Raw genomic sequence first — 144,179 nt, 5'->3', positions numbered from 1 at the left:
ATGGATTCCCCCAGTTGTACTCCCCCTAGCATGTATGATGCATGCATATTCTTAGCCCCCAAGTGCATAACTTTACATTTCTCAACATTAAACCTCATCTGCCACATAGTCGCTCAATTAGACAGAGCATTGAGGTCGGCTTGTAAATCGGAGACATCCTGTAAGGACGTTATTCCAATAGTTTGGCGTCATCTGCAAAGACGGAAATGTTACTTTTGATCCCAGACCCAATATCATTTATAAAGATATTAAAAAGTAAGGGTCCCAACACTGAACCTTGGGGTACACCACTGATAACCTTAGACCATTCAGAGCAAGAATCATTAACCACTACCCTCTGAATTCTGTCTTTTAGCCAGTTTTCTATCCATTTACAAACTGATATTTCCAAACCTGTAGACTTTACCTTACACATGAGCCGTGTGTGCGGAACTGTATTGAACGCTTTTGCAAAATCCAAGTATATCACGTCCACCGCTATCCCTCTGTCCAAGGTTTTACTTACCACCTCATAAAAAGAAATCAGGTTTATCTGACAACTTCTGTCTTTCATGAATCCATGCTGTCTGTTGCTTAAAATATTTTTTTCCTGCAAGAACTCGTCTATGTGGTCTTTTATTAATCCCTCCAGTATCTTCCCAACTATAGAAGTTAAACTAACGGGTCTATAGTTATTGGTAAAGACTTTGTTCCCTTTTTAAATATAGGCACCACATTGGGCCTGCGCCAATCCAGTGGTTCTATTCCTGTCATTAACCATTTCAATACAGGGCACTTTCGCCCCCTTCCTTCCCAGCCCAATTTTCAGCTTTCATCGCTCTAGCGCTTTCAGTGACAATTGCGCGGTCATGCTACACTGTACCCAAATGAAATTTTTATAATTTTGTTCGCACAAGTAGAGCTTTATTTTGGTGGTATTTATTCACGACTCTGTTTTTTTTTTTTCGATATAAGCGCAAAAAAAGCGGAAATTTGGAAAAAAAAAATATATTTTCTTTTTTCTATTTTAAAATAAATACAATAAATTCAAATTTTGTCATAAATTTAAGCCAAAATGTATTCTGCTACATGTTTTTGGTAAAAAAAATTCCGTTAAGTGTATTATAATTGGTTTGTGTGATCACGGACATATGTACGCAAATGATCATGTACATATGTGTGCAGGTGATCACGTACATATGTGTGCAGATAATCATTGGGACATGTGATTTTAGTGGGACATATGTGGGGGACATGTTTTTATTATTTGTGAAATAAAAAAGGTATGGCGCTAAACCCTATCAGTGATAAAATGAATTAACTTATCAAGCCCTAGTGTTTGTTTTTTATATATAAAAAAGGGAAGAGAAAAGAAAAAACTGTTAGTGCTACCGTGCAAAGATATCCTAAAGCAATTTTGTCCAAAGCAAACTATGTGTAGATAATGTGTAAATAATGTGAAATCAACATTCACATTTCATTATAATAAAACAACAAATGAGTGTTAGTTGTCCTGTGCGTATCAAGTTATTAAAAACATTCATTAAATGTGCAAAGAGGTGAAATAGTTATTAGTATTCGATGATATATTAGTTGAAAACAGATTGTGCAAACATGTGCAAAAAATTGTGCAAAAAGACAACTACAGATCAGAGCAACCAAGGATCAGAAATCATTCAACCAAAAAACCGCATAAAGGCGTTAAATGTGCAGATCAACAATGTTTTCAACCAATAATCGCATGAAGACGCTTCTGAGTCCAATATAAGTCCAAAATTAATATTTGGCTTGATAGTGCTGCCTCTTCGGATTATTGTTGTAATGATTACAAAAAATCAATGGGGGGTATTTGATTCACTTGTGCAAATAGTGTGGACTTTCACTTAGAAAACTTCATCCCCGGTGCGCCACTCTGTGCTATGGTATATAAATGCTCTCACCAGAGTTAATGCCCTCGTGGGGCTAGATGAACCTTCACAATGTAAGCCACTGTGTCGCTCTCTGGCTGCTGCAGGTGCCACGTTGTGTGCACTCGTTTGAGACGAACGGAGTTTTTACTATACGCATATGCTTTTAATACAAAATGTGAGTAGATTTTAAATTTAATAAACGAACGATTTGGTTAAGAACGTATTACACTATGGATATGTCTTTCCTTATACATTAACGTTGGATATTACACGGACGGAACAACGAAGCTTCACCCAGTGCACCTGCAGCAGCCAGAGAGCGACACAGTGGCTTACATTGTGAAGGTTCATCTAGCCCCACGAGGGCATTAACTCTGGTGAGAGCATTTATATACCATAGCACAGAGTGGCGCACCGGGGATGAAGTTTTCTAAGTGAAAGTCCACACTATTTGCACAAGTGAATCAAATACCCCCCATTGATTTTTTGTAATCATTACAACAATAATCCGAAGAGGCAGCACTATCAAGCCAAATATTAATTTTGGACTTATATTGGACTCAGAAGCGTCTTCATGCGATTATTGGTTGAAAACATTGTTGATCTGCACATTTAACGCCTTTATGCGGTTTTTTGGTTGAATGATTTCTGATCCTTGGTTGCTCTGATCTGTAGTTGTCTTTTTGCACAATTTTTTGCACATGTTTGCACAATCTGTTTTCAACTAATATATCATCGAATACTAATAACTATTTCACCTCTTTGCACATTTAATGAATGTTTTTAATAACTTGATACGCACAGGACAACTAACACTCATTTGTTGTTTTATTATAATGAAATGTGAATGTTGATTTCACATTATTTACACATTATCTACACATAGTTTGCTTTGGACAAAATTGCTTTAGGATATCTTTGCACGGTAGCACTAACAGTTTTTTCTTTTCTCTTCCCTTTTTTATATATAAAAAACAAACACTAGGGCTTGATAAGTTAATTCATTTTATCACTGATAGGGTTTAGCGCCATACCTTTTTTATTTCACATTTCATTTCCCTCTCCTCCCCAACAAGGAAGTGAGGGCTTCAGGCACAGGCAGCTCTAACCCAGCATATTTCTTTTCCTTCTTTTAATTTTACCACATATTCCTATCACAGCGGAGATTTGTTTGTCCATAGCGCGACTTTATTTATTCATTTATGTTTTTATTATTAGGGACATGTGTTTTTATTATTTGGGGACATGTATGTTTTGGGGACACGTGTGTTTTGGGGACATATGTGGGGACTGTGTTTATACTGTGTGGTGTGTTGTGTGTTTACACTAGACTGGTGATCAGTTAGTAAAAAGCTGTAAAAAACAGCTCATACTCACTGATCATCAGCCGGCTGCAGCGATCTGCTCTCCTCTCCTCAGCGATGACTTCTGTGTGAGGAGAGGAGGAGCCGATTGCCTAGCAACCGGCTGTTTGTTTACATCACATGACGGCCGTGATTGGACACGGCCGTCATGTGATCAGGAGGGCCAATCACAGAGCCCTCCTGCCGATCTGAGATGCGCCGTGTCCGGGTGACACGAGCACATCGGGATCGCGCCGCCGATCGCTCCTTCTGAAGGACGTTCCTGAACGTCCTATCAGAAGTAGACGGCTCCCACCCGGCCGTATATGTGCATTGGCCGGGTGGGAAGTGGTTAATGAGTCCCTAAAAATGAGATACAATGGCTTTGAAATTACAGAGCTCAATTCTTTTAGGATCTCTGGGTGGATGCCATCAGGTCCAGGTGCAAATATTTCTGGACCATATCACTTTTGAGCCATTGTGGATTTGGGGCTGCGTCACTACCACCCCCATTATGGACATGAGCTCCCCCATGCTCCTTTGTATACACAGAGCTGAAGAAAGTATTTAATAAGTTAGCCTTCTCTTTGTCCCCAGTCACCCACTCCAGATTATGTTGCAAAGGGCCTACATGCTCAGACTTAACCTTTTTACAATTAATATATTTGAAGAATTTTTTGGGGTTTGTCCTAATATCTTTTACAATCTGTCTTTCATTTTGAATTTTTGCATCCTTGATTTCTCTTTTTTTATAGTTTTTTTTATAGTTTATAGCTTTTTTAACTTTGGCCGTGAGCCACATCGGTTTTATTTTTAGCCTTTTAAATGTATTGCCCATGGGAATATACTTTGCCGTGAGATCACAAACAGTCTTTTTGAAGAATTCTCATTTCTGTTCTGTGCCCATTGATGCCAATATTCTCTCCCAGTCTAAGTCCTGGAGAGCAGCCCTCATTCTTGGAAAACTTGCTCTCTTGAAATTAAGTGTTTTTATCTTTCCCGTATGAGATTTTTGCTTACAGCTAACATCAAATGAAATCATGTTATGATCACTGCTACCCAGATGTTCCTTTATCTGAACATTAGTAATACGTTCTGCATGGTTTGAGATTATCAGGTCCAACAGAGCATCATTCCTAGTTGGGGCCTCAATAAACTGGACCATAAAATTGTCCTGTAAAAGGTTTATACATTTTTTCCCTTTAACTGTCCCAGCAGTCAATTTCTGAGTAGTTAAAATCCCCCATTATTATCACTGTCCCAGCCCTTGCAGCCCTTTCTATCTGTGCAAGGATCTGAGTCTCCATCTCCTCATTAACATTGGGTGGTCTATAACAAACTCCAATGATTAACTTTGAACTACGCACATCTGTATGCAGTTCCACCCATAATGCTTCGGACTCATCACACTCTCCGTCCACCAGGTCCTCTTTCTCACTCGCTTTGAGATCACTTATCACATACAGACAGACCCCTCCACCTTTCCTTTTTACTCTGTCTTTCCGAAAGAGTGCATAGCCAGGAATATTAATAGCATTTCTGACTTCCGGTATGTGAAGACCTGTTCCTGAGAGCTCCTGACCACGTTGAAATCCTTACCTTATCCTTTCCAGCCTGAGAACCAGGATCGCCCCGCCGAGAGGGTGACTCAGTCCAGGAACACATCAGGCACATGAACATGGTCAATAAATACGGCCTGCGGGTAGGTGGCAAGACCGTGGACCGTCTGGCCAGATTTGCACACGAGGCCGGCCAAGATGGCGCCCGGACGGCTGCAGGGACACACAGCGCTTCGGCGCTGAACAGACACCTGGGCACTGAGGGGGACCCGGACTGGCCTGACCTCACGGATCCACTGGCTACTCCCCTGCCGTCCCCTCCACCAGATGCAGAGGAAGGAGGCTCCGGTGCTCAGGTAGGAGAACCCATGATGGCCCAAATCATGGATACTATTAAAAGCTGCCATGCGGCAATCTCAAATCAGATAGAAACTATCCGGGTGGACTTTGCTATATTGAAAGATGTTGTCCAGAAAATTAGGCAAAGGGTCAGTGTTGCGGAGCAGCGCATTAGCACAGTGGAAGATGACCTCAATCCTCTAATGGTACAGGTGAGAGACACTGCGGTGGACTACAGTCCCAGGAGGCTAAATTGGGGGACATTGAGAACAGCCTTTGGAGGAACAACCTCCGCTTCCTGGGGTTCCCAGAAGGATCCGAGGGTAAGCAGGCAGAAGAGTTTCTGTTATCCTGGCTTAAGTAAACCTTTGGCACAGAATGCTTTTCTCACCTTTTTGCCATTGAAAGGGCTCATAGAGTCCCATTAAGAGCACAACAACCCGGCAGATATCCTAGACCCATGCTAGCTCGTTTTCTCTACTTCAGAGATAAAGAAGCCATCTTACGCAATATGCCTCAGATACCGTATAACAACAACCGTATAACTATCTTCCCTGATTTCTCGGCGGCAACACAGAAACAGAGGGAAGCCTTCCAAAGTGTGAAAATGCGGCTGAGGGAGCGCAGCCTTCCATACAGCATGATGTACCCGGCTAGATTACGGGTGGTTCAGGGGGGGCAAAACGCAATTCTTTACCTCCCCCAGGGAAGCCAACAACTGGATTGAGTCCTTGGGCCCAGCTTGATGACCCCTGGTGTACATTGTGTGGATTAGGAGACTGGCACTGGATGTCCCGTAAAGGTTTCACTGTAAACAAGCATGCAAGGAAGATCACCATGTCATGACACTTGAAGTATTGCTGCGATTGAACTATGGGTTCAGACTGGCAGGCTGGGACTCATCCTGCAAGCAATGCGGTCTACACTTTGCTCTTTTGGAAACACATACCCACCCTTGATCGCCCAGTCCAGCTGGACTGGGAGTATTCCCCCCTCAGGGGTTAACATGTCTATTGGTTCACAGTTTGGGGTACAAGCTCATGGGATGTTTGGGGCTATGGGCAGGGTGGGGGGAAGGGAAGTTCTGATCCTCGGTTTTGGATCACAGTTTACTACAGATGGCTCATATGTCTTTTGCACTATTTCATATAACATGTTCATATTGTTGTGTATGATTACGCCTCCCCCATTATGGGGGGTGACAATACTGTTGAATGGCAATGTAATGTGTGACATGGGGGGGTGGGGTGGGGTGCTCTGTCCACTTTGGGGGCTTCCAGATACACCCTTTGTGGGTGTCACTATGCTCCTTACTTGTCGATTATAGTACTTATTCGCCATGCAATCTCTTAACTTGATATTGTGGAATGTGCGAGGCCTCAATTCCAGGATTAAACGTGCCTTAGTGTTCAAATATATTCAAAAACATAACCAAAGTATAATCTTTCTCCAAGAAACACACTTGATGGGATCTAAGACATTGGCCCTTCACAGGGCATTTGTGAGCAGAGCATTCCACTCTACGTACTCCAACTATGCCAGGGGGGTGTCGGTCTTGGTCTCCAGGTCATTACTGTGCCATACCAGGGCAGTCAAGACCGATCCTATGGGTAGGTTTGTGGTTCTGGTATTGGAAATAGACAACAGAATGTATACTTTTGTAGCTGTGTACATTTCCCCCCCCCCATTTACTATAGAAGTGTGGGGACTAATTATGGATGCTGTCCTCCGGGTTGCAGAGGGTCCCATTATTCTTGCAGGTGATATGAATGTGGTGCTCTCCCCTGACACAGACAGATTTGGTATGATGCCCAAAAATAGATCCCCATTGGCTCAGTGTATTGGGTCATATAACCTGGTGGAGACCTGGAGGTGGAAAAACTCACATGTCAGAGCTTATTCCTGTCACTCCACCACGTTTAATACCCTTTCCAGGATAGACTTGTGTTTTGTGTCCAGTGAGTTATTGCAGAGAGTGCTGGATGCCAAATATCTACCTCGTGCTGACTCGGACCAATTCCCGCTCTTGGTCACCTTTGACATGGAGCGGCCGAGAGGGTACGCGATGTGGAGGTTGAGCCCATTGTGGCTCAAGGAGGAGAGTTTCGAGATGTCAACGCAGACATCTATCCGTGACTTTTGGCTTGAAAACAGAGCAGAGGCTCCTATCGGGATCACCTGGGACGCGTTTAAGGCCACACTTAGAGGTTCCGTAGCTGGGGTTATTAAACAACTTAGATCAGATAGGCAGTGGAAGCTTCAGATGCAGAGGTGGACTACATTGAAAACCCCAATTCAAATACATATAAAATCTGGAGGGAGTCAGGTGAGATACCTAGATTTAGTACTAGTGGAAAAAACTCAGAAAAAACTTCTTTACCAAGCCCAACGTATATTTGAATTTGGTAATAAGAACAGTAGACTGATGGCATACCTGGCCCACTCGCAGCAGTCCCCGGCTTCTATCCCACGTATATATGACAGCCATAAGACCATGTGTACCACACAAACCGAAATAGCGAATGTGTTTGTGCAATTTTATTCTGAATTGTATTCCTCTAGGGTGGATTATGGGGAGGAGGAGGTTCGTGAGTACCTGACCCCCATCCCGCTCCTAGAGTTGAGGGAGGAGGCAGTGCAGGGCCTGGAACTTCCCATTACAGTGGAAGAAATACTCTCTGCAATTCATGCCCTCAGCCAGAATAAGACGCCAGGCTTGGATGGCTTCCCGGCAGAGTGGTATGACACGTATGCAGACAGTCTGGCCCCCAAACTGTTGGACATGTATATAGGTGCCTGGGAGCAGGGTGTGCTTCCTGAATCATTGAGGGAGGCGCTTATTGTGTTAATACCGAAAGCGCACAAGGACCACGAGCTATGTGAGTCGTATAGGCCCATATCCTTGATTAATGTTTATGCCAAAATATTAGCTAAGATTTTAGCCCTACGACTTAACAACGTGATAGCATCCGTTATTCATCCGGATCAAACGGGCTTTATACCCGGGAGATCAACGGCGATAAATCTTAAGCCGCGTACACACGAGAGGACTGTCCGTCCAACTTAGTCCGCCGAAACACATTTCAGCGGACAGTCCGCTCGTGTGTGGACTTCAACTGACTTTTTCAGCGTGCAGTCTGGCGGGCTAAGTATTTCGGAATTTCCATAATATTGTCCGTCCAACTTTGGTTTCAGCGGACAGTCCGCTCGTGAGTAGGCTAGTTGGACGGACTAAGTATGGCGCATGCTCAGAAAGGATTTACACGGCGAAAGGTTGCATTGCTGTGTATTGGACTTCCGATTTCTAGTCCCGTCGTACGTGCTGTACACGTCATCGCGCAAGCTTTCAACGGACTGTTTGTTCATCGTGTGTGGTCAAGTCCGTTCATTCGAAAGTAGGACGGACTGTCTGTCGGATTGTCTGACGGACTAAGTTGGCCATACAGTCCGCCCGTGTGTACGCGGCCATAGACGTCTTTTTACCATTCCGGAATCAGGGGATGTAAAATTAACGATAGGGAAGAAAAAACTTCACTATATGCTGATGATATGCTCCTCTACTTAGCAGATGCAGGGGACTCCTTGAGGAAAGCACTTGATCAGATCTCTAGGTTTGGTGCATACTCAGGATTCAGAGTGAACTGGACTAAATCTATGCTCCTCCTGCTCTGCCCTGGGTATGACCCTAGCTTGCCGCCTGGAGTGCCCTTAAAGAAGGTCTTCCAGTTCCCTTATTTGGGGGTTGAGGTGCAGCTGCCATTGAGTAATTATATTAAAAACAATATCTCACCTTTGATACTGAGACTGAAAGAAAATCTACAGACATGGCGTACTCTACCCCCAGAGGCGTAACTAGAAACCTCAGGGCCCCGGTGCAAGAAATCAGGAAGGCCCCCCCCCCCCCCCCCCCCGAAAAGCATGATTTTGATACTATATTTTTTTTCAACTGTACAACAAAGTAAAACATTTCTGTGCAGCCTGTGTCCCCAGTGGAACCTGTGTCACCAGTGCAGTGGTGGTCCTGGAGAGGGGTGGTGGTACTGGAGGTGGGTGGCGGTGGTGGTACTGGAGGGGGATGGTGGTACTGGAGGTGGGTGGCGGTGGTGGTCCTGGAGGGGAGTGGCAGTGATGGTCCTGGAGGGGGATGGTGGTCCTGGAGAGGGGTGGCATTGGTGGTACTGGAGGGGGATAGTGGTCCCGGAGAGGGGTGGTGGTGGTACTGGAGGGGGATGGTGGTCCTGGAGAGGGGTGGCGGTGGTACTGGAGGTGGGTGGCGGTGGTGGTCCTGGAGGGGGATGGTGGTCCTGGAGAGCGGTGGTGGTGGTACTAGAGGTGGGTGGCGGTGGTACTGAAGGTGGGTGGTGGTGGTACTGGAGGTGGGTGGCAGTGGTGGTACTGAAGGGGGGGTGGTGGTACTGGAGAGGGATGGCGGTCCTGGAGAGGGGTGGCGGTGGTACTGGAGGGGGATGGTGGTACTGGAGGTGGGTGGCGGTGGTACTGGAGGTGGGTGGTGGTGGTACTGGAGGAGGGTGGCGATGGTACTGGAGCAGCATGGTAGTCCTGGAGAGGGGTGGCGGTGGTGGTACTAGAGGGTGGGTGGTGGTACTGGAGAGGCATAGTGGTCCTGGAGAGGGGTGGCGGTGGTACTGGAGGTGGGTGGCGGTGGTGGTACTAGAGGGTGGGTGGTGGTACTGGAGAGGCATGGTGGTCCTGGAGAGGGGTGGCGGTGGTACTGGAGGTGGGTGGCATGGTGGTGGTACTGGAGAGGGGGTGGCATGGTGGTGGTACTGGAGAGGGGGTGGCGGTGGTCCTGGAGGTGGGTGGCGGTGGTACTGAAGGTGGGTGGTGGTGGTACTGGAGGAGGGGTGGCGGTGGTACTGAAGGTGGGTGGTGGTGGTACTGGAGGAGGGGTGGCGGTGGTACTGAAGGTGGGTAGCACGGTGGTTGTGGTGGTGGTGGCACTGGAGGAGGGGTGGCGGTGGTACTGGACATCAGGATCCCCAGATACCCCACCTTACTTTAGGGTCCCCAGAGAGCCCCCCTTACTTTAGGGTCCCTAGACAGTCACCCCCCTTAAAGAGGTTTCGCTGTACCTTGCTGGACTCTGCTGTGCACCTTGGCCCCCAGCAGATCTCTGTACACCCCCCCCCCCCCCCACGCACCTGGGGGGAGGCAGCGATCAGCAGCTCTATGGATGTTGATGGGCGGCGGGATCTTCCCGAGTCTACACACTGGAGAGGGGTCAGCACAGCTGTGAGTGGAGAGCGTGTCTCATGTAAACAGCAGCACAGAGACACCGGCACTCCGGAGTGAAGTTTAATTTTCCCTTGTCCGCTCGCAAAACACACAGCTGATCCTGCTCCCCCTTCGGCCCCCCCTCCCCTCCTCTCCTCTCCCCTCCCTCCTCTCCTCTCCCCTCCTCTCCTGTGTTCTCCGCGGGCATTCAGGTGTGAAGCTAACAAGCTCACATTTCCCGCGGAGAACACAGGAGAGGAGAGGAGAGGAGAGGAGGGGAGGGGGGGCCGAAGGGGGAGCAGGATCAGCTGTGTGTTTTGCGAGCGGACAAGGGAAAATGAAACTTCACTCCGGAGTGCCGGTGTCTCTGTGCTGCTGTTTACATGAGACACGCTCTCCACTCACAGCCCTGTGAAAAGCAACCACGCCGGGGCCCCCCGACAGTGATGGAATTCCAGGGCCCAGTCGCAACTGCGACTGTTGCGACCCTGATAATTCCGCCACTGTCTACCCCTCAACCTTCTGGGTAAAATAAACATATATAAGATGATATACCTTCCTAGATTTTTATATCTCTTGTGGCATTGGTAGTATTTCAGGGTATCAATAAGATACTGATATCCTTTCTGTGGGGAGCCAAACCAGCCAGAGTGTCATTGGATACGTTACACCTACCGATTCGTTGGGGGGGTCTGGCACTGCCAGATTTACAGTGCTATTATCTGGCTTCTCAAGTGACGCATGTGCACTGGTGGGGCTTCCCAACATTAGATATCGCCTCAGTGGCCACTCAGGCAGCCCAGGTCCACTCCTATGAAGCATTAATTAACGTACTATACAGAAATGGTCCTTATCCTACACACAGAGCTGATATCTTGAAGCTATCCTATAAAATATTTAATATCTGTAATGTTAAAATAAGGGGAACTAGCCTATCTGAGTTGCCCAATGCCACCCTATGGCATAGCCCCCAGCTGATGAAGATCTTTAAAATACCTGATGGGGAATGTTGGGCGAAGTATGGGATTAAGTATGCACACCAACTTTTCCAAGAGGGAATTTTCAAGTAATTTCCGCATTTTAAGATAGAATACAAACTGCATTTTTCTATAGGTATCTGCGGTTGAGACATGCTGTGCATGCACAATACGGCAGACGGCAAGTGCTCTTGACCACTTCAAAATTAGAACAGCTCGTAGCAGATGGGGACCACACCAAGCTTATATCTCGGTACTACTTTGCTTTAATTACATCTTCCTCTGCCAGGATGGGCAGGGTGTCCGCACAGTGGAAGTCGGACATCCCGTCCATCTCAGGGGAATCTTGGGATGAGGTCCTGGAGACAGCCCTACCTTTGCTGATCTCGGCCAGGGACAAGTAGATACAATTTCACTATCTCCATAGAATTTACTACACCCCATTGTGGCTCCACAAAATGGGAAGAATAGACTCACCTGAATGTTATAGATGTAGAGGGGCAGTGGGAGACTTCTTCCACATGGTCTGGCAATGCCCGGAAATAGTGAAATTTTGGAGAGTAATCCTCGTATATCTAGAAGATGCTTTAGCCCTACCCAATATCTATTCTCCGGCCAGATGCCTGTTAGGTGTTTTGGAGGAGGAAAGTATATCCACATCTCAGAGGACTCTACTTAGAATACTTTTTTGTTATGTTAAAAAAGCAATTGCTCTTAGATGGAAGGAAGCAACCCCACCGTCTTTGCAATACTGGATAGGATTAGTTAATGGCTCATTGTCAATGTATAAACTCATGTATACTGCCAGAGGGAGTACTAAAAAATGTGACAAAATATGGGCAGGCTGGATCCAATGTGCTCCGTGTGACGGAATAATGGCTTAGGATGGGGGGGGGGGGGAGTAGACAATTAGTAATAATACGGGACTAGGTACTGAACATGACCCTGAACATGAAGGATGCTTTATTTTATTCCAACCATGTAATTATTGGCAAAGAATTTGAACGGAGCATGCTTGCACCCACATGGAGTAATATGGTGAAAATGCTTTTATTGCTTAGATGTTGCGAATAAGTAGGACCACTAACATGTGTGATGCCTGTGAAAAGTTCTAATTTATCCAGGTCATCTATAGTGAGCTGTAGTTAGTCACTTTCAACTGGACTTGTTTAGTAACAATAAAAACTAGGGATGCACCAATACCATTTTTTGTACGAGTACCGATATTTAACAACCGATAATTGCGGGGCAAATGCTTAGTATCGGTGCAACCCTACTAAAAACATTTCACCATTCATTTTAGTGGATTCCTCAGTTATAAAAAGTGGGAACTTTTACTTCAATGGGTAATCCATCAAACCTAAAGAGTATGTACCGTATAGCCAAAACGTTTTTTTGGGTTTTGATTACAGTGGGGAAGAACTAGAAGTTCTTTTCAGTTATTATTTCTGTATGTGTCTCTGCTGGGAGATTCACCCTCTCTCTATTTGACCTGGTAGCACTGAGACAATGAGTAATAGAAAATCCCAAATTTTAGATGTCACTAAAACAAGAGCTGATAGTGTATCTTCCAATAGCAAGATCTGTTCCAGTGATGACTGAGAGAATTCCTGTAACCTTGTATACATTTTCTCTCACTTCCTATTGTGTCTCTGGGAAAGAAAGTAAAGTAAACTCTCTCAAATACCTCAGAGACAGTAAAAAATAAACTGCCTGGGATTTTTTCCCTTTCGCTACTCTATTCAAAATGAAAGAGAGAAGTTTTTGCTATGCTTACACTTTAATGCAAACAGCCTGTTGTCATGAAATGTATCAAAGCAGATAGTGGGGGTTATTTACGAAAGGCAAATCCACTTTGCACTGAAAGTGCACTTGGAAGTTCAGTCGCTCTAAATCTCAGGGGTAGATCTGAAATAAGTTAAAGCTCTGCTGTTTTTATCATCCAATCATGTGCAAGCTAAAATGCTGTTTTTTATTTTCCTTGCATGTCCCCCTTGGATCTACAGCGACTTTACTTCCAAGTGCATTTTCAAGTGCACTTGCAGTGTAAATTGGATTTTCCTTTAGTAAATAACCCCCAGTATTTATTAACGACTTTGTTGAAAGTCCCAGATACTTCCATTCCCTGTTGACTTGTGGTTCCATCTGATTTAAATTTCATGCAGACATCTATGGGGTTTTCTGTCAGAAAAGGCTACAGGCAGGCACAGGGATGTTTAATAAGGACCTGGTACAAGAGCTAATGAATGACATTTACATTACCTGAACCAATCTACTTACCTGGACCCAATCGAATCTACTTGAAGAAGTATTGCCAAAGTTTTTTTTTGCTATACTTCTCCTATAGATCACATGAGTGCAGAACAAATTTGTTTTCAGCTGACAACAGGTTAAAACCTGCTGTCAGCTGGTGTCCCTCAGCCGGTCAAGGCTGGGAAAAGATCCCTACTTTACAGTGAGGATCCACCCAGATATCTGGACTGGCAGCTGGCTCAGCCTCTCAGGTGCACTGTTGACAGACTGAGCCAGATGCTCCCTCCCCTACCCAGTGCTTCAGTGAGCTCTGGAGGGGCAGAACAGAGAGCCAGGGACTGCCAATCATGACTCTTTTCTCAGAGCAGAGGGGAGGACTGATCGAGTGTTTAATCGCCCAGTTCTCAGTGTAGGAGGTGGCAGGGGACAAATGCAGCATCAGATCGATGCTGCATCCACCTAGATGGGTATACTTTTTTTTTGTAAGCCCTGAACATTTTTTAACTCTTTTAACTGGGTATATTGCAATTACAATATATAATATAACTCATATTTAATGAGTAATGATTGTACAATTATAGAAATGGTTTAAGTAAAAGCTAGTTAACAGTAAATAAAATATATTTTCTCTATAGAGGTAAATTATGTTGCTCCCAACTGGAATCTTTAGGCTAAGGCTTCATGTACACTGCAGCTGATAAACGGATGTTAGAGAGCAGATGGGCAGTTTTTTCAGCAGCCCCTGAACTCTCCTCTATCCTGTTTCTCCGAAAATAAGACCAAGTGTGATTCTCGGTGATGGCTGCAATATAAGCCCTACCCCCCAAATAAGCCCTAGTTAAAGTCCTTGTAGGTCTTATTTTCAGGGTAGGTCTTATTTTGGGTGAAACAGGGTATGGTATCTTATCTGTAGATGTACACTCAGTCATACAGGACTTTTTTGTTTTATTTTTTATTTTTTATTGAAGTTTTTCAAGGTACATATATAAAACAGAGCCTATTGGGCATACCCAGACTCAAATACACAACATAAAAAAAAATCTAAATAACCTAACTAAACCTAAACTTCCTGATCCTACCAAAATAGTTGGTACACCCTAACTGCCAGGCTGCAATAATAGAAATATTACCAATCAATCCTCCTCCCAGTCCCAGACATACGACAGAGCTTGACTCATGAGATGATAAAATACGCCCTCTCTCAGATCCAAGACAGCAGGAGCGACTCCCCCAAATAAAACATAAATGTAAAATTCCACCACAATGTCAACAGTAAGTACCCAACTACACGTTAACTAGTCTTCTGGAGAGTCAAAATTAGTGTAGGGGGAATCCATCCAAATGTCCCACACTTTGTAAAAATTTCTTGGCACAGACTCTAGATCAGTGGTGGCCCCTCCACAGGGGGCCGTCACAAAAAAAAGTTAATAAAAAAAAAAAAAGCAATGTCCTTTAACTAAGTGCACTGTATCCATGCGCCGGACAGAGTGCACTATGGGAAGCGCCACGTCAATCACGAGATTGCAGACGTGGTGCTTCATTTGGCGGGGGTTTTGAGATGCTTTGTGGCGCAATCGATCGTGTCAACCAGCATTCGCCTGGCCGAGTGCTTTGTTTACAGTGTAAGAACAAAGTCACTTCTGGCGGGCTGCAAAAAGATGGCCGCCGTGAGGACTAATGCCGTGTGTTCAGTAGAGAGGGGAGGCCCCTCCCCTCTCCACTGAGCACACAGAATACCAGGAAGTAATGGACTGGCCGCTGCTGCAAGTGCAGGCATCCTCCTTGCTGTGGGGTTTTCTATTGGCAGGTGGGCGGTGATGGAGAAGTCACACTGACAAAGGTATGTAGATCTACCTGCCTGCCTGGGAGGGTGTCCTGCTTCACCTCTGCCCCCCCCCCCCAGCTGTTAACTCACAATCTGCTAGATCAGACAGAGTGAGAAATGTACCTGACAGGAGAGCAGAGGAAAGGAGAGGGGGTGGGGGGGACTGCTGAGTGCTGATCAGAGCAATGCTTCTCTTATTCACCACTAAATCCCTCTCTCATCTGTCCTGTCATATCTATCTATCCATCTCTCCCACCTAATATCTATCTGTCTATCTATCTATCTATCTATCTATCTATCTATCTATCCAACCCAATATCTATCTATCTATATCTCCCACCCAATGTCTATCTATCCCACCATCTATCTCACCCAATGTCTAACCATCTATCTATCTATCTGTCTGTCCCACCCAATGTCTGTCTGTCTGTCTGTCTGTCTGTTTATCTATCTGTCTATGTGTCTATTTATCTATCTGTCTATTTATCTGTCTATCTGTCTATTTATCTATCTGTCTATTTATCTGTCTATCTGTCTATTTATCTATCTGTCTATTTATTTGTCTATTTATCTGTCTATCTGTCTATTTATCTATTTGTCTATTTATCTGCCTATCTGTCTATTTATCTATCTGTCTATTTATCTGTCTATCTGTCTATTTATCTGTCTGTCTATTTATCTATCTGTCTATTTATCTGTCTATGTGTCTATTTATCTGTCTGTCTATTTATCTATCTGTCTATTTATCTGTCTATGTGTCTATTTATCTGTCTGTCTATTTATCTGTCTATGTGTCTATTTATCTGTCTGTCTATTTATCTATGTGTCTATTTATCTGTCTATGTGTCTATTTATCTGTCTGTCTATTTATCTATCTATGTGTCTATTTATCTATCTATGTCTTCAATTTATCTGTCTGTCTATTTATCTATCTGTCTATTTATCTGTCTATGTGTCTATTTATCTGTCTGTCTATTTATCTATCTATGTGTCTATTTATCTGTCTGTCTATTTATCTATCTATGTGTCTATTTGTCTCTGTCTGTCTATTTATCTATCTATGTGTCTATTTGTCTCTGTCTGTAGGCCCTATTGCAGGTGAGTGACGGGGGGAGGGGGGGTATGGGGTTGGTTGTGGTTTTGTTTGTGCCCCCCTCCCCCAAAAAATAGAGCACCAGCCGCCACTGCTATAGATAAATATGTCGTTTTGTATAATGAAAGTGAAAGGGTTGAATTAGTCAAACGTTTCCATAAGTTAATTGATGGGGCAGAGGGGGATTTCCATTGCAGGACAATAGTTTTACGGACGTAATAAAGTAATATCCCAAAAGGGTTCTAACTGCCCAGCTATGGGCTAGAGTCACAAGTCCCAACAGACATACTTCCACCTGCAGTGGGATTTGAATTGTGTTAATAATGAATTTTCTCACTTAATTAGGGGAATGATATTATGGCCATTTATTTGGTTGAATACACATGCCTTTCTCTCGGTGCTGCTGAGTTTGCATTACAGGGGGTCCCCGGGTTACAAACAAGATAGGGACTGTAGGTTTGTTCTTAAGTTGAATCTGTTTGTAAGTCAGAACAGGTAAATTTTTTAAGTGTAGCTCCAGCCAAAAAATCTATTTTTAAGCTTTTTGGATATCATATGGAAGGGTTATCACCCCTGTAACATTTGTTTATCTGTCTGTGCCCCTGTACAGAAGATTTCACCTCACTTTCTGTCGCAATGACAATTGGATTTTGAAAATTTTGAAAATTTTGAGCTGTTAGGGATACAAGGATTGGTGATAAAGCATCAGTGGAGACACCTTTTTTCCATATTAACTCTTACAGGAGAGAATTTCCCTTCCTAGAGGTAGATTTCCTCTCACTTCCTGTTATCTCCCTCCGTTTGTAAGTAGGAGTCGTTTGTAAGTCGGATGTTTGTAAGTAGGGGACCCCCTGTATGGAGATTCGCCACTAATGAACCTGGTGAGCGATCAGGGACTAATACATATTTATTTTTGTCTGTTTTAGAAGTCCCCTTGTTATGCTTTGTATATTTATGGATTTTTGTACACAGCCGTCGAATATAATTTTACAAATAGGTATTCGATGCCCATATCTATGATGCCGCTAACTATGTTTTATATGGCAATTTTCTTTTATAGTCATTGGGTTTATAGTTGCTGCTTTGAAATAGGTATCTGATGCCTATAATCAAAATGGCGCTTGTGGCTTGACGCTTACGTCTCAGAATGAGGCTCTATATAAGGTAGTGTGTGATTGCGTTGCCCGATCCCCATTGAAAACGTCACCTATGACGATGCGCGTGTCACCACGCTGTTCAAGAGGAGGCTCCTGTGTTTGCCGGCCGTCATTTGCTTTATGCGATTTCTATTGTGTTTTATGTAAGTGCATTACCAAACTATTTACTATTAAATGATAAAGCTGTATCACGCTATGGTCAGTTTTTCTTTTTCTCTAAGCCCATTCTGAGTTTACCTCAAGTACAGCTAAGAATTTGTGAGACGCTTAGGGGACTGTCAGGTACATGTTCCGGGTCCTGTGTGGGTCCAGCGGTCATCACCACAATCGAAAGGCCATGGTTGAGTACAACCAAACGCCCTTTTTGCTTGCTATTTTGTAAGCAGGCCTTTTGTACGGTGGTGATGTAATACACTCAGAGATTGAGCTTGCACCGTAACCTAAAAGAATTAATGCATTCTACCTAGTGCAGGGCTCATGTACAATTATATGTGAGAAGGCATTTTTATATGTTTATGTGAAAGCTTTTAATAAATGTTTTTTTACTATGGAGGCCTTTCTTCTTTACCTGTGATGCATATATGACATGACAGTAAAGCCCCATACACATTATCAGTTTTTCTGCTGCGTTTTTCCTTCAGATTTACCAAAATAATATAATATGAGATCAAATCTTAGGAGCTTTAGGCTGGATTCACACCTATGCATTTTTAGTGCTTTTTGCATTTTGCAGATTTGTACTACAGCCCATTTATCATGGTTTCCTATGGAACACGTTCTGTTGTGCAAATCTGCAAAATGCAGAAAGTACTAAACATGCATAGGTGTGAATCCAGCCTAAATTTGTATGCAATCACAGGCCCTTGCACTACAGGGTTTTGGTAAACCTGAATGAAAAACTCAGCAAAAAAACTGATAGTGTGTATGGGGCTTCAGTGGTGGAGGCCACTGGTGAAATTACTACCATAGGGCAATAAAGGTCCACTTTTTACCATAAAGGCATCACCTGCAAGGCTGTCACATTTGGGGCCAGTGGCTGTTTTTGTGTACCCTCTGAGTCACAACAGAAATAAACAAGCAGCCTTCATGCAGCATCTGGTTTTCTTGTTTATGCAGCATCTGGTGGCTGAAGCTGCATAAACAAGGGGCTTATTCATGGGCTACAGGTGTCAGCATCAGTTTGTATGAGTCTTATCACTAGTTGTTTTAAAGTAAACAGTGGTCAGTGTGGAAAAAGTTGCATATTTCCCACTTTTTTTAGCCTGTAGTTTTGGCCTGTGGATTGCATAGGATATTGCCAAAAGCAAGCCTTGTCTTTCCAGAAAGAAAACCATATAGGCATTATAAGTAATGATAAAATGATTGCAGAATCAATAGACTCGGAGGTGAAGGAGTTAAAGTGACCCTGTCACCACAAGGTCACTTCTAAACACAAGGCAGCCTGTAAAAAAAAAGAGTACATTTTATTATTTTTCTAGTGGCCAATGAGGTGAAAAATAATCACTTAAAGTGGAAGTAAACACATTCATAAAACAGTTTAATTTCCGGCATGTGATGGGAATGTAATACTCCCATTGGTTGAGCTCTCAACCAAACTGTCAGACCATCCAATGGCTGGTGTCATAACTGATCACATTTGCAGCATCATGGAAGTTGTAGATTAAACAGAGGCAAAGATGGCAGCTTCCTTGGCTGAAAACGATACGTGGGTTTACTTACACTTTAACGTTTTGTTGTTTGCATATCTTATGTTGTCATCAGTCCCACTGACTCGGAAATGCAGTAGTGAAATAAGAGCCAGTGGGAGGAACCACAGTGTGCTGCAGGGGAGCAGTTATTCTATATTCTTGGAAGTGTGGAATACATACAGTGGAGGCATTGGCCACTGGAAAGGCTACCTTATGTATAGGAATGACCATGTGGGATAGTGACACTGTCACTTGGTATGCATAGTAACAAGAAGTCCATCAATTGAGTCCTTTTTTAAAAACCCTTGGTATTAATGGAGAGGGGCTAAGACTAAAATTGGGGGGAGGGGAAGGGGGGGGCAGGAGGGAAGGAGAACAGACCTGTATTAATATGCAAATTGTCCATAAACCAGGGCAAGCCTTCAAGGGGGAGTTGAGAGTAGATTCCAGCATATGTAAAAAGAAGCAGAAAAAGGTGCCTCCAGGTTAGAACCAGTAGCGTTTAATAAATTACAGGTGCAATAATCCACTTACATCTAAAATATGGAAGTCCGGCACATGTCCTATCCACGCTGAAGTGGCGTCAAGTTTGAAAAAAGGAGTGCACCTGTCTTCTTAGCCAGAGCGCATGCTCCAAAACGTCATCGTGACCACCTGTGACATAATCGTGCCTGGCGCCTGCGTTCCAACACCAATGCACATCCACAACCAAGCCTTGGCCTCAGCCCTCCAGCTTCTCGGAAACCCTGCTGGACAGGATTCTCCTCCACTGGACAAGCTGTAGAAATGCCTAAGCGGCAGTCGGATGCCACACCAGTGTGCATAGGACATGTGCCCGACTTCCATACTGGTTCTAACCTGGAGGCACCTTTTTTCTTCTTTTAGGAATGACCATGTGGTCACAGGTACACTTTAAAGCCCAGCACCGACAATGAAAGAAGATGGTTCAGGCAATGTACAGTCAATATAAAGCTTCAGTCCGTCATACACAACATATGAACTGTTACCATACCAAGCATCACTACTTATGTATGTGCTTCTTTATGGTACATCATTGTCCCTCGGTTTGCCTAGAACACTTGGACTAATACATGTAGCTGTCATGGTCCATCTTTGTGAAAAATGATTTACTAATTGAAGTGGACCTTTCAGTAACTTTGTATGTACTCTGTAAAAATACATCCCTGCCATATCACAACACACAACAACTCCAGCATTTTTCAGAAAATCTTTGTTTATCCTTAAAATAAAATAATTCTCAACCTCCAGTTCAGTGGCTTTGCCTAGATTGAAATATGTTGCCAGTCTTCTGCAGGCAGGTGGAAGCTTTTTGTGTTAGTCTCTTCTCTCTCAGAGTTCAAACTGCAATATTAAAACTTTGTACAAGCCACAAAGTGAGAGGCATCTGTCAACACATAAAAACTGCATAAGTACAGGGAGTTACATAAGGCCTCATGTACACTACAGCTCCTAAATTTTAGTTTAGGAGCATTTTGTCTTTTTTTTTCAAAACTCCTAAACTCAACTCCATAAAAGCCTATGTGTCCAAGTACATATAGGCTTTTAGGATTGTTTAGGAGCTACTGCGGTTAGATGAGGTTCAACTTCCCTCTCCTGTACGAGGAGAAATCGTGTTCAGGATAGGAAAGTTTTGACCACTGGGCACCAAACATAGCAAATCGTGGTGCGATTTTACTGTATTTTCCCACGACTGCAGTCAAAGTAGTTTAATTGTACATCGGAGGTGCCCAACCAGTGGCCTGTGGAGCCCTCTGATGTGGCCAGCGACCTCCTGCTCTGGGATGGCTGGTTGGCAATCTCAGAGCATCAGTGTTGTGAATGAAGGTGGCGGTAGGGGACACAAGTGGCTGCGAAGCAGAGAGGCATAAGGCACTGCTTCCTGTGAAGTGCCGCCTCCTGTCACAAGCGGAGTGATACCAAATGCACTCTGCCTGGGACAGCAACAGTCAGCGATACCTGAACGGAAGACTGTTATTATAGGTAAGTTTATTACTAAAATCACAATGTATATCAGGGCATATCTGTTCTTCATCAGGACATATCTGTTTTTCAGTGCTTACTGAGCTGCTTTCAAACTGATTTGGTGCTTTCAGAAAGTGCACTTCACCTGCAGGATATAATAGAAACCTATGGTAAAGTGCAGCTAACCCACAGAAAAGCCACAGGTTCACTGCGCTGTGGTAAACCCCAGCGCATCAGCTCGAAAGCAGGCTTAGACACCATTCACACAATCGATCCAACCCAATTAGACCCTCTATTCACCTCTATGGAGCCTGCAGATGTAAACAAACTACTGTCCGTTTACACCCGCCTACCTCTAATCTGAACGCAAAAAAAAAAACAACAGAAGGGGATCCGTTCCCTTCTGTCTGAGCAGATCAGAGTGAAGGGCCCATAGAGTAGAGTGGGCTGTGTCATTGTCCACTCTGCATAAGCAGAGTCTGCTCATTATGGCCCGCGACCGGTTTTTAAGTCGCTTAAGTGGCCCTCGCTCTTCAAAAGTTTGGGCACCCCTGGTGTACGTGAAGCGTAACTATGTTATCTCTGAGGAAGTAGAGGATGACCCTAGATAGTTCCTGAAAAAAAGATGGTATGTTTCTGGATAGAAAAAAGGATGCAGACATATTCTGGGGGGAGTACTGTGAACTCTGTGAGAGGTACTAAATATCTTAAAATATCATGTTCTTCACAAAAAATATCAAACGCTAGGTCCACTTTAATTAGCTGTACTACACCTAATAAAATAATGTAAAATAAATTATTATTACATTTATTATAATAAAATAATATATATATATTTTTTCCGCATACGGCACTTTGTTTCCAATAGTTGTTTACACACAAGGAAAAATAAGGATTTTGATATATAAAAGACTTTTCTTAGGACACCTTTACAAATCTGTGTTTATTTTCTAGGGTTTCCTGCCTCTTTCTCGCCTCAGTGTCTCTCCCACCCCCTCCTAGTGCCATCTTTCCATCTTTGGAGGAGGAGTAGGGTATACCCCACAGGGCCTTCCAATTATGTGGATATTTTCTTAAATCCACAAGATACCATTTGCCTATATCTGCAGATTTGGTTATACTGATTTTGCTATGTAAGTAATGAGAATCACAATGCTATTGCCGTTCTGTCTTTTCGTTTTTGCACTACTTGTGTTTTTGTTTTTCCCTAATATCCTGTCATTATTGTCTTTCACTAGAATCCCGTTCTACAAAACCTTTATTTACCCCTGATGAAGGAGTGTATTTTTCCTCCGAAATGCGTAGGGCAATAAATACCGGGGTCCACCTTGTTGTGTACTGTTGCCCAACTCTGCAATATCAACATTGTTATCTTATTTTTAACCATTTTGTATTACATTGTGTTTCTTCTTTTGGAATTTTGTATACTTAGATTTTGTATTAATAAAAACATAGTTTTATACTTTATTGTATAAGTGGTACATACCTTCAAAGTCCACCCATAGGGAATTTCTTCTTTCTGAAATCGTTATAGGATGTGGCACAACCAATTTGCACAGTTATGCCTTTCTGTACCCCTGTTCTACCTAATAAAATAATGGCACTCTTTAAAATGGATCAGTGTTGTTTTAATTAAATAGCGTCAACAAATTCTTGTCAAATTTGTTTATTGAATTTTAACAATTAGTATAGATAAGTACACATGGTGGCAGCAAAAGAAAACATCACATATATGGTAATAATACTGAAATTGGCTCTTTAATACGTGACCGGCTGTGTCCAATTACAGCTGGTCACAGAATGTCAACAAACCACCGTAACGAGATGTTACCGGGTTCTCCTCCTCACACAACGATCGTGTGTGAGAAGGAGGTTGCGGTAACTTCTCATTACCGCTTACAGTGTACACCAATCACACAGATTCCCCCCTAATAAAGAGGACCTGTCACCACCCATCAAATTACCTGTCACAGTTCATCTGAGTACCCGAGTACCTGAGTAGCTGTCACAGTCCATCTGTGTACCTGAGTACCTGTCACAGTCCATCTGAGTGCCCGAATACCTGACACAGCCCATCTGAGTACCAGAGTACCTGTCACAGCCCATCTGAGTACCCAAGTACCTGTCACAGTTCATCTGAGTACCCAAGTACCCAAATACCTGAGTACCTGTCACAGTTCATCTGAGTACCCGAGTACCTGTCACAGTCCATCTGAGTACCCGAGTACCTGTCACAGCCCATCTGAGTACCCGAGTACCTGTCACAGTTCATCTGAATACTCAAGTACCTGTCACAGTCCATCTGAGTACCTGTCACAGTTCATCTGAGTACCCGAGTACCTGTCACAGCCCATTTGTGTACCCAAGTACCTGTCACAGCCCATCTGAGAACCCGAGTACCTGTCACAGTTCATCTGAGTACCAAAGTACCCGAGTACCTGTCATAGTTCATCTGAGTACCCGAGTACCTGATTACCCACAGCCCATCTATGTACCTGTATCTTATAAATTGACAACTTTGTGTAAAAAAAAAAAAAGATTTTAATTTTCTTTCCACATTTTCTGAAGACTTGTGTAAAAAAGTTAACCGTTCAAAATACTCATTATGCCCTCATAGAATATACGTTGTGGTGTTTTTTTCCAAAATTTCGTAATTTCGTGGGTAATTCCATTGTCTTGGTGCTCCAGGGCCTTCAAAAGTGTAATAGGTTGTTAGGAAATTAGATGTGTAATTTATGTTCCTAGAACGCCTGACAGTGCTCCCTGCATGGTTTCTGTATGTGGCCAGGCTGTGTAAAAGTCACACACATGGTAGTGCCATACTCAGGAGGAGTAGCAGAATATATTTTGGGGTGTCATTTTTGCTATATACATGCTTTGAGTTAGAAATATCTTATATACTGACCACTTTGTTTTAATTTTCTTTCCACGTTTTCCGAAGACTTGTGAAAAAAAATGAACTGCTCAAAAGACTCATTATGGCTCATAGAATAGACGTTGGGGTGTTTGCTTTCCAAAATGGGGTCATTTTGTGGGTAACTCCACTGTCCCTGTGCTCCAGGGCATTCACAAATGTAATAGGTAATAGGAAATTAGAGGTGTAATTTTATGCTCCTAGAACCCCTGATGGTGCTTCCTGCACATTGGACCTCTCTGTGTGGCCAGCCTGTATAAAAGTCACACACATGAGTGCATACTCGGGAGGAGTAGCAGAATGTATTTTGGGGTGTAATTGGAAGTATGCATATGCTGTGTGTGAGAAATAACTTGTTATTATGACAATTTTGTGAAAGAAAAAGAAAAAGAAAAAATCTTAATTTTCCCAAGAATTGTGGGAATAAATGACAACTTAAAAAAACTCATCATGCCTCCTACTAAATACCTTTGACCATCTACTTTTCAAAAAGGGTCGTTTGGGGGGTATTTGTACGTTCTGACATTCCAGGGCCTCAAAAAATTAGATAGGCCATCAGTACATCAGGTGTGATCAATTTTCAATGATTTCCACCATAGCTTGTAGACTCTATGACTTTTACAGAGACTAAATAATATACACTAATTTGGGTTATTTTTTACCAAAGAGATTTAGCAGCGTAAATTTTGGCCCAAATTTATGAACAAAAATGACTTATTTGCAAAATTTTATCATAGAAACTAAAAAAAAGTGTTTTTTTTTTCAAAATCTTTGCGCTTTTTTCACTTATGTCGCAAAAAATAAAAAACCCAGTGGTGATTAAATACCACCAAAAGAAAGCTCTATTTGTATAAAAAAAGATAAACATTTTGTTTGCGTACAGTGTTGCATGACTGAGTAATTGGCATGCAAAGTATGAGAGCACTGAAAGCTAAAAATTGGTCTGGGCAGGAAGGGTGTATAAATCTCTATTGAAGTAGTTAATATAAGATGACCTCCGATAAAAAAAAAAGTCTTAATTATTATCAAGAGTATAATTTTGAATCACTTCCCGCCCGGCCTATAGCAAAATGACGGCCGGGTGGTGGTTCAGTTATTCTGTCTGGGCGTCATATGATGTCCTTCAGGATAACAGCCGTCGCACGCCCGTGGCGATCGGTGGTGCGTTGTGTCAGTCTGACACACCGCTACACTGATCTTGGTGAAGAGCCTCTGACGGAGGCTCTTTACCACGTGATTAGCCGTGTCCAATCACGGCTGATCACGATGTCAAAAGGAAAAGCCATTGATCGGCTTTTCCTCACTCGCGTCTGACAGACACAAGTAGAGGAGAGCCGATCGGCAGCTCTCCTGACAGGAGGGCCTGCACTGATTGTTTATCAGTGCAGCCCCCCCTCGGATGCCCACACTAGACCACCAAGGAAGCCGCCAGGACTACCAGGGAAGAGGGGAACATGTGGATGGCCAGGTATGTACCCCATGGCCATCCACATGTGCAAGTTTTGCCACAAATGGGCATTGGATGACACCATTATATAACATGTGACATCAGTGATGCCCAGCAATGCCACCCATCAGTGTCATCAGTGCCACCCATCAGTGCCACCTATCAGCACCCATTCCTGCCCATCAGTGCCCACCTATCAATGCCCATCAGTACCCTTCTGTGCCACCTATCAGTACCCCTCAGTTTCACCCATAAGTATCCATCAGTGCTGCCTATGAGTGCCCATCAGTGCCTCCTATGAGTGCCCATCAGTGCCAACTATGAGTGCCCATCAGTGCCGCATACATACCAGTGCCACCTATCAGTGCCGACTCTCAGTGCCCGTCAGTGCCACCTCATTGGTGCCACCTCACATCAGTGCCACCTTATCAGTGGCCGTCAGTGCAGCCATATCAGTGAAGAAGAAAACATACTTATTTACAAAAAAATGTAACAGAAACAAAGAAAAACTTTTTCAAATAAAAAAAAAAAAGAAATAATTTATTATAGAGTCTAAAATCTTAAACTACATATTGGAACTATGTACAATTGGTATAATGACAACCAAGGAAATACAAGTTCTGCTACCAGAACTTTACAAAGAGTAAATTGACAGAGGAGAGAAAGAATAGGGGGAAAAAGTAGAAGAGAGAAAGAAGATAAAAGAAAAAGTAATCTTAGGTAAGAGAAAAAATAGATAAGGAAGAAAGAAATGAGAGGTAGTAAGGGTCCCTGGGGTAGTACATGGTAATAAACACATACCATGAATGCAGAGAATGGAAGTATAAATCAAGATTACCAAGGTCTTAGTAGGAAAGCATCAAAATTGGAAGGCAAAAAGTCACCCAGGGATTCCATATATTCTCAAAGTTGGATATTTTATCTTGAGTTATAGCCTCTGTTTTGGCATGGATCATTGCTTTATTGATTCTATTTTTAGTTTCAGCAATTATTAAGGATGGGAATTTCCAAGCTTTGGCAATTGTTTGTTTCGCAGCTGTAGTGATCTGTAATAGGAGTTTGAATTGGTGGTAGGAGAGAGTGGCCGGTTTTAAGTTTAAAAGTGCTATTGTACGATCAGGATTGATAGGGATTTCAAACAGTGTTGAATTCATAAGAAATAAATTTTTCCATATTTTTTTCAAGTATGAAGATGTGATCACCACAGCCACTAAAACAAGATGGGGAATAATTTGGAACATATTTGGCAATTCTGACAGGGACCAAATACCACCGTGTGAGTACTTTGTAATTTGTCTCTAAGGCAGCTATGTTTTGTGAGAATGACTTAGCTGTGATCCAAATCTTATCCCAATCGGCTGCTTCCAATGAAAACCCAAGATCCATCTCTCACTTACATATGATGGTGGGTCTGAGTTGGGTTTAGTAATAAGATGAGTGTAAAGAGTTTAAATAAGTTCCTTAGTGTGTTCGTCAACAAATTCTTAAATGAGTATATGAATCATTCTTAAATTGTTGCCTTTAAAACTGTTTACAATCTAAAGTTCCAGGTATCATTCACTCAGTGGATCACACCTACTTTGTCATGCTGACACTTTGGGGTGATTTACTAAAACTGGAGCATATTGAACCTGGTGCAGCTGTGCATGGTAGCCAATTAGCCCCTAACTTCAGCTTATTTAACCTCTTCCCACCCACGCTATAGCCAGGTGTTACTGAGAGGGCATCTATTAACATCCTCCAGTGATCGCGCTTCTCATGCAGCCCCTGTGGTGCATGGGCGATGGGCTCTGTGATCACTGAGTTTATCGGACTCAGCTGATCACAGATCAGAGTAATGGGCCAATCACAGCGCCCCTTTACCATTTGATCAGCTGTGTCCAATAACAGCTGATTACGGAAGTAAACACAAGCTGGAAATCTGCTTTTCTTTCCTCATGCCGACAGCGTGAGGAGAGAAAAAGGAGCCAATAAACAGCTTGTGTTAAAGGGACTTCGGCACTGTTAATGATCAGTGTACTCATTATCAGTGCAGTCCCAACAGTGCCCACCAGTGCTGCAAATCATTGCCCATCAGTGCCACCTATCAATGTTGCCCATCAGTGCCGCCTCATCAGTGCCGCCTCACCAGTTCTCATTAGTACAGCCTATCGGTGCGCATCAGTGCAACCTTATTGGCACACATAAGGAGAAGGAGAAAAATTACCTGTACGCAAAATTTTATAACAGACTATTTTTTTTTTCTTCAACATTTTTTTGTTTGTTTAGCAAAAAATAAAAAACCCAGGGGTGATTAAATGCCACCAAAAAAATTCTATTTGTGTGAAAAAAATTATAAAAATTTTTTTTTGGGTACAGTGTTGCATGACCGGGCAATTGTCATTCAAAGCTTTGACAATAAATCCTAGAGGTTGATTGGTTTCTTTGCAAAGCTATGCCAGAGCACTCTACAGTTTTAGTAAATCTCTCTCCCTTTAACTTTAGTCTTTTTGAACCCCTGCTCCAATGCAGTTCAGGATGCTGTTATCATTGGCTGCATATTTGTTCAAGATTAGTGGTACAAAAAGTTTGGAAGCCAGAGAAAGCTAGGCAGCAACTAGCATTTTGAAAATCGGTAATTGCTCCCCAATACTTATCGCATTACAGGTTTCTCCTAGGTTAATATTTATACTTTTAACTCAACTAAATTATTTAAAAAAATGTGTAAACCAGGAATCAAAAATACATGACCACAAACCATCCTTTAGCACAATATTGGATATATTTTTCTGTAACAACAGAAAACATAGAAAACAACATCTAATAATTAGAACATTATTACAGTTATAGTATATTACTAAACTGCACTATATCCATTAATAATTGCACTATTGTTTGTACTGTTCCCTGAAACCTTTAAAAAATGGCAATACGATGCTTTACCTTTATTGTATAACTGAATACAACGTTTGTAGGTAATAACACTTGGAGTAGTTGATTCAGGGAATACTAATTGCTTCTTGGGGGATCATGTAGGCACCCCCCCCCCACGCTGGAGCAAATTGGATCATGCTTCATTGGGGGGGGGGGGGGGCAGGGGGAGGTTGCCTTCCTTTGCACCAACTGTAGGTATAGGATTATGTATATGGAGGTTTTCATTTTTTTTTTTTTTTTTTTTTTTTTATTGGTTGAACTAGATGGACTTGAGACTTTTTTTCAACCTGACTAATCATGTAACTATGTATGTAAATAAATTCTGTTTCCAGAATTGACTGTACTTAATGCACTTGCATCCATCTCTATAGTAAACAAGCTGTTCCTGGCCATCACTAGACAGTTTTGTTTAAATACAGGACACCCGATCATCACTGATTTTAATGAACAGCCCGTCCTGGAAGCAGTTTTTTTTCAGCACGTGGTGTACTCCTTTGGATACTTCAGGCAGTATTGCTGCAAAAAGAACTTCTAATAAAGATTAATTCCAGGTCAAATTGTTATTTCTTAATAAAATAGTATTTGACAAAATGCAGCTCAGGCTGCAATACTTAACCTCAACGTTTGGCCAGCCTTGCTAGAAAAGCCAATTTTTGATCGGTGTGTGGCCTCCCCACTTAACAGAAGATCAGTGACTGCAGCCACTAATCGGTGTATTCCGACAGCATGCAATATGTTGAATTCAGAATTCAATGTACTGGGGGGGGGGGGGGGGGGGGGTTAGGTTTTCTCCATCCACATTGCTTGCGTGGATAAAGGAATTTGTTAGAATTTTTTATGTTCAGCTTGCTGGCTGGATGAAAAAAAATAAAAATAAATGAATGAGTGTATGGTCAGCCTTAGTGTTAAACAACCCAAATTATTGAGCACATACAGTTCAGATTGTCATGACTCCCATGGCCTTGACAAGGGGGGAAGTAAGGGCTCTTTCACATAATCAGCCAGAAGGTCCCTCGACTGCCCTGCTAAATTCCACCATGGCAGGGGGGCTGTACAGATGCCACAATTGTAACATTTTGTTTCCTGGCTATAGCAATTTAAACTTGACTTGCAGAGATTAACAGGTGACACTCACTACATTGAGATTGTGGTTGTGGTGCAGTATTTTGATAAAAAATTCCCCTTGGGATCACCCCCCCCCCCCCAAAAAAAAAAGCAGATGTCCAGGCGTCAATCCAGCCTGCCAGCCACTTCTCTAAAAAATGTTTTCTTTTTTTAAATGATCCACCACAGGTCACTTTTTAGAGGGTCATCTATGTGAAAAAGCCATGTAGATCAGAGCTGGGCTTTAGGTAAAGGTTACACAACATCGTAGCATTTCTTTAGAGGCTAAAGGGACAAGTACAAATGTATCATTTTTTACTGACATTTTAGTTATACTTTAACACTTAGTTTACAGTCACTTAAAATTCAGTCATATTTTATTAATCATTACTTATGACAGTAAATACTGATAAATGAGCAGATATATCTATATTTAGGTTTGTCTAATATTTTGATCCTCTAATATTAGAACCTACAGATATCAAACAAGTTTTATCCCATAGCTGACACGATATTATTATTTTGCATTGATTGGTTTTTGACAGTAGCAACAAGAATTAAAGATTGATCTATGTTATTGTCATGGAGATGTGCAGTGACGAACTACAGTCTGTGTGGCCCAGATGATTGTAACAAATGGAAAAGTCCATCATAATAGAGGTTTACATTAATATGAATGCCTATAAGACACCAGCATATTTTTACTTGCTAGTTGTAGCACCATGCTATAATTCTTGTTCTTCAGGTCATGCATACATGGATTGTTCCCTGAACAACGGCTCTTTTGGGTTAGTAATGCAATGACATATAACACATATTCACATTATACAAGATTGTATTAACCAGTGCCAAAATTACGTCAAGGAATTGCAGTCTAAATTAGGCCAAGAAGAGCCTAACCTTATTATAGCAGGTTATTTACGGATGGGTCACAAGAAGTGCTAAGCACTAAGCAGTTATCGGGCAGACAAGTCCAACTAATTTAATTGTAGATTGGTTTGCTGTACAGTGGTAACTCATGCATTGAGATCTTGGTTTGTACTTAGTGCGCAGAACTTTCAGGAGTTAATAACATCTGTTTCTCAGTCTCTTGTAACATGCGAGCAGTCTGGTAAAATCTCCATCAACATGGTAGTAGTCTCTAATATGGCAGTTTCTTGTAACATACTTCTTCTTTTAACCATGACAGTCTCTTTTGATGCAGCAGCTCTTTCTTTTAACATGGCAGTCTTCCAGAACATGGTAGCAACAAAGGTATTATTTCAGGTAAGTTCTGCAGGAATATAGTGGATGCAAGTGGACGCAAAAGAATTCTGTGGTTATGGTTGCAGGTGGCACGTCATAGGTAGAGGTTGAATGTTGATTTACGGAGCCATACATGTTTCTAATCTGAACTAAACAATACCTTTCCCTAGTGATACCTAATACTGCTAAAAAAAAAAATAGACTGACAAAATACAGCCAGTCTATGTTAATATCTATGCTTTTGTCTATAAACATGGACAATTACACATAGCCAGCTATATAAAAAAAAACTGTGAAGGTGGTTACATTTATTCAATGTATACTTTTATGTTTATTTCAGATTCAGTAGCATATGAATGTGTTATCATTTTTTTTAAATATTCATCTTAATTTTGTGTTGAGCAGGAAGCCTACACCACTATACCACCCAAGAAACCATGTGCACATAAGATAACATAGTGGTTATGCCTATTACAGTCTACATTTTAAGTTTATCACCCTTACTTGTATTTATACAATCTTACAATCTATCATACTGTGCAATATTGTGAGTTTAACTTTTTTTCTACAGCTATATCTCAAATTGAAAGTATATATGAAAACATTCATCAGGCGATTGATTTACTATAAATATAAGTATAACTATAAAAAGTGAATTTTTACTTAGCTTAGTGAATCGGTGAAGATGTATAAAAATTTACTTTTCAAAGAATACCCAATCATATGCAAGAAAAAAAAAAAAAGAAGTGATTTACTGATTGGATGAAGTCAGCACAACTTCACCCTATTCACTACGGAAAGCGAAAATTTGCTTTGTACACACAATCTGACTTTTTGACAACAAACAAATTAGCTGTTTTGGAGCAACATCCGACAGTGTATACGCTCCTTCGGACAAACTTTTTCAGTTTTCATTGGACTTTTGTTGGCTGTGCAAACGGACAAACTTTTTGACAACATAAGTCCAATGGAACAAAGTCCGATCGTGTGTACAGAAACCATCAGACTTTTGTACATAGTACAAACAAGCATGCTCAGAACAAATGCAAAAGATCAGACAACAATACAGAAGTTGACCAAAGGTGGCGCTGGAGTAATTGAATGTCCTCTTTTAAAGTGTCTTCAGTACGTCTGATCGTGTGTATGCAATACAAACTTATGGCCAACGCGCTTTGTACAAAAATCCAAGGGAAAGTTTGTACAAAGTCCGATCGTGTGTATGGAACTTTAGTGATTAGCCTTTATTAAATAAACCTCAGTGTGTATAACAGACTTCCTCTGGTGCCATAACTTGACATTCACGCTTCAGTCTGCCCTACAATCCCTGCTGCATCCTCCACAAAGACACATGCAAACCCCACTCTGATAGCTGGTGCCCGGGCACTGCTATTTATGCCTCTCATGTGATACTTAAGCCTGGTGATTTGCTGCCCAAGCTCGTAGCAATGCATTGTGGAGGGGCACAAACATTTTGCATCCTGCTGTCTCTGTGGAAATACCACAACTGTTTATATGGCTGTGCCAGGGTTCAAAGTAGCGAATGGTAAGAGGAAAGGTAAGTTAAAGAGACAGAGTAACTTTACCCATTCAGAGCAAAATGATAGATTATCTATAAAGCTCACTTCTGGCCCACTTATATATACTGTTGCCAAGCCTCTTCCCACTCCATTGCTTTGCTGTCCTAACCCCGCTCTATATTAGATGGAGTTGAAGCTTGTACAGGGTTGACAAAGAAATTACCCTAATGAGTGTTTGAGCCTGGCTTTTGGCACATAGGCCTGGGCACTGCATCTTGGAAGGAAATCACATCCTCACATTCACTTGCAAGTGATAAGCATTTTGCATGGGCTCAGAAAAAGCAAAAGCAGCGGGGAGGATTATGAAGTTTGATATAAGTGGGTAGCGGGATATGCTTGTAAGCTACATTCAGAACGAAGTGACAAAGTATCTTTATGAATCCAGAGAATGCCTGGTATACACTGGAAGTGGGGGATAGTAGTGGAATTCTTTAATTATATTTAAATATATATAAATACATATATATAGTGCATTCTGGATTTAAAGGGTAACTCCACTTTCATGGGAAAAAAAATAGCAAATAAAAAAATTATAGCATATACAATTGCGACACAAGTCATATTGACAATATGTGTACAGAACGCCCCCCAGAAACATAATATCCTGTTTGTGTGATTGGCTCACTGATTTTTCCAAGTCTACACTATGATACAAGTCAGATCTCAGGCATCCCCTGCAACAAAAATATTATTTTTGGTAAGATACCTCCAATAGGAAATCATATCTAAGGCTGGGTTCACAATGGTGCGATGCAGGAGCCAATGCGATTCCTGTGCGGTTTACCGCATTGCCTTTCACTCACAGGCAGTTTGTTTCTATGCGAACTGCTGCAGGTGTCAATGTAAAGTTAATGACATCCCCAAATTGGTTCGCAGATCGCAGTGCGAACTGTGAAATCAGACAGGAATCGGATGGCATGGGTGTGAACACCCATATCATCCGATTCCAGTGTGGACCAAAAAAAGGATCCTGCATCATTTTGGTGTGAATGTGTTTTCAGCCATACAAACTGTATGGCTGGATTTGCATCACACAGACATTGCATGTGATGTGCACAGCATTGCGGTGTGAATCACATGCGATGTCTGGCATCGCACTAGTGTGAACCCAGCCTAAAGGGATGCAGATCCAGCAGTTTTCCTTATTAGAGCCCTACAGCTGCAGCAGCTGGTTGATCATTATGAAACCACTCCCATTAGACTCACTTAGAACATGGGGCACAGAAGAACAATGATTTCTTCAGAATAACAAAAGGTGGAAAACTACAACAAAGTTTGGTAAAAAATCCCTGCATAGATCAACCAGAGGGGAAGGTTTTTTTCTCAACAAAAGTGGAGTTACACGTTAAAATTAAAAATCTATGCATCACTGTGATACTCTTCAGCAAAACTAAAGAGATCACTGGCTAGGAAATTATGTTTTCAATTATAATAAACTAAATCCTAAATATATTAAAGTGCAGTAGAAACAACATAATATATATTTTCCTAGTATTGAAAAGTATTGACACAAAGTAAGTATATCTTGAATAGGTTCTATTAAAACAAAGGTAAACATATACTCATCCTAGAATTCAGCTGTCCGTATATATACTGAGTATTTGGATGTTCTATAAGGAGTAAGGTTGATCATCTAGAAAGAGAAAAGTTCTGTTAACATTTTTGCTGGCAAGTCAGTTTTATACGCTCTTCGTAGAGTTTTCTGAACTCAAAAGTAGTTATAGCAAACCACACATTAAGACACTTAGCTGCAAATAAAATGTTTTGCGCTACAAAGTTGTCTAGTAAAAAGAAAATGTAATAATTATGGGTCAGTTTTTTCTATATCAGTTACTTATTATTCATGTTTTATGCTTTTTTTTATTACTTTATTATTCATTTTAAAAATAAAATCATTTGTAATCATAATTCAATATGTAGATAATATTGTGTATTTCACAAAATAGACTGTATTTATCAAATCATATTCAGTTAAATGAACTACCATTTGAGAGGGCACATGAACAGGTTGATAGCACTCCTTCTCTGCGACTGATACATACTTTCCTCACTGCTTCGTTATTTTTGCTAAAGCCCAGAGTAAAAAAATTGATGTGAGCCGTGTTACAGATCTTACAAAATAAGGGACTATCCTCCTGCTCCAAGTGACAGTGCTCAGGCCTGGCATTGAGCATCTCATCACAGAAGGATAGAAAGTAACATGTTCCCCTATAATGGAGAGAACGTCCACAATGGAGGGGGCAGCTTATTAGGTGATTTTCTTACTTTACCATGAATGGGCACAATTACTTAAACCACTGGCTTACTGGGCACTTAAACCCCCCTCCTGCCCAGACCAATTTTCAGCTTTCAGCGCTGATGCACTTTGAATGACAATTACGCGGTCATACAACACTGTACCCAAATGAAATTTTTATAATTTTTTTTCCCACAAATAGAGCTTTCTTTTGGTGGTATTTAATTACAGCTGGGAGTTTTATTTTTTGCTAAACAAACAAAAAAAGATGCAAAATAAAAAAAACTAAAAAAGCATGTTTAATAGTTTGTTATAAAATTTTGGAAACAGGTAATTTTTCTCCTTCATTGAAATCCGCTGATGAGGCGGCGCTGGTGGGCACAGATAGGCGGCACTGGTGGGCACTGATAGGCGGTGCTGGTGGGCACTGATAGGCACAGTTAAGGCGGCACTAATAGGCACAGATGGGCGGCACCGATAGGCACAAATAAGGCAGTACTGATGGGCACAGATAAGGCAGCACTGATGGGCAAAGATGGGCACAGATAAGATGGCACGGATGGGTGGCACGGATGGGCACTGATAGGTACCACTGATAGATGGGACTGATGGGCACTGATAGGTGGCACTGCTGGGCACTGATGGGCATCACAGATGGGCACTGGTACATGACACTGATGGGCACGGATATGTGGCACTGAGGTGCAGCACTATGTGTGCAAGGCAGATTGTGGGCACTGATAGGTGGCACTGTGAGCACTGATAGGTGGCACTGTGGGCACTGATGGGTGGCACTGTGGACACTGATGGGTGGCACTATGGGCACTGATGGGTGTCACTTTTTGCCATATTTTAGGTGGCACTGGCAGGGGGCAGGTGGGCACTGATGAGCTGTCCCCAGCTCGCCGTGATCGGGATGTCCCGATCATGGCCGCCGGTGATCGGCTTTTTTTTTGATCACATGATCAGCTGTCATTGGCTGACAGTTGATCACGTGGTAAGGGGTCGGGATTGACCCCTTGCTCCGATCTGTGATCATAGACTCGCTGATCACAGAGCGCACCGCGCGCGCCCCACAGGGGGCGCGCAGGCCGCTCGTGCACGGGACAACGCCAATAGACGTAGTCCCGGCAAAGCAGGTCTGCGCTATAGCCGTCATTCGGCTATAGCGTGGATCTCAAGAAGTTAAAGAGACATTGACATCGGGTAACACTTTTCAGGCTCCTCACATTCATAAACATGCTTGAAATTAGCACTTACTATATATCAACCATTATTATTGCAATTTGTGATACCCTTTTGTCAGTAACAGTGCTGTTTTTTTATTCAACCTCCAAAATTTACAAGAGTGACGGAGGCTTTCTGTGCCAGACAGTCCTCACTATTCTCTCCCTCCCCACTCCTGGCCATAATATTACCAAAGTGTCTGGCTGCTGATGGTAAAGCCTCCATTGTTCTGTCAATGACAGCGGTGCTCAACTGTAGTTTCCTCTGCAGGTGTCAAACATCGCAACTTACTACTTTCAATGATAATGTGTAGGCAGATCCAGGTGCCGAGGCATCAACTAGACACCCTGATGACCTCTCAGCTTGGAGTAAGTACTAATGTTATCCATTTTATGTAGGTGAGTGGCCTGCAAGTGTTAATTGATGACAGTGTCTCTTTAAAGTTTACATTTTTAAATATTAATATAGAAAGCATCCCTTGAAACAAAAGGGTTACTACATATGCCTCCCGTGCCCCTGATCTCTGCTGTCTTAATGAGTTCCACTTGCTAAAACATCTTCAGCATCAGGCACACAGATATGTCAGATTCCTGGTCTGTAGTTCCTTCTTTCTTTCCCAAAGTAACAACTGTGACTTGTAGTAATATAAAGGTGGGAGGAAGAAACCACCGTTTGGGTTAGGGGCAGGGGCTAGGTAGGATGCACCATACCTCTTTGAATTCTAAAGATTTTTTTAGCCAGTGGATCTCATAAAGACAGTGGAAATCAAAAAGGAGCATGAACTCTTTTGTTTTTAGGGAAACTTTTGATTCCAACATTTTAAAAAATGTACAAATATGTGATTTAATAAAATACATCCACTCCTCGCTGCTTATTTAAAGTGACACTAAAAAGTATCCTTACTCTTAAAAAATATTCAATACACTTCCACTACTTAATGGCCAGCAATCAATTTTTCATGAAATTGTTTCTTAAGTCCCATACACACGGGCTGAATGTCGGGAGACATCGGCAAGTTCTAAAAAAAAGTCTGGCATTCGGCCCATGTGTATGCCATCCTGTCCGACAGAAGCCAGCTGTTTGGCTGGCTTCTGTCAGACGTGCATGCTGGAAAACCAGCAGCCGGCAGCTCCAAACAGCTCAGCAGGGGAGATCACTATACTAATTTTGCATAGTTAGTACAGTGGCTCCAACCGGAGCTGACAGTTCTTTTTTGTTTTGTTCAACCGGCTCAGGTGAACGATAAAAAAAACCTCATAGTTTGTACCAGGCTTTACTGTGTTTTTTTCCCTCTTGGTAACATCCTCTGTGAGCTCCCAAACTTCTCCTTACCCCCCCCCCCCCCCCCCACTTCCATTTGTTTGGAACACGCAGTGTTTGCACTGCTCCTCTGCACATTACAAATCCCATAGTCCTTGGTCTATCTCAGAAGCGAGCAAGAGAGGGTGGCTATGTTCCTGCATGCTGTGAGACTATGGAGATATGGAGGAGGCTGAGAGCAATAGAAGGGGCTTTTATGACAAGAATGCATAGAATTTTATTTTCTCAAATCAGAGTTTAGTGGGATACACACTAGCATTGCACCAATACTAGTATCGGGGCTGATACTAAGGTAAGTTAAAGAGACTCTGTAACTTGTACTCATACAAGTGCTCAGGTCCCTTTAGATTGTAAGCTCCATGAGCAGAACCCTCCTATTCCTTCTGTATTGAACTGTATTGTAATTGTGCTGTCCCCCCTCTACATTGTAAAGTCCTGCGTAAACTGTTGGCGCCATATAAATCCTGTATAATAATAATTAAAATAATAATACTAATACTAAACCAATACTTTCTAGTCTGGGTTCACATATGTCGGGGTGGGTTACAGTGCGATTTGTAAAAGGAGTCTGGTGCGATTTTGTTCAGCAGTTCAGGTGTGGTTCAGGTGCGACATTTTTTAAAGTATATGACTTTGGAAATCGCACCTGAACCCGACTGAAAATCATACCTTTTAAAATCCCACTGCGGTCGGCCGCACACATGTGAACCTGCTCCATTGAAAGCCGGTTTGGTTCACATGTCCCGCCAGTCGGATTTGGTTTTAACGCAATATATAATATAATAATTTAATAGAAAAATAAACAGAACGAAATACATTTATTTAGTATTAGATTTATATCTTAGCTTATTTATTAATGTGTCACATAATACTAAAAATAGGTATTGGTAATTGGTATCGGTCAGTACGTGAGAAAAAGTATCGGTACTCAGTCTTAAAAACTGGCTTCAGGGGATCCCTAGTATACACTGTGACAAAATCGGATGAACAGTTGGACGATTTTTCAGGGGGGGGGGGGAACCTTATGTAGCCAACAATGGTAATAACTTGTTTGAAAGTTCTCCAATGACAAAAGCAAACGTTCTTTCTTGTGCATGATTTCTATGTTTGTTCTTGCCATAAGGTGCCATGGTGAACTTCCAGTGACTAGCATGAGAGAGTGAGAGCGATAACACCAAATTCACTTGACATTAATGGCTGTGTGTTGAGTTATTTTGAGGGGACAACAAATTTATACTGTTATACAAGCTATACACTCACTACTTTACATTGTAGCAAAGTGTCATTTCTTCAGTGTTGTCACATGAAAAGATATAATTAAATATTTACAAAAATGTGAGGGGTGTACTCACTTTTGTGAGATACTGTAGTGTGTATCCAGCTTTTAATGTCACTTTGGATCTTGGGTGCTTATTACAAAAAGGAAATATTCCCAGTGCAGAAGCTTACTGTCACATAAGGGTTTTTTATTTGTCATTTTGTTCCTTGTAACACAGCCAATTCCCCTTTAGTCATTTCACAGTTGTTGGTTTGGCAAGATTGTAGTCTGCCCCAATATATCAATAAAAAAAATTGAAGTGCACGTGCAGGAAATAAAGCACACCTTCCTGTATAATATTTGAGTCATGACTTACGATTGCTAATTGAAAATTCAACTATAACATTTACAGGCATTCATTCTTGGGGCAGCTGTCTTATGACTTACTAGAATGGTAAGCTTTTCATAGAAGTGAAAGTAAAACAGTTTCAGAAAGATTCTCAGTTTAGTCCTCGGTCAGACAACCTGAAAACTAGTGATGGGAAGTTCGGATCTTTAAAATGAATCGGTTCATTTCGAACTGCTCACTGAAATGAACCGATTCAATGAATCGATTCTTCGGTTCTTCGGTTCACTTGCTGAGTCTACTGACAAGCAAGTGAACCGAAGCTCTGATTCAACCTTCTTAAATGAGTAGAATCAGAAGACTGATTCACACAGAAGGTTGGCAGGTCCTGGTAATGTTTACTTTGATTTAGTTCATCGGCGCAGAGCACAATTGTTATCAATTGACAATTATTCCATTGTTGTCAGATTAGCGCAGTGTCATGCATTTTGGTGATACACAAACAGCTGTGTTAGGCTGGGTTCACACTTGTGCGATGCGGGAACCCTGCGATTCCACGACGGGTTCCTGCATCGCACCCAACTCGCACGACAGTTCACAACGACATATGCGAACTGCTGGGGAGTGTCATACAATGTTAATGGCACCCCCATTTCAGTTCGCATGTCGCACTGCGAAGTGTCAGTTTGGACATGAATCGGATCGCATGAGTGCTATGCGATCCGATTCTGGTGCGGACCAAAAAAAGGGTCCTGTGCGAGTTTAGTCCGAATGCGATATGATTTCAACCATACTATCTGTATGGCTGAAATCGCATTGCACGGACATCGCCTGTGATTTGCACTGCAGTGCAAATCGCATGCGATTTTTGCACTATGCTGCAGTGTGAACCGGCCCTGAGCCTAGGTTTCTGCAAATTTGATGGATAGCAATGTTACCTGTGAAGTTGCCCCAGAATGCAGTTCACATGCACACAAACCCCGCTTTTCATTTAGGCTCTGTTTCCACTTGTGCAACTTGTCCTGCGACTTGGGACTGCAAAGTTGCATGACAAGAAGTACCCGATTTCCAATGAGTACCATTCATATCTGTGCGACTTCAAGTCACAGCGACTTCAAAGTAGTCCCTGCACTACTTTGGTCCCATTGTAATGTGACTTGAGGTCCATAAACCTCCAGAATACACAGGCATGGCTTCAAGTCGTGGCAGAATCGTGCAACTTTCAGGCTTTTCAGGCTAACGCAGCCTGAAAGTTGCACAATTCTGCCGCAATTTTGATGTGACTTTAAAGCAATGCCTGTGTATTCTGGAGGTCTATGGATCTCAAGTTGCATCAAAGTGGGACCAAAGTAGTGCAGGGACTACTTTGAAGTCGCACAGATACGAATAATACTCATTGGAAATCATAGAGTACAAAGTCGCAGGACAAGTTACACAAGTGGAAATGGAGCCTAAATGAAAAGTGGGTTTTTGTGCATGTGAACTGCATTCTGATGGGCCAACTTCACAGTTAACATTGCTATCCATCAGATTTTCCCATAGTCTTTACAGCGCATGCGCATGAATGATGATCAGATTTTACTACCACTACCATGGGCGAAGTACCCCTGGTAGTAAAATCCAATCGTTAAGGCTATTTTCACACTTGTGCGACTTGAAAGTCAAGTGCTTTTGCCATGATTTTTGCCATGACTTGAAGCAATGTCTGTGTAATCTTGAGGTCTCTGCCACAAGTCGCATCAAAGTCAGACAAAAGTAGTACAAAAACGACTTTGAAGTCGCACAGATATGAACTGAACTCGTTGGAAATCATGGGGTGTGACTTATCATGTGACTTGTCATGTGACTTTGCAGTCTCAAGTCGCAGGACAAGTCGTATGAGTGTGAAAGGGCCTTAGGCTGTCCGTACCACCTGATCACTGCTGCTACCTCATTGGTTTAGTGTATTGTTTTACTGGTGGTGACTCGTGGTTCTTTCAGTGTACTGTGTTCTAAAAACTAATACGATTCTTTAACTCGGTAACTTGTACGATTCTTTAACTCGGTGTACTGTGTACTCCTGGCTCTTGTTTTAAGTTTGTATCCAGTTCCTGAGTGTCACTGTGCTTTGAGTCAGCTGATTGGTTTCCAACGAGGGGCCGAGCTCTCTCACTCTAGGATCATATTACCACTGCCAGCTCTGCTGCTCTGCTATGTACTGAGTGCAGAGTGAACTGTTTCAAACGAATCAGTTCACTGAAAAGAATCGATTCATCCAGTACACTAAAAAGAACCGATTCAAAAGAACGATTCGTTCATGAACTGGACATCACTACTGGAAACAAGATGACCTCCCTGTGATTGTGACATATCACTGGATTTCCTTTCACATTTATTTACAAGGCAGCCAAACAATTACAGCAAAGTAAAGAGATGTATCTGCTTAGGACTAGCTGGATCACAAGCACATATTTTCTATGGTGTGTGTGTTGTAATTTAGATGAGGATTAAATGCAGACTATTTGGAAATAACTGAAAAGTAGCATGATTCAAAGTGAAAATTACACAATATAGTTGAAACATTAAAGTTTTCTTAAACGCCAGCTCAGAGTGCTATTTCCAGTTAAAAAAAAAAGTTAGCCTGTTTTGGTTTTTACATATTATATGGTCATAAAACTCCACTGCGGGAATCGCTGTGATTCCCACACCCGCAGCCACATGCCTAAAAAATTATTTGTTTCTTATTAAGGTCTTGTAATTGGCATCTGAAATCTGAGGACCTATATAGTGAAAAGTAAACTAACATTTTTGAACAAAGATATATAGTTCAAATAGATGCAGAAATATTTGATTTATTTGGGACTATTTTTTTTTGTTTGCAAAACTTGGGGAACAGTTAAAATCTCTGGATTTTATTGTTGTCTTTGTCCCATTTGGAAAGATTCATCCTCACTTCCTGTCTAACCGGGACAATCAAGTAGGGGAAAACCCTGTTGTCATCAGTTGTAAGAGTATGGAAAACAGGGAGAAATCACGTCCTGATAACAATTATCAAAAAAAGAAAAGTAATTGCCTTTCACTTCGCTTTACCTTATTTATCTGAAAAGGTAGTGGGAGAAGATCTCCCCAAGGGAACAATGATTGTGTAGCACCCTCTAGTGTAGAGTGCTAGAGGGTTTTTCTGTAGTGTAGGTAAATTGTTTGGCTTGGCTGGCAGCCAAGCCTGTGTTTTGAGTCTGGGTCAGGGTGAGTGATCCAGGGAGGCTGGATGACTCAACAGGCAGCACCTCTGGTACCTCCCCCCACATGTGGAACCTTAGAGAAGCTTCCAGAAGAATGGGAGGGAGGTTAGGAGAAGCTGCCTGGAGTTTTGATAAGGGGCCCCAACCAATCCCACGCCAAACTGGCTGGCAGGGGGAGAGCACCTCTTAAATATTCCTAGTCAGACCAGCAGGGGCAGAGTGGAGTCAGTGGAAACTGGAGATGGAGTGCTGAGGAGGCTATCTGTGGCCCGTGAGGGTAGCCCCCTTGTCTGGAGGGGGGGGGGGGTGACCTCGGCCTGGGGCTCGGGTGCTGGAGGGATCCTCTGAAAACACAAGTAAGAGTCCTGTCAAGAGGCACGAGAGCAAGATGGAAGACAGCAGGAGCCAGTGAGCACATTCAAGAGATCTCCAGGGAGAAGACAACCGGGTGGCTGGGAAGTGTGCAGTCTGGGAGGACTGTGAGAAGTGGCCAGGAGGGTTAGTAAAAGGAGCAGATGCAGTCAGGTGGGCTGGCAGTGACTGAAGAGATGGTGCTGGGATCAGTAGCCACAGGAATGCTGGACACTGAGACTTTGTGTACACACCAAAGGAGCCCGTGGTCTCTGCCTGTAAAGGGCCTTTGCTTTACCTGACTGTTGCCTTTGTTGGATTAACTGAGAGTGTGCCAGCTGGAGCTGTGATTTTTTTTCTGCAAGCAAGTGATATGCTGGGGCAAGAGTACCATCCAAGTTTGCTAACCCCTAAATAATGTAATGTTTACCGTCTCAAGCGTGCCTGTGAAAAACAATGTGTTCCTGGCTGTGCAGGGTGGGGAATCCCTTTTCACCAGCGGCTCCTATGGGGGATGCACTACAATTGTATCCCCCAAATCATAACATAAGGTACACGCAGTTTTGGCTGGAGTTCTACTTGAAAGCAAAACATTATATTTGATAGGTCAAGGAAGAGTTAGAGCCTTTAAGTTTTTATTGTTCTCTCTATATCTAATATTAAATACAGTATATCTAAAGGAGACAAGGGACTAGAGAAAAACAGATATTTGGTAGAGTAGAAAAAGTTTAGAACTTCTGACAATGTGGTAATGGCTATTCATGCCTATCTGTCGTGGTGACAACCACACTGTATTTCTTGTACTGAAGGCACAATGTGGTCACAAACAGAAAAAAAAACCTGACAGATTTTAAACCTCCACCACATTATCAAAAAACTAAAAAAAAATGTCATCAGTTAGGCTCCAAGACAGAGATAACTATCTGTACAACTAGTATTTTCAAAACAAGCTGTGTCCATGATCTTGCATAAAAAAACATACATATAGCATTCTGTGATGACCATTTTGCCCTCTTAAAGAGAGAAAAAATAACCTAAATAGAAATAATAATAAAACAAAAAAAAAAATAGACTTAGTATATATCGTTATGCTGTGTTGGCATTGAATATATTGGTTACGGTCTCATGGTATACAGAGAGGGGGAGAAAAAGCCAGTAACTAATCTCAGATAAGATGTACTCTTTCACTTTATACGCTTGGCTGTGTTTTTGATCATTGAGATGTGACCTAAAAAGCTTTTCTCAAAACCTTAATGGTGCTATAAACAAGGAAGCAAGGTAGCTTGAGTAACAGTCAGCTGATATCATATGCTGATTGGCTCATATATGCGTGCTAAAGGAAGCCACATCAACAGCTATAATATAGCAGTCACTAGAGGTTAATCTGATCTGGAGTCATTAGAGCAAGGAAGGTTTACTAAAGCGCTTGTGTTACTTGTAGAAAAAAAAAGCTTGACTCTTATATCAGCATAAAGGTTTAGCAATTTGCAACTTTTTAGACAAACAGTTGCATTGGGTAAAAAAGATGGCTTTACTAGTTTAAGGAATCATTTTTATTAAACTATTTGTGAATCCTTGTAAACAACCCATTTAGTTTAAAATAGAAAAGAAAAGCAAAGCATTTGTGTATAAAAATGTATAAATACCTTGGTTTTTTTGCTCACCTAATTGGTTCTCAGCTGTAAAAGGAGCTTAGAAAGCTTGGGGTGGAGAACAGTGGTGTCTCTAGCTTTCATATTTGGGGGGGGCACATGGGAGGACAGGGACAAAAGTAGGGGGGCCAACTCTGGCTGTCCTGCCCCTGCTATTGACAGCGCTGGTCTGGTGTCTGTCTCCTTGGCAGCGGTGGCAGTCCATTAGGACCTAGTGCTGGTGACATTATGAGTACATGCAGTGCTTTTTTTCAGCAGGAACTAGGGGGAACTCAGTTCCACCACCTCTGGCTCAGGTCTTCAGCTCCCTGCTCACCACTATCACTTGGTAACACTGAAGTCAAGATTCTGCATTTACAAGTGATAGCTTATCTCTCAGTAGCTCCCACAGGTCAGATCTCCTGCGCAGATCCCACTGAGTGCTGGACAGGGACAAGGGAAATACAGAACAGGTGCCCAGGATTCAGTGCAGTCATGGGCAGGAGAGGGTGAATGGTAGGCTGCACCCTCTGTGGTCTCCATTTTTTCCCTGGTGACCAGTTGTTGATGTTCCTACTGCATGATCTCCCTTGCAAGTGACTATAGTATAGTATTCTGGGAAGTACTACAGCCGGATAGGGGTTTCAGCTTAATATTGCAGCAAAGGTAAGACATGTGACAGATGGTGGAGCTTTTAAGGAGGGGGGAGAAGATGAGGGCAGTGGGGGGAGGGGATTGTATGCAAAGGAAAAAGCTACTATTTAATGCCATTTGGCAGGTATGTATGTGTGGCGCACATGGTTGAGTTCCTGCACCTATTCGCTGAGAAAAAAAGGCCTGGGAATATGTAGGGGAAGGCTGGCACTATTGCTTGTGGAGATCTGAGCATCTCTCTCTCTCTCTCTCTCTCTCTCTCTCTCTCTCTCTCTCTCTCTCTCTCTCTCTCTCTCTCTCTCTCTCTCTCTCTCTCTCTCTCTCTCTCTCTCTCTCTCTCTCTCTCTCTCTCTCTCTCTCTCTCTCTCTCTCTATATATATATATATATATATATATATATATATATATATATACATAGATAGATAGATATATATTATACATGATTTATATGGCGCCAACAGTTTACGCAGCGCTTTACAATGTATAGGGGGGGCAACTCAATTACGGTACAATACAAAAGGTACAGGAGGACACTGCTCGTAGAGCTTACATTCTAAAGGGAGGTGGTGGTTAGTGATGGACGAACTTCCGACGGGACGTTTCGCGAAAGCGAAATGCGAACGGACCCAAACGTTCGCGAAACCGAACGTTCGCCGCAGGCCCCATTGACTTCAATGGGAGGCGAACTTTGCAAACCTTCATGTCGAATTTGCGGCCACGTGGTAATTATTAGGGGGTAAAACGTAGTCCCACCATCTGGACAATGACATAATACATGTATGAGGTGAATTTGGGATCGATAACTACAAGCATTTTTATTTTATTTGGGAAATTGTTCTAACAATTCAGGACTATGGAGCTAATGAAGGCAATGGAGGAGAGGGAAGGTCAGGGACCAGGGTAGGCAAAGAAGAGGGTGCAGGAGATGATCACCAGCAGCGTGACATACCGGAATGACACATGCACCGTGATAGAGGCATCTGACAGCAGCACCGTAATACAGAGCACTGACAGCAGCACCGTGACATACAGCGCTGACAGCAGCACCGTGACATACAGCGCTGACAGCAGCACCGTGACATACAGCGCTGACAGCAGCACCGTGACATACAGCGCTGACAGCAGCACCGTGACATACAGCGCTGACAGCAGCACCGTGACATACAGCGCTGACAGCAGCACCGTGACATACAGCGCTGACAGCAGCACCGTGACATACAGCGCTGACAGCAGCACCGTGACATACAGCGCTGACAGCAGCACCGTGACATACAGCGCTGACAGCAGCACCGTGACATACAGCGCTGACAGCAGCACCGTGACATACAGCACTGACAGCAGCACCGTAAGCAGCCCCAGGAGGAAGTCAGCACAGCACAGGGATGGTGTGATCCCCTCATAATAAGAACCCCCAGGAGGAAGTCAGCACAGCACAGGGATAGTGTGATCCCTTCATAATAAGAACCCCCAGGAGGAAGTCAGCACAGCACAGGGATATCATAAGCAGCCCCAGTAGAAATATGACACCGCTCAACCTCTTCAAAGAGGAGGGTAGGGGCATATAGTACGGTGTGCTTTTTTGGGTCAAGGAAGTGAGCCAAATGAATTAAGAAGGTATGTGTGCTTGATTAAAAAAATAGTTTATAGACATATACATGGTCTACTGGTCACATGTGTTGAATTCCTCCGAGATCCATGCCTCATTCATTTTTAGAAATGTGAGGTAGTTAACACTGTGGTGAGCTAGGCGAGTACGCTTATCGGTCACAATCCCCCCTGCTGCGCTGAACGTCCTTTCGGACAGGACACTGGATGAGGGGCAAGCCAACAGTTCGATTGCAAATTGGGCAAGCTCTGGCCAGAGGTCAAGCCTGCCCACCCAGTAGTCTAGGGGTTCATCACTCCTCAGAGCGTCCACATCGGCCGTTAACCCAATGTAGTCGGACACCTGACGGTCTAGGCGTTCCCTGATGCTGGATCCGGATGACACCTGTCGATGGGTCGGCTGAAAGAATGACCTCATATCCGAAGTCACCAACACATCTTCAAACCGGCCTCTTCTTGCAGGCGCTGTTGGATTGGTACCCGCAAATCCTTCTCTGGGAGTGGGAATTGCTCCTCTGCCAGCGCACGCAAAAGCAGAATGCAGCATTTCTCGAAGCAAGGCCTGGAAGTGCTGCATTCTGACAGCCCTCTGCGACGGCGGTAACATTTCCGCCATTTTGTGTTTGTACCGGGGGTCTAAGTACGTTGCCACCCAGTACTGGTCCTTGACCCTCATGCTTTTTATACGGGGGTCCCTATTAAAACACTGGAGCATGAAGGCCCCCATTTGCACTAAAGTGGAAGCGGTGTGGTGGCCTGGCTCCTGCTCATCATCCAGGATAATGTCGTCCTCTTCATTCTCCTCTCCCCATCCTCGCACAACAGGGATCCCAGAAAGGTTTAAAGCATGCTCTTCTTGCTCCTGCTCATCCGCCCCGGCACCATCCTCCTCTGACTCCTCATCAGACTCCTGTTGTTGACTTGTCTCAGATAGAGTAGCCCCCCCTGGGAATTCATCCAGCATTGCGACTTCCTCATCTTCCCGCTCCTGCTCCTCCACAGCCTGATCAATGACACGACGCAATGCACGCTCCAGAAAGAAGGCATAAGGTACCATGTCACTGATGGCGCCATGGCTGCGACTGACCAGTTTGGTGATCTCCTCAAATGGCCGCAGAAGTCTGCATGTGTCGCGCATGAGCAGCCACTGGCGCGGTGAAAAAAAACCCAGCTCCCCAGAACCGTTTCTTTCGCAGAGTTCATACAGGTAGACGTTAACTGCACGTTTCTGCTGGAGCAGCCTATCAAGCATATAGAAGGTTGAGTTCCATCGCGTCGGGCAATCGCAAATAAGACGTCTGACCGGCAGATGGTGTCGCCGCTGAATGTCAGCAAGGCGAGCCATGGCCGTGTAAGATCTTCTGAAATGGGCCGAGATTTTCCTTGCCTGCCGCAAGATGTCCTGGACCCCAGGGTATTTGACAAGGAATCGCTGCACGACCAAGTTTAAGACGTGTGCCATGCACGGCACGTGCGTGATTTTGCCCTGTTTCAATGCGCTAAGCAGATTGGCACCGTTGTCACACACCACTTTACCAACTGTCAAATTGAGCGGTGTTAGCCACTCATCTGCCTGTGAACGCAAAGCTGAAAGGAGTGCCGGGCCAGTGTGGCTCTTTGCTTCCAGGCACAACAGACGCAGCACGGCATGGCAACGTCTCACCTGGCATGTGGAATAGGTTCTGGGGAGCTTGGGCGGTGCAGTGGAAGAGACGCTAGCAGCGGAAAAGGAGGAGGCAGCTGAGGAGGAGAGGGAGGAGGATGGAGTAGGAGGAGGAGAAGAAGAGTCAGGCCTGCATGCAATCCGTGGCGGTAAAACCAAATCTACACGGGTGCCACGGGTTACATGCTTGACGGCCGTCAGAAGGTTCACCCAGTGGGCAGTAAAACTGATATACCTTCCCTGCCCGTGTTTGCTAGACCACGTGTCTGTGGTCAGATGTATCTTGGCACCGACACTGTGTGCCAGAGATACATTCACTTGCCGCTGAACATGGCCATATAGCTCTGGGATGCCCTTCTCTGAGAAATACTTCCTTCCTGGGACCTTCCATTGTGGTGTTCCAATGGCCACAAATTTGCGAAAGGCCTCCGAGTCCACCAGTTTATATGGCAGTAGTTGGCGGGCTATGAGTTCTGACAAGCCAGCCGCCAACCGTTGGGCAAGAGGGTTATCCGGCGTCATCATTTTTTTACGCTCAAACATTAGGCCCACGGAAGCCTGCCTTTTTGCAGAAAAATGTGAGCTTGGCGTGATGGAAGGTGGAGTGGAGGACAATTGTGAGGAGAGAGGAGAAGGAGAAGTAGAAGACGAGGCTGGACGGTGAGAGCCTGCAGTGTGGCTTTGTGTGTTCCGTTGCTCCCACTGGGCTCGGTGATGGCTGCTCATGTGCCTTCTTAAGGCGGTCGTCCCTAGGTGAGTATTGGGCTTACCGCGACTAACGCGTTGACTGCAAAGATTGCAGATGGCAACGCTATTGTCAGCAGCGGACACGTTAAAAAAAGCCCACACTGCGGAGCCATGTGCCGGTGTCCTGGGAGCGCCAGATGTGACCGTACATGGTCGATGACTCGCTCCTGATACATTTGCAGTCTGCTTTGTCCCTGCTGTGCAATGTAAGTCATTGCTGCTTCTCCTCCCTATCTGCTGGTCCATATCTCCCTCTGAACTCCCCTCCTCTTCCTCTCTTGTGGGCACCCACGTGACATCACTAGACACGTCATCATCAACGTCACCTTCCCCACCGCTATAAGTAGAGATCTCGGAGTAGGCAGCAACACCGGGGACCAACCTCCTCCTTGGGCTGATCTGGGTACTGGCGTCAGACTGCTGAGTAGCGCTTGTTGCTACCTCCTCTTCCTGATCCAATACCAAGAGTGGCTGCGCATCAGAAATGTCCTCTTGATATGGATCGGAAAATAATTCCAGTGACTCAAGCGGAAGGTATGTGGTGGTGGTGGTGGTGGTCGTGTTGTTGGTGGTAGTGTCTTTGGGGGTGCACATAGCAGAGAGTGAAGAAGAGGGTGCAGATCGAGAGGATGAGGAGGGTGCAGAAGAGTAAGGCTGAGCGAGCCACTCAACCAAGTCTGGTGCATCCTTTAAAGTAATTGAACGCACCTTCTGCAACTTCCCACTTTGGCTCAAGCCTGTTGCTCCTGCCCTACCCCTACCACCCCTGCGGAAGGGCCTGCCTCTTCCTCTGCCTGTCATTTTTTAAATGACCCTGTGACAAAACTCTTAGTCCCTATACCGATGAAGGACTGCTGCAGTATAGGGCAGCGGTCAGCAGTGGTGCACGTCAACCCTATCTATTGTGGACCGATAGCGGTCCTTACAGAACAGCAGACTGTACCGCACTCAAGCCTATGTACCGTAGCACCCTATACCAAGTTACCAGTCCTTATAAGAACTTTTGTGGACCAAGCAGGTTGTGTATTAGTGTTTAGCAGACTGTACGTCAGTCCCTATACCGCTGAAGGACTGCTGCAGTATAGGGCAGCGGTCAGCAGTGGTGCACGTCAACCCTATCTATTGTGGACCGATAGCGGTCCTTACAGAACAGCAGACTGTACCGCACTCAAGCCTATGTACCGTAGCACCCTATACCAAGTTACCAGTCCTTATAAGAACTTTTGTGGAACAAGCAGGTTGTGTGTTAGTGATTAGCAGACTGTACGTCAGTCCCTATACCGCTGAAGGACTGCTGCAGTATAGGTGAGCGGTCAGCAGTGGTGCACGTCAACCCTATCTATTGTGGACCTATAGCGGTCCTTACAGAACAGCAGACTGTACCGCACTCAAGCCTATGTACCGTAGCACCCTATACCAAGTTACCAGTCCTTATAAGAACTTTTGTGGACCAAGCAGGTTGTGTATTAGTGTTTAGCAGACTGTACGTCAGTCCCTATACCGCTGAAGGACTGCTGCAGTATAGGGCAGCGGTCAGCAGTGGTGCACGTCAACCCTATCTATTGTGGACCGATAGCGGTCCTTACAGAACAGCAGACTGTACCGCACTCAAGCCTATGTACCGTAGCACCCTATACCAAGTTACCAGTCCTTATAAGAACTTTTGTGGAACAAGCAGGTTGTGTGTTAGTGATTAGCAGACTGTACGTCAGTCCCTATACCGCTGAAGGACTGCTGCAGTATAGGGCAGCGGTCAGCAGTGGTGCACGTCAACCCTATCTATTGTGGACCGATAGCGGTCCTTACAGAACAGCAGACTGTACCGCACTCAAGCCTATGTACCGTAGCACCCTATACCAAGTTACCAGTCCTTATAAGAACTTTTGTGGACCAAGCAGGTTGTGTATTAGTGTTTAGCAGACTGTACGTCAGTCCCTATACCGCTGAAGGACTGCTGCAGTATAGGGCAGCGGTCAGCAGTGGTGCACGTCAACCCTATCTATTGTGGACCGATAGCGGTCCTTACAGAACAGCAGACTGTACCGCACTCAAGCCTATGTACCGTAGCACCCTATACCAAGTTACCAGTCCTTATAAGAACTTTTGTGGACCAAGCAGGTTGTGTATTAGTGTTTAGCAGACTGTACGTCAGTCCCTATACCGCTGAAGGACTGCTGCAGTATAGGGCAGCGGTCAGCAGTGGTGCACGTCAACCCTATCTATTGTGGACCGATAGCGGTCCTTACAGAACAGCAGACTGTACCGCACTCAAGCCTATGTACCGTAGCACCCTATACCAAGTTACCAGTCCTTATAAGAACTTTTGTGGACCAAGCAGGTTGTGTATTAGTGTTTAGCAGACTGTACGTCAGTCCCTATACCGCTGAAGGACTGCTGCAGTATAGGGCAGCGGTCAGCAGTGGTGCACGTCAACCCTATCTATTGTGGACCGATAGCGGTCCTTACAGAACAGCAGACTGTACCGCACTCAAGCCTATGTACCGTAGCACCCTATACCAAGTTACCAGTCCTTATAAGAACTTTTGTGGAACAAGCAGGTTGTGTGTTAGTGATTAGCAGACTGTACGTCAGTCCCTATACCGCTGAAGGACTGCTGCAGTATAGGGCAGCGGTCAGCAGTGGTGCACGTCAACCCTATCTATTGTGGACCGATAGCGGTCCTTACAGAACAGCAGACTGTACCGCACTCAAGCCTATGTACCGTAGCACCCTATACCAAGTTACCAGTCCTTATAAGAACTTTTGTGGACCAAGCAGGTTGTGTATTAGTGTTTAGCAGACTGTACGTCAGTCCCTATACCGCTGAAGGACTGCTGCAGTATAGGGCAGCGGTCAGCAGTGGTGCACGTCAACCCTATCTATTGTGGACCGATAGCGGTCCTTACAGAACAGCAGACTGTACCGCACTCAAGCCTATGTACCGTAGCACCCTATACCAAGTTACCAGTCCTTATAAGAACTTTTGTGGAACAAGCAGGTTGTGTGTTAGTGATTAGCAGACTGTACGTCAGTCCCTATACCGCTGAAGGACTGCTGCAGTATAGGTGAGCGGTCAGCAGTGGTGCACGTCAACCCTATCTATTGTGGACCTATAGCGGTCCTTACAGAACAGCAGACTGTACCGCACTCAAGCCTATGTACCGTAGCACCCTATACCAAGTTACCAGTCCTTATAAGAACTTTTGTGGACCAAGCAGGTTGTGTATTAGTGTTTAGCAGACTGTACGTCAGTCCCTATACCGCTGAAGGACTGCTGCAGTATAGGGCAGCGGTCAGCAGTGGTGCACGTCAACCCTATCTATTGTGGACCGATAGCGGTCCTTACAGAACAGCAGACTGTACCGCACTCAAGCCTATGTACCGTAGCACCCTATACCAAGTTACCAGTCCTTATAAGAACTTTTGTGGAACAAGCAGGTTGTGTGTTAGTGATTAGCAGACTGTACGTCAGTCCCTATACCGCTGAAGGACTGCTGCAGTATAGGGCAGCGGTCAGCAGTGGTGCACGTCAACCCTATCTATTGTGGACCGATAGCGGTCCTTACAGAACAGCAGACTGTACCGCACTCAAGCCTATGTACCGTAGCACCCTATACCAAGTTACCAGTCCTTATAAGAACTTTTGTGGACCAAGCAGGTTGTGTATTAGTGTTTAGCAGACTGTACGTCAGTCCCTATACCGCTGAAGGACTGCTGCAGTATAGGGCAGCGGTCAGCAGTGGTGCACGTCAACCCTATCTATTGTGGACCGATAGCGGTCCTTACAGAACAGCAGACTGTACCGCACTCAAGCCTATGTACCGTAGCACCCTATACCAAGTTACCAGTCCTTATAAGAACTTTTGTGGACCAAGCAGGTTGTGTATTAGTGTTTAGCAGACTGTACGTCAGTCCCTATACCGCTGAAGGACTGCTGCAGTATAGGGCAGCGGTCAGCAGTGGTGCACGTCAACCCTATCTATTGTGGACCGATAGCGGTCCTTACAGAACAGCAGACTGTACCGCACTCAAGCCTATGTACCGTAGCACCCTATACCAAGTTACCAGTCCTTATAAGAACTTTTGTGGACCAAGCAGGTTGTGTATTAGTGTTTAGCAGACTGTACGTCAGTCCCTATACCGCTGAAGGACTGCTGCAGTATAGGGCAGCGGTCAGCAGTGGTGCACGTCAACCCTATCTATTGTGGACCGATAGCGGTCCTTACAGAACAGCAGACTGTACCGCACTCAAGCCTATGTACCGTAGCACCCTATACCAAGTTACCAGTCCTTATAAGAACTTTTGTGGAACAAGCAGGTTGTGTGTTAGTGATTAGCAGACTGTACGTCAGTCCCTATACCGCTGAAGGACTGCTGCAGTATAGGGCAGCGGTCAGCAGTGGTGCACGTCAACCCTATCTATTGTGGACCGATAGCGGTCCTTACAGAACAGCAGACTGTACCGCACTCAAGCCTATGTACCGTAGCACCCTATACCAAGTTACCAGTCCTTATAAGAACTTTTGTGGACCAAGCAGGTTGTGTATTAGTGTTTAGCAGACTGTACGTCAGTCCCTATACCGCTGAAGGACTGCTGCAGTATAGGGCAGCGGTCAGCAGTGGTGCACGTCAACCCTATCTATTGTGGACCGATAGCGGTCCTTACAGAACAGCAGACTGTACCGCACTCAAGCCTATGTACCGTAGCACCCTATACCAAGTTACCAGTCCTTATAAGAACTTTTGTGGACCAAGCAGGTTGTGTATTAGTGTTTAGCAGACTGTACGTCAGTCCCTATACCGCTGAAGGACTGCTGCAGTATAGGGCAGCGGTCAGCAGTGGTGCACGTCAACCCTATCTATTGTGGACCGATAGCGGTCCTTACAGAACAGCAGACTGTACCGCACTCAAGCCTATGTACCGTAGCACCCTATACCAAGTTACCAGTCCTTATAAGAACTTTTGTGGAACAAGCAGGTTGTGTGTTAGTGATTAGCAGACTGTACGTCAGTCCCTATACCGCTGAAGGACTGCTGCAGTATAGGGCAGCGGTCAGCAGTGGTGCACGTCAACCCTATCTATTGTGGACCGATAGCGGTCCTTACAGAACAGCAGACTGTACCGCACTCAAGCCTATGTACCGTAGCACCCTATACCAAGTTACCAGTCCTTATAAGAACTTTTGTGGAACAAGTGAGTTGTGAATGTTTAGCAGACTGCAGCAGAAGGGCAGCAGTCAAGTATAATATCCTTTCTATATTTGGAAGAAAGAATATTATACATGTACAAGCCTATTACTGTACCACTGATACCAGTCCTGAAAAGAACCTTTGTGGAACTAATAATAACAGCAAGTCTTTAAAATTACCCTCACTGCCTGACAACACTGCTTCCTTCCTGTCCCTATACAAATTGGCAAAAAAAGAGAACGATTAGTGGTTACTGGAACAGCTCTTTTGTGGACCTTGATAGTAACAGCTAATGATGATGATGATGATGATGATGATGAAAGACTAATCTGGCTGTCCCTGTAGCATACACCGTCCTTTCCCTTTCTCTAAACTAACAAAAGACACTCAGGCTGCTGCAAGAATCAGCAGCACAGCAAACCTATCAACACCTAACACCTATACCAGTCCTGAAAAGAACTTTTGTGTACCAAATAGCTAGTGGTTTATCTCTCCCTACTCCACACAGGAACCTGTCCCTATCGTAACAGAAGAAAGAATGTAAAATGGCCACCGGATCGGGTGTATTTATAGGTTAGGGGGAATGTACAAGTGTCCATGTGCTGTCATGTCTCAATTGGCTGTCCTGTATCACATGATAAACGTGTCACCAAAGGTTAAAGTTCTTGTATACATTAAACACGTAAGTCCGCCGCGGCGAACGACGGAAAAAGGCGTTCGAACGTGCGGACCGCGAATGTCGGAAATTCGCCGCGAAACGACCGCCGGGCGAAACGTTCGTCCATCACTAGTGGTGGTGGTACAAAAGGTAATAGCTGCAGAGAATGATTTGATCCGGGTTGTTAGGTGGGTGTGGAATGCATAGTAGTCCATTATGCTTTGCCATTGCAGGAAATGAAAGAAGAAGTAAACTCATCAGGGTTTACTTCCTCTTTAAGTTTACTAAACAGATGCAAAGTTAGAAAGTTATAATGCAAAACTGGTTTAGATATGACAAAGAGCATGCATAAGTATACAAAACAGATTATTAAAGCAGCACAAACATCAACTATTCATAGCAATGTCTCCGTGGCTCCATCAGGTTAACATGTGTCTGCATAGCATAATCCCTATAAATCAATATAACAAAGAGAGAGTCTATCTGAGAATCACTACTTGAGTAAAACAATTCAGAACACAACTATTTGAGATCATCCTCATGAACAGCATCCCTCTCAGTAAAGTCCAGGGTAGCTCTAGTAGCACAGGCAGACAGCTGGGGAAATCCACGTCCCAAGGACATACTGCAACTGAAAAACTCTGGTAGCAGTTGGGGAGGGACTTGGTCTTTTGTGTGCTTTTAGGTTTCTACCCAGGTGCTTGAATGCCAGTTCTAATATTGGAGGGAAACTCACCTGACTTCACCTGCCCAGCTACTTCTGCATCATCAGGTGTGGCCTGTCTGAACTGCTGAGGTAGGGAAGCTGAGAAATCCAATGAGTTGTGGAAAATGGAGTTAAAAAGGCCTGTGCCTGCATCTGAACATGGCGAGTAAATGGCCATGTTACGCCACTCCACTTGAATATGCTGTCCGTGGCAAGTTTGCAGAGCATTCAGATTCATCCTGTGCAAAGTGTACATGGGGATCTCCTGAAGTTAGTTTTCTAGGCGTGATTCAGGAGTTGGGTTTCACTTTCACCAGATGTGACAAGAGGCAACATGTTTTTGTCTTCAGGCACATCAGTTGATGGTTGTTCATAAGACTCCACAGAAGGAGTGGAGTTCTGTGGAGTCTCCACAGAACGCCTCATAAACTTGAGCTGAGTGACAATTGAGCTGTGTAATATCATCTGGATCCGTGGCTTTTCCCGGGAGTTTTGGAGATAAAGTTGGAGGAGGAAGAGGCAGACACTTTTGAACCTCTGGCGGCAGAGGCATTTGTGGCTTATAAATTTTTATAGATTCTTTGAAAAGCCCACCTCTCTGTGGGTCTCAATGGGTTTGGGAAGGTTATGTTGTAGGTTTCTAAGTTTCTCGTTTTTACTGGATATTGCAGTTTGGTACTCCTGGAATAGGCTGTTGTAGGGAAACTCCATGGATTTCTTCAAATGGTGTTTGCAATTCTCTTTGCCTCTGTGCTTTTATGTCAAACTAGCACTCTGTCACCAGAGTTGGCGTGTGCGCAAATTCTTATTTGAACACTTTTGCCCATAAGTCTGTGAGTTGGCGCATGCACAAATTGTCGTGTGCGCAAATTCTCATTTGAACACTTTTGCCCCTAAGTCTGTGAGTTGCCCAAGAGTACAAACAAAATATGGTAACATGAGTGGCCTTTTAAATGTAGCGGTACCCCCATGGGGGCTGCTGAGTTTGTTCATTACCTTTTTCCAGACTGCTCCGCTTCCGATTCCCCATGCAATTACATGCCACCAAACAGTCAAGTATAATTCTTTACTTTGGGTATAAATCGGTGGGCTATTCAGTAGGGTATATGAGATGCCCCATCCGACCCCATTTTTAGGTTAAAGGGTATTAATCTCTAGCCGTTGCTTTGTTAATTAAATCCCTTATAGCGATCCTTTCCTGGTTCCACTTCTCTCTCTGACGCAACACTCCCAATTTGGACAGATAAGCATCACTCTGAATAACACTGTGGGTGTTGAACTCAAAGTCACAGGCCACGCTGCCTATTTCCATGACTTGTATCGTCAAACCTCCCTCAGTCCTGGAAGGTGCTCGATACTGTGGTGCTTGGATACACAGTATGAAGTTCCTAAATAGCTCCACTGGGTTTGCACTCCCGTTGCTCTGTCCCAATCATATCCATGAACAGTCCATGTTCTACTCACAGAAAGTCGATTACCCAGTTTCTTTCTCTGCTTAGCTCCTATTTCCTCCTCCTCCTCCCACGTTGACTGGCACGTCCCCACATGGGACGTCCGGTATTCCTCCAGCGCTACATGCTGACTTTGTCTCCAGGGGCCAGACTTTCGGCCTCCCTGGAATCGCCTCTGGCTATTTGGCTCTAGTATCTCTGAAACTCCCAGGCCTTAAGCCTTGTACCTCACACCTCTAACTTCTAACTTCTCCGACCATCCAGAGCATGTGACTCCCCTTTTTTATGAGAGACCTCCCCTTGACCATATAAATTAACCATTGGTCAATTCTCTCACATGGGTTTCCTGACACTCAGGTCTCAGCCCATCCTCTCTTTCCAGCACAATCCACTGTCAAGCAGAGGAGGTATCCCTGAGCCCAAGTGTAGTCGGCCACACCCCCTTCTATACTGACACTCCCAACCCTGAATAAACAACCAGGCCTAGTAAAAGGACACAGCCCTGGCTAAATTTGCCTGTCTCTATATCCTACACTGTCAGAAAAAGACTATTAAGCACCTACCAAAGGTAGAGAGCGCTACATAAATAAGGAACTGTATGCTTGTATTTCCAGACCAATTTGGCTTAGTGATGGGCCAATTTCCTTTGTTTCACATGAGCTAAGCCTATCAGAATTTGTACCAGGATATGACTGAACCTTTCCCATGCCTGAATGTGACTTCCTAATACCTAGTAACACCATTCTTCTAAGAACACACTTTCAAAACAGGGTTCCTGGTCTAAACTGAACTTCTGCAAACAGCCATAAGGAAGGCAGAAGTCCTCCCATACAATCTGGGTGGCCGTCTGGTTGCAAGTTGGTACTGCCACCACAAACTTGGTAAACTAGCCACCATGACTATAACATGATAGTGGCAGTCTTATGACACGTGGAGCATAAAAAATTTGATGATCATTATTTTCAGTGGGGCAGATATATGCCACATCTGAGATTCGAGTCTCAGCACCCTTTGACACTGAACAGAGAACACAGGTGAACTAGGTGAAAGTTTTGTGGACACCCCAGAGTCCTTAATTCTTGCGGAATCTCTCTGCCTCAAAAAGGGCCTGGGACCTTGATAGTATGGTTTTGTAGCTCACTGATGATTCATGAGGCAACATTAATGCAATGATTTGTAAATTTCTTAAAACCAAATTTTGTTAACAATCGAAAATAGAAAACATATCAAATATTTAAACTGAGAAAAGAAAGAAAAAAATAAGGAAATTTGATTTGATGCCACTCTCACAAATACAAGGTTACACCTATGTGATTCAAATCTAATATATGACTGAGAGGAATCCTGCAAAGTACAATCCCAATTCCAATAAAGTTCGGACGCTTTATAAAATCTACATAAAAACGGAATGCAATGATTTGCAAATCTTAAATACCAATATTTTATTCACAATAAAAAATAGAAATCATATCAAATATTTAAACTGAAAAAAAAAAAACAGGTAATTTTGAACCGGCAACACGTCTCAGAAAAGTTAGGACAGGGCAATAAAGAGCTGGCAACATAAGCGGTACTAAAAAGGGAGAGCTGGAACAACATTTTGGAACTAATTAGGTGAATTTCCAACAGGTCAGTAACATGATTGGGTATAATAAGAGCATCTTAGAGAGTCAGAGTGTTTCAGAAGTAAAGATCGGCAAAGGTTCACCAAATTGTGAAAATCTGCCTAATGTCACCTGCAGCCGCCACCTTACAGAGGCTCATATTATCACTATTCCCTTCTGGTCCTATCCTCACAGCTCCACTTTCATGCAATTAATCCTGGCCAGTGCTATAGGGATCTCACTGGTGGCTCACTGGCCCCCCATGGTATGTCCAGGCTCACCTTCTTCTTAGTAAAGTATCACTGGAATACCCATTCTGGAATACCCATTCTGGCAACTCAACCACCCCAGCACTGGGATGGTGACCTTGTTCACCTTGCTCACCTTGGCTGCCCCTAGCCTTTGCCTTCTCCACATGGCAGCATCTCCTCCTTGACCTTCAGGGGAGTATTCCTGTCTCCATTGCAATGCAGATAAATCTGTTGAGCATGGAGCCATCCTTTCTGTCAGTTTTTGCATGGCCAGCTTCCATGGGGCTACCTGGGTGCTTCTGATCCTGTATGTCTCTGCTCCTGATGCTTTGGCCACTTCTAACAGTTAATGGAAGTTCAATTTGGGGTTGCTTCTATCTTTATAATGCAAGGTTTATCTGGCCTTGTCATGCAGCAGTCCATCTACAAATTGTTCCTTCAGCCACCTGTCCTCAGACTGGCTGTCCTAAAAGTTTTTTTTTTTTTTTTACTGTGTATCTCTGCAGCAATGTCTTACAGTTCCAGCACAAATTGTAGAATGGATTCTTCTGATCTGTGCTTTCTGACAATGAAGTGGGCCTTAGAGTTCCTTAATGTTACCGCTTGGCTATAATCTGCTTCTAAGTGGTTAACTATCTTGACAAGGGGCGTGGTTTGCCGGCCGTGGAAGATGGCTGCTTAGGACAATAGCTCCGTCAGACTGACGCCTTTCTCTTAAACTTACAAGCAAACAAGGTGATTATTCAGCGTCCAGACATGGGGACCTCATCCCGCGGCACTTCGGGATACCGATCCCTTTCCCAAGAGAAACGGATAATTGTGCCTCATACAATATCCCAGTGTTTTTTTTCGAGCGCCGAGACACAACATGGCAGATGCCGCCCCACACACATCAAGAAACAATGAGGGCATAGTACTATCCCCTACTGTATCGTCGGCTACATCACCTCCATCGATTCCTGGCCCACATACTCACCAACAGCTGAGCCTTGCGGACATAGTAGTGGCGGATATTAAGTATACCTTAACGGCCGCAATTACAGACCTCCGTCAGGAGCTTCAAGCTATTGCGGGTAGAGTTCACACTGTGGAAAAGATAACCGGGCGCCACCAAGCTACCCTGACAGATTTAGACCGAACGACACACTTACACAGTTTTCACCTCAGGGACCTCCAGTGTCATGTCGAAGACCTCGACAATCGAGGTAGGAGGCATAATCTGAGAGTGAGAGGCCTGCCTGAGTCTGTGGGAAGTGAAAGCCTATCATCGACAATATCTGCACTCTTTAATGGCATACTGGAGAATCCTCCCCAGACACACATAGCGATGGAACGCATCCATAGAGCTCTCCGACCTAGAGGTAGAGATACGGATCCTCCGAGGGATGTAGTCTGTTGCCTTGTAAACTACTCCCTGAAGGAAGAAATCTTACGAAAAGCCAGATTGAAAGAAGACATCACCCATGAAGGCCAGACGATACACATTTTACAAGATCTGTCTGCCATCACCCTGAGGAATCGCAGGGATCTCCGTCCACTTTTGGATATACTCCGTATGAAAGGTATACCCTACAAATGGAAGTTCCCTTTTGGACTTCAAGCCACCCACAATGCCCGCACTGCTTTGCTGCGAGTACCGGAGGAACTGAATAACTTTTGCCAGACGCTGGATATACCATGCGTGGATTTACCTCACTGGTATGCAGATTTTACTCGCCCACGACCCCTCTCGCACCTAGAGCCAGAAGAGCCGATGGAAATCCCAGTGGCCTCTTCCAGACGTCATCAATCCCCTTCACCACCCCGAGAAATAGGGGACCAGCTCCACTCAGACCTCACCGCACCTCTGCTAACGGCCCGGCTCCTAGGCGAGCACGCAGGGATCGCTAGATGGTAGTCTGCTTAAACAGTTTTGGCTCCTACCCTTATTTTCTTTTTGTTTTTTTGAAGTTTATTTAGCCCACATCAGATTACGTTGCCTACTTTCTCAGTCAGGCGAGAAATCCTCGTTTTACACTATAAGTGTCATACAAGGCAACGCCATATTGGATCTACCACAACCCGCCTCCTCAGAAGCGAGACCCGTGACCATCCCTCTGAGGGAAGGGCGGATCCGTAAGACACCCCCGGAAGATTTTTCTCACAGTCGCTTGACTCTCAACGAGTTGTCCAAGATGTGCGCCAGCCTTTTCGTCATCACCCGGTTCCCTCTTCGGGACAGACGATTTCCTGGTCTTATGGTATGCTCTGTTATGCAAAGACTTGATTCGCAGCCCTCCCGTAAGACCCGAACCGGACAGAGACTGATAGCAGAGTGTTTATGTCTTCCCGTATCACATATGTCTAGTTAACTCGGCATTTACGTTAGTTCATATGGCTGAGATTAATATATATGCACCTAGACAGGATCTAAGGACTCTGTGTGTATACGTGGACTGCCGTTCAAAACAAAGGCAACAGGAGTGAGTGAGTTGGATTAATGTTTAATGTTAAGTCTTTCAGGTAATAATACGTTAAGTGTGATCTGCGGGTTAATTTTTCTCAGCATAGGCCCTACATTCTGTCCCCTCCCTTATAGTACTATGAGATGTTTTGAGATATTGGGCTGTACATCCAGACTTTGCCAGATATGGTAGCCCCCCCCTCCTGGCGGTGTTCTTTGGAACATCCGACCGGGAGTAGGTCTAGATTTTTCCTTGGCATCGGCTCAGTCCGTGACCACACAGGGGGGTGATGTAATGAACAGACACTGCTCCGCTTTTACAATGTAAGATTTTCCTTCATACCCCGGCCATATCGGCGACTTCAAGCTTACATAAGAGATCGCTTACATGAAGGGGATCTACTGATATCAAGCTGCAAAACCAAATGTGGGCTTCCCTTTTATTTTACATGGTGATGTTCCTTATATATGTAGTAGCCAGGGCACACATTATTTTGGTTTCCCGGGGAGGCCCGCCATCTGCCACATGAATTGGTAAATGAGCTAAGGAGTGTTTTTAAGTCCCCCGTCTGAGATTTTTGGAAACTGTCCCGTCAGGCTTTAGACATTAGACCTAAGTCCAATGGAGTGGAGAGTATTTTTTCCACAAGTTCCCCCCGGGAATACAATAATTCAGCATTTGTACTCCTGGTAGGTATAATCCTTTATCCAAGTACCCTTGCAATCTGATCCCCAAGTTTCGAATGGCGGGCTTCCCAGGGAAAGCCTATGGGCTCTTCAATTCCGCGGATCCTTTGATGCCCCATTTAGTTCAATACAGTGTTTTTACTTTCGCTATTTCGGTTCAGCTTTGAGCACCCATGCTGAAGGTAGTGTCCTCCTTCATCACCGTACCTGCAGAAGTATGATTGCCAGAGACGTTTGTATAAGGAGGCTCATGATGGCAGCTAAGCCTCCATTTCACAATATCCAGTCTCTTGGTGTTAGCCATATCTTGCATTAAATGTTACACTAGTGTATAGTTGTGAGCTTTACCCCTCTTTTATACCAATGTTAATTGACATGTGGTTATATATGTCAAAGGTTATAAATGACATGCTGAATGGAATTAGTCCGTGAACACGGCTTTGAGTGAACCGGTGAGATTATGTCTTCTGACTGTTTACATAAATGAGAGAGAATTCCATCGCATCCGTGCTGGGTCCCTCTCCTTTATAAGTCCGCACATTCACATGTTAGTAGGATTCGGATGATAGGTGAGTCCCAGCACTTGTACCTGACCCTAGAACGACCCACGTATGCATCCATTCCGACTACACATTCATTCCCTTAGTGTATTGCTTACTTAGCGGAACCATCTTCCCAAATGGAATCCCTAAATTCCCTTTTAAAGTCCTCCCATGGTTTCCTATGCTACACCTCTATCACCTTAACGGGCCGAAAGTCTGAGGGACGGCTTATGTTTCACTCTACTCAAGGTTCACCCACCACCCACAAGGTGGACTGTCCTTTACTTCTTTTCATTCTACAATTTACCACATCCGCTCAGCTCCACCAACTTACACCGACTTTGTACATATACAGTAAAGGGCGCATAGCTGTGTCCCTATAGTCGGTTCCTTCTTACTTGTATAGTCCTACCACCCTTCCCTTTTACCCTGATTACATTTCAGTCACTTTCTCACCCCTCAGTCTTTTTCTCCCTCCCCCTGCTCAGGATGACAATCCCTCAAAAAAAGACCAACACACCAAAACTTATGCTCACGTCCCTTAATATATGGGGATTAAACACGCCAGAGAACAGACGCCAATTGCTCCTGCACATGCAGAAGACTAAAACTGACATCCTGTTCATTCAGGAAACGCACTTTCGATCTGACACAATCCCGAAACTATACTCTCCCTACTTCCCCGCTGTGTATCACGCCACAAATCCAGAGGCAAAATCTAAGGGGGTTTCTATACTATTTGCCAAGCATTGTAATTTCCAGCTCCAAGACACACTTATAGATCCCAAAGGCAGATTCCTTTTTTTGAAAGGACAGTTGGGAGGTAACACAATTACCTTGGCCAATGTTTATGCCCCTAATTCCCGCCATGTAGCCTTTTTCCGAACAGTGACCCAATCCCTGATCCCTTTTGTGGAAGGGACCTTGGTCCTCGGTGGGGATTTCAACATTCCGCTCAACCCACTTCTAGATACCTTGAATGGGAAGTCCTCTATTCCCTATGCGGCGCTCCGTTCCATTAAGTCTCAACTGCTCAACCTTACGTTACATGATACTTGGCGCACCCTACACCCTGTCACCAAAGACTTTACCTTTTTCTCCTCTCCACACAATAAATATTCACGATTGGATTATTTCTTCCTTACTCAAAAAGATATACACCTTATCCATCACACTGCTATTTGCCCACAAGTCCTTTCCGACCATCATCCAATAACCTTGTCCATCTCTCTTCCTAACGTGACAGTCAGACCACCAATTTGGAGGTTAGACCCTTCCTTACTTACGGACTTACCTACCCTGGACAAACTCAAAACCTGCATTCAACAGTTCTTCTCAGAAAATAAACCCTCTGATCTCCCTTGACAAACTAGGAAGCTCATAAATGTGTAGTCCAAGGCTCTCTTATAGCGACCATGGCTCAATGCAGACGGGATAGACAAAAACGTTTTCAAGAATTGATGATCAAAATTTCAGAGCTTGAAAAGGTTCACAAAAGCAGGCCCTCCAGTCCCTAGCCATCCTCACCCAAGCTAGACAGGAACTGCTATAGCTCTTAAACAAACAAATCAAGCGTAAGTACATTCTTTCACAGAAGTACTTTTATGAGTATGGCAACAAGGCTGGTAAGGGTTTAGCTAGAGCACTACAGGGGAAAAAATCGGCAATGACAGTACACTCGCTAACGCAGCTAATGCATCAGGTCGAAAACTGACATCTAACCTGGACATAGCTGCCCAATTTGTTACCTTTTACGACAAACTGTATAACCTGCCTCCCACTGACAGTCCACCGGGGACAGACAGAAAGGCTCTGATTCAGGAGTTTTTACGTCAACATATGCCTGTAAAAATGATGACGATTACCATAGGCTTCAGGAACCGCTGCCGTCTGCAGAAGCAACGAAAGCGTTGAAACAAATGAAACCGGGCAAAAGTCCCGGGCCAGATGGTTTGACTACAGGGTATTATAAGACTTTACAAGAACTTCTTACTGAACATTTCCTATTAGCCTTCAACTCTTGCACTACGCCCCAAACTCCTCCAAGAGACATATTATCGGCCCATATTGCAGTCATCCCAAAACCGGGTAAAGAACCAACGAATGAGGCCAATTACCGCCCAATATCCTTACTTAATGTTGACTTGAAATGGTTCGCAAATATTTTAGCCAACCGACTCCTTCCCCTACTCCCCCAATCGATCAGCCTAGACCAAGTGGGTTTTATCCCCGGCAGGGAAGCACGGGATAACACCATTAAAGCCCTCAATGTACACCACTGGCTTCACACACAGAAACAACAAGGATTCTTCTTGTCCCTAGACGCAGAGAAGGCGTTTGATAGAGTGGCCTGGGACTTCATGATCATGACACTTCAAATGCTGGGCCTCCCGCCCCAGATGCTAAACTTGATATCCACATTGTACTCCACCCCCACAGCGAGAGTGAGAGTAAATGGCCAAATATAAAACGCCTTCTCCATCAACAACGGCACGCGGCAGGGCTGTCCTCTTTCCCCGATTATTTTCATACTAACACTAGAGCCCCTTCTCAATTGCATCAGATCTGACCAGAACATAAAAGGAGTCACGATTCATCACCGTCAATACAAAACAGCAGCCTTTGCTGATGACATCCTCCTGTTTCTCTCCGACCCATTGCACACCATTCCCTCCCTTCTCCGTACTTTACGACACTACCAATTGCTTTCTAATCTCCAAATAAACTTCGCAAAATCTACCGCCCTTAATATCACTCTCCAAAAGGACTTGTGTGAACAGTGTAAATCCAAATTTCCCTTCACCTGGAGTACCCACAGCCTCACATACCTAGGTATCCAATTAACATCTTCCGCGCAAGATTGGTATTTCGCTAACTTTTTACCCCTTCTGCAAACCATCACCAGGGATCTCACCAAATGGTCTGGTGGCCTTTTTTCATGGTTTGGTCGAATTGCAATCATCAAGATGAATATCTTGCTGAGGATCCTATACCTCCTTCAGGCAATTCCAATTGCCACCCCGAAGTCTTTCTTTGCTTCAATTCGAAGACTTTGTGCGTCGTTTGTTTGAGGAAAAGTATCTCCCAGGATAAGTCAGGCAAAACTTACCATGCCCAAGTTGGAAGGAGGTCTGGGACTGCCGAACATCCGCAAATATCACCTCGCATGTCACCTCACGAGAATTTTTGACTGGAATCTACACTTCAAGACTAAAGATTGGGCACAGTTGGAAAATTCTTTACTCTTGTCTCCCATTGCTCGATCCCCATGGCTCTTGGGCACACACAATCCACCTCTCGCGAAAGATCACCCTTTAATTTCTCCCACACTCTGTGCGTTTCGAGTATTGACTTGAGTATAAGCCTAGGGTGGGAAATGCAGCAGCTATGGGTAAATAATGCCCATCTGCAGCCTCACTGTGCCCATCTGCAACCTCATTGTGCCCATCTGCAGCCTCACTGTGCCCATTTGCAGCCTCATTGTGCCCATCTACAGCTGTACCTTTGATAACCAAAACAGCGGGTATCTCGTCCGTCATAAACGGAACACTGATTCAGTTTCCAAGGATTGTATTAGTGTTCCGTCTATCACAGACGAGGAGGCGGGGCTTTGTTACAGTGGATGGCCGCGGAACAGACTGCATGACACAGCGGGAGACACCCGCTGTTTTGGTTATCAAAGGTACAGCTGCAGATGGGCACAGCGAGGCTGCACCCTCACTCGAGACCCTCACTCGAGTATAAGCCAAGGGGGGTTTTTTGAGCATAAAAAATGTGCTGAAAAAGTCAGCTTATACTCGAGTATATTTGGTAAGTCTATGGTGAAATCAGGCCCCTATAATTCCTCAAGAAGCTTAGGAGAGCAAGGGAGTTCCTTCCAATCTCTGATAAACTGGATACTGGCATGGTGCCTTCAAAGTACAGGCTGTACTTGGAAGAACTCACAATGAAGTTTGACCTGCTGTTGCAGCTGAATAAACCTTGGCTGCTACCCTCACATAATAGATAATTAGGGGATTTTGCACATTATTGCGTTTTAGCATTCTTCTAATTTGAGAGGGTCATCACATGTCTTCCAAATAAACAAAAACCTATGGCTCTTACCATGGCCGTGTCATGGGCTTTTAGTTTGAAGACGTGTGTCTTCTCATAAATAACTATTCTAAACTAAATGTAATGTTAGCTTAGGTTCTCTTTTGAATATAAATTTGAAGAAATAAGAAAAGCAAGAAAGCAAATCAACACCAGTTAGCTGCAGCCAGACAGAAGAGCAGACATATGAAAGTATAAGTGGAACTTGCACTGCAAGACGGCCTGCTTAATATAAATTTTAACATGATACTTCATACTGTATATGCCTGTCTCTGTAGAAGTACCACTTCTCTGCAAAGTTGCCAATACCAGTGCGATGAGCCAAAACATTTCCTACAAGATGCATATTAAGCAGAATTAGGGAACTTGATTCTACTGCATATCATAAACAGCTGTAAAAAAACAGCTGTAAAAAAAAACAATGTAATTGTGTGCAGATTAGGGAAGAACTAAACACTAGCATGAAATGCTGAATTAAGAGTTTGCATGCTCGGGGAATTTTCTAGATTTTTTTTAGGTGACATTGCTTCATTAAAAAAGCATGTATAAAGTGTTATCTCTGTTTTTGTTACCAGTAGCAGAAAGAAAATTAATAAATGCATTGTGATCTTAATAGACTTTTAGCCTACGTTCACACTATTATGGTTCCTGCATGCCACCTTTTCAAGCTCTGGAAAAATGCACCGTGTTTTCCAATGCATGTCTGCAAAAGAGCAGCACGGTTTGCCCGTGGGTCAACAAATGTGTGAAATTATGCACAGTTTCCTAGCCTGTGTATAGATGTGCCCCTCGGCGTAAGGATGGCACAGTCATTACCACTAGAAGATTTTTTGGGCCTGGCTCCACCAAATAATTTTATCTGAAAATATTTTGTTGGCTTAAACAACCAGTTAGTGTCCTCTTTCATGTTAAAATATACATGTAATGGTAGAAAGAAAGGGATCACCTAATTGGCTGCAAAATAGGTAACAAAATTCCGCTTTGGACGCTGGGTCAGAAACTCCTTTGGGATTTCATTGCTGTGTGTGTTCCCATTTGGAAGATCTAACATCACTATATGACCAAGGTCCCTATTAGCGAAAGTGAGGGATGTATGCAACATTTTAGGTTCTCACTGGAACAGGATTAGAGAGCATATCTTCCAAAGTGTACACGTTTTGGGTCAGTAGGATTTTTGTCTAATTATCTGGAGATTTCCACCTTCTTTATGGTGGTATCTCTGAGCACAGGAAGTGCAAGAAAACCTTCTTGGTGGGCAACGCAGTTGGCAATAATACCCTCACCCCAGACGATGTCTATGAGGACGAAACGCGTTTGGAGGACTCCACTGCCACCTGTTTTGTAAGAAGCGCTTGTTTAGAACTACAGAAATGTGAGTTACCTGTTTTTTTTATAAATGTTATTTTAACGGAATTACACTATATGGTCCTATGTTTTCCTTCTATACATTCATCATCTTGAACTGGGCCTTTATATGTGAGGAGAGAATCTACTGTTAGTGGGAAGAATTTTTGGATGACTTTGTCAGTATATCCTTGGCTAAATTCAAGTCATTTGGTATTCTAATAACAGCAAATCCGAGTGTCCACGATCAATTTAAAGCTTGCAAGACCCTCAGAATATATATTCTTTTGGGTCATAACCATCTGGTAAGCCTACATCTGTTGAGATGGTGGTATCATCACATTGGTGTTCGCATGTTTACCCTTTTGGGGACTAGACGGCATATTTGAAGTGTCATTTACACGTGGGACTCGAATATTCTTCTAGATATAAAAAAGACTTTATATTTGCACTTTCTATTTATTTGTTTTTTATACTCGAGCACAATGATTTGGTGTTCACTAATATTTTTCTTTTGTAAAGTCTATGTGGTTTTGTACATAGATATTTAATTGTTTACAATTTTGTTTCAACATAATGGTTTAGCGCTACTTTTTTTGTAACATTTTCACTTTTTTGCTAAAATATCAATTTTTAGTGTAGTGGCAGCTTTATCTTGCACATTTAGATAGCACAGTGTTTTTTTCTTGGTTTAGAAGAAATCTATCACTATACAAATAATACCCTGACAAAGGGACGGACCAATAACAAAAATAAAAAAGATATGAGAGGATAAATGCATGACATACAAATAGATATAACATACCTTTCTTCCTGAAACCTTTAAAGCAAACTTGTCTTTTTGAGTAAATTATTACTGCAGACAATATAATTGTTAAAGCCAAGCATGGAAATAAGATTTTCATTATTATTGAATGGTCGTAATTGTCAATATCTGGAGAAAAAGCAAAAATAAATTAGTATTATCCAGTGTATTAACCAAAAAAAAAAAACACACACACAAGGTGATGGTACATTATTTAACTATTTAAGTCAGGGAGTTTAAAAATGGATTATAATACCAGAGCTTAAAATTCCAATCATCATCATCATCATCATTTAAAAGTACATGTTTCTAGAGATTTTTTTCATGGAGTCATATAAGAAAAAACAAATTAGCACAAGTTCTTATACATTTACTAAATAATCGATATTCCCTTCTTAATAGAAGTACTGTCAGCTGTCTAAGGATTTTGGTTGACTAATAATGACTAATAAAACATAAGTTGTGGAATATCTTCTATGAAGGTTTGTACTACTATAATCATTTCTACATAATTTTCATGATGTGTTAAATGCTTTTGTGTTTAAACTTGAAATGAATACATACAGTATATACTGTATAAAATAGCATCGGGGATGGAAAATGTCCTATAACATTTGCTAAATATACATCTTTACTTCAATATGTACTACAAAAGAGCTCTGGAAAAGCCCAATATTTTACAGCAGTGGTCCAAACTATGGCACGTGGGCCAAATTCAGCACTTTGCTTGCATTTATTCGGCCTTTGGGACTCTATTACTCCCATTGATATGGGCACTAATCCCACCACTGACACTAACAAGTGGGCACTATTGCTCCTGCTAATACCAATGATGGGGCAGTACTCCTCCCACTGATATCAATGATGGGGTACTATTGCTCCTGCTGATACCAATGATGAGGCAGTACTCCCCTCACTGATACCAATGATGGGCACTATCGCTCCTGCTGATACCAATGATGGGGCAGTACTCCTCCCACTGATATCAATGATGGGGCACTATTGCTCCTGCTGATACCAATGATGGGGCAGTACTCCCCTCAATCATACCAATGATGGGGCACTATTGCTCCTGCTGATACCAATGATGGGGCAGTACTCCCCTCACTGATACCAATGATGGGCACTATCGCTCCTGCTGATACCAATGATGGGGCAGTACTCCCCCCACTGATACCAAAGATGGGCACTATTGCTCCTGCTGATACCAATGATGGGGCAGTACTCCTCCCACTGATATCAATGATGGGGCACTATTGCTCCTGATGATACCAATGATGGGGCAGAACTCCCCCCACTGATTCCAATGATGGGCATTATTGCTCCTGCTGATACCAATGATGGGGCAGTACTCCTCCCACTGATATCAATGATGGGGCACTATTGCTCCTGCTGATACCAATGATGGAGCAGAACTCCCCCCACTGATTCCAATGATTGGCATTATTGCTCCTGCTGATACCAATGATGGGGCAGTACTTCTCCCACTGATATCAATGATGGGCACTATTCCTCTTCCTACTGACCACAGGCTCTATTTTTATTTTTTTTAATACCAGTGACCACTAAGCCTGAAGCATTGTTTACTCCCACTAATGCCATGATGTACACACTAGCTAAAATCTGGTCCCCCTAAAGTCTGAAGAACTGTAAATTTACCCTGTGTTTAAAAAGATTCAAAAGTTTGGACAGACCCATTTCACAGAAAAAGAAACACCTCTACATCTGTCAACTTTGACAATGTCTTTGTTGATGATGATTCCTACAGGATTGGACAATTTGTTAACTAACCCTAATCCTTGCAAGTTTTCTATTATGAAGTTCTCCCACAAAAGAATTCTAAAATTGAGTTAGAGATGTATATGGTCAGCCACTGGTTTCAGAGCAAAATCAAAGTTCTGACAGCATGGGTAAGGTCCACACTGTTCTATCTGAATTGTTCTTGGGACTGTCTGGACACCAAGAAATGCCTTACACTGTACTAACCAGTAACAGAACCAGAGTGTGCATAACATGTGTTAAAGTGGCAATATACCCAGAAGCAAACATTTATTATTTTGCAGTTTACCAATTCCTAGATGTGATGGCTGTTTTTGTTTTATTTTTTTCCCCCGGGTTTCTTTCCTTTATTTTTGCCTGGTACTTATGCCAGTAAGTATTTTTTTTCAACAAAACAAGCTATCCTGCAGATGTAGCAATTAGGGGTTGAGACAGACCATTTACCACTGACAGGGGTGCTTACAATGATCAGCTTTTATTTATTTATATACAGTGGGTATAGAAAAGAATCACCCCCTTTAAAAATCTAATTTTGTTGGGCCACATTTTGCTTTGCACCCAAAATGGAACTTCTGCTTATCCAGTTCGGTCCGGTGTCACATTTGGCACCTTTCGGGGGGGGCGGATACTTGTCTAATACAGGTATTTGGTCCCACTTCTGGTGAAAGATCGCTGCAGAATCTGCAGCGATATACGCCATGTCCGTCCCAGCAGGGACCACTCAGAACACCCAGCGCGACTTATGCATGCGCAGTAGGAAACCAGGCTGTAAACCTGCAAGGCTTCACTTCCTGATTACCTTACTAAAAATGCCGACGCCTGCACTCGGAGCTGAGGGACGGGTCAGCTTTGGGTGAGGACATCGCCAGCACCCTGGACAGGTAAGTGTCCTTATTTTAAAAGTCAGCAGCTGCAGTATTTGTAGCTGCTGACTTTTAACTTTTTTTTTTCCTGGCAGAACTGAACTTTAATTACAGCCTTTAGTCTGTTAGGATATCCCTCGACTAACTTTGCACGTCTAGATTTTGCAATATTTGCCCATTCTTCTTTACAGAACTGCTCAAGTTCAGTTAAATTTGATGGTGACCGTTTGTGGAGTGCAGTCTTTAAGTCATTCCACAGATTTTGAATGTAGTTTAAGTCTGGGCTCTGACTAGGAGTAGGCCATGCAAGGACATTCACCTTTATCTTCAACCACTGTGTGGTCATTTTTGCTCTGTGATTTGGGTCATTGTCATGTTGGAAGGTAAACCTTCTTCCCACTGACAACTTTCTGGCAGATTTTCCTCAAGAATTTGATGGTATTTTTCCCCATAACAGGACATTACCATCTCCATGCTTTACTAGAGGAATGGTGTTATTTGGATGTTGAGCTGTATTGGATTTCCACCAGATATATCGTTTGGTGTTGAGGCCAAATAATTCCATTTTAGTTGAGTTGAGTTGCATCTTGCTATAGTGCGGTCATTTACCCTGTAGGATCTTGACACGATTGGGACACACATTCGCACATATACAAAGGCCAATTTGGACAAGATCCAATTAACCTACCAGCATGTACTTGGAGGAGATTTTAGTCTCCTCTGACCACCTTAAACGCACCTTGAAGATTCTGAGGCTACATGGAAAAGGGTGTTATGGTCAGTGAAGACTAAAATTTGATTATTTTAGCCACTTGCCGACCGCCGTCAGCAAATATACGTTGGCAGAATGGCACGGCTGGGCAAAGTAACATACCTGTACCTTACTTTGAATTTCCTGCCGTGCGCGCGTGCCTGCCGCAAGCTCCATCACCGTGCCCGCGGGACCTGTGGACTCGATTGCTATGGGGATACCCGTGATCATGTCGCAGCACTGAAGAACGGGGTGATGCCGATATAACCAGTTCTGCCTAATGACAGGACACTGATTGTCTGCTCCCTGTCATCGGGAGCAGCAATCAGTGTCCACGTCATACACAGCCCATCCCCCAGACAGTTAGAAACACTCTCCTAGGACACATTTAACCTCTTCACTGCCAGTGACGTTTTTTACAGTAATCAATGCAATTTTATAGCATTGATCGCTGTATTAATGCCAATGGTCTCAAAAATGTGTCAAAATTGTCCGATGTGTCCGCCATAATGTCGTAGTCATGATAAAAATCGCAGATCGCCGCCATTACTAGTAAAAAAAAAATTATAAATAAAAATGCCCTAAATCTATTCCCTATTTTGTAGACACTATACCTTTTGCGCAAACCAATCAATATACGCTTATTGTGAAAATATGTGGAAGAATACATATCGGCCTAAACTGAGAAAAAAATTGCTTAAAAAAAAAAGGGAATATTTATTATAGCAAAAAATACAAAATATTATGTTTTTTTCAAAATTGTCCCTCTTTTTTTGTTTTATAGTGCAAAAACTAAAAACCGCAGGGGCGATCAAAAAGGACGTAATTTTTTTTTCGGCTGCAGTGTCGCACGACCGCGCAATTGTCAGTTAAAGAGGCGCAGTGCCGAATTGCAAAAAATGGCCTGGTGATTCAGCAGCCAAATCTTCCGGGGGCTGAAGTGGTTAAAAGTTAACAGCTACAGTATTTGTAGCTGCTGACTCTTTATTTATTTATTTTTTCTTACAGGCTGGAACTCTTTTTATTTAAATCTGCTAGTGCATCCAGGGGCGTAACTAGAAATCACAGGGCCCCATAGCAAAATGTTGTACTGGGCCCTCCCCCCCACAAAAAAAAGATGATAGTCTTACACTCCTTTCCTACCTCCTGTTCAGACTCCAGAGCCTCCTCATGTGCTGAAAACGATGTCCCTTCACAGGCGCTCTCAAGCGTTCTGCCTGACCCACTCTGCTCTCTGCTCCTGCTGTATGCGGCTGCGTGTGTCAAGACATGGCCGGACTCGCAGGGCCTGGGAGGCTTAACAGTAAACTTACATTCCTCATCCTCACCGGGCCCTGGGGGGGGGGTACCTAGAGCATTTGGCACCCAGGGCAGATCCTATATCTGGCACCCCCCCACTTTAAAATGTAAAAACAACCCCCTGTGCCCCCGCATACCTCTGCATCCCCCAATATCTCTTTGTCACTACTTTGTACCCCCTCTCCAAAACTGGACCCCTTTACATTACACAGCCCCCCTGCACCTCTGGACCCCTTTACATCAAATAACCCCCTGCACCACTGGACCACTTTACATTACCCAACCCCCTGCACCACTGGACCCCTTTACATTACACAACCCCCTGCACCCCTTTACATTACAGAACCCCTGCACCTCTAGACCCCTTTACATTACACAACTCCCTGAACATCTGGACCCCTTTACATTACACAGCACCCTGCACCTCTGGACCCCTTTACATTACACAGCACCCTGCACCTCTGGACCCCTTTACATTACACAGCATCTCTGGACCCCTTTATATTACTCAGCACCCTGCAGCCTTTGAGTTCACATTGCTGTCCTGGAGTTTTTCGCAGTTCTGGGGTACACGCAGTTTTTTCTGCATTTTATCCCCATTTTTAGCTGCAGTCCCACAGACTTCTATTAGTTTGTATAATGTTACTGTGTTTTCTGAAAGCACACCAAAGTTGCAGTATAGCGGACATTTGGTGCGCTTTCAGAAAATGTTGTCAAAATGTGTAACCTAATAGAAGTCTGTGGGACTGTAGTGGAAATGGAGTTAAATGCGGGAAAAATCTGTATACATCATCACTGCAACTGAACCACAGTGCATCAGTGTGAATCAACTCGAGTCCTGGTTCACATATATGCAATGCAGGAATCAGCGCGATTCTAGTGCGGACTCCTGCATTGCATGTCGTTTTCTGGAGGTTCACACTGCCCTTTGCAAGCTGCTACGGGGGTCAATGTAAAGTTACTCACATCCCCAGATCAGTTTGCAGATCACAGTGCGAACTGTGAAATGGTGCAGGCATGGGATCGCATAGGTGTGAACACCCATGCGATCCGATTCCAGTGCAGACCAAAAAAGGGTCCTGCACCATTTTGGAGAGAATGCAATGATTTCAGCCATACAGTTTGTATGGCTAAACTTGCATTGCACAGACATTGCATGTGATTTGCACAGCAATGTGGTGCGAATCACATGCAATGTCTGTGATTGCACTAGTGAAAAACATGGCTAAAGGAACATGATGTGGCCATCTATTAGTATCGGCTGGTTAAAAGAAAATGATTTGGATAGAGTTAATGAAAGATTCTGCTGAAGGACAACAGAGGAAAGAGGGGGAGAGAAAGATTTGGGAGAGAGAGGGCAGAGTCCAGACACAGTGATAGTGCTGCAAACTCACTTGGATGTTCCCAGGATGTTCACACTAGCTTCTGTAGCTGTCGGCTACTTTTGTAAACGCTCCCGCCCCCACATTCCTTTCAGACACAGCACACGGCTGCACGGAGCTTGGATGGACACAGAGGGGAGGGAGAGAGGGAGCAGAGCCGATGCAGCCTTTTCCATTTCTGTGGAGGAGGTGGGGGGGAGTTGTACTCGCTGGGCTGTTAGAACGTAATGCACAGCATTGTGTCAAGTACAGCCGACATCCCTATATTTATGCCTGATGGTTCAGTCCACCTGAGCTGGGATCTCCCTGCACACATTGCCACTGCTGCTACCAAGTCTGCCCGTTGTCACTGTTTCATACGCCGTCTGACATCCCCGCAGCGTGTGCCACCCAGTGCGGACCACCCCCCACCCCCAGTTAGTATGCCACTTGCGGGCCCCACGCGGCTGCGGGCCCCATAGCGCCTGCATGGGTCGCTATGGCGGTAGTTCCGCCACTGAGTGCATCTAAAACTCCCCTCCACCCCCGAACTGACAAAGCTGCTGTCCCAAAATATTTCTGTTGCTCCTTTATCCAGAGTGTGGGAGATGTGTTACTGGCCAGATCACCAGGTGAAAACAGATGGAAAAAAAGCCTGAAAAGGGGAGAACTAATGCAGCTACCACCTTCATAATAATCACATAATGATTGGTATGCTGCAATACATTTTAAATTTTGGTTTTGAGTTTATTACGTTAAAGATTCAGGCCAGAGACCTGGATCTGAATTGCTTACTAAAACAAGGACAAATTGATTGCTAAATGTCGACCCTTTATAAATAGGTCACTTTTTTGTGTGTTGAGAGATTTTTTAATTACTTTTACATTTTGCACATTTTTCAGTAATGCAAACATATAATTATATATAATTATAATAATTATATTATATATAATTATAATAAGCATTCATATAGTTATATTAATTCCATGCATTGCCAACAGACATTTGTTTCCTTGTAAAACACATTTTTGTAAAATTTATGACCTACATTGATAATGTATTGTAGTTTCAGCAATTGTAATCCTCCAGCCAACATTATGTTTACTTTTCCTTGTCAAAGTCCAAATCAGAACATAAGGAAGCTGGCTACTTAAATATGAGTCTGACGTTCCCCATGTTTATTCTTGGGGTTATGACTAGTAACTAATTTACATATATTACATGTGACGGAACATTACCGTGCAAACATTATAAAGGCAAATATTATTTTTATGTGGTCAAGATGAACAGTTATTCTTCACAAGGAAGTAGCTACGCATGGTTAATTTGATACCGTCTGCTATAGTGACAGCTTGTACAACTACATTTTTCACATTCCTTTTTAAATGTAATATCACTAGCACAGCTCAGCTGAGCTCATGAAGAGCACTTTGATATGCAAATATAGATTTCTCTTTACAAAGTTTATGGTTAACCCCCCTCTTAGCTATTGGTCCTTAAACATAAAGGACAATAGTTTTTGCTTTAGATAAAAGACATGTAAGCACGCTGAGATTTATGCTCAGCCGGGAGGGTTAGTGTTCTTTCTTGGCAGGCTTTCTTGGTTCTGACTCACTGGTGTTGTGCTGTATAAAAATAGGACAGGGGTCCGAATTGGGGAGGAGAGAGAGCTAGGGGTGTGCATAATACAAGATATGTTGCCATTACCGAAGTCCATCCTCACAGCCACCCATGGATAAAGATCCTTCCACAGAATATGGGACCGCTGAGGTCCACAAATTGCCCGCAGACACCCGATCTGGAGCTCTGCCATATTGGACTCTATGTACTGTGTACTTTGTTATGTATGCTGCAAATTTCCAGTAAAGGTTTTGAAACTTTGTCTTTGCCGGGTCTGAAGTTACCCAAGGGGTGTAATGTAAGTACCGTATTTTTTGCTCCATAAGACACACCTGACCATAAGACGCACCTAGGTTTTAAAGGTTGAAAACAAGAAAAAAAAATATTCTGAACCAAATGGTGTACTAAAATATTTTCCAGTGCCCATGAAATGCAGAGTGACCATTAGCATAGAAAATGCAGAGTGACCATTACTATAGAAAATATTGGCAGAGTATTGGCAGGGTATTGGCAGGATATTGCAGAGCATTGACAGGGTATGGCAGAGTATTGCAGAGTATTGGCAGGATATGGCAGAGTATTGGCAGAGTATGGCAGAGTATTGCAGAGTATTGGCAGGGTGTGGAGGGATGGCTGTGACTGCACTTGTTACAGAGCAGTGCTGTGGGCACTACAGATGCAGCCCACAGCCCTGCTGCCATCTGATCTCTCCCCTCCACTGTACAGATCTGTACACAGAGGGGAGAGAGGAACCGGCATCCTCATGACGCCGCTTTGTTTACAAGTGATCGCTCCATCATTTGATGGAGCGAACACATTGTAAACGGCCGATGGGTGCACCAAGATGGCCGCCACTCTGGAGCTAGGCCAAAGCCAAGGCCTTTCCTAAGGCCACGGAGCACTCCGGATCGTGGCGGGGGTGATGCCAATCGTATATTCGCACCATAAGATGGAGGCACATTTTCCCCTGTATTTCTGGGGGAAAAAAGTGCGTCTTATAGTCTGATAAATATGGTAATAGGCACATATAGGCCACTAAACACATTGGTATATGAAGATAATGGTACAAGAGTTAACACAGTGTGAAGACATATGTGGTTACCAAGGGTAATGAAGGTTTCACAAGCAGCCTGCCATAAGTGTGCACATATGACAGGTGGGATAGCTTCTTGCAGGAGGATCTGTTGTCAGCACTCTCTCCGTGAGCAAGTTTGTCTCCCATAGCAACGGGAGCAGATCAGCACTGCAGAAGTCCTCAGCCTGTGCACAGGTACGGAAGAGAAAGAGGTTATGTAACTGTGTGCATGGAGCTCCCGCTAGGCGCACAGCGGGGCCCTATTCCGTTACTGGGAGTGAGGTTGCGTAAAAATGCGTGACAGGTCGAGAGGGCATTGGATTAGCGTGTCCCTCCTAATAGCATCAGGGATCGTGGTGGTGTATAATAACATAAAGAGAGTTAACTAGAGTTCAATCATCTGTACAAGTAAAGCTAATCCATGTGTAGGAGAGTGACCTGTATTAATTGCCTAGCATAGTCTAGAAGAAAGCCTACTATGTGACCTCCACTTGGCGCCCAATGAGAAGGGTAACATGGAGGAAGTGTCCCCCGCCTACCCTACAGGCATTTTACATTTTTTTTCACCTCCTAACTACATGATCAAAGTCCTGCTTGTAACCTTCACACGGAACATACTACAACTATCACTGATGTACAACTTTTTTTTATCTAAGCAGTAATCAACAAAGTGTTTCCTTATAAAGGTTTCCTTAAAGCCAGCCATACAGTACATGGGTCAAATTCCTAAAGAATTTTCTTTTGAGGATTTCACACCATTAGTCGAGTTTTGTTTGCCCATCAAATTTGAGTTGTCGGCCTGTTGAAAATGCTTTGAAAAACAAACTAATTTCTAATCAATGATTGGAGAATCATGTGAGAATTACTGCATAATCAAAAAATAAATGTGCATGAGCTATGACCTTGGAAAAAAAAAGAAGATTCCTAGCCACAAAAATTATTTTCTGCAGCAACATGAGGTGAAATTAATTGAAGGCTTGATTGCAGTCAGGTTGGGTCACAGGCACCCCCCACCCCCCCGGTCGCTCACCAGCCCCGCACTTATCCCATCTAGGTCAGGAGCAGCGCTTCCTCCGGGTGGCAGGTGGCGGGTGGCCGATTCACCATGCGACTTCACCTCCTCAGTGGCAAATAGAATCGCTTCTCCTCTAAGCCTATCGGGTGACGGGTCTCAGGACCTGCTTCCTAATTGGCTGGATGGAGAATCAGGAAGACAATAGTGAATATTAATTTGCTAGTGTCACACAACTGGGTGGGCTCTGGGCACAGTGCTCTGCGCCCCAAGCCCACCCTTTTTTTAAGCAAATTAGGGCCTCAGACTCTAATCATGTGCCTAAAAAACAAACAAATAAAACCCCCATTGGAACCCATGCGTCCTGCAGGGTGCATATAGATTAGGAGCCAGGCGCATGGATTAGGGGGGAAGACTATGTCCGTGTCCACTCTGCACAGTGGAGCAGACATGGACCTGTCATCTGCTTCACAAAGTCTGCCCCATCTGAAAGGGGCCTAAGTTTCAGGTTAATTAATTGTCCAGATGCTGTTTTTCTGAGGAAGGTTACATTTTAGAAAACATATATTTTAATCCTACTTTTTAACCACTTCAATACAGGGCATTTCCACCCCCTTCCTGCCCAGGCCAATGTTCAGTTTTGAGCGCTGTTGTATTTTGAATGACAATTGTGCGGTCATGCAACACTGTACCCAAATGAATAGAGCTTTCTTTTGGTGGTATTTGATCACCTCTGCGTTTCTTATTTTTTGTGCTATAAACAAAATAAGAGTGACACAGTGAAAAAAACACAATATTTTTTACTTTTTGCTATAATAAATATCTCAATTTTTTAAAAAAATGTATTCTATTAAAATGCACTGATTACTGTATAAATGTCACTGGCAGGAAAGGGGTTAACACTAGGGGGGCGATCAAGAGGTTAAATGTGTTACTTAGGGAGTGTTTCTAACTGTAGGGGGAGGGGACTCGCAAGGGGAGGAGACTGATCGGTGTTCCTCTGTACTGGGAACACACGATCGATCTCCTCTCTCCTGACAGGATGTGGATCTGTGTGTTTACACACACAGATCCACGTCCCGGCTCTATTACCGGCATCACGGGGTGCCCGGCAGACATCGCAGCTGCTGGGCACGTGCACCGGCTCCCGAGAGATGTGGAGGGCATGCAACGCACTCCCTAGACAGCCGGGAAGCCCAGGACATCATATGATGACCACCCAGGATGGGAGATCCCTACTGCGGATGTCATTTGACTATGGGCGGGGTATGAGGTGGTTAAATAAAGGGTGCTTTATCTGTTATGGAAATACTCACTATACTTTTCCTAGACAACCATTTCCTGCATAGAGTGCTCCAGTCTTTGAATATAGATCAGTCATATGCTTTGTAGATGTGTGTCTTACAGCTGCCATCAAGCTACTGTTGGTAACTCAGAATCAGTTTAGAAAATTCATAGCTTTGCTAGATGTAAATTCTGAGTAAATACATATGCAGCTTTTGATTTTAATCCATTTGAGCCGGGAAAGTATTTTGAACCAGTGGTCAGAAATTATCTCTATTTCCTTACAGTGGTCCAGGGACCCTCTATGTCCCAGTGACTAGGCTGCCAGTTGACCATCTTGATCACCAGGAATAATGTCAAAGTTAATCAACTGGCCATGCTATTGCAAAGGTAGAGTAGGGATGAGCTAGAATTAGGGTTAGGTATTTTTTTTAAAGACTATGGCTATAGTAAGGATTATCTAACTAACCCTAAGGATTATGGGTTAGGATTGGGTTAGGTTATGATTTCTGGCTATAGTTAGACCGGGTTAGGGCTCTAACTATAGTCAGGACTAGTTAGGACTAGGATTGGGGTTTTTGTTATTGCCAGGAAAAACAGCTTGGGAAAATATTTAATTACTCATTAAAAAACAAACTGCACACATACCTCCCAACTTTTTGAGATGGAATTGAGGGACACCTGCGAGCAAAAGTATGTAGGCACAGGACACGCCCTCCTGCCACGTCCCTTTAAAGGAAATATCCCAAAATGATTTGTTAAACCCGTAAGTGCTTTTTTTTTACCACTACTATTCCTTTATACTGGCTTTTGGAATTTACAAATGCAGTAATTTAGAAATTGGATGAAAGGTTTAGCACTGGGAAATACTTTTTGAAAGATAAAAACTGCATTTTATATACAACTATATAGATCAGATTTAAATGAGGAACAAATGAGGAGGACCATGTTAATACCCTTCCATATGCTATCCAAATATCACTTTAAAGTCCACTGTAGACTTAAATCTCAGTACTATAAATCTGGTATCTTCTTCCTGCTTTCAGGTCAACCTATATGCAGAACACATATCCGCAACTGATACACTGTATATTTGTGTAAAATAGGGATGAGCCGAACACCCCCCCAGGGGTTCCCCAGTGACGTGTGGGTGACCCCGCCCCCTCTGATGTAACGCAGGTTTCCGTTACATCAGAGGGGGCGGGGTCACCCATACGTCACTGGGGAACCCCTGGCTCCCCTCTCCAGCGTCAGAGGGGCGGGGTCAGGTGACGGGTGGCCCCGCCCTCCTAATATAAGAAACGTCAGCGCTGGGCTCTCTGCAGTGTCTCCGGAGTGGAGACAGAAGAAGGATGTATGGACAGCGCTGGACTGAGAGATCCCCCGTCGCTGGATATGATCATCCATCGCTGGACCCCGGAGACCCGTCGCTGGATAGCAAGAGTGGATTAGCACCGCTGGAATCTTTTTTTTATTTTTTTTATTTTTTAATAAAGGAATTTTTCAAAAGTGTGTTTGTCTTATTTAACCATTTTGACACTTTCTTTGTGAAATGGTAGGGGTACTTTTGTACCCCCTTACCATTTCAAACAGGGGGGGGGCCGGGATCTGGGGGTCCCCTTGTTAAAGGGGGCTTCCAGATTCTGATAAGCCCCCCGCCCGCAGACCCTTACAACCAACGGCCAGGGTTGTGAGGATGAGGCCCTTGTCCTCATCAACATGGGGACAAGGTGCTTTGAGGGGTCACAGACCCCCAAAGCATCCTCCCAATGTTGAGGGTATGTGGCCTGGTACGGTTCAGGAGGGAGGGGGGGCCGCTCTCTCGTCCCCCCCTCTTTTCCTGCGGCCTGCCAGGTTGCGTGCTTGAATAAAGGGTCTGATATGGATTTTTAGGGGGACCCCCATGTCAATTTTTTTTTATTTGATGCGGGGTTCCCCTTAATATCCATATCAGACCTGAAGGGCCTGGTAATTGAATTTAGGGGAACCCCCACGCTTTTTTTTTTTTTTTTTTTTATCAATGAATGAATGAATTGTCGGCTAATGCAGAGAACACTCATTGAGTTTTCTCTGTATTACGGGACCCGACAATAGCCGCAAGTGATTTTAAAATACTTTTTTTCCTTCACAAATGACACTTTGTGCAGGGACAGTTCTAAGCACCAGAAACATGCGCCCCTTCACAGGCATACTATAGATACCCCCCAGCTACGAAATTTAAAGGAATATTACACTTTTATTGTTTCACTTTAATCATTATTAAAATCACTGCTCCTGAAAAAACGGCCGTTTTTAAAACTTTTTTTGCATTGATCCATGTCCCCTGGGGCAGGACCCGGGTCCCCAAACACTTTTTAGGACAGTAACCTGCATATTACCCTTTAAAATTAGCACTTTAGATTTCTCCCATAGACTTGTATAGGGTGTTCCGGCTTTTCGAATTTGCTGCGAACAGCCCGAATTGTTCACTGTTCGCTGAACAGGCGAACAGGCAATGTTCGAGTAGAACATGAGTTCGACTCGAACTCGAAGCTTATCCCTAGTGTAAAAGGCATTATTATGATTCTTCCTTTCAAAAGTTTAATGGACTTCACTTAATATTGACAGCTTTGCAGTGCTGTACAAAAACTGAATGAAGCAGCTAGAAACAGTATAAAAAATCATCTGGCAGAGCAAGCACACATATGAAGCTAATTTTCATATGCATAGGTGTAAATATTAGTAGTGGTTACCAGAGATGGGCCGAACAACCCCCTGTTTGGTTCGCACTAGAACTTTTGAACACTGCGAAAGTTTGGAACTGAATAACGAACCCCATTGAAGTCTATGGGACCCAAATGTGAAAAATCAAAAGTGCACATTTTGAAGGCTTATATGCAAGTAGTTGTACATACAATGGTTATAGGGGTCTGGGTACTGCCCCGGGGGACATGTATCAATAAAAAAAAGTTTGTAAAAAAACATAATTTTTAAATGAGTAGTGATTTATTGATGCTTAAAGCGAAAGCATAAAAATGCAAAATTTATTTTAATATAATGCCTGGGGGGGACCCCCTTAGTCCACCTGTAAAGTGGCACATCTGTATTGTGTACAGAACTGCAGAAATATTTGCATTTATAAAGCCCAAAACAAAAAATTATCATCTGCAAAAAATGTGCAAACATTTTTGCAGATTTGCACCAATTTGATTGATTGCACTTTGTTGAGTTATTAGTTAGCAAGGTAGCGCCACATACTATATATTATATATGCCCTTGAACTGTGTAGAGATCACTTTTATATGTTGGCAGCTTCCTGTTAAATAGTTTTTCCTAGTGACATTTTGTGGGATAGAATTGTTGGTTGTGCGCATTAGTACCTATTATTTATTTTATAAAGCCCAAAAGCTTTCTTCCATAGGAGGCGTACAGTTGCCACACCCCCCGATCGTGATAAGAAGCCTCTGGCAGAGGCTTCTTACCACGTGATCAGCTGCGACCAATCACAGCTCATCATCGCGAGAACCAGAAATTGCCTTTAAACGGCATTTGTCAAACTTGTGATGACGAAACGCCCCAGAGCGTGACCTTATGACGTTCGGAGTGACACACAGATGCCTTGCATTCCAAACTACGGAGCAGAGAAACTGTAAGTGTTGCATAGCGGCATGTGGAGTGGCGTGTTGAGCTTAAGAACACTACGGAACACTACGGCACACTACGAAACCAGCTTGTCTCCTCAGTAAGTGACTGATAATAACACTTGACATTAAGTTATTTGGTCAAATTAGGAACAAAGACTGTGAAATATTTTAAAGAGGACAAGTATTTTAACAAACGGTAGAAGTTCAATAAAAATCTAAAACGGGACTAGACTATGTGAAGTTTTTCTCTCTTCCCATATAATAGTACTGGATGATTATTGGAAAACCCTGATGTAAGGATATCACAAGGAAGCAGTCTAACGTGGATCTATGTGAGGCTGGATATTTTTGGATGTTTGGTGAGTTTAAACCCCAGAGGAGAGTGTGACGCACGTGTTTAGGGATCAGGTGATTGGTGCACAGTTTACAGACAACATTGAGATCACCAATTGTGTTCACTGTGGACTCTCTTTTTCATCACCATCTGATACTGCTGTCCGGCGTTTGTTATTATAATTTTTATCACTTATGTCAAATGGACATTTGTTAGTCTGGCTATTTTAGTATTGTCAGGAGCGCTGCTTATGATGAATTTTTCTGATGCTATTTTAGTATTGGGTATATTTATCATATGGAAAGATATTGTTTGATTTACTAAGCAGCTGCTTTTGCACATTTATTTGGAGATTTTTATTTTATGTGCATATATATATATATATATATATATATATATTTCTTATGTCTATTAAATATAATTTGAACACCATAGCGCTGAGATAAGGAGTATCGGTGGGTAAGTGGGTATCGGTTGCGTTAATGTGATTTTTCTTTTTTTTAAATATTGGTTAAAGAATTGGCCTTGCTGTCAAGAATTGCAGTGATATGCACCTGTCAAAAAGCTGCAGAAGAATTGGTCTTTGGGTGTCGATGGCGCCTTCACACCGTAACCCTATAGAGGTACCCTATAGAGGTACTCTTGATGAAAGCAAGAATTGGCCTTGTTGTAAAAAATTGCAATGATATGCACCTGTCAAATAGGTGTGGAAAAATTGGTCTTTGGGTGTTAAGTGTGTCCATGCAATCTACACTAAAAACATTATTCCAGATGAAATTAACATCCACAACAGAAGTCCTACAGAGATTGCACATCCCAAAAACACTTAATCGGCAACATCAGCATCAGGGGCTTCATAGCACATACCTGACACATACACTGACCTACCTGACACATACACTGACCTACCTGAGTGACCTCGCTGACACATACAATGACCTACCTGATACATACACTGACCTACCTGATACCTACCTCCCACATACACTGACCTGTCACACACACTGACCTACCTGACATCTGCCTGACACACTGACCTACCTGACACATACACGGACCTACCTGGCAGACACCTACCTGACATATACACTGATCTACCTGACACATATGCTGACCTACCTGACACACAAACACTGACCTACCTGATGGTACATCAGCACACGTCAGACTTCAGGTGACCTCTGATCTCTTGACACTCCTGCAGCTCAGCCTTACCTGGAGTGTGTGAGTGCTCCCATCCACTCAGACAGCCCTGCAGGCACCAGGCAACCAGAGCCAGGATAGGAGAGCCGCCCACCCATTTACACAGTGAGTGGGGATCTCTCAGTGCCTGGCATGGCCACAGTTTGATTCCCGCCTCCTGGACCCGGCGGCGCCTATGATTGACATCACACGTCCCACGGTCTCAGAATTGGACCAGTGTAATGTCCATCACAGGAGCCGGGGGGTCCAAAATATAAAAAAGATGTGTAAATGTGTACATGGATGCACTTTAATCAATGGAAAGTGTTGTTTGGTGCACTTTAATTTGAGTATTCACAACACAGACACACTCCATGGATACACTATAATATACTGCAATATACGGCATCAAACGTGCAGTAACACACAGAACTATATGGTGTTAAACTTGCAGTAGCGCACTGAAATATAGAGCGTTAAACTTGCAGTAACACACAGGACTATACGGCGTTAAACTTGCAGTAATGCACAGAACTATACAGCGTTATACTTGCAATGAAATATATGGCATTAAACTTGCAGTCACGCAATTAAATATATGGCATTCAACTTGCAGTAACACAATGAAATATGCAGTGTTAAACTTGCAGTAATGCACAGAACTATATGGCATTAAACTTGCATTAATGCAATGAAATACACAGCATTAAACTTGCAGTGATGCACAGAACTATACGGCAATAAATTTGCTGTAACGCAATGAAATTTATGGCTTTAAACTTGCAGTAACACAATGAAATATATATTAAAAAGGGGTGGGGGGTGGGACTTTAAATGAGGCACATAAAAAAATGTGCTTCCATCCCTGGTTCAGGTAAACAAAGAAGGGAATTTGGGACTTTAAATGAGGTTATTGACTGGTAGAAGTTGAATTGTATGTAAACACGTATGTAACATGTATGACATGAGTAATAAAATACAATTCAATAGTACAAAACATGTAAAAATGGTATATATATATATATATGTACAGTACACATACACGCATGGTATGGACATCATAAATTCATAGATATATACGTGGACCGCACATAGCAAACATAGATATTGTTGATATGAAATATGTAAATTCATATATGTACACATGTCAACTTGGCAGCACAAACTGGATGGAATAAGTTGAAAAAATTGATAAAGAATATATATCTAGATATGAGTCCTATTAGGGCATATAGCTACATCCTGAATGCCCGATGTGTTTCATGTAAAAAACACTTCCTCAGAGGTGGATGCTATAGGCCCTATAGTATAGGGTATCTACAAGAAACAAAAATATAATTATACCTAATGTTACAGTAAGCACACCAGAAAAAGACAGGATTGGCAGTCCTTAGTACTCACATGCAACAGATAACAAAGGTGTGAAGTATGTGTGGGGCCAGGGCCAGAGAGGGAGTCCGTCCCAGGAGCTGAGGTAGACATAAGCACCGCAAAAGGAGGGTGCACACACAGCACCCCCACAGCACAGATTTACAGTTTTTGCGGCACAGTGCATTGTGGTTTTTCGGCAGGCTGAACAAATGGTTGAACGACCCAATAGTTTGGTTGTTCGGTGCACAGCCAAAGTTCGGCCCGAACTTATGCTCAAACCGAACCGCTCACCCATCCCTGGTGGTCACATAATTCCTATAAAGTATTTTTTATGTATTATTTTTGGTGCATTGGTCATTTGAAATTTCTGTATAAATATTTAGCAGCCAGGAATAAATATAACTTTCCCTGGTAGAGAAGAATATTTTCAGTGAAATGTTACTTCCTGCCAAGACTTTTTTTATTCTCTGCTAGTAGGCCTTGTGGTTTTTGATGCAAAAGTAAAAATAAAATCTTTAGGGCTGTGGAAGGGTGAAAATGAAATCTTCAATACTACAGAAACAAAATATAAGTGTGAACGAGACTTTCCAGATATCTGGAAGTAATACCTAGCTTCTTGAATTACAGCTACACATTTATAGCAGTATTATAACTGATAGACCAGTGCACCCCCAAAACGACAGATTGAAGCGGGGTGTTATATACCTTCTTCCACATACATACTGCACTTCTCTAGAGACTTTTGTCACAGGGTCATTTAAAAAATGACAGGCAGAGGAAGAGGCAGGCCCTTCCACAGGGGTGGTAGGGGTAGGGCAGGAGCAACAGGCTTGAGCCAAAGTGGCAAATTGCAGAAGGTGCGTTCTATTACGTCAAAGGACGCACCAGACTTGGTTGAGTGGCTCACTCAGCCTTACTCTTCTGCACCCTCCTCATCCTCTCGATCTGCACCCTCTTCTTCACCCCAAAGACACTACCACCAACACCACCACCGATCCATCACACGACATTGCCGATGTGCAGCCACTCTTGGTATTGGATCAAGAAGAGGAGGTAGCAACAACCGCCATTTAGCAGTCTGACGACAGTCCCCGGTGTTGCTGCCTGCTCCGAGATCTCTAATTATAGCAGTGGGGAAGGTGACGTCTATGATGACGCGTCTAGTGATGTCACGTGGGTGCCCACAAGAGAGGAAGAGGAGGGGAGATATGGACCAGCAGATAGGGAGGAGAAGCAGGCGGAACTTACATTGCACAGGAAGGACAAACCAGACTGTTAATGTATCAGGAGCGAGGCATCAACCATGTACGGTCACATCTGGTGGTTCCAGGATGCCGCACATGGCTCCGCAGTGTGGGCTTTTTTTAACGTGTCCGCTGCTGACAATAGTGTTGCCATCTGCAATCTTTGCAGTCAACGCATAAGTCGCGGTAAGCCCAACACTCACCTAGGGATGACCACCTTAAGAAGGCACATGAGCTGCTATCACCGAGCCCAGTCGGAGCAACAGAACCCACAAAGCCACACTCCAGGCTCTCACCATCCAGCCTCATCTTCTACTTCTCCTTCTCCTCTCTCCTCACAATTGTCCTCCAGTCCACCTTCCATCATGCCGTAAAAAAATTATGACACGGGATAACCCTCTTGCCCAACGGTTGACGGCTGGCTTGTCAGAACTGATAGCCTGCCAACTACTGCCATATAAACTGGTGGAAATTTGTGGCCATTGGAACACCACAATGGAAGGTCCCAGGAAGGAAGTATTTCTCACAGAAGGGCATCCCAGAGCTATATGGCCATGTTCAGCGGCAAGTGAATGTATCTCTGGCACACAGTGTCGGTGCCAAGATACATCTGACCACAGACACGTGGTCTAGCAAACACGGGCAGGGAAGGTATATCACTTTCACTGCCCACTGGGTGAACCTTCTGACGGCCATCAAGCATGTAACCCGTGGTTTTACCGCCATGGATTGCATGCAGGCCTGCCTCTTCTTCTCCTCCTCCCACTCCATTTCCTCCTTGGCTGACTCCTCCTTTTCTGCTGCTAGCGTCTCTTCCGCTGCGCCGCCCAAGATCCCCAGAACCTATTCGACATGCCAAGTGAGACGTTGCCATGCTGTGCTGCATCTGTTGTGCCTGGAAGCCAAGAGCCACACTGGCCCTGCACTCCTTTCAGGTTTGCGTTCACAGGCAGATCAGTGGCTAACACCGCTCAATTTGACAGTTGGTAAAGTGGTGTGTGACAACGGTGCCAATCTGCTTAGCGCATTGAAACAGGGCAAAATTACACACATGCCATGCATGGCACACGTCTTAAACTTGGTCGTGCAGCGATTCGTTGTCAAATACCCTGGGGTCCAGGACATCTTGCGGCAGGCAAGGAAAGTCTCGGCCCATTTCAGAAGATCTTACATGGCCATGCAGACTTCTGCGGCCATTTGATAAGATCACCAAACTGGTCAGTCGCAGCCATCAGTGACATCGTACCTTACGCCTTCTTTATGGAGCGTGCATTGCATCGTGCCATTGATCAAGCCTTGGAGGAGCAGGAGCAGGAAGATGAGGAAGTCACAATGCTGGATGAATTCCCAGGGGGGCTACTCTATCTGAGACAAGTCAACTACAGGAGTCTGAAGAGGAGTCAGAGGAGGATGGTGCCGGGGCGGAAGAGGAGGAGCAAGAAGAGCATGCTTTAAACCTTTCTGGGATCCCTGTTGTTGTGCCTGGATGGGGAGAGGAGAACGAGGAGGAGGATATTATCCTGGATGATGAGCAGGAGCCAGGCCACCACACCGTTTCTAGTTTAGTGCAAATGGGGGCCTTCATGCTCCAGTGTTTTAACAGGGACCCCGTATAAAAAGCATAAAGTTCAAGGACCAGTACTGGGTGGCAACGTACTTAGACCCCCGGTACAAACACAAAATGGCAAAAATGTTACCACCATCACAGAGGGCTGTCAGAATGGAGCACTTACAGGCCTTGCCTCGAGAAATGCTGCATTCTGCTTTTCCGTGCACTGGCAGAGGAGGAACTCCCACTCCCAGAGAAAGAGTTGTGGGTATCAATCCAACAGCGCCTGCAAGAAGAGGGCGGTTTGAAGATGTGTTGGTGACTTCGGATATGAGGTCATTCTTTCAGCTGACCCATCGACAGGTGTCATCCGGATCCAGCATCAGGGAACACCTAGACCGACAGGTATCCGACTACATCAGGTTAACAGCCGATGTGGACGCTCTGAGAAGTGATGAACCTCTGGACTACTGGGTGGGCAGGCTTGACCTCTGGCCAAAGGACGTCCAGCTACCAATAAGCTACCAATAAGCGCCTAGCTCACGACAGTGTTGACTACCTCACATTTATAAAAATGAATGAGGCATGGATCTCGGAGGAATTCAACACATGTGACCAGTAGACCATGTATATGCATAACTCTATAAACGATTTATTTAATCGAGCACATGGACCTTTTTTCTACCTTTGGCTCACTTCCTTATACAAAAAAAGCACACCGTACTATATGCCCGTACCCTCCTGTTTAAAGAGGTTGAGCGGTGCCATATTTTTGGGTCCCGCAGCGAGTTGCTGGTATCAGTGCTGGTGTCAGTGCTCTCTATCTCAGTGCTGGTGTGGTGTCAGTGCTCTCTATCTCGGTGCTGGTGTCAGTGCTCTCTATCTCGGTGCTGGTGTGGTATCAGTGCTCTCTATCACGGTGCTGGTGTCAGTGCTCTCACGGTGCTGGTGTCAGTGCTCTCTATCACGGTGCTGGTGTAAGTGCTCTCTCTCTATCTCGGTGCTGATGTCAGTGCTCTCTCTCTCTATCTCGGTGCTGGTGTCAGTGCTCTCTCTCTATCTTGGTGCTGGTGTGGTGTCAGTGCTCTCTATCTCAGTACTGGTGTGGTCTCAGTGCTCTCTAACATGGTGCCGGTGTCAGTGCTCTCTGTCACTGTGCTGGTGCCAGTGCTCTTTATCTCGGTGCTGGTGTCAGTGCTCTCTATCACGGTGCTGGTGTCAGTGCTCTCTATCACGGTGCTGGAGCCAGTGCTCTCTATCTCAGTGCTGGTGTGGTGTCAGTGCTCTCTATCATGGTGCTGGTGTCAGTGCTCTCTATCACGGTGCTGGTGTCAGTGCTCTCTATCTCAGTGCTGGTGTCAGTGCTCTGTATCACGGTGCTGATGTCAATGATCAATCTCTATCGCGGTGCTGGTTTCAGACAGTGAGGGAGAGAGCAGCAGAGAAGCCAATCAGTAGGCAGTGCCAGCACCATGGCTGAGGATCAGCACTGGACTGGCACCTCCGGACCACCGCAGTGGAGCCCTGCATAGGTGGGGGTAAGGGCCGGGCAGAGGGAGGGGCTCAAGCACAGGTTGGCACACTGGGACACTTCATAGCCTGCCCTGACCTTGCCTCTCCTCCATGGCCTTAATGCGCTCCTGAATTGTCAAAATTTCAGATAAAAAAAGAATGCTTGTTGTTGTTGATCCCAGATTCACTTAATACTTGTTATGTGAGTGTCCATGTTATGGGGCTATGTGTGCCCAGCTAGTATGTATTTTGTGGCTGAAAATATGACCTGGAGGTTTTTAAGGTTCGCCTGCCATTAAAGTCAATTGCGGTTCGCAAACTTTTGGCCACGTTCGCGGTTCAAGTTCCGAAAAGTCCCGTCGGAAGTTCGTCCATCCCTACATATAAGGAAAGGTATGAAGAAATTGTTTATTGGCTATAACCAAAGATACTCACTGGCTTCCTGGTCTCTTATGCTGCTATGGAACCAATGTGCCTTCAAAAATAATTTAAAAGAGCATTTGCTTTAGGTGCTTGCTGTTTGGCCAGCAGGCAAGACAGCTTCATTTTAAAAGTACATCTACCAGTGGTTCCCATTCTGGCAATCCTCCACAACCAAAGACTTCTAATAAACCTTCCTCACCCTGTAGTACAGCCCTAGAATTACCAGGGATTGTATGACTAGGCAGCTATGGTCTTTATCTGTGATAGGAAGAAGGCAAGCTGTATAGAGGGTGCAAGATCAGCCTGAGATCCGTCCAGAGGGAGCCGGCGTCGAGCTGCCCTGTATAGCCGGGATGGTCCGTTCGGTGCTCGGATAGCCATCCAAAGTATGTATCTCCAGTGGGAGTGTAGAGAGGAGCTGTCAGTCCGTCCACCATAAGAGCCAATGGGAATTTATTTTGGGAGCAAGCCACGCTTCCTTCATCAGCCTGTTTGATTGAAGAAACCTCCAGGAATTCATAGCTGATTAACCTCATGACACCCAGGTGAATAAAACAATTGTCTTTAAACCCTCACAGGTGTAATAGTGCCAGAGAAGTCAACTATTTACAAATAAAAGATGTTTAAAAAACATGTGAAAAAATTCTAGTTAAGAGCCCATTCACACAGGGGCAACACGACTTGTAGGCGACTTGATCAGGCTACTTGGACACGACTTGACAGCGGCGACTTGGGACGACTTCAAAACGACTTGTGATGACTTCAAGCGCGACTTGGGACGACTTACAAGTCGCCCCAGGCCAGGCGACTTTTGCCGCGGCCAAGCAGAGAATGAGCTCAAGGGGAAACTCCACGGCAAATTTCTGAAAAAAAATTGGCGTGGGTTCCCCCTCCGAGAGCATACCAGGCCCTTAGGTCTGGTATGGATTCCAAGGGGAACCCCCTACGCCGAAAAAACGGCGTGGGGGTCCCCCCCAGATCCACACCAGACCCTTATCCGAGCACGCTACCCGGCCGGCCAGGAAAGGGGGTGGGGACGAGCGGGCGGCCCCCCCCCTCCTGAGCCGTACCAGGCCGCGTGCCCTCAACATGGGGGGGTGCCTTGGGGGAGGGGGGGCGTGCGGCCCCCCCCACCCCAAAGCACCTTGTCCCCATGTTGATGAGGACAAGGGCCTCTTCCCGACAACCCTGGCCGTTGGTTGTCGGGGTCTGCGGGCGGGGGGCTTATCGGAATCCGGGAGCCCCCTTTAATAAGGGGGCCCCCGGATACCGGCCCCCCCACCCTATGTGAATGAGTATGGGGTACAATGTACCCCTACCCATTCACCTGTGACATAAAGTACAATAAAACACACAACACAGAGAAAAAGTATTTTATTGCACAGCCGGGGGTCTTCCGTCTTCGGGGGTCTTCTCGCCGGACTCCTCCGCTATGTGTGTGTAGCTCTTTTGCCAGCGGAGGAGTCCGGCTTTCTTCCTCCCCGCCGCCGGCCTCTTCTCCCGACTTCGGGGGTCTTGTCCCCCTCTTCGGTTCTTCTGCCGGGCCACCGCGCCTGGTCCGGTGGCCCGGTCTTCTGTCGCCGTCTTCCGTTCTTCTGTCGCCGCCTTCGGTTCTTCTGCCGGGCCACCGCGCCTTCTTATAGCTCTTTTACAGGCGGTGGCCCGGTCTTCCGTCGCCGCCGCCGCCGCCGCCGCCTTCCGTTCTTCTCCTTCTTCTTCTCCTGGAGATGTTGACTCGACGAGCTCTCCGGCCACAATGCCAGGGACGCGCTCCGCTGCCTCTTATATAGGGACAATGGGGCGGTGTCACATGGGTTGATGTCACATGGGTTGGTCACATGGGTTGATGTCACATGGTAAGGGGGCGGGGTCACCATGTGACATCAACCCATGTGACCAACCCATGTGACATCAACCCATGTGACACCGCCCCATTGTCCCTATATAAGAGGCAGCGGAGCGCGTCCCTGGCATTGTGGCCGGAGAGCTCGTCGAGTCAACATCTCCAGGAGAAGAAGAAGGAGAAGAACGGAAGGCGGCGGCGGCGGCGGCGACGGAAGACCGGGCCACCGCCTGTAAAAGAGCTATAAGAAGGCGCGGTGGCCCGGCAGAAGAACCGAAGGCGGCGACAGAAGAACGGAAGACGGCGACAGAAGACCGGGCCACCGGACCAGTCGCGGTGGCCCGGCAGAAGAACCGAAGAGGGGGACAAGACCCCCGAAGTCGGGAGAAGAGGCCGGCGGCGGGGAGGAAGAAAGCCGGACTCCTCCGCTGGCAAAAGAGCTACACACACATAGCGGAGGAGTCCGGCGAGAAGACCCCCGAAGACGGAAGACCCCCGGCTGTGCAATAAAATACTTTTTCTCTGTGTTGTGTGTTTTATTGTACTTTATTTCACAGGTGAATGGGTAGGGGTACATTGTACCCCATACTCATTCACATAGGGTGGGGGGCCGGTATCCGGGGGCCCCCTTATTAAAGGGGGCTCCCGGATTCCGATAAGCCCCCCGCCCGCAGACCCCGACAACCAACGGCCAGGGTTGTCGGGAAGAGGCCCTTGTCCTCATCAACATGGGGACAAGGTGCTTTGGGGTGGGGGGGGCCGCACGCCCCCCCTCCCCCAAGGCACCCCCCCATGTTGAGGGCACGCGGCCTGGTACGGCTCAGGAGGGGGGGGGCCGCCCGCTCGTCCCCACCCCCTTTCCTGGCCGGCCGGGTAGCGTGCTCGGATAAGGGTCTGGTGTGGATCTGGGGGGGACCCCCACGCCGTTTTTTCGGCGTAGGGGGTTCCCCTTGGAATCCATACCAGACCTAAGGGCCTGGTATGCTCTCGGAGGGGGAACCCACGCCAATTTTTTTTCAGAAATTTGCCGTGGAGTTCCCTCTTGAGAGCTGATAATTCTGTCAAAGTCGCCTCCGTATAGACGGAGATCCGACTTGGAGGCGACCTCCATTGAAATCAATGGGTACCGGTCGCCTACAAGTCGGATAGAAGTAGTACAGGAACCTTTTTTGAAGTCGGAGCGACTTCAGTAGCGTGCATTAACACGGCTCTCATTCACTTACATTGCTTTTTAAATGTTGTCCGACCTGAGGCGACCTGAGGCGACTAGGGGCGACCTGAAGTCGGATCAGGAGTTGCCCCTGTGTGAATGGGCTCTAAAAGGCACATGTAGCGAACAAAAAATAAACATGTTTATAAGTTTAAGTATAACAGAAGAGCTGGACGTGTCATGTATCTTAGGTAGGAAAAATTGATCATTGAATGAATGTAGAATATATAATGGAAAATCGCATGAAAAAATTTAACAGACCAGTTGTTGAAGAGGGAAGATGAAATATAGGAAAGACCCAAGGGGTGAGCCGATGGAGCCTGGGACTATAGGATGGTGTTCACCTCTAGTTCTTCATTCAGGCCTTCTGGTGTTAAACTGTTTAGTTCATATATCCAGTACATCTCTTGTGCGCACTTGTGCGTTTCCTGATTCTTTAGCCTTCCGGTAAGGTACCTGGAATGGATTTGATAGCTGAGTAATGTGGGGTCTTTTTTATGGTGGGTGTCGAAGTGGCGTGATATACTAAATCTAGGGGGGACTGAGGCTCCTCCTATGTTCCCCGAATCTAGCTCGAAGCGTCCTGATGGTGCGTCCTACATAGCACTTCTCGCAAGGGCAAGTAATGAGATAAAATGACTGATGAGGCTGCACTGATGGGTACTGATGAGCACTGATGGGCACTGATAGGCTGTATTGATGGGCACTGATAGGCTGCATTGATGGGCACCAATGAGGCTGCAATGATGTGCACTGATAAAGTTGTTGTTGGCAATATTTATTTTGGAACTTAATGCTGCATAAAACGTTTAACAATGTAATTTCATGAGATAATCTATGAGGGCATGCTTGGGGTGGGGCACTGTAGGGGTTGGGTGGGGCAGCTGGTGACGAGTAATTTTTAAGGCCTGGCTACTAGCTTGGGAATTTTAATTCTGAGCCCTGACCTAAAATCTACCTTTAGGATTCATAGTGTAGACTGAAAAAAAAAAATAGTTTAGCGGAGGCATAATAGATTGGTTGTCTTATGCCACGTACACACGACCGGACTTTCCGCCAGAAAAGGCCAGACGGTCTTTTCGACGAACTTTCGACTGAGTTGCGACGGACTTTTGAACGAACGGACTTGCCCACACACGAACGGACTAAAGTCAGTTTGTTTTGAGCATGATGATGTATGACGAGACTAGAAAAGGAAGTTCAAAAGTCGGTAGCCAATTGCTGCCCTTGCGTCGTATTTGGTCCTTCAGGCCAGCATACAGAAAAATGTTTTTCCCGATAGGAATTGAGTCCGTTGGACAGATTTGAAACATGTTCTATTTCTAGGTCCGTCTGAATTTTTTAAAGAAAAACGATCGGACTATCCCACACACGATTGGACTATCAGACGGAATGATTCAGTCGGACCTATTCTGTCGGAATCTCTGATCGTGTGTACGTGGCATTAGAGGATCCAGTAACAGCATGTCTTGTACTGCCCTGATCAATCATTACAACCTTCCTAATCCATAGCTGGTTTGCCACCATCCCATACCCATTCATACAATCTCAATCTTTGGAAGATATTATAGTATGTTGCTTTGAAATTAAGAAAGAAAAAAATAGTGTTGTGCTGGGAATTTATTACAAAATTCTTCCCCTTTTTTAGAATTAATAAGTATTTGTCAGTTTGTTTTAATTTTTGATTCCTTATTGCAGTATTGCATATCCTCTTAAATAAAAAGGAGCAGACATAAATGATTTAGTTGGCTAGCTTTGCATATGCAACGAGTGTCTTGTTCTAGATATATTTCTTACTAATTATGTTTGTGCCTACAAACTGAGATGTAATAAAAAAAAAGTGCAAGATCAATGTGATAGATATGATAAAGACAGATTTTAGATTAGTACAATACAAGCATTCTAACAGATTTGACACAATACTTATCTACATGTGTACAAGTTGATCCCCAGTGCACTACAAGCTAACTTTGTTTACGATTAAACAACATAAATAATTAAATTTCAAAATCATGTTATGTGCCATTTTCTGGGTATCTCTCAGCTCACATCACATCCTAGTGATGTGTTGCACAACCACACATGCATTAACATGTAGCATTTCCCTCGAAGAAGCTGCTTAGTAATTTGTTTTGTGCCTTGACTCCAAGAACAACCTCAGCCCTTCTGGCACACCTGGTTGAGTGAAAGCTACTGCATGCGCTTATAAGAACAGCAGTCTGGATACCTTTACCTTAACTGTGAATTAGTATTAGGAAAGAGACATAAAACCATTTAGTGGTAAGTAAACTCAATGTACTGGTATGGGTTAGAGCAAACAGTGGTTTGAGAATAAATAAGCATACAGAAGGTAGGTTCAGACACAATCCACTAGACAGCATGTCTAGACAGCCAAAGTAACTTAGAATTGAGCTCTCTACCACTAGATTGGAATCAACACATAAGTCAGCAAAGTCAGCAATAAGCAGTACATAAGCATTAACTGCGATGTGAAAAATAATACTATAACCAGTCTAGAGTGCACTGCAATGTAATGTCCCATGAGAGGTACTTCTTTGCATAAGCAATGGGTAAAGGTCCCTGTGTAGCAGCTGTAAAGGGTCAGTCTTTAGTTCTCTTCAGCATTGGGGCCCAATTGCATCGTTGGTGCACATGAGAATAGTCCCAATCAAGCCTGCAGGCATTAATAAGGTTACTAGATGGCTGTATGGTCAGTTCCTAAAGGGCTCAGCCTCTCCAGCAGCAGATAGTTATTGCTAACAGCTGCAGCACACCAGTCCCAGCGACATTGTAGCACACCATCCAGTCTCACACAGTAATTAGTACACTCTCTGCTCTGCACCCAGGTGACTCTGGCTGTCAGCACAGCTGGATTCAACACTCCGAATTCCACTCAGGCCAAAGAAATGCAGAAGTGATGGTGCAAACTAGACAGCTATGTGTACACTCTGGTCTCCCTCACAACAAAAGAAAGCTGTGTCTTGTGCAGCCTGAGAAAATGTAACATTTTCCCCTCCTGGCAAGGAGTCTCTCTCCTCTGGACTACAGTTCTCACAGTCCAGTGCTGCCTTACTCAGTCTATTGAACTCTTTTTGCTCAGCAGCCCCCTCTTGTTGATAAAGCTGTCATCCAGTTCAGCGCCTCAGGGCAGCAGCTACAGAGAGCAACTGGAGCCAGTCTTTAGTGTTCCCAAGGAGAGGAAGTGCAAAAGGGAAGATGTTTTATAAATTATGTGCTTGAAAAATGACAACTACAGAATGTATGCTTCTGTGTTTGGCGTTCTGCACCAAATAATTCTTCTAGTATGTCAGATGTCAGATGTAATGTCACATGTATATTTGTGAAGTTGCAGAAAAATTGGGGAACATGCATTTTATGTGTGAACATTCCTAAATATTAAGGCCTATCGAATGGCATGGAATGGCATGGAATGTTGAGGTCAGGCCTAAGGCCAGGAGTATGGCACATTATATTGGAGGGTTTCACCAATAACAGGTGGGTAGCTGTCCTATCCAAGAAGAAGTGAGTCAGGAATTTGCATAGTTCGGTGCCAATGCCCGTGCAGTCATATTCTCACTTAGATTTCAATGCACCACAACTACAATTTGACTCAATGCAAATTTTAAAAACATTCTTTAGGCCTTCACAGTGGCTCTGTGAAGCTCCTTTTTGCATAATATGCAATGTGAATGCTGGAAGTTTTAAGCGCTGCCCGTATAATGACTTTATTGAAATTATGGTGTCCCTGCCTTGGAGGGTAACGTGAAGTTGAAGTTTGTTCAAACCTCACAAATTTTAGTTTGCTTTTGTCAAATCACTGACAGAAATTCCTTCTGGTTGCTTTATGGCACTGCACTTAACACTTAGTACATATAATTCTAAAATAAGTCAGGTGCATGCAATATGTTTGTTACTCACATTAAAAAATACCACAACATTTCATATTTCTGAATCGGTTGTAACATGTATTTGTGTTAAACAGCTTGTTTGTCCCCCATGTTCAGACTTCTACTAACATGCCCCCCTCCTGCACAGCCACTTACTAGGAAGATCTTCAAGCTCCTTATGCTGCTGATTTATATATATTTTTTTTACTATATACACAAATGTTTTTTATTGCATTTCTATTTAAATGAAATGGGTTGTTTTACAAAACAAGGGCTCACATTTACAGCATCTCACAAAAGTGAGTACGCCCCTCACATTTTTGTAAATATTTTATTTTAATTTTTTATGTAACACTGAAAAAATTACACTTTGCTACAATGTAAAGTAGTGAGTATACAGCTTGTATAAAAGTGTACATTTGCTGTGCCCTAAAAAATAACTCAACACACAACCATTAATGTCTAAACCGCTGGCAACAAAAGTAAGTAAAATGTCCAAATTGGGCCCAAAGTGTCAATATTGTGTGTGCCCACCATTATTTTCCAGCACTGCCTTAACCCTCTTGGGCATGGAGCTTCACAGGTTGCCACAGAAGTCCTCTTCCACTCCTCTATAATGACATCATGGAGCTGGTGGATGTTAGAGACCTTGTGCTCCTCTGCCTTTGAGGATGCCCCACAGATGCTCAATAGGGTTTAGGTCTGAAGACATGCTTCGCCAGTCCATCACCTTTACCCTCAGCTTCTTTAGCAAGGCAATGGTCACCTTGGAGATGTGTTTGAGGTTGTTATCATATTGGAATACTGCCCTGCGGCTCAGTCTCTGAAGGGAGGGGATCATGCTCTGTTTCAGTATGTCACAGTACATGTTGGCATTCATTGTTCCCTCAATGAACTGTAGATCCCCACTGCCGGCAGTGCTCATGCAGCCCCAGACCATGACACTCATCATGCTTGACTGTAGGCAAGACAAACTTGTCTTTGTACTCCTCACCTGGTTGCCGCCACACATGCTTAACACCATCTGAACCAAATACGTTTATCTTGGTCTCATCAGAGCACAGGACATGATTCCAGCAATCCATGTCCTTAGTCTGCTTGTCTTCAGCAAACTGTTTTTGCAGGCTTTCTTGTGCATCATCTTTAGAAGAGGATTCCTTCTGGGAGGACAGCCATGCAGACCAATTTGATGCAGTGTATGGTGTATGGTCTGAACATTGACAGGCTGACCCCCCACCCCTTCAACCTCTGCAACAATGGTGGCAGCACTCATATGTCTATTTTAAATAGACAACCTCTGGATATGATGCTGAGCACGTGCACTCAACTTCTTTGGTTGACCATGGCGAGGCCTGTTCTGAGTGGAACCTGTCCTATTAAACCGCTGTATGGTCTTATGCTGCGTACACACAATCAAACAATCCGGTGGAAAAGTCCGGCAAACTCAAGTCCGCCAGACAATCCGCCCGTGTGTAGCTTCCTGCGGACTTTTTTTACCCAAAAGTACGGCGGACTTAGAAAGTATTTTTGCACTCCAATCTTCCCGCCGGACTCGCATTTCGGCAGACAATCCAGCCGTGTGAGTGCCAGTCCGCCGTACTTTTGAAAGGAACGGACTTTTCCCACCCGGAGAAAAGTCCGCTCATTTTGAACGCGTCTCCCGGTAGCCGGGGCCAGCGAAGGAGGCGTTGCTGGCCCCGTCACCTGGTATGGACTTAAAGGGGAGCCCCAACGCCGAAAAAACCAGCGTGGGGGTCCCCCCCAGGTCCACATCAGACCCTTGTCCGAGCACGCTACCCGGCCGGCCAGGAAAGGGGGAAATGAGCGAGTGCCCCCCCTCCTGAGCCGTACCAGGCCGTGTGCCCTCAACATGGGGGGGTGCCTTGGGGAAGGGGGGCCGCGCGCCCCCCCCCCCACCCCAAAGCACTTTGTCCCCATGTTGATGAGGACAAGGGCCTCTTCCCGACAACCCTGGGCGTTGGTTGTTGGGGTCTGCGGGCGGGGGGCTTATCGGAATCCGGGAGCCCCCTTTAATAAGGGGGCCCCCGGATACTGGCCCCCCACCCTATGTGAATGAGTATGGGGTACAATGTACCTCTACCCATTCACCTGTAAAAAAAAGTAAAAAAAACACAACACACAAGGGTTAAAATAGTTTATTGCACAGCTCCGGGGGTCTTCCGTCTTCGGGGGTCTTCGCGCCGGACTCCTCCACTATCTTCTGCTAGCTTCTGCTATCTTCTGCTAGCGGAGGAGCCTGGCTTTCTTCTTCGCCGCCGCCCTCTTCTTCCGACTTCGGGGGTCTTGTCCCCCTCTTCGGTTCTTCTTGCCGGGCCACTGCGCCTTCTTCTAGCTCTTTTACAGGCGGGGGGACTGTGACATCATAATAGGCGGGGATATCATCCGGTGATGTCCCTATATAAGTCGCCGCGCGTCGCGTCCGTGCCATTGTGAGCGGAGGATGCGACGAGGCAACATCTGAAGAGAAGAAGAGAAGTACAGAAGATGGCGAAAGCGGCGACAGAAGACCGGGCCACCGCCTGTAAAAGAGCTAGAAGAAAGCGTGGTGGCCCGGCAAGAAGAACCGAAGAGGGGGACAAGACCCCCGAAGTCGGAAGAAGAGGGCGGCGGCGAAGAAGAAAGCCGGGCTCCTCCGCTAGCAAAAGAGCTAGCAGAAGATAGCGGAGGAGTCCAGCGAGAAGACCCCTGAAGACGGAAGACCCCCGGAGCTGTGCAATAAACTATTTTAACCCTTGTGTGTTGTGTTTTTTTTTACTTTTTTTTTACAGGTGAATGGGTATGGGTACATTGTACCCCATACTCATTAACATAGGGTGGGGGGCCGGTATCCGGGGGCCCCCTTATTAAAGGGGGCTCCCGGATTCCGATAAGCCCCCCGCCCGTAGACCCCGACAACCAATGGCCAGGGTTGTCGGGAAGAGGCCCTTGTCCTCATCAACATGGGGACAAGGTGCTTTGGGGTGGGGGGCCAGGCACCCCCCATGTTGAGGGCACGCGGCCTGGTACGGCTCAGGAAGGGGCGCGCGCTCGCTCGCTCCCCTTTTCCTGGCCGGCCGTGTAGCGTGCACGGACCTAGGGAGGACCCCCACGCCGATTTTTTCAGCGTTGGGGTTCCCCTTTAAGTCCATACCAGGTGATGGGGCCAGCGACGCCTCCTTCGCTGGCTCCGTCTACCTGGAGACGCACTCAAAATGAGCAGACTTTCCTCCGCGTGTGTCTGGGCGAGTCCGTTCATTTCAAAAGTACGGCAGATAGTCCGGCGGACTTAGTACGCCGTATTAGTCCGCTGAAAAAGTGCCGTGTGTGGGCAAGTAGCCCGTTCGGAAAGTCCGGCGGATAGTCGGCTACATGTGTACGCGGCATTAGCCACCATGCTGCAGCTCAGTTTCAGGGTCTTGCCATCTTTCTTATAGCCTAGGCCATCTTCATGTAGATTAATAATTGTTTTTTTCTGATCCCCAGAGCCACGTTGAACTTCCAGTGATCAGTATGAGAGAGTGAGAGCGATAACACCAAATTTAACACACCTGTTCCCCATTCACAACTGAGAGCTTGTAACTTGACTAACGAGTCACATGACACCGGGGAGGGAAAATGGATAATTGGGCCTAATTTGGACATTTTCACTTAGGGGTGTACGAGTGGTTTTCACATTAATGGCTGTATGTTGAGTTATTTTGAGGGGACAGCAAATTTATACTGTTATACAAGCTGTACACTCACTACTTTACATTGTGTGAGAGGTGTACTCACATTTGTGAGATACTGTACTTTAACCTAGGTGTTCATATTTGCATTAAAATATTATCTATACTAGTAACTATAAGTGTTTGGGCCACAAAACAAAACCATTAAAGAACACCTTTCTTGCATCTCCAATCTTAATATTAAAATCGAAGTGTAGGAAACAAAAAACATACATACATCGGTGTGATGCTGCATCTGTCCCCTGCCACCTCTAAGCCCAAGAAATGAGCGGTCACATGACCACTGATTGCTTGGGTCCACTTGGAGGGGTGACTGTCTGTACTGTGCCCCTCCAGCACTCATTGGAGCGCTGGGCAGGAGAGGGGACAGGAGCGGCTGGCTCAGGCTCTCAGTGGCATGCTGAGAGACTGAGCCAGCTTCCGATCAGGCATCTGATTGGATCCCAACATTATTGTTGGGAAACATCTAGAGACTGTAAAGTGACGTCAGCTGACAATGAGCTTTAGCCTACTGTTGGCTCATTCTGGGTTACAGGAGTGCACAAATAAGTGCACTCCTGTGACTCACAAGTGAATTATGTCCAATAAAGTTTTGATCATACTGCTCTTTTAAAGGCAATTCCCTGCTACAGGTTAATAATTGCTTTCCTAGCCATACTTTAGAGGTTTCAGAATGCTGTACTTTAATTTTATTGAATGTATATCCCAAATACCACTGCCACCTACATAAAACACTGTTTAGCCAGACAGTGCCAAGCCTTCTGTGCTACCAGGTTCTATAGCAGTTTTGTGGTCTGCTATGGCAATAGTTACAGCTTTGATATTGTCATAAACTATGCCGCATGAAAATATAATTTGTCCCAGTGTTAAATTGTAAACTAGCATCACCTTTAGGGTAAACATTTTTTTTTTAGCTTTTAGAAAGTACCTGGATGTCCAATGGAAGCTTCTGTTGTTTCATTGAGGGCTTTGTTCCAGAACACACAACTGTAGCTTTTCTTTCTATCCGTTATTTTGATTGTGCTTGTTGTATTAATTAAGCCATCTTCAAGCTGATTATAAGAAGTATTGGCTGGGGAGCTTATGTTAACACCATTTGTTGTCCAGTAGACATCTGCCTTTGGAAAACCCAATGAATAGCACATCAAATATATTTGATTGTCTGTGTGTGATACCTGAAAGGACATCTGAATGTCTGAGTATGAGGCTACAAGGAAAATCAAGAAAGAAAATATTGCAATTGAAAACTGTAGTATGTATTACATATTTACTGCAGATCTTACAACTATCATAACACCCTATTGAATGATACCTCCAGGATTACCCTTAAAGCAGAGAAACCTTAATCTATTGGAGAAACAATCCATTTTAGTCATTTGTAAGATCCCACAGGCAGTGGACAGGCCCTACTCAAATCCACCATAGAAAAGTATCATATCCACAATTCAGTGCGTAAATACCCTAGAAAGCGAAACTTCTAATATGATAAATCCTTCAATAAAAGTAAGATTTATACAGAGAATGTTTTGTATCATATGAAGCTACAAACTGAGCAGTTTACTATTTCATGTGTGAAACAAATGTAGAATGAAACACCACCTTTATTTAATATCCTTCCCACACCCTTTTTCCTGGGCCTGCTAAATATATTGCAGATGTATTAACAAACTGCTTTGGGCTCCATACACACTTGTGCATTTTCATAAAATTTTTTAGCACATTTTTGTTGTGCATTTTCTATTTGTTTTAATGTCTTTTACACTTGCATGTTCATGCATTATGCATTTTTGTTTTGACTAAATAGGGTGAAACAAAGTATCGAAAATTAGAGAGACACTTTTGGCAGCTTACCTTGAACTTCCAGAGTCATTTTATCATAGTCGGATCCTTCAAATTGTAACATACAGACATATGTTCCTGCATCAGTGAGTTTCACACCTTTAATTTGCAGAATAGCATGTCCCTTTTTGAGTTCTTCCTTCAACAATGATGCTCTCCCTCTATATGGGTTCTCCAGGTGCATTGGTTCCTCTGCTCCATTGTTAAACTTTACTACTTCTGTTTTTGTGTGTTGCCAGGAGACTATCAGTTCCTTTAGATCTTCAGCTTTTTTTAATGGAAAGTGGCATGCCATTTTTACTGTATCCCCATATTTTACTGTGTAAGTTGATTTGGGAGCTGTTACTACAAATAAGGCTAAGCAGATAAAACAGAATTATAAATGTCCATTATTAATAAATTATACTTAAAGGAGTAAACATGATATTTTTGTTATAGGTGAAGTCTCATGTGCTGAATCAGCCCTGGCTTATTATATGTCTTGGAAACTAGAGGCATCTACTTGCCATGAATCCTGTCTACCTGGGAGTTTGGGGGATTCATGACCACCTAAGGCCTGTTCCAGCAGCTTCAGTTGCATCATCCATAATATCAAGCTACTTGAGTCCCAGATGTTGTTGTAAACAACACTGGGAGGAAAACTCTTTGGACCAGTGCCATTTTAAAATGGCACAAGGAATCAGCAACTACTTCAGGTTCCCACCAGGGTTCAGGCTAGAGCCGATTAGCATTAAGCTGGGCGCTTAAAGGATTAACTCCTAGGCTTCTGATCTTGCTACACAGTGCTCAATGGGAGCACTTGTAGCAGATCACTGAAAACGCAATGCTTCCACTTCAAGAGTGTAGTGACATTATAGAACTTAAGTATGGAATCTTGGGCAAAACTATTACAGCTTTGTCCAGTGTCTGAGTAAGGAAAGGGATGGTCGGCACTCAGGATGACATCCAAAATAGTAAACATGTACAATACTGTAAAACATCCTACACGTTTCAGACGTTAGTCCTGAACCATGACAAAGGACTTAAATCTGAAATGCATAGGCTGTTTTACAGCATTGTACATCTTTAATTAATAGCTTCTACAATGGTCACAGGAACATCAGAACTGAACTAAGGAGCAATGGAAGAAGGTGACCTGGTCTGATGAATCATGCTTTCTTTTACATCATGAGGGTGGCCAGGTGCATGTGTGTCACTTACCAGGGAAAGAGATGGCACCAGGATGTGCTATAGGAAGGCAAGTTGGCAGAGGGAGTGTGATGCTTTGGGCAATGTTCTGCTGGGAAACCTTGGGTCCTGCCATTCATGTGGATGTTACTTTGATGTCCATGCCTCAATGGGTCAGGGTTGTTTTACCAAAAGGGGGCCATACTCATTATTAGGTGGGTGGTCATAATGTTACGGCTGATCGGTGTATACTGTACATTCACTTTGAGCTTTACCATTCCCCTATGTTACATTAAAGTTGAGCTAATGTGATATTTTCTTGTTCAAGGTATTTATTAAAGATTTAAAACAATATCAACTTTGACTAAGGTTCTTGCTATATGGTAACAAAGAAAATTCAACAACAGTGACATTTAAATTCATCATTGAACTTGCTATTTTGATATATATGAGTGATATAAGAAAGCATAGCGGTCAAATCAAACCAAGGGTTCAAACAACAACTAAGGTTTATAATAAAAGATAAGTAAGCAAGTCAGGTACCATATGTTCGGGAGAATGTGATCACCAAGTGCCAATGTGATATTTTATTTAGGAGAATGAATACATTTTTTTACTTTTTTTTTTTACTTTTTATTTATAATAAAAAACAAAGAAATGCATATATGTGTATCCAAACTCACTACTAAACTAAAGTCCCATCTGTCCTGAAAAATTGTGAATAATAATGACTCCAAGCAATAAAAGCTATAGTGTATAAATCCAAGACATCACCAAAATGAAAAAAAATCACTGTGGAACTCATGGGTATTTAGGGTAAAAAGACCCCAGGACTCAAGTGTTTAAAAAAAAAACTAACAGGGACAATGACACTATAATTGCCACAGCAGGTGTGCAGTCTCTATACTTTTTCCATGTCACTGACTCTGAAACTGTAAGGCCAAAACAGCAGATAACATAACAGCCAGGCAACTAGAATTCTGAAAGAAGAGGTCAGCAATGCCAGTCCCCATAGTTCACGTATGACAGCTATACTTTAAGGCTGGATTCACGCTATCTTCACATGCGGCTCACTGCAGGGGTCTGGTGCATCCTGGTTCACTGTTTCAAGTCCAATTTATGCCCAAATGTTTGGCTGAATTCGGACCTGAAACGGATCAAAAGACGCACAGGGCTCCAGTGCAAATTTGCACCAAAGCCGCAGCAGATATATGTGAACCGGCTCCATAGAGAGCCAGTCAAAATCTCCTGCTATGGTGAAGTGGATGCGGGGAATCCGCATCCACTTCGCAATAGTGTGAACCCAGCCTGACTCCCCAGCATCTACCAAAAACTGAAATATCACTTGCGAGTGGTCTCACCATAAATGCTTGGTGTGTGTATTATACATGCAATCACTGGTAAATAAAGTGTACCCAGTAATATGAAAATAGTTCATCCGCCCCACCACAGCTTACAAATCTTTTTACATTAAAATACTGCCACTATATACCTTTTTGGATGATCTGTATACCACATTTACATGATAAACTGTAGAGTTTCTCCAGTGCTGAGAGTTCAGGTAGGAGGAGATTTCCACTGCAGTCTGTATACATGGGCATCTGTGTGATGCCAATATCATGTGACCTGGCTAGCTCTGATCAACAAGTAATTATTTTCTCCAGCATAAAATACACAACTGAGTATGTGCAGGTCATCTACTCTGCCTGTGTTAGCTGACCTACCCCAAATAGACAGACAGACATAGTGCAGGAGGGGGAGGATCTATGCATACAGGATAAAACAGTCTTTTTATACAATGCAGAGGATCAAGCCCTTAAGTTCCACAGTAAGTTCAACAAGCATACTATGCTGTTTACTGTTGTGGGTTTAGTAACACTTTAAGGTTTGAATTGAGTAGCAAAGAGTTAAAATCATTCCAGAGATGCAACAGGGGAAATCTCTACAAAGCAAGGAGAATTCCCATCTTAGGCAGTTTTCTCCAGAGCAGTTGTCCCCAGTGGAAGATTCCCCCCTCACCTTATGCTTTGGTGACAACTCTGTTAAAAACTTTCTGTCTAAATGAGATAACAACAAAGCCTGGGGAATACCCACGAAAAACCCAAGCCTACATACCACCAGCTCGAAGACAACCAAATTAACCTGTCTAACAGTAGGCCTTTTCAGCCATTGTGCTACATGCTGGGTGTTTGGTGTGCTGCATGTACCTTTAAGAAGGGGTGGCTCCCCTTCAGTCCACCTTCCCTCATCTATCCATTAGAATGCATGTGCCTCTACTGTGGGGACACTCATGTTTTAGTGTTAGGACCACAGATACCAGGGTGCCTTGACGAGGCTCTGTGGCATATGCATGCGTTTGCAAATGCATGCGGACCAAACCCCTGTTTTTAACATACTGGTAGACAGGTTAATTTGGTTGTCTGCGAGCTGGTGGTAAGTAGGCTTGGGTTTTTCCTGGGCATTCCCCAGGCTTTGTTGTTATCCGATTTAGCCTTCCAATGCCGCTTACTGCTATAGCCAGCTATAGATGAGGGCGGTGGTGAGTTTTTTCATAGTCTAAATGACACTGGTCACCAGGACAGACAGATATGGTGAATCTACCCAGAGCGGACAGAGACAGCAATATTTTATTATTTGCCTATCCCATCCAAAATAGGAAAAAAAAGGTTTTAGCTTTACATAACATAAAAAAAGTTAGAAACATGGCGATAAATCAAAAGATGACTTACCTAGAATTATCGTATGAAATTCAGACATCACAAGGAGAAAAAATAATAAATATGTCATGCTTTCTCTGCAAAAATAGAAACACAAGCATAAAATCATTTCTCATGAACACTTCAGAGATACTGTATATATCTAAAGCTCGCCAAACACATATTTTTAGATTTGTTTTATTCGGCCTGAGGGCTAAAGGAAAGAAATCTAACAGATTCCTCTATCCATGCTAAACAGTACAGATACTGGCTATTGTATTCTGACAGCTAGCTGCAGTCGCTGTCAGAATACTCGAACAGTGATTGTATCTGATTGGATGAAATATTTCCGAAAACAGGCCCGTAGAATGTCCTTATTGACATTAATGCCATGTTTCCAATGAGCGGATCGGTTTGGTAAGGTACGCTATTTGGAGTGTTGCCATTATGAAAGTGGCCCATACAACCGAACTATACTGCACCATTCAGGGTCCTGCTTCAGATGCGCTCAGTGTAAACAAGGCATTAGAGACAGGCTTTTTTTTCCCTTAATACTCTTTATTTATAACAACTTATTATAAATTCCACATATTCATAAGCCTTAATAAACAACAGATCAAAACAAGAACTATAAATATACACTATACAATCTAATTGTCAAGTACAGCATACACATTACAATACACCCATATGTACCTGGCTTGCCTACTCGCCTCATGGCTCTTAAGAAAACAATAAATGACTATTACATTTCTGCTTAATACTTTTTTTTCCCCCTCCTTTTCCCCTCCTGCTCCCTCACCCTCCAAAAAATACATAACTAAATAAAATGTAAATAAATGAATTAAAAACAAAATGTCCTTCCATAGTGTTATTGACCGCCATATTAAATGATGGTATTTTGGACACATTTATATTTGAATGCAGCTATATTTGCATACAGGCACATTCTCAGTGTAACAATGTAAAGTGTACACATGTCTGCTCTCTTGCTTGTCCTAGTAATCTGTAATAAATGTATTTACAAAGTACAGCAAAATAATGCAAAAAAAATAAAAATGAAGGGTCTTTTCACACGAACAGTCTGATCAGATCCACCTGGATATGTTTTAGGTGGATCTGATCAGAAGCCATGTCATTCTATGGTAAGGGGATGTAAATGGAAGTGCATTCATAATGTTTCCTACTCCATAATGGGTACAAGTTATAATGCCTGAAAATCATTGTCTATTAAAATGCAAGTTACCGTCGGAGCAATTTGCACTGGCCCAGTCTAAAACTGCCCACAGTTGAATGCTGCATTCACAATCCCAGGGCAGGAACAATTCGAAGTGATGTAGAGTACCATAGAATTAAAAAAGTTAACTGAATAGCACAGATCACTTTAACTAATCAAAATGAAAATGCATTTCACTTACAAACCAAATGGGTAAAATATATGTATCCACAGAACTTTCCTCTGCTAGAGCTGATCACATGTTTCAAAAGCTGGATGAAATTGGAGCTTCTCTGAGAACTTATTACACAGGGGTTGGTTTACTAAAACTGGAGAGTGCAAAATCTGTTACAACTGTGTCAGAAACCATGATATCAGGCTGAAACAGTAGCACAGTTAAATCACACTCATTTAATAATAAAAGTAAAAAGAACAAACGTAGTGAAAACATAGCCAAAGTTCAGTAACCGGAATGGTTAGTCAGCCAAGCCGGAGGTCGAGGGATCAATGTAGTAGAACAGCAAGCAGGATCTGGAGCCAGAAGGGATGTCAGAAAAGCACATCTTGAACAGGATCGCAGGAGATAGTTTCTGTGATGTGACCAAGGTGAAGGCAGAGCTCCTCTGGACTGGACAGCTTAAGTAGGCAGGACTGACTAGCAGGATATCATCAACAGCTGAGTAACTGGAGAGATAGGAGCTGGCAATTAGCCAACAGCTGAGTAGCCAGCTCCGAGAAGGAAGGGCTGAGCCCAGCCCTGACAACCTGTACTTGTCAGCCAATCAGCTTCTAACTTCAACTTGTTCAATAAAGCTTTGAAAAAAAATGGAAGCTGATTGGTTTCTATGAAGAGCTGTACCAGATTTTTTTTACCCTCCAGTTTTAGTAAATCAACCCCACAGCTAGAAGGTCTCAGTTATGTCTTATCAACAACTAACATAATGGGGTTGATTTACTAGAACTGGAGAGTGCAAAATGTTGTGCAGCTGTGCATGATAGCCAATCAGCTTCAGCTTTTTCAATTAAGCTTTGACAAAAAAAAAACTGGAAGCTGATTTTTGGGGCTTTGTGATACATTCTTTTAGGAATTTTCCTTTTGTCTGCCTTTTGAAAATTATTGCAGTTCTGGTAGAGGACAGCTCTCTAGATGCCTGCGTTATTGTGACATGTCTGCTATATCCTAATGCAGGCATGTCCAAAGTCCGGCCCGCGGGCCAATCGCGGCCCGCGGTCCGGTTTTGAACGGCCCGCCTGGTGTGCTGCGGGATCATGAGCCGATCCCCGTCACTGTGAGAAGCTCCGTCGGCTTCAAAAGTGAAAGTAAAGTGCAGAGGAGTGTGCTGTGCTCTCTGCTTCCCCCTACAGTGCAGTACCCGGCTGAATAAGGAAATGGAATGGAAAGGTACTGTACTACAAGCTAGATTCGTTTTAAAAGGCTTTATTTATGTGTATGTGTGTGTGTCTGTATGTGCATGTGTGTCTGTATGTATGTATGTGTGTGCATGTGTGTCTGTATGTGTGCATGTGTGTCTGTATGTATATGTGTGCATGTCTGTCTGTATGTATGTGCATGTGTGTCTGTATGTATATGTGTGCATGTCTGTCTGTATGTATGTGCATGTGTGTCTGTATGTATATGTGTGCATGTCTGTATGTATGTGCATGTCTGTCTGTATGTATGTGCATGTGTGTCTGTATGTATGTGCATGTGTGTCTGTATGTGTATGTGTGCATGTGTGTCTGTATGTGTGTGTGTGCATGTGTGTCTGTATGTGTGTGTGTGTGCATGTCTGTCTGTATGTGTGTGTGTGTGCATGTCTGTCTGTATGTATGTGTGTGCATGTCTGTCTGTATGTATGTGTGCATGTGTGTATGTGTGTGTGTGCATGTGTGTCTGTATGTATGTGTGTCTGTATGTATGTATGTGTGTCTGTGCATGTGTGTGCATGTCTGTATGTATGTGTGTGCATGTGTGTCTATATGTGTGTGTGTGTGCATGTCTGTCTGTATGTATGTGTGTGTGTGTGTGTGTGTGTGTGTGTGTGTGTGTGTGCATGTGTGTGTGTGTGTGTCTGTGCATGTATGATTGCATGTGTGTGTGTGTCCATGTATGTCTGTATGTATGCGTATGTGCATGTGTGTCTGTATGTATGTGCGTGTATGTCTGTCTGTATGTGTGTGCAGCATGTGTGTCTGTATGTATCTGTGTGCATGTATGTGTGTGTGTATATGTATGTCTGTATGTGCGTGTATGTATGTATGTATGTGCCTGTATGTATGTATGTATGTATGTGTGTGCATGTGTCTGTATGTGTGTGTGTGCATGTGTCTGTATGTATGTAAGTATATGCATGTGTCTGTATGTGTATGCATGTGTCTGTATGTGTGTATGTCTGTGTGTATGTGTATGCATGTGTGTTACTTTTAATCCAGACCTCCCCCCCCCATTCTTGTACCATCAGAACTGCTTTTGTGGTGCTTGTGTGTGTGATAGCAGCCAGGATTGCTGCTCCTCTGAAAAGCAATCCATATACAGATCGCTTTTCAGAGGCATTTGAAAGGTGGTAAAGAGGCATTATGTTGCCTCCTCACCACCTGTTTTAAGCCCGTAAATGTAGCATCACTATACCGCAACTGTGCAGTCTACACAGTTGCGGGGTAGTTGCAGTGCAGGCCCATTCACCCTGAGCATACCTCCAGCTGCAGCCACAGCATGTGTACACCCCCAGCTGCTCCCTCTGCAGCTAGAGGGGGAGAAGTTGGGGGTGGTAAAAACAGCTTAACCATGTAGTTTTACTGCCCCTCCAATAAGCCCTTGGTTCACATCTGCATGGCTGCATGCTGTGTGTAGGGCAGCCCATGCATTTCAATGGGCTTCCATACCCACAAAAATGCAGGGAAAGAAGTCCCAGAGCTTTTTTTTTTTTTTTTTATTGCGCTGCACCAAAAGCACCCCATGTTTCTAATGTGTGGGGTACCATTAAGACTTAACGGTACCCCTAAAGAACAGAGCATTCGTCTGTGTGTCGGGCAAACGAGCGCAACAAAGGCACGAGAATTTTTGTTGGGCCAGGTATGAGTGCTCGAATGACCGAATTTTAATGGTTCAAAGAATGTCAGGCAAAATGGTCGGCCCTCACACATGTTCACTTCATCGAATCTGGCCCTCTTTGAAAAAAGTTTGGACACCCCTGTCCTAATGGAATGAAAGTGCAATGGATTCTTATCTTTTTTATATTTATTTAAGTGATTTTCTGAACTATCCAGTACTCTCTATTTCTACTTTTTAAGTGTTCTTTTCCATAATACCTCTGGAATAGTACAGAGCTGCACAGATAGAACAGAATTTGGTGGGACCATGCTGATCCTAGGTAGGTGCATTCCATGCTATTATGTACTCCATAAGCAAAGCAAGGAAGGACACTGGGGTTTTAGCAATAGTTAATGAATATATCAAAAAAGATTTCCCTACGTAGTATTGTTTGTGGTTGATGTAATCATTTTTCTATGTATTAATAATTGAATTTATGTACTTGACACTGTCCATATGTTTTTGTATACATGAATGTAATCATATTTATTGATTATAATTTTTTTTATGTATTTTGTAGTTCATTCATATACCGTAAATACTCCCGAAGAAGCTGAACAAGCGAAACATGTAGAGTGGTATATTATGGAATGATCAGTTGTTTTATGGTTTCACCATTTTAGTGAAATTATGAACTGTATTCATTATGTTGATAATCTTTTTTTTTTTTATTGTTTGTAAATAAAAAAAATTGTTTTAGTTTGAGCATATTGCTTATGTGACCTTAATTAACTTTACAGTATAGCACCTTAAAAGTCCCGGGGTTTTGTTTTAAAACCCCAGTGTCCTTCCTTGCTTTGTTTATAATTTATGGGATGTGGTGCTTTTTTGTCAGTGCTCTCCTCTCATTGCCTGTATGTACTCTACAAGCGTGCATCTCTGACAATCTAGAAAGTTTATGTCAGCGAAAGACACAATCTAATGTAAAAGATAACACTGATAAACACTGATAAATGCTCAAAAATGCAGTTCACCAGAGTTTAACGTTTTAGATTCATTTAAAAAAAAAAAAGTCAAGAAACGTTAATGCGGAAAAACGATAAAAAACGCTAATACATGCTAAAATACGCTATTGCAAAAATGTTAATAAAAATTGGTAAACTCACTGCAAAGCTACTGCCATTTTTATAACGTTATTATAACGTCCAGTGCGCATGAGGGCGAATAATGTGAAATGCTTAAAAAACTGAAAATGATATACAGTATTCCCTAAAAATGCTTCCCTACCGAGCACCTGTTCTACAAGCCACATACAATTGTAAACCAACACAACAAGCTATTTACAAGGAAAGACACACATAAAGAAGAGTAAAAGGCACAACTTTTAATTTTGGATAGAGTAAAGGAGGGTTATAACCCCTGTCAGTTTGTTTTTTGCTTTCTGTGTCCCATTGGGAAGATTTCCCTTTACTTCCTGTTCCATAGCCAAAACAAGACGCGAGAGGAATTCCCTACAAAGTAAAGGAATCCCTGGTTGTTACCAGAAAGATTGTCCCCATTGGAAGATTTATCCTCTATTCCTGTTCTGGTGACAATCCAAAATCGGGGATTTTCTTTCAGTTTTGGGATAACTATACACAGGACAAACAGTGAATCTCCCTAAGCCCCTGTACACACGGTCGGACATTCTGCCAACCAAATCCGTCGGATTTTGTCCTTTGGATATTGTCTGTCAGATCTTGTCCGAAACTGTTGCATACACACGGTCGGACTAAGTTGTCGAAAAATCCGATCATTCAGAATGTGATGACGTAATTTCGTTATGATGGGACTACGTTCAGGCTAGTAGCCAATAGCTTTGATGTAGGAATTTGATCTGAGCATGCGTGGCACTTGGTCCGATCAAATTTCTCTACACATGATCGGAGTATGTCCGATCGAACCAGTTGGTCGGAAAATATTTCCAACAAGTTGGAAAATTGGGTCCGACGGATATTCCGACGGAATCAGTCTGATGCATACCACACACAGTCAGATTATCCGACAACACGGTCCGATAGGACACATTCTGACGGATTCTCCGACTGTGTGTACAAGGGCTAACGGGTGCAGACAGCAATAAAGATCTTTCTCCACTCTATCTAAAACTAAAAAAAGTTTGCCTTTAATTATACTTGAAAATGGAATTTACAAGTTCTGTTTATTCCTTCTGGAAAGCCTAGGCAGATGACTTAAAAATTCTTCTATAACACGGCAAGACAACTTTTTGGATCCCCCAAGAAGGATAAGCTGCACCAAACATAACATACCCTTTCCATTGCCTGTCACTGCAACTTTGTCTGTCATTACAATGACAGTATGCAATCAGGTGGGTAGCTGTGACTCACTTGTATGCAACAAGCAGTACTGGGGCATGGGCGGTCATGAGATCATTGGAGATTTGGGTCCTTAGAAGGTGCCCTAACTGCCCAGATTATAATCAACCACTGGTCGCAATGGTGGAGATTTACTAAAACAGGATCATTCAGAATCTGGTGTAGCTGTGCATGGTATCCAATTAGCTTCTAACTTCAGCTTGTTTAATTAAACTTTGACAATGAAACCTGGAAGTTGATTGGTTTCTGTGCAGAACTGCACCAGATTTTGCATTCTCCAGTTGTTGTAAGTCCTCCCTAGTTTGTCTCTGTTAATTCACATATATGTGGGTTGCTGATTTATAGGCATGTGATATTGTTGTTTGCATTCAATTTTGTATCATTTATGTAAGTGCTAATTCTTCTGTCCTTATCCTAATTTATGCTGACCTGTGTTTTTATCTCTATGTATTCTGTCTGTCCTCTGGCCTTTGCATCTTTCACGAACAACTTGTTTCTACTTTGCCTTGTTTAGTTGGTTTTTATATTGCTGTTCAAGCCATTACTCCATTATGTTTATTTTTTATTCTTTAACCACTTCAGCCCCGGAAGGTTTTACCCACTTTTTTGCAATTCGGCACTGCGTCGCTTTACCTGCTGTCGTGCAACACTGTGCCCAAATAAAATTGATGTCCCTTTTTCCCCACAAATGGAGCGTTCTTTTGGTGGTATTTTGACCACCTTTTATTGTTTGCGCTATAAACAAAAAAAGGCCGACAATTAAAAAAAAAAAAAAAAAAACTATGTTTTACTTTCTGCTATATTACATATCTTCTTCGTCAATTTAGGCCAATATGTATTCTGCTACATATTTTTGGTAAAAAAAAATCCCAGATAGCGTATATTGACTGGTTTGCGCAAAAGTTATAGCGTCTACAAAGCATGGGATAGATTTAGGAACTTTTCATTTTTGAATTGTTTTTTTTACTGGTATGCAAAAAGAGGTTGATGTTCCAGAACCTTTCACAATAAAAGCTTGGTTGTGAGTCATATTTCCTTGTCATCTTTATTATTTAAAGTGTACTGTGGCGACAAAAATATGTAGTTTGTCAATGCTGACCTCACCTTTTGGACATCCTGTTGCTTCAATATTGTTGGAAAACTGCTGCTGACATGACTATATAGATTTTGCTGGACACCCAGATGAGCACTTCTTGCTTCATTGGAGAACAAAAGGAACACAGAAGCAGGAAACATTTTTAAACACATCTGCAGGATAAAAGTGTCCCCCTTCTCAACCCTATCTAAATGCTAATTTTACTGATCAAAATCTGCAGTCACATGTTCCTCCATTCCTACATCTTCTTTTTTCCTTTCTTTACACAGATATGCATGACATGGACACTTTCTATTAAATGTTCAGCATTGGGGTACGTTCAGGATCCAGAAGAGGACAAAAGTAATTGCAAGAGGATGGCAGGGGGGCAGTCAAAAAGGGACCATCTACAGCACTGTATTAATGATTCCCCCACACCCATAAAATGTGCCACGGGAACTGGATTGGGGACATAGGTGGTAACCGTCAAATGAATAAGCAAGAGTTGTGTCTAAATTTCCATCATGACAGGTTCACATTAAAGGATAACTATGCTTCTGCACAATTATCCACCCGATAACACCCCAGTAACCCCAAACAACCCCTCCCCAAGTCTTTTTTTTTAAGGGTTCTTTTTTGTGCAAGTACTATAAAAACAGAACTTGCAACTGATAATTTAGTGGTTACTTGGTTAAGACACATTTCTGCAAACGGATACAGATTAAAAAAGGATAATTTATTCCCTGTGCACATTAAGCAAAAAAAAAAAAAAAACCCTTCATATGCATTTTATGTTTGGTTAAACTGAAGCAGTACAAACAAAACTCCTCCACCATCTTGTGCCCTGCTCCTCATCATAGTCCTCCTCATGACATTCCTGGCCATAGACCTTCATATCAGAAAAAGGAATATCCACATGGTAGTTAGCTTCACTGAACTTTACTGGTGTTGTTCATGTAATGGCAAAACAGTCACATCAATAGAATATATATTCTGGAGTCGCTTGATGTACACAATCAATCACATAAAGTGGACAATCTGCAGTATTCACAGGTGACAGCATGTGCTGCACTTCACAGCCATCTCCCTCTAGTCTCTCCTCTGCCCAGTGTTATCAGTACTCACAGGACTGGGTTCTCTGTAGACACCTCCTAGCTGGGTACACTTCTCCTAGAAGCCTTCCAGGGAAGCAGCCTCATACAAGACCTTTTGCAATCTGCCCTATCCCCTACTCAACCCGACCTCCTGCCCTGTCAAGGGCCTATGTGTGCAGGTTACATTCTCACAGGTGTAGGGTGTTTAGCTCCCATGCCCCAAGAGACTCTGTGTCCCTCCCCTTCTAGCTTACATATGGGTGCTGACTCACCCTTGACATCACTTGTGGGAGGGCTCTACCTAAAAGGGCCTAGCAGCAAGTGTCACTGCTTGCTGTACCCGACACTGTTCTAAAACAGAGCCACCTTGTGGCAAAGTGAGAAACTACACCTCCCTACATGTTGGTGAATGGTTTGTATGAGTTGGGCTTTAATGGAGATGGGTCTTGGGTTATGAATAGGCCATACAATGTGAGGCGTGGTGTTTGTAGCACAGAGTGGAAAGAATTGTAAAAGCACTGCGCAGAAGTGCATCCACTTAAGACTGACAATTTGACAACTGCACAGCACATTCAGTGCACATACTAAATATGTCAAAAATGGCTACTGCACATAAAACTGAGTGCACATACTGAAGCGATAGTGTAACAAAATCCACAGTAGCCTATGCAGCTGATATCAGATGTAAAGGAGGAGACTTCATAATTGTTGCTACTCCTAGATTCCCCTTTGCAGGTTACGCAAGAAGAATTAACTGTCTTAATAATGTAGTTTTATTGGCCTCAGAGCTTCTTGGTCATCCCAGCCAGAACCAAAATTGACTATATATGTTCAATGCAGTCTTTTTCATTCGGTAAAAAAAGCAAAGTATATTCTCAGATAAAACCTGACACAATAGCTGTTTGTAGTTTGCAAAAATTGTGTATAGGACTACTAACAATTTTGTCAAAAAATTAAATATAACTGAAATACTAAACCAACTTTTTTTCAGCACTTGCTTGTTATGTTTGTGGAAGAGGTAGAAGAACTTGCAATTTGCGCTCAGGCCTTGACATCTGAGATGCTGAAAAAGCTAAACTACTTGAGACAAAATAGCTAGTTAGAAAACAATTTTTAAAAGTTAATTCCCTTCACTGTTGCTTGCCTATTTCCAGATAACTTCTGTCCACATCACTGTTCCCCCGTAGTGTACTTGCTATGCTGACAGCTCTCCTTCTACTTGTTCTAGTTTGGCACACATGAATGTAAGGGGTTACTCTGATGGGCACAACTGGATCTAAGAGGGGACAATGATGGGCACACCTGGATGTAAAGCAGACTTTGATGTGTACTCTTGGATGTAAGGGGGGACACTGATGGTCACGTGAAAAAGGGACTCTGACAGGTACTCCTGGGTGTAAGGGGGGACTCATTTTAAAGCTAAGCTAGAGAAAACAAATAAGTTACTGCACACTGCACCCAGTGCACCCAGCTAGAGCTGGCAGTCAAGCAATATAACGTTGCCTTCACTGTAAATTGCTAGAGCGAACTAACTGTACTAAACCTGCTCATAGACTGTATATAGCAGAGTCTCTCAACCAGGGTTCTACCAGTGGTTGCTAGGGGTTCCTTGAGCAATGAGCAATTTCTATCCCTCAGATAAGTTCTCTCTGACACTATTGATCTCTTTAGTCATCTGTATGGAGGGAATTTTTCCCAATCACCACAAATGTAAGGAGCATTCTTCCCACTGACTCATTAATGTATCATGAGCTGTAGATATAGTAAGACTGGCATACAGCAAAACTGGCATACAGCAAAGCTGGCATTGCACCAATTAAACAGACCAGAATGGTGCATGAGCAGAAATCAAATCTACTTATAAAGAAAAACAAACTGGCCATATAGTAGTTTGGACTTCATATGAAAATTTTTGTTTTGAGAACATTCCTCCAATTTTCTGATGTTTAGTGGAGTCAAAACGACGGTCGGTTTTGTCCAAAATGCCAAGAAAATATTAAGGAGCAGGAAGGCATTTTTCTTGAACAAACTAATTCCTAACAGTGAATGTGGTTTTTCGTTTGGAAAAGTCCATCCACTGAATGTTAAAGCTTTTTGAAATGAAGTATAACTAAAAGCAACATTCCTTTTTTCGTTTTATATAGTGTGGAGATTAATCAGAACCCCTGCCAGGTCTTTTGTTCTGTTCTGCTAATAATGTGGTGCTTGCTTGCTCAGAGCTATTGCTTAGTATGTGCGAAACAGCTTGGCTGAGATGGTGTGGGGTTGATTGTTCATGATTAGTTGGCCTACAGAAAAACAATCAGTAATTTTCTATTGCATTAAAATGTACTCTGCAATCTGCTGGACAGTTACAGTAAATGTAAATTACTTCCTTAATAAATGTAATTATGTCTTTAACACATACCGACAATGGTTAAGAAGATGCAAAGCTAAAGCTAACTCCGGCCAAATAATATATATTTTTGTATAAGGGATAGTGAAATTATAAACGCTGTGAGGGTTTTATTGTGGTCTGAGTTTCACTGGGAAACTTCCTCTCACTTCCTGTACTGGAGGCCCCATGTATCTGAGAAAAATGTGAGGGAAAATTCCCCCAAAGAGGTAAACACAGCAACAAAAGCCCCATACAACCCAAGTCACTCATACACTGGGGAAGAGTTTTTTTTCTCAAGCTTTTATTGCTGTTTCTCTATTGGAACAATTTTCCTTGACAACATCAAAGTAGGGAAAATCTCCCCATTAGGGACCATAAAAACCAGACAAAAATTCTAGCCTTTCCCAATCTTCAGTCTATCAAAAAACAAATCCGTTTGAGTTGCACTTTCAGTTATCAGTTACAAGCTAAAGTTAATGTAGAATTTCAGGCTAAACCCTGACTAGTCTTATAAATAATCCCACACCGCCAAAAATGTAATCCCAAAAAAATGGAGAGAAAATGTGAGCCCCAAAATATCGGAATGGATTTTCCATATAAACGAAATACAAAAAATAGAAAATTATAATGAAGGGGATGAAGACCTAACAGTAGAAGAGGGAGGCTTAGATAAATGGGCATCGTGGGAAGAATTTAAATTGTCTTGGAGATATGTTGAGGAAATTACACAATAAACTCAAGAAGAAACCAATACCCGGCCAGAAACAACGGTCACAAATAGGAAACCCATCAGAAATCCTGCAAGGAAAGGGGGGGGAGGGTAGGGGGGAGGGTAGGGGATGGCAGAGGGGTATTTAATATTATGATGGTGTAGGTTTAAACCACAAAGAAATTAAGGAATGATCGTATATATGTGTAATAAGGTTTTTTTCTTGTTCGAAATTGTTTTAAATATACTCTGTTGGAAGGAAAAAAAAAATTTTTTGAGATAAATAAAGAATAAATAAATAATCCCACCCACCTCTGCTAACTAACCTGTGTAAAAAAAAACGAAAATTGTTTCATACTTACCGTAATTTTCCTTTCCTGGTGCCTATCCATGGCAGCATACCAGTGATAACTCTGCCCCAGAGTCCTCCCCTCAGGATAGTTACTAGCTTATAAAAAGGAAACCCATATCCCCCCTAGCATTCTCCAATTATATTGAATACCAGGGAGGGTATGTATGCTGCCATGGATAGGCACCAGGAAAGGAAAATTACGGTAAGTATGAAACAATTTTCCATTTTCCTGGTGCCTCCATGGCAGCATACCAGTGATACAATGAATAGCTAAAACCAGGGTGGGTAATGCTTCAAAGGAAAACTTTATTTAAGGCAATGCCAGGGCTGACTCAATAGTCCTTCTACCAAATTCCACCAAAGTTAGTGCCCCTGGGTAAATTCTGTAGTGACGCATTAACGTATTTGGAGACATCCATGTGGCTGCCTTGCAGATAGTCTCTAAAGATACGCATGCCCTTGCCGCCCATGAGGACGGAACAGCTCTAGTGGAATGAGCTCTGACCGCCGGCGGATCCAACCCTTTTGCCCTATACACCTTTTGAATTAATTTGCAGATCCAAGAGGCGATAGTCCTAGATGTGGCTTCTTTCCCTTTATTCCTACCCCATGGTATTATGAATAGCCTATTTGAGGACCTAAAGGGACTCGTGACCTGTAAGTAGCGTGTTAAAACTTTTGAAATGTCCAGTTCTTGTACCGCCCCAGAGTCTGTAAAGGTTGATAGTGCCCAGGCTAACGAGAATGTGGCAGGGGAAGAAACTTTTGGGACACAACCATGCACTGTCCGTAGTTCTACCCTGTCTGGAAAAAAGGTTATGTGCTCTTACTGTCCCCAACGCTTGCAACTCTGAAGCTCTTCTTCCTGAAGTAATAGCCACCAAGAAAACCGTTTTCAGGGTTAGGTTCCAAAGTGAAGCAGAATCCAATGGGATGAACGGTTGAGACTTTCTAGAACCAGAGGTAGATCCCCGGCTGGAAAGGAACGTTTTAGCAGTGGGCAAATCTTCTTGACTGCCTTAAGGAACTGTACGATGAGTGCATCTTCTGCCCATCTTTTCTGGGTACTCGCTGAAATAGCTGCCACTTGGACCTTTAGGGAGCTTAGGCTGAGTCCCAAGTCCAAGCCTGATTGTAAGAATTCTAAGATTACTGAGGTGGACGGCACAGCTGGGTTCAACTGTCTGTCTTCCGCAAACTGTTTGAACTTATCCCATATCTTTGAGTAAATGTAATTAGTAGAGGGCTTCCTTGCCTTCAATAGGGTTGAAATTACGCCCGCCATCCTAGGGATTGGAATCTTTTCCGTTCAAGATCCAGGCATGTAAGTTCAGCTTGTGTGGGGCTGGATGAAAAAAACGTTCCCTGTCAGTGCAGTTGCGGGAATACTGGGATCTTGACCGGAGGACGTACACTGAGGCTCATTGTCCATGAGAACCATGGCCTCTTCGGCCAATAGGGAAGAACTGTCACAACCCTGACCGGCTGTCTCGATAATCTGAGCAGAAATTTTGCAATCAATGGTCCGGGAGGAAATGCATATGCCGTCTTGCAGTGCCACGGGCACGATAAGGCATCTACCGCCTCTGCTCCAGGGTGAGGTAGGCAGGACAGGAACCTTGGCAACTTCGCGTTCATTGGGGAGGCGAATAGGTCTGTTTTCTGGAGCTTTCTGTAACTTTGCAATCCACCTGAACACTGCCGGATGGAGCGACCATTTCGTTGCTGTCTAGGAAACAGCAAGATAGGAGATCCGCCTGTTGATTCAAACGGCCCGGGAGATAGATTGCCTTCAAATCCACCAGATTTCTCTCTGCCCACAACATAATAGGCTGTTCCCCCTTGACGTTGTATATATGCTACTGCTTTGTTGTTCAAACTGGCCAGCACCTGTTTCTGACGTACATGTTCCTCCGAATTTAGCAGTGCCAAATATACCACTCGCAGCTCCAGGATATTGGATACTATTCCCTCCGTGGGGATATCCCATCTCCCTTGTACCTCCAGGTGACCACAGTGTGCCCGCCACCCCTTCGCCACCCCTTCGCGCACGCATCGGTGGTAAGGATGGTCCAAGAGGGCCCTGTAGGAGGTGAGGCCTCAAGATGTTGTCTTCTTTTGTCCACCATAGCAGACCCCTCTTCATGGATGTCAATATCGCTGTCCTTTGATACAGTGAGTTCCTCTTCCATTGTGTCCAAAAAGTTTCTCCAAGTCCTTTTGGAGTCCCTATTTTGCCGGAAGTTGCTGGAATTTCTATTTCTAGACCACTGATATTTAGACGACACCACTCGAGAGCGCCTAACCCTTCTAACCTGGGGGAGCAACCCTGATTTTCCCCCAGTTCCCCCAGTCGAGATTGCCTTTCCCAGCCTCTCTCCGAAGAGGGCCTTCCCATCAAACGGGATTTTGCACCAATTTTGTTTGGATGCCACATCCACTGCCCACGGCTTTAGCCCCAATGCTCTTTTGGCAGCATGGAACATTGCCCTGGCTGAAAATCTCATGGTGTCTATTGCAGCCTCACAAATAAAATCTGCCGATATTTTAAGCTCATCCAAAGCTTTAATCAGGGCTCAAGTCCTGCGGAACCGCATGGGAACGGAGTTCCCTTACTTTTTCCACAACAGGAACTCAGTTCCCGTTAGCAGCCATGTCCTGCAAGACTTTGAAGTATGCAAGCTGTGTGGCAGGTGCTACACCAGCAGCTGCCGACACAGCAACTGCCGACACAGCTCGCAATAGTAAGTGCCGCACACCTGACCTTTCAGGCATTGCCAGTAGGGGGCCCCATGACAGTTCCGCTACGATCTACCTGCCAATCACAGCTAGTTGATGGGTAGATCAGGTCCCTGCTGCTAAGAGATTGTATTTAGTCAGACCTCTTGTGATGCGCTCCTCCCCGCCGGCCCCTCCTGATTTTCTGTCTCCTCATCTCCCCCCTCCCAGTCTCCTGCATTCTTGCTCTGTGTGTCCCGCTGAATCCCCCCCTCTTCTATCTTTAGTGCCATATGATGAGAGAACCCAGAGGAGGAGCACAGCTATTCTGCTCACAGGACATGCAGGGAGAGAGGTGAGCTGAGGGAGGAACATCAGTTTGGAGTGGTAAGCTGAGCACAATACCTGGCAAAGTTTAATGCCAGGAGGGAAGTTTATGTGGAAATATGTGAAGGGTTGGAATAGCAGCGAGTGTGTGTTGGAGCCCTGCAGAGTTTGCAGCTCCCCAAGCTAACATGCATCTCCTAAGCAGGAATATATCACTATCTCCCCAAGCATTCTGTCCAGATAATGTGCAGTTAATTTATGACCTTTCCGTTTAACCCTGTGTTATCCAAACTCTGTTCAATGAAAAGTCTAAACTCCCCACATTAAAGATCAGAGCATGATGTTCACATTTGCATGGAAGCACAATTGAATGAATGCTGATTAATCAGAGAATTACCATATTTATGTTTATTGAGGATTGTTTTTTTTATGTACTAACAGTTAGTGCCGGTTCACACAGGGGCGACTCAGATCCGACTTCAAGTCGCCCCAAGTCACCTCAGGTCGCACAACATGTAGAAATCAATGTAAGTGAATGAGAGCTGTCTTAATGCACACTACTGAAGTCGCTCCGACTTCAGAAAAGGTTCCTGTACTACTTCAATCCGACTTGTAGGCGACTGGTACCCATTGATTTCAATGGAGGTCGCCTCCAAGTCGGATCTCCGTCTATACAGAGGCGACTCTCAGAGAATTATCAGCTCTCAAAAGGAGTTCCCCCTGAGAGCTCATTCTCTGATTGGCCACGGCAAGTCGTCTGGCCTGGGGCGACTTAAAGTAGTGTTGTAAGTCACGTCCAAGTCAGGTCAAGTCACGTCAGGTCAAGTCACGTCAAGTCACGTCAAGTCACATCCAAGTTGCCTCCAAAAGTCGTGTTGCCCCTGTCTGAACTGAGCCTAAAGCTTCATACACACAATATGAAAACTGGATGAAAAATACAAATTTTGAAGCATACGTGCATATGAGCGTATCCTTTTTTATTTATTTTTTTGGTGGGGGAGTGGATCTTGGGTGGGAGTTCCCACACTTTTTTCCCCAGGACTTGACCCCTGGCTTTAATAATATCATCTTTGGGGACATCTTCTCAAATAGCCTCCTCGATATTCTCCGTCCACACTTTGACCACATTGGAGACTGAAGCCAGGGCCACCGCTGCACTGCAGGCTCCGACGGCCAACTGGTAGGCCTTCTTCAGGTCTGCATCTATTCGTCTATCCAATGGTTCCCTAAAGGAAGCCGAATCTTCCATAGGAAGGGTAATATTCTTTGCTAGCCGCACTACCGTCGCGTCAGGAGAGTCCAGGAAATCCGCATCCGAATTCGCCAGAGGATATAACTTCTGTAGCCTATTCCAGGAAAAACGTTTGTCTGCTTTTTCCATTCACTAGATCTTTCAATTCCTCCAGGAAGGGGAAAAAATTTAGTTTTTTATTTAGGAAAGGAAAGAAAGTCTTTGCTTTTTTTTTTTGGAGGCTCTACTGCTTCTTCCCAACTGATGGCTTGTTTAACCGCCAATACAAATGGTTGCACTAGCGAAAAAATGGAATCCACACGGATCCGATTCATCTATGGAGTCCTCCGAGTCACTTTTGTCTCCAGCTCGGGTAGGTGGGCTTGATGTAGCGCCTGCAGGGGCTGCAAAAGACGGGCCAGGAACGGATAACTCAGGAGACTGAACCTGGCCCCCAGAGGAACCCTGCGGAGAGGGGTTCACCTGCATTAGTTCAGTTAAGGAGTCTTTGACTACTCTTTTAATAAGGTCTGTGACCTGCTCAACTTCGGTCCCCTGAATCGCATAACCCTGCAAGCAATTTTGGCAGATATGTTTATCTGGTAAAGGCGTCACTCCACATGCCCTACACTCTTTGATCTCTTGTCTGGATGGGCTACTTGACCGCTGCCTTTTGGAGGATGACCTTTTAGACTGATGAGAGCTAGACAAACGGCTGTGTCTTGAGCTTGGACGGGAGCGTCCACTTTGGTGGCCAGAAGTCTGGTTAGACGTGTTCTGGTGTATAGGGCTGAAACGAGAGTAACAGTCCAAGGCACTCTTTTAGTCTAATTCCTTTCTTCTTTTTTTGGCTCATAATTGTGAAGGCAAGTAAGGGCGGAAAAGGCGACTGAAATAGAAGCTAAAAGAATGGACAGGAAAGAAATAAAAAAGTCTCCTTAAAAAAAATTGTCATTATCTAATTCTACAAAAAAAAATTTTTATATATTATTTTTCTTTATTACAGATGATATATATATATATATATATATACACACACACACACATTTTTAACTAACTGCAAGCGAAAAAAGGAAATATTCCCCAAAGACCCCATATTCCCTAGAATTATATATATATATATATATATATATATATATATATATATATATATATATATATATATATATATACATATACATATACATATATGTACATTCACATACATCCCTGAGAAAGGTAAGGAATAGACCACTTACTAAGTTGAAATGGTAGAGTTGCAGGAGCACTCCCAGGCAGGACAATTTTATCAGAGCCTGCCACCTTTAGCTTGTTTGAGCTTAAATGGAGAGGGGGGAGGGGAAAAGGGAAGCAAAGGAAAATAGACTCAGAAAGAGCCCCTACCTGCCTTCAAAGACCAGCATAGCCTGTCTGCAGAACTGAAGCCCCAATTTAGGAAGCTGTTGCTGCTGCCCCAAAAGACCCTCAGAAGGGGCTCCCCCCTTTTCAGTGCTGTTAGCAACCCAAGACAGGGGACTGCGTCTGGGAGAGGCGGGAACCCAGACGTAAGCTGCATCCAGGCAAAGGTAAGAACACATACAAAACTATCCATCAGGTATGAGGGAAAAAAAGGAGAATGCTAGGGGGGATATGGGTTTCCTTTTTATAAGCTAGTAACTATCCTGAGGGGAGGACTCCGTGGCGGAGTTATCACTAGTATTCTGCCACGGAAGCACCAGGAAAGAAGTATATACTTACTTATTTTCAGCCTACTCCGGTTTGGTTATGTGATCACCCTGTGTCAGCTAGTGGTGCCTGCGGGGGGGGGGGGGGGGATTAGAGAGTTCCCCTAGTTAGGAGGTTCCTGGAGTTCCAATTTAAAGCTTAGTACACATGTTAAGTTCTTTTTTCGTTCAACCAAGCGGGCTGAAGGAAAAAAAACAGGAGAGGTTACTGTACTAGCTATGAAATGTTAGTGCAGCGATCTCTCCCGTTGTGCTATTGTGTTTTTCCAGAACACAGTGATCAGCTCTCATGGCCATTGATTGCCAGCGACAATCGGCTGCTTATCGAATGCTTTGTTTCCAGCATGTCCCTTCGCCAAAAGCCGGCCATTGAACCTGCTTCTGTCGATCAAGCAACTGTTTACACTATCTGAATGTTGGCCAGTTCCTGCTGAACAGGCCGATATTCGGATCATGTGTACCCAGCATACGGGCTAAAACTATTTGGGTATAACATAAAGAAAATACCATCCTATTTATTTTACAGTGGAAGATACACAGGAATCTGTTTATTTGAGCAGAAGAATCATTTAATTATTTTATAATGCATGATATTATTCAGTCATAGATCTATTCTTTTTTTCTAATGTTGAGCAATAAACTAAATGTGAAAGTAAACTCTCAGCTAGCAATGTCAGCTGCTTCTGGGAAATCCAGCAATAACTCACTGCTGCCAGTAATCATATCATAGTGTTAATTAGTCTGGTTTCGTAAACCCCTTCTTCAGTATTCCTTGGTTATTAACCACTTGCTCACAAGGTCTTTTCTGCAATTTTTTGTTTACAATTTTAAATGAGTATTTTTTGCTAGAAAATAAGTTGGAACCCCCAAACATTATATTTTTTTAGCAGATACCCTAAAGAATTAAAATGACGATTGTTTCAATTTTTTAGGTCACACTATATTTGCGCAGTGGTCTTTCAAATGCAATTTGTTTGGAAAAAATACTCTTTTTGAATAAAAAAAAACAAAAACACAACACTAATGTTAGCCCAATTTTTTTGTATAATGGGAAATATGATGTTACACTAAGTAAATAGATACCTAACATGTCATGCTTTAAAATTGCGCATGCTCATGTAATGACAACAAACTATGGTAATTAAAAATCTCCATAGCCAACGATTTAAACATTTTTACAAATTACCTGTTTAGAGTTACAGAGGTGATCTAGCACCATAATTATTCCTCTCACGCTAACGATTGCGGTGATGCCTCACATGTGTGGTTTAAACACCATTTACATATGTGGGCGCGACTTACATATGCATTCACTTTTACGCATGGGCACTGAGGCATGGGGAGTGTTAAATTTTTTTATCTTTTCTTATTTATTTTACTCTTTATTTTTACACTGTCCCTTTATTTATTTATTTTTTGATCACTTTTATTCCTATTACAAGGAATGTAAACAAGGGATGTTTACATTCCTTGTAATAGAAATAAGCATGACAGGCCCCCATGATCTAGGGTCAAAAATACCCCAGATTTTTAATTTAAATAAATTACATTTTGACTTTTGGAAAAAATAAATAAAATCCTGTCTATCCGCCTGAGAACCGGAAGTGATCTCAGGAAGTGACGTTGGTCCCCCAAGAGCATAGAGCCGAGTGGGGTGCGATCTTGCCCTCACTCAATTTCCTGCTTAGCCATTGGCTGTACCAGATTGTTTCCGGGTTTACCGATGGGTCACTTCTCCCACTGCCTAACAGTGATCCCATGGCAAATCCACTGCTGGGACCACTTTTATCGTGTAGAGAATCGCCCACAGTAAATAATGGTACCAGTGTTATGGCAGCTAGCTGCTGCCATAAAACCCATATTTAACATCAAAGTCATGAAGTACAGTATATTTACTGTGGGCAGTCGGCAAGTTTAAGGGCTGGGTATTTAAATTTTTTAAAAATGACCATGAAATGCAGTGGAGGTAATAGGGAAGGCAAAACTAGGGTGTTTTTTGGCTGTCTTTAAGGGTGCAATGCACTGTCAGCCCTTGTACTCACGGACGGAAAATGTCCGATCGGACCGTGTTGTCAGATAATCTGACCGTGTGTGGGCTCCATCGGACTGTGTCCATTGGAATATCCGACCGACAAAGTGTGAGAGCTGGGCTATAAAATTTTCCGACAACATGATCCGATCGGACTTTGTCCGATCATTTGTAGAGAATTCCGATCAGACAAAGTGCCACACATGCTCAGATCAAATTCCTAGACCAAAGCTATTGGCTACTAGCCTGAACGTAGTCCCATCGTAACTAAATAACGTCCTCACATTCTGAACGATCGGATTTTCCGACAACTTTGTCCGACAGTGTGTATGCAACACCACTTTCGGACAAAATCCATCTGAAAAAATCTGGCAGATTTTGTTGTCGGAATGTCCGACCGTGTGTACAAGGGCTAATAATTTCTATTCATACAGCAGATATTTTCAGCTGTCCTTTACTTGTTTTATGCCAAAACGGTCCCTTTTTTTTACAGAATCAAAACAATGGAATTTTTTTTTTTAAAAAAGGTAAAATAAGACAAATCTTAGGAAACTGCACATAAATAATCAAATACACAAAAATAAAAAAAAGCACAAACACAAAGAACACTGAATGAAATAAACAAAACTACTGTAAATACAGCCCCCCCACTCCCGGGAAAAAAAACATGTTTAAATAAAAAAACTAATGCCATGTACACACGACCAGACTTTTCGACGGACTAGGTCCGACGGTGTTCAAAATGGCCTTTCAGTGGAGTTGATGGACTTTCCGAATGAACAGACTTGGGCACACACAATCACACCAAAGTCTGATGTATTCGCACGTGATGACGTACGACCTGACTAGAATACAGAATTGCATAGCCAGTAGTCAATAGCTGCCCTAGCGTCGGTTTTTGTCCGTTGGACTAGCATACACACAAGCGGATTTCTCGATAGGAAAGGAAGTTCAATAGCCAGTGCGGCTCCTTCTGCTTGATTACGAGCATGCATGAACTTTTGTGTGTCGGAAATTCCAACAACAAATGTTCGATGGAGCATTCACACGGTCGGACTTACAGCCAACAAGATCGCATCCAACATTTTCTGTAGAAAAATCTGATCATGTGTACAGGGCATTAGAGCTTTAATGGATGACTGTTGCCTGACCTGATTACTTTGTAGTTGCCGCCTAATTACTTTGCACCAATTTTTTTTCACTAAGGAGCAAATGAGAATAATCATCAACTATCACTTCATTGTTTCTTGATAGTAACAGAATACTAGTAAGCATTTTTGGCTCATTAGTAATAGAGATTTGCTATGGTTTAACATTGTTGCCTGTTACAACAGCCTGCAGAGCATGGCTATATAAATTTAAGTTTAATCCGCTGTACACATTGAGCCTCCTATGAATGTAGGCTCCTTCTAAGCCCCTGTACACACGGTCGGAGATTTCGACAACCAAATCCGTCGGATTTTGTCCGTCGGATCTTGTCTGAAACTGTTGCATACACACGGTCGGACTAAGTTGTCTAAAAAACCAAACATTCAGAACGTGATGACGTAATTTAGTTACGATGGGACTAAGTTCAGGCTAGTAGCCAATAGCTTTGATGTAGGAATTTGATCTGAGCATGCGTGGCACTTGGTCCGATCAAAATTCTCTACACATGATCGGAGTATGTCCGATCGAACCAGTTGGTCGGGAAATATTTCCAACAAGTTGGAAAATTGGGTCCGACGGATATTCCGACGGAATCAGTCCGATGCATACCACACACAGTCGGATTATCCGACAACACGGTCCGATAGGACACATTCCGAGGGATTCTCCGACTGTGTGTACAAGGGCTAAGTCAGCTTGGCTTGTTCCAGAATATGGCTTTGTTTTCATCCTCTCCAGTCATAACCCCTTGCAGACCAGTGACATACCCGTATGTTGCCGAATTTCAAGTGGTTATACCAGGATGATGCCTGTAGCTGCAGGCATCATCCTGGTACCATTGGGGTACCCCTTTACTATTATTGCTGTATTGCTTTTACAAGCAGCGGGAGGGCATGCCTCCTCCCCTCCCATTACCTTCTGCAGCTTTTTTGGGCTCTTCTGTCCCACTGGGAGACCCGAACAACCAATTGACGCGTCCACCAGCTGATCAGAGAGCCGAACAAAGCCTAATTCGGCTTTGATTGACTCTCAACTATGGTGACCTGTAATGCCGCGTACACACAATTGGAATTTTGGTCGGAAAAAGGTCTGATGGTTTTCCCGACGCAATTCCGATGGGATTTCGCTCAAGCTGTCTTGTATACACACCAAATTCCGTCAAGAACGCAGTGACATACAACACGTACGACAGGACTAGAAAAAGGAAGTTCAATACCCAGTAGCCAATAGCTTCCATCTCCTTGAATCTGAGCATGTGTGAGCATTGCGCATCGGAATTGCATACACACAATCGGAATTTCCGATAGAAAGTTTTTCCATCGGAAAAATTGAGAACATGCTCTCAAATTTTTGCTGGCGGGAATTCGGCTGGAGCATACACATGGTCGCATTTTCAGATGAAAAGCTCTAATCGGTCTTTTTGCTGGCTGAAATTCCGATCGTGTGTACGTGGCATTAGCCGTGACCTGACATCTCTTCTGGTTTAGCCGGATGTCAACAGCGTCATTTGACAAAAATCTAAATTAAAACGATTGAATGTTTTTAAGATCAGAGGAGAGATTTGGGGGCTTATAGACCCCGGTCCTGTCCATAAAGAGTACCTGTCATGTGCCTACTGCTGTCACAAGGATGTTTACATTCCTTGTGAAAGCAATAAAAGTGATAAAAAAATTATGTGCTCAGGTGAATGTGCGCATCGGTCCCACACGCATGCAAACAGCAATCGTCCGACACTGCGAACATCAGATTATGGACAGTAATTATAGCACTAGACCTCCTCTGTAAATCTAAAGTGATAATCTGTAAAGACTTTTAAAGCATTGCCTATAAATAGTAAAATTTACGTCGTTTGTCACCTTTGCACAGGCATGCGCAATTTTACCCACTTGCCTACTGGCCACTTTAACCCCCTTCCTGCCAGGCCAATTTTCAGCTTTTGCACTTTTTGTATGACAATTGCACAGACATGCAACACTGTGCCCAAATAAAGTTTTTATCTTTTTTTTTGTCAAATAGAGCTTTCTTTTGGTGGTATTTAAACACTTCCATACCAGGCCTATTCTGGCACTCCTCTCCTACATGTAAAAAGCATAATTTTTTTGCTAGAAAATTACTCAGAACCCCCAAACATTATATATATATTTTTTTTTTAGCAGACACCCTAGGGAATAAAATGGCAATTGTTGCAACTTTTTATCTCACACAGTATTTGCGCAACAATTTTTCAAACATGTTTCATGATTTAAAAAATAACAAAACAGTAAAGTTAGCCCAATTTTATGTATGATGTGGAAGATGATGTCACGCCAAGTAAATAGATACCCAACATGTCACGCTTTAAAATTGCACACACTCATGGAATGACGCCAAACTTCGATACTTAAAAATCTCCATAGGCGACGCTTTAAAATTTTTTACAGGTTACATGTTACAGAGGATATTTAGTGCTAGAATTGTTGCTTGCGCTCTAACGTGCGCTGCGATATCTCACATGTGTGGTTTGAACACCGTTTACACATGTGAGCGGGACTTGCGTGTGCGTTTGCTTCTGAGTGCGAGCTACTGGGAACAGGGGCGTTTTCAATTATTATTATTTTTTTTTAGTTTTTAACTTAATTTCCTTTTTTAATTTTTACACTTTCTTTTACATTTTTTTTGATCACTTTTATTCCTATTACAAGGAATGTAAACATCCCTTGTATTAGGAATTGTTCGTGACAGGTCCTCTTTATGGAGAGATGCGGGGTCAATAAGATGTATTATTTATTTTTTGCTAAACAAACAAAAAAAGACCAAATATTTTGAAAAAAAGTTTTTCTTAGTTTCTGTAATAAAATTTTGCAAATACGTACATTTTTCTTTTTCACTGTTGTGCACTGATGGGCGCTGATAGGCTGCACTGATGGGCACTGATAGACTGCACTGATGGGCACTGATAGACTGCACTGATGGGCACTGATGAGGCTGCATGGATGAGCACTGATGAGGCTGCATTAATGGCCACTGGTGAGGCTGCACTAATGGGCACTGATGAGCCTGCACACTGATAAGGCTGCGATGAGGGGAGTGATTTGTTGCACTGATGGGCACTGGCTGGCACTGATGGGGCTGCCTGATAATCAGAGCACTGATTAAGTAAAAAAAAAAAAAAAATAGTATTGCGTACAAGGCTTCTTTACTTCTCTCCTTACAAATTCTCCACCTTTGTTTACAGTGTAAAGATAAGTAGACGTTCTCTTGGAAGGAGAGACTTCCCTTTTACTGCAGTAAGTAATGCTTGAAGGTTGAACTAGAGCTGATATTTCCTGTAGACAGGCAGAATTTTGAAGATTATATTTGTAGTTGTGTTAGATACAATCTATTAACCGGCAGTTAGCAATTTCATAAGTCTTATCAGTAAGTAAGCTCTTCCTCTTTAAATATTTCAAAAGTTTCCTCCTAATGTTATTATTCATAAGGGGGTTTTTTACTTAATCATAACAATTTGTATATTCATGTTCTAAAAATGTAGCTTTATGTGCAGCTTTATAGAAAACATTGCAACATTGGCCATGCAAATTATCAATCACAGAGCTACAAATTATTTCCTAGAAACTATGATTCATTTAGTTTCTTTTTCTAAGGAAAAACTATTTTCCAGGTTTTAAAGTGGAGTTCCACCCAAAAAAAAAAAAAAGGCATTACTGTGCATGAAATAATATAAAAAAAAAAACATTTGGACATTTTTTTTTTTTACTCACTTCTTAATGCCTGTTGCTATGTGGTCCCTTTCTCCTTCCTCTCCTAGGCTCCTTACGCCACTTCCCTCTGCGCTTCCGCTCGCTACTGCTCCTGGGAGATGTGTGTCATCATTTCCCAGGAGTCAGTGGGCAGTGCCAAGGGCTTTGTTCCATCACAATGGGTCGGGCACTGCCAATGCCCGTTTTGATGGCAACCTAGTACTTGATGCGCATGTACGAGATCGGGGAGAGAACGGGCGGTGCATGCTGGTCGCTCAGCAGCACTGTATCCCGGAACAGGATGCTTGTGGGCTTCACATGCCCCCAAGCAAAATGAAAACGGCCACCACTGCATTATCAAAGTTCTTTGAACAGGTGAAACCAGACATCGGGGGACAAATTATACAGAAGACATGAGTGTTACAATGCCATTGAAAATGGTTGTGAAAGGATTAAAAAAAAAATATCATTGATTGTAGTTGGAACCCCCGCTTTAAGAAACAAAAAACTTTGCATGAGCTACGGATTTCCAGAATAAGAAAATAACATGAAAAATTGCATCATTGCATTGCCCTAGTGCATGTGTGTTATGTCGCAAGTTAACATGATTTGAATTATAGTATTGTATTTAGGGGGCTTCTGTTACACCAAAACGTCCTAAAAATCAGACACGTGTCAAAATTTGTGCAGCAATGCATGGCAACACTGTGTGTTGCTAACTGTTGCAGCTACTTGGGGTGCTATTCAAACTGAATGGCACCATAATGTGTCAATGCTTATAACCAGTGGTGTCGGACGGGAGGGCTGAGGGGGGCTGGAGCCCCGAGTAGGTCCCCAAAAAGCCACGGGACTTGTGCATGCACAATTCTATTATTAGCCCCGAGCGGGGACCGATTTGACCCCAGGCATGGCCGAGTGACACAGCAGGTCCCGCCTTCTGGAGCCTGCAGCGCCTATGATGGACGTCCCACTGGTCAGGACTGGTTAGGACTGCAGGATGTCCATCATAGGCGCTGCAGGCTCCAGAAGGCAGGAATTACAATGCGACCGCAATGCTACATGATGATTCACAGTGGTATCCAGCTATCCTAGCTCAGTTACAGCCAGTGGCGGAATTATCAGGGTCGCAACAGTCGCAGTTGCGACTGGGCCCTGGAATTCCATCACTGTGGGGGGGCCCCGGCGTGGTTGCTTTTCACAGGGCTGTGAGTGGAGAGCGTGTCTCATGTAAACAGCAGCACAGAGACACCGGCACTCGGGAGTGAAGTTTCATTTTCCCTCGTCCTCTCGCAAAACACACAGCTGATCCTGCTCCCCCTTCGGCCCCCCTCCCCTCCTCTCCAGTGTTCTCCACGGGAAATGTGAGCTTGTTAGCTTCACACCTGAATGCCCGCGGAGAACACAGGAGAGGAGAGGAGGGGAGGGGGGCCGAAGGGGGAGCAGGATCAGCTGTGTGTTTTGCGAGAGGACGAGGGAAAATGAAACTTCACTCCCGAGTGCCGGTGTCTCTGTGCTGCTGTTTACATGAGACACGCTCTCCACTCACAGCCGTGCTGACCCCTCTCCAGTGTGTGTGTAGACTCGGGAAGATCCCGCCGCCCATCAACATCCATAGAGCTGCTGATCGCTGCCTCCCCCCAGGTGCGTGGGGGGGGTACAGAGATCTGCTGGGGGCCAAGGTGCACAGCGGAGTCCAGCAAGGTACAGCGAAACCTCTTTAAGGGGGGTGACTGTCTAGGGACCCTAAAGTAAGGGGGGCTCTCTGGGGACCCTAAAGTAAGGTGGGGTATCTGGGGATCCTGATGTCCAGTACCACTGCCACCCCTCCTCCAGTACCACCACCACCACCGTGCTACCCACCTTCAGTACCACCGCCACCCCTCCTCCAGTACCACCACCACCACCACCCACCTTCAGTACCACCGCCACCCACCGCCACCCCCTCTCCAGTACCACCACCATGCCACCCCCTCTCCAGTACCACCACCATGCCACCCACCTCCAGTACCACCGCCACCCCTCTCCAGGACCACCATGCCTCTCCAGTACCACCACCCACCCTCTAGTACCACCACCGCCACCCACCTCCAGTACCACCGCCACCCCTCTCCAGGACCACCATGCCTCTCCAGTACCACCACCCACCCTCTAGTACCACCACCGCCACCCCTCTCCAGGACCACCATGTTGCTCCAGTACCATCGCCACCCTCCTCCAGTACCACCACCACCCACCTCCAGTACCACCATCCCCCTCCAGTACCACCGCCACCCCTCTCCAGGACCGCCATCCCTCTCCAGTACCACCACCCCCCCTTCAGTACCACCACTGCCACCCACCTCCAGTACCACCACCACCCACCTTCAGTACCACCGCCACCCACCTCTAGTACCACCACCACCGCTCTCCAGGACCACCATCCCCCTCCAGGACCACTATCCCCCTCCAGGACCACCACCGCCACCCACCTCCAGTACCACCGCCACCCCTCTCCAGGACCACCATCCCCCTCCAGTACCACCACCACCCCTCTCCGGGACCACTATCCCCCTCCAGTACCACCAATGCCACCCCTCTCCAGGACCACCATCCCCCTCCAGGACCATCACTGCCACTCCCCTCCAGGACCACCACCGCCACCCACCTCCAGTACCACCATCCCCCTCCAGTACCACCACCGCCACCCACCTCCAGTACCACCACCCCTCTCCAGGACCACCACTGCACTGGTGACACAGGTTCCACTGGGGACACAGGCTGCACAGAAATGTTTTACTTTGTTGTACAGTGGAAAAAAATATAGTATCAAAATCATGCTTTTTGGGGGGGGGGGCCCTTCCTGATTTCTTGCACCGGGGCCCTGAGGTTTCTAGTTACGCCTCTGGTTACAGCCCACACATATTATAGCTCACTTATAGCTCTGAGACTGTAACTTTCCCTTTCACTGCTGAGTATTCTGTCACTAATAACGAATGCAGCTCTCCTCCACTGTCTGCATTGCATTCTCTGGTAGCTCTCCCTTCACTGCTGTTGCTCTACATTATTTATGTACTGCTCTATATTATTTATTTGCCTGTTCACATTGCACTTTGTTCAAATATTGCCTGCTGCATTCAGTACTATGCACTCTGTAATCCCTTGTGCTTTGTACAGTACTATTCTTTTCTATGGTAAGTTGTCTCTGAACACTGTCACCCATGTCCCCTGTCTGCTACAGTGGAGACAAACTCAAAATGAACTTAAAGTGGGGTACCCCCTAAAAAAAAAAAATTAAAAGTCAGCAGCTACAAATACTGCAGCTGCTGGCTTTTAATAATCAGACACTTACCTGCCCCAGGGTCCAGCGATGCGGGGGAACGAAGCCCCCCCCTCGCTCCCCGCTCCGCTCGCGGCGTTGTCATGCATACTGTGGGCACCCGGCTGTGGCTTCACAGCCGGGCACCCACTGCGCATGCGCGAGCGGCGCAGGGCGCCGTGATACGCCGTACAGTCACCTGGGACACATGACAGGTCCCAGGTGAATGTGCGGCGTGAGGGGAAGTGATGTCACCAGCCCGGGCAATGAGGAAGGCAGATTACGAGGGACCCCCTAGCAACCGGTATTTAGAGGTGAGTAAAAAATTTTTTTTTTGCCAATTATTTTTCTTTTTATTTTTTTACGAATTTTAAGCAGTTTTAATTTTTTGGTGGCAACACCACTTTAACATGTCATAACATGTCTTGCATGTGCTAAGCCTATGTCAGTAAGCACCACCCCTATCACACCTACCTCCCACACTTCATCAGAAGTGTTCCATCGCAAACACTTCACAACCAGAAGAAAGGGTATGTACTGTCATTTTTCCTCAGGAGAGAAAAATGACTGTTCATACATGAACCATCCATGATCTTCCGCCTGTCTCCATGATCAGTTCCTTCTCTGCTTCCTCTCTCTTCACACTCCAGTCTATGATCTGTTTCTTCATGCCTCCTCTCTTTTCACCATCCAGTCCATGATCCATTCTATCTCTGCCTCCTCTCTCTTCACTCTATGACCAGTTCCTTTTTTTTCCACATCTCCCTTTGCTTTCCAGTCCATGACCAGCTAGTGCTCTGATTCCTCTCTATTCAGTCCATAATCTGTTCTATCTCCGCCTCCTCTCTCTTCACTCTTCAGTCCATGACCAGCTCCTGCTCTGATTCCTCTCTATTCATTATCTAGTCCATGACCCCTTCTATCTCTGCTGCCCCTCTCTTCGCTTTCCAGTTAATGACTAGTTCCTGCTCTGATTCCTCTCTCTTCAATCTCCGGGCCATAACCAGTTCCTTCTCTGCCTCTCCCCTCTATTTCTTCTCTAGTCCATGACTTGTTCTTCCTCTGCCTGTTCTTTCATCAGTTTTCAGTCCATGACCAGTTTGTCCTCCACATCATCACTTTTTTTGCTCCCCACTTCATAACCAGTTCTACCTCTGCATCCCTTCTTTATGGAACATGGTCAGCTTCTGGTCTTCTCTTCCCTCCACGGCCCAGCAACAATCAGTTCTTGTTCTTCTTCCTCATTCTGCTACCTGCAATTAATCTCTGCTCTATCTTGCCCCCCCCCCCCACAATTATCTTACCCTTTGTCCACCAACCATGCTCATCCCCACAATATCTGTTTCCCAAATCTTCCTATAATGCTTTGTTTTTTATATCTAGGGCCATCTCTTCTATCTGTCCATGATCATGTACCGCTGTCTTCTCTTGTTTTGCACTGCCCATGACCATCCTTCTGCTTTCTCTCTTTTTCTCTCTCTCTCTCCCCCTCTCCCTCTCATTCACTCTCTCTCTCCCCCCTCTCTCTCTCCATGGTACCGTACTCATGCTTTGCCTCCCCTTCTCTCTCTCCCCTTTCTCTCTCCCTCTCCCCCCTTTCTCTCTCAATGGTACTCATGTTTTGCCTTCTCTCTCTCCCCCCTCCCCCTCTCTCTCTCTACCTGGTACTGTACTCATGTTTTGCCTAGCCCTCTCTCTCTCCCTCTCCCCCTTGCTCTCTCTCCCCTCACTCTCTCTCTTCCTCACTCCATGGTACTGTACTCATGCTTTACCTCCCCCTCCCTTTCTCTCTCCCCCTCTCCCCCCTCTCTCTCTATGGTACTCATGTTTTGCCTCCTCTCTCTCCCCCCTCTCTCTCTCTCTCTCTCCCTGGTTCTGTACTCATGTGGGAGGTGCGAAGTGCTGACGTCACCGCGTACTGCGCTAGACCCGGAAGACATGGGCAGCGTCTAATTGAGCCGGCCGGCTTGTTTATTTTAACCTGAACGCTTATGAGAAAGAATATGTATGTAAGTGCAATTCTTTATTTTTAATTGTTGTATGTATGAATTACACTATGGAGGCATTCTTGTTTTCCACATGGGGGAGAAATATTGCCTAGAATACCTCAGTGCCATATGTGACGTCTCTGTGGGAGCCACACTCCAGATCCTTAAAGTGAACCCCTGTCTGTGAAAAGGTTTATATGCCTGTGTAGATCTCCCTAAAAAGAGATCATAAAATCTGGTAAGCGACAGTGTGAATAGAGGTGGAGGATCTCTTTCTTGGAACAGGTCATCACTTTTCGGTTGTACATTTGTTATACGATGTCACGAGGAATAGACTTTTAAGGATACAAGCACATTTAAAGGACTTTTTTATTTCTTTAATTTGTTTGATCGGATGTTTGGGAATTTGTGTATATAGCTATTTCCTAAATTATTAATTATCTTGGAGATTGTGTCAGTTCACTGATCGTTCACTAGTATATTTGCACAAATAATTTTTTTGGTATCATAGGTCATATATGAAACATTTTTTCAGCGCAGCTAACAGGTTTGGAATGTACTCATGTTTTGCCTCGCCCTCTCTCTCTCCCTCTCCCCACTCTCTCTCCCCCTTGCTCTCTCTCTCCCTCACTCCATGGTACTGTACTCATGCTTTAAAATGAATCAATCAGCGCTGAACACAACAAATAAGTGAAAAATTAAACAATTAATTAAAAAACATGCAGCTCGAATACTATAGGTCAAAATACCAAATCCCACATTACAAAGTAAAAGCAACAGTACAGCGCATAAATTAATAATCTAAGTGAAATGAAAAAGTGACACTCTATTAGTGCATCAAAATACAAAAGTCCATAAATTTAAAGAACAATAAATAGAGATGTCAGAAAAAAAGATCCGCTGGTGCAATGTGCCTTCAATCGACAAAAATAAGTGGTGATGTGATTCCTTCACCAATAATCAAGATGGACTCTCACCTCAAAATATGGACCCCTGATTTAACAGACAGGTCAGAAAACGCATGTTCCCATCATGGGTAACTCACAGCATTCAGTAGATATAGCGGTAGTGCTCAGAGATTGAATCCTTTTCAGTATCCTCAATTTAATATGATTCCATAAAAAACATAAAAAACAAAATCTAGTGCTCTCTGTTTCCACAAATTAATTTAAAACAGAAGTAAAAGAGATACACTCACATTCTGGTGCACTGATCTCCAGTGCTGAGTGCTGGGCATGAAAACAAATGTATCACAACGTCCATGCATGGATCAGTATAGCAGCCTGCGGGTGGCGTCACGGCTTAGGTCACGTGGTCCGTACGCGTTGCGTCCCCGAAAGTAGGCGGGACTTCATCCACCAGATCAGTGCACCAGAATGTGAGTGTATCTCTTTTACTTCTGTTTTAAATTAATTTGTGGAAACAGAGAGCACTAGATTTTGTTTTTTATGTTTTTTATGGAATCATATTAAATTGAGGATACTGAAAAGGATTCAATCTCTGAGCACTACCGCTATATCTACTGAATGCTGTGAGTTACCCATGATGGGAACATGCGTTTTCTGACCCGTCTGTTAAATCAGGGGTCCATATTTTGAGGTGAGAGTCCATCTTGATTATTGGTGAAGGAATCACATCATCACTTATTTTTGTCGATTGAAGGCACATTGCACCAGCGGATCTTTTTTTCTGACATCTCTATTTATTGTTCTTTAAATTTATGTACTCATGCTTTACCTCCGCCCCCCTTTATCTCTCCCCCTCTCTCCCCCTCTCTCTCTCTCTGGTACTAATGTTTAGCCTCCTCTCTCTCCCCCTCCCTCCCTCTCTCTCCCTGGTACTTTACTCATGTTTTGCCTCCTCCACCTCTCTCTCTTTGCTCCCTCTCTCTTTCTCTCTCTCTCTCCATGGTATTCATGTTTTGCCTCCTCTCTCTCTCCCCTCTCCCTCCTCGCACTCTCCCCCTTCTTCCATGGTACTGTATTCATATTTTGCCCCCCCTCTCTCTCTGTCACCCCTCTCTCTGCCCCTCCTCTCTCCCCCCTCTCTCTCCTCATGATACTCATGTTTTGCCTCCCCCTTTCTCTCTCTGTCCCCATCTCTCTCTATGGTACTCATGTTTTGCCTCCTCTCTTTCTCTCCCCTTGCTCTCTCTCTCCCCTCTTTTTCCATGGTTCTGTGCTCATATTTTGCCTCCTCCTCCCCTCTCTCTCTATGGTACTCATGTTTTGCCTCCTCTCTATCCCGCTCCCCCCCCCACTCTCTCTCTCTCCACTGTACTGTACTCATGTTTTGCCTCCCCCTTTCTCTCTCTCTCTCTGTCACCCTCTCTCTGCCCCTCCTCTCTCCCCATGATACTCATGTTTTGCCTCCCCCTTTCTCTCTCCGTCCCCATCTCTCTCAATGGTACTCATGTTTTGCCTCCTCTCTCTCCCGCTCCCCCTCTCACTCTCTCTCTCTCTCCATGGTACTGTACTCATGTTTTGCCTTCCCCTCTCTCTCTCTCTGTCCCTCCCTCTCACTCCCCCTCTCTCTCTCAACGGTACTCATGTTTTGCCTCCTATCTCTCTCTCTCTCCCCTCCTCTCTCTCTCTCTCTTCCCCTCTCTCCATAGTACTGTACTCATGTTTTGCCTCTCACCCCCTCTCTCTGTCCCCTCTCTCTGTCCCTCTCTCTGTCCCTCTCTCTCTCTCCCTCTTTCTCTCTCTATGGCACTCATGTTTTGCCTCCCCTCTCTCCCCCCCTCGCTCCCTCTCTCCATGGTACTGTACTCATGTTTTGCCTCACCCCTCTCTCTGTCTCTTTCCCTCTCTCTATGGTACTCATGTTTTGCCTCCCCCCTCTCTCTCTGCCCCCCACTCTCTCTATCCCCCTCTCCCCCTCCCTCTCTCTCTCTCCATGGTACTCATGTTTTGCCTCCTCTCTCTCTCCCCCTCCCTCCCCTCACTCTCTCTCTCCATGGGACTGTCCTCATGTTTTGCCTTTCCCCTCTCTCTCTCTCTCTGTCCCCCCCCCCTCTCTCTCTCTCCATGGTACTGTACTCATGTTTTGCCTCCCCCCTCTCTCTCTCTGCCCCGCTCTCTCTGTCCTCCCTGTCTCTCTTTCTCCTACAAACACCTCCAGGGTATCTTGGTCAGCTCCAGCAGGTTTACACATCTGACAGATTTCTTTATTGTTTATCTCCTGCAACACAGTATCTAATACTTCACATAGGGGTTTCTTGTTTTTAGGGGAGGCACTTGAACCTTTGAACTTTTGTTTACACAAGTCCCAAAATAGGGGGCAGTCTCACCCAATTAGCAAATCATGGGGTAACCCCAACTCTCAGTGTAGCAGTTCCTGCAGTTGTGGACAGGGTTACATGGGCCATTGGATAGTCCTTGACCACCCCATGTACAGAGACCACTCCAATCTTTTTCCTGGGTATCAGATTTCCCCCAAACCTGTCCGATGGGAGCAGGGTAACCCCACTCCCGAGTCAAGAAATGCTATAACCTCCTGCCCATTAACCCGCACCACACTCTCAAGTGGGCTTAGATTGTTCATGGGACCAGTCGCAAAAGCAAACAAAAGCCACGTGAGCCAGAAAGCCGGTATGGAGCCACAGAACATTACTATGGCAGAAGTACTGCCCAGTGATGCGAAGGGGGCGGTACTAATGCCCGCATTCTCCACCAATTTGTAAGGGATCAGAGGGTGACAAGCCGGCTCAGACAGTTCAGTCAACCTAAAAGGCTTTAGTCAGCAAAAAGCAACAAAATTGACAAGCTTTGTCTTTATAGGTAGTTCAAACAACAAAAAAACTCTTCTTAGCAGTATAAGACAGTCCTTTAAAATAATGCTCAGCATCCCAGCCACAGCATATAAAAGAGCAAAGTCCCAGTTCAGGCAAGCTCACCCAGCAGGATCAAGTCATAGGTAACAGGGGTCCTTCCAGCATAAAGCTCCTCTCAGCTTTGATAGCTCAACAGCCATCTCTCTCCAAACACTATTCTCCTCTGTGACATTTTCAACTCAGCTGGCAATAAGCAGGTCTGAAGGGGAAGTGCCTGCCCTCTTCAATTAACCCCTTCTTAATCCTGCCCTGGGCTGACTCTACACAATATATATCAAGCTTCATGTTTTAAAACATACAAATAACTAGGATGAGCACCAACTCAATACACAGTTGAGACCATTCACTGCATCACACAGTGAATTAATTAATACTAAATGATTTGGATACATACCTTTTTAAGTTGGAGTCTACACAACATATTTCAGATCAATGTTGATATGCATTTATGAATAAAAATACAAAATCCATGTGTTATTTACCTTATATTTCTGATCACTTTCTATTCCTCTTCTAGATTAGCTGCAGTCATCTCTGTAGGCAGCATCTGTTGTAAAGCTTTCACTTTCACATCACAAAAAACAGTGACAGTATATGCTGTAAGCAAATGTGAAGGAAGAAATAAAGCATGTACTGAATGTATCAATATAAATCAAGAACTCTGAAGAATTTCCTGCTAGAATTTCCTGCTAGAATATGCATTTACTGAATAGTATGCAACAAAACAAACATTTTGATGTTACTGTAGCCCTTATTTGGGGGGTATGAGAAGTGACCCACCACAAACAGCATATTGCACTAAACCTGTGGGTAAATAAGGGAAGCAGAACCTTCACTAAGTGGAACAGTGGGTCTGATAATAAAGTTGGCCTCCACTCAAGACAGGATCTCTGTGAGCGGAGGGGATGCCCTTCCTGGGAAATTAACAAGTAATTTAATCAAACTAATTGAGAGCAGAGGATATAATACAGCCAGCATATATTATTAACCATAAGTATATAGATGCACACCAGTATTGAAATAATACAAGCCCTATATAAGAAACGATTAATAATAGCACATAAATCCATTGTACAAACAGGTAATATTAGTAAAGGGCCCAAAAAGAGTCCTGATGAATTCGGCACATATAATGTAGTTACTAGTTACAGTTCTAATAAAAAAAAATAATAATACCCACCCTTGGTAAAAACAACATGCAGCAGCTGAACACTATAACCCAGATATAAGGTATAAAATAAATGTGTAGAAAAAAGTGCAGCAATATATGAGGAAAGTTGTTGGGCACAACTTACAAAAAAGTGCAAATTAGTGAACATTTAATGTGAACAGTGTTGCCATAAATCGCATATAAAACAAAAAAATGCTAAATGCTGCCAATAAATAAAACTTGCACAAATCGCATATAAAATCGCATATAAAACAAGAAAATGCTAAATATTTCCAATAAATAAAACTTGCATAAATCAAGCAAAACTGAGGAATATACAAGACCAAAAGATCATATATATATCATATATATATCATATATGGTGCTACAATAAAGTGCAAAAAATTTGGTGAAAAAAATATAATTAATATCAAAAAGAAGTCCAAAAATGTTTCATATGAATATGTGACTTGGTGTGATTGCTTAACCTTGTTATACCCATCACCTCTAGTAAAAGGAAGGCTTACCGGACCACCAGCGACCCCCCTTACTCAGGGAGGTCAAAGAGCATGAATTGGATCACAGATCCCCAGCAATGAATCCAGATCTCCTGGGCTTCTTTGATCTCCCAGGCGTCTCTTGTAAATAACCTCTGTGCCCCAGACGGTCTCTCAATCAGGGCAAGTATCCCAAGTGTTCAGAAGATTGTGCAAATTTTGCAAAAAAGATATAATACTCCAACTAGTGTGATATTGTCTCATTCATCAAAAAGGTTTATTGGAATAAATGATACAATGCTGTTTGGGAGCTTCCACGGGTCTCCAATTAGCATAAAACAGGTTTAAAACAAAGGGTTGCTAGCAAATAAAGAAGATCACACATGCGCAGAGCGATCTACTGGGGTAGTCACGCCCACACGCTCTGCGCATGTGCGATAATTTTTTGTATACAAGACTTCTTTATTTGCTAGCAACCCTTTGTTTTAAACCTGTTTTTATGCTAATTGGAGACTCGTGGATGCTCCCAAACAGCATTGTATCAAGTTGCAGTAATCCAGGCGAGATGGCCAGGGAGTGAATTAAGAGCTTTGTCGTGTCATTGGTTAGAAAGGGGTGTATTTTGGAGATGTACCGGAGGTTGAGGCAGCAAGATTTGGACAATGATTGGACATGGGGCTTAAAAGAGCGATCAGAGTCCAGGACTACTCCTAGGACCTTGGCATGTGGGGACAGGCTTATAGTTGTGCCATCAATTTTGACAGAGAGATCAGGAGAAGAGGCACGTGGGGGGAGGAAAAATTATAAGTTCGGTTTTTGATAGATTAAGGAAGTGGTGCGACATCCAGACTGATGTATCTGATAGTAAAATAGTGATACATGAGGAGACTGAAGGAGTGAGTTGAGGGGTAGAGAAATAGATTTGAGTGTAGTCAGCGTAGAGGTGGTATTGGAAGCTGTTGGAGGCTATCAACTGACCCAAGGAGGAGGTGTAGAATGAAAGTAGGAGAGGTTCAAGAACAGAACCTTGGGGGACCCCAACAGAGAAAGGAAGAGGAAAGG

General features: G+C 43.9%; 1 protein-coding gene across 3 annotated transcripts; it reads right to left on the bottom strand.

Annotated features, from left to right (window-relative positions):
* Window positions 1-22,991: 22,991 nt before the first annotated feature.
* LOC143974054 (programmed cell death 1 ligand 1-like) lies at window positions 22,992-142,079 on the bottom strand. Of its 3 annotated transcripts, none has more exons than XM_077475045.1 (6): window positions 141,953-142,079; window positions 107,260-107,324; window positions 103,376-103,720; window positions 102,453-102,731; window positions 68,575-68,703; window positions 22,992-34,174 (listed from the first exon to the last, which is right to left on the bottom strand). In XM_077475045.1, exons 2-6 carry the CDS (start codon window positions 107,315-107,317, stop codon window positions 34,152-34,154), a joined length of 834 nt encoding a protein of 277 aa, XP_077331171.1. In that variant the 5' UTR covers window positions 107,318-107,324; window positions 141,953-142,079; the 3' UTR covers window positions 22,992-34,151. The 3 variants fall into 3 exon arrangements, with proteins under 3 accessions (XP_077331171.1, XP_077331172.1, XP_077331170.1); XM_077475046.1 differs by lacking the exon at window positions 141,953-142,079 and adding an exon at window positions 141,534-141,665; XM_077475044.1 differs by lacking the exon at window positions 141,953-142,079 and adding an exon at window positions 114,953-115,047.
* Between the last annotated feature and the right edge of the window lie 2,100 nt (window positions 142,080-144,179).

Source organism: Lithobates pipiens, unplaced genomic scaffold, assembly GCF_037356315.1.
Source record: "Lithobates pipiens isolate NorthernLeopardFrog02 unplaced genomic scaffold, aLitPip1_a1.2 Scaffold_13, whole genome shotgun sequence".
Taxonomy (NCBI): domain Eukaryota; kingdom Metazoa; phylum Chordata; class Amphibia; order Anura; family Ranidae; genus Lithobates; species Lithobates pipiens.
Note: the sequence above shows the minus strand (reverse complement) of the source record. Positions and strands in the feature narration are given on the sequence as shown.

Bases quoted from the DNA above. Each gene is read 5' to 3' on its own strand.
- LOC143974054 (XM_077475044.1), bottom strand. The intron at 103,721-107,259 runs GTAAGTCATCTT...TTATCTGCTTAG, and splicing joins ATTTCATACGATAATTCTAG to CCTTATTTGTAGTAACAGCT. The intron at 34,175-68,574 runs GTATGTTATATC...TTCTCTTTCTAG, and splicing joins TAAAGGTTTCAGGAAGAAAG to ATGATCAACCTTACTCCTTA.